The sequence below is a fragment of the Aquarana catesbeiana genome, linkage group LG09 (genome assembly GCF_042186555.1).
Source record: "Aquarana catesbeiana isolate 2022-GZ linkage group LG09, ASM4218655v1, whole genome shotgun sequence".
Classification (NCBI taxonomy): domain Eukaryota; kingdom Metazoa; phylum Chordata; class Amphibia; order Anura; family Ranidae; genus Aquarana; species Aquarana catesbeiana.
This window is the reverse complement of record NC_133332.1, coordinates 322,370,089-322,514,267: the sequence shown is the minus strand read 5'-3', so window position 1 is coordinate 322,514,267 and position 144,179 is coordinate 322,370,089. Positions and strand designations below refer to the sequence as shown.

The 144,179-nt window shown below is 45.5% G+C and overlaps 6 protein-coding genes across 7 annotated transcripts in view; 2 read left to right on the top strand and 4 right to left on the bottom strand.

Moving 5' to 3' along the window:
- Positions 1–36,625, top strand: part of ATP7A (ATPase copper transporting alpha) — a gene marked incomplete at its 5' end in the record, with an annotated part of 82,754 nt that extends 46,129 nt beyond the window's left edge. Inside the window, 14 exon segments of the mRNA XM_073600828.1 lie at positions 2,380–2,613; positions 3,289–3,380; positions 3,844–3,971; positions 4,238–4,392; positions 6,964–7,098; positions 13,060–13,254; positions 13,838–14,020; positions 16,312–16,519; positions 18,568–18,714; positions 26,342–26,484; positions 26,573–26,776; positions 26,973–27,090; positions 28,279–28,381; positions 32,809–36,625. Coding sequence (XP_073456929.1) covers positions 2,380–2,613; positions 3,289–3,380; positions 3,844–3,971; positions 4,238–4,392; positions 6,964–7,098; positions 13,060–13,254; positions 13,838–14,020; positions 16,312–16,519; positions 18,568–18,714; positions 26,342–26,484; positions 26,573–26,776; positions 26,973–27,090; positions 28,279–28,381; positions 32,809–33,055 — 2,292 coding nt within the window.
- Positions 36,626–50,279: 13,654 nt separating this feature from the next.
- LOC141108856 (cis-aconitate decarboxylase-like) lies at positions 50,280–142,074 on the bottom strand. 2 transcript variants are annotated; one of them, XR_012236133.1, is made up of 7 exons: positions 141,915–142,074; positions 138,779–138,983; positions 138,503–138,690; positions 137,716–137,820; positions 137,426–137,631; positions 135,227–136,245; positions 50,280–51,142 (listed from the first exon to the last, which is right to left on the bottom strand). XR_012236133.1 is itself a non-coding variant. In XM_073600826.1 (6 exons), the coding sequence occupies exons 1-6, from the start codon at positions 141,933–141,935 to the stop codon at positions 135,324–135,326; spliced, it is 1,647 nt and encodes a 548-aa protein (XP_073456927.1). In that variant the 5' UTR covers positions 141,936–142,074; the 3' UTR covers positions 134,514–135,323. The 2 variants fall into 2 exon arrangements, 1 of the variants encoding a protein (XP_073456927.1); XM_073600826.1 differs by lacking the exon at positions 50,280–51,142 and having other exon boundaries at positions 134,514–136,245.
- Positions 51,142–60,510, bottom strand: LOC141108857 (cis-aconitate decarboxylase-like). The gene is made up of 6 exons (XM_073600827.1): positions 60,380–60,510; positions 58,171–58,225; positions 57,756–57,943; positions 53,984–54,088; positions 53,694–53,899; positions 51,142–52,090 (listed from the first exon to the last, which is right to left on the bottom strand). The coding sequence occupies exons 1-6, from the start codon at positions 60,398–60,400 to the stop codon at positions 51,169–51,171; spliced, it is 1,497 nt and encodes a 498-aa protein (XP_073456928.1). The 5' UTR covers positions 60,401–60,510; the 3' UTR covers positions 51,142–51,168.
- LOC141107332 (uncharacterized) lies at positions 92,986–102,398 on the bottom strand. The gene is made up of 9 exons (XM_073598020.1): positions 102,324–102,398; positions 102,123–102,236; positions 97,218–98,888; positions 96,211–96,310; positions 95,340–95,488; positions 94,975–95,087; positions 94,632–94,721; positions 94,428–94,550; positions 92,986–93,267 (listed from the first exon to the last, which is right to left on the bottom strand). Exons 1-9 carry the CDS (start codon positions 102,370–102,372, stop codon positions 93,076–93,078), a joined length of 2,601 nt encoding a protein of 866 aa, XP_073454121.1. The 5' UTR covers positions 102,373–102,398; the 3' UTR covers positions 92,986–93,075.
- Positions 108,148–116,065, top strand: LOC141107330 (L-threonyl-[L-threonyl-carrier protein] 4-chlorinase-like). The gene is made up of 6 exons (XM_073598019.1): positions 108,148–108,554; positions 110,828–111,044; positions 111,528–111,619; positions 112,007–112,146; positions 112,282–112,386; positions 115,590–116,065. The coding sequence occupies exons 1-6, from the start codon at positions 108,215–108,217 to the stop codon at positions 115,695–115,697; spliced, it is 1,002 nt and encodes a 333-aa protein (XP_073454120.1). The 5' UTR covers positions 108,148–108,214; the 3' UTR covers positions 115,698–116,065.
- LOC141108855 (putative glutamine amidotransferase-like class 1 domain-containing protein 3B, mitochondrial) lies at positions 119,116–124,779 on the bottom strand. Its single transcript, XM_073600825.1, has 4 exons — positions 124,325–124,779; positions 120,931–121,102; positions 119,636–119,837; positions 119,116–119,444 (listed from the first exon to the last, which is right to left on the bottom strand). The coding sequence occupies exons 1-4, from the start codon at positions 124,430–124,432 to the stop codon at positions 119,252–119,254; spliced, it is 675 nt and encodes a 224-aa protein (XP_073456926.1). The 5' UTR covers positions 124,433–124,779; the 3' UTR covers positions 119,116–119,251.
- Positions 142,075–144,179: the final 2,105 nt, after the last annotated feature.

Sequence of the window (144,179 nt, the reverse complement as noted above, 5' to 3'; positions counted from 1 at the left end):
ACTTTTCACAATTTCCCCAGAAATTGTACCTTTTCTAGTTCTTATTATTATTATAGCCAAATTTACCACCCTAACTCCTCCCACAGTTTTTACACTACATAGACAAGTAATATACCGAAACGTGCGGATTGTTCCCGAATGGTGTGCTATTACTTTGTGGAACGTTTCGCCGAATGGTTCACGAAATATCGTCATTTTTGCGGCGAAATTGGTCCCATAGGAATGAATGGGGAAACTAGAGTGGGAGATGACAAAAGCTGGAAAATCAGAACATGATTTCTAAACTGCCGCCACTCCCTCATTTTCAAGCCCACCTACACAAATCTTATATCAAAACGTTCAGCTATCCCTGCTGCCACTAAACATGTCCACGGCTAAGCCATAGTCCTGATAGTTTTCACAATATGACCATTTGTTTGCAACTCACGCCGTCCATTGACATTCATTGAAACTACACTCTAGCCCCCTCCAAATTTGAAGGGCAATTTCTAAACTGCGACTGTGCCTTCATTTTTAATATTTCAGAGACATACTATACATCAAAATCTAGGTCTGGGTCTTGTGATTCTCACAATATAAAGATCTTCGCTGTAGGATGTATAGTTTTTAAAATACGGCCATTTGTTTAGAGGTCATTTCAGGAAATTTTAGCCATTAATCAGAGTGTACTGTTAGTGTTTGTTTTGTTGCCATGGTTACCAAAGCTTCTGTTATACACAGGGGGGAGGTGGCTGGAGCATCTCAGCTGATTACAGAGCCTGGGGGAGGGGACAGACACACCATGTACTGATTTATAATAGAGGAATATGATGGGGCAGTTTTGATGGGGTAATTCTGATGGGGCAGATTTGATGGGGCAATTATGATGGGGCAGTTTTGATGAAGTAGTATTTGGGAAGCATAAACAGGGCATGAGCGTTGCTAGGAAACAGTGGTTGTAAACACAAGATGCTGAGACACCCCAAATGCATGTGACTTCATCTGCTAGACTTGATAATGCTTGTAGACTCCTCCCACAGTTTTTACACTACAGAGACAAATAATATACCGAAACGAGTGGATTGTTCCCGATTGGTGTGTTATTACTTTGTGGAACGTTTCGCCAAATGGTCCACGAAATGACGTTTTTGCGGCGAAATTGGTCCCATAGGAATGAATGGCGAAATGTTCAAAACTAGAGTGGGAAGTGACAAAAGCCGACAACCCCATGATCAGCCAAAACATTATGACCGCCCCATGTAAAAAAAAAAATATTTTTGAAAAAAAAAAAAAATTTTTGAAAAAAGTAAAAAAATAATTTTAGAAAAAAGTAAAAAAATCATTTTTGAAAAAAAAAAATTATTTTTGAAAAAAAAAAATATTTTTGTAAAAAAAATTACTTTTATAAAAAAAATTATTTTTGAAAAAAAAATATATTTGAAAAAAAAAATTTTTGAAAAAAAAAAATTATTTTTGAAAAAAAAATTACTTTAAAAAAAATAATAATTTCGAAAAAAAAATTATTTTTGAAATAAAAAAATTCATTTTTGAAAAAAAAAATTACCTTTGAAAAAAAAAATCATTTTTGAAGAAAAAAAAATCATTTTTGATTAAAAAAAAATCATTTTTGATTAAAAAAAATTCATTTTTGAAAAAAAAAATTACTTTTGAAAAAAATGTTCAGCTCTTTCAGCGAATGATGGAACTTTTTTACTACTATTTATACTTTTTTAAAATATTAAGCTTTTTAACACTTTTCACAGTTACTCAAGCCACTCCACCCCACCCAGTTACTCCGCCCACTCCAGTTGTAGAGGCAAGAACACTTTTCACAATTTCCCCAGAAATTGTACCTTTTCTAGTTTTATATTATTATAGATCTCTATTATATATACAATGTGATTATTATAGATCTGTATATATATATATAATGTGACTATTATAGATCGGTATATATATATATATACAATGTGATTATTATAGATCTGTATATACAATGTGATTATTATAGATCTGTATATATATATAATGTGATTATTATAGATCTGTATATATACAATGTGATTATTATAGATCTGTATATATATATAATGTGATTATTATAGATCTGTATATATACAATGTGATTATTATAGATCTGTATATATATATATATAATGTGACTATTATAGATCTGTATATATACAATGTAATTATTATAGATCTGTATATACAATGTGATTATTATAGATCTGTATATATATACAATGTGATTATTATAGATCTGTATATATATACAATGTGATTATTATAGATCTGTATATATATATATAATGTGACTATTATAGATCGGTATATATATATACAATGTGATATATACAATATATCTGTATATCTGAGTGAAGATGTGTTGTGTTGTAGTTTTTAGGGGGATGGTACTTCTACATACAAGCATACAAGGCTCTGAAGCATAAAACCGCCAACATGGACGTCCTGATAGTCTTGGCCACCTCCATCGCCTTCATTTATTCTCTTGTCATTCTTCTGGTTGCAATGTTTGAAAAATCCAAAGTGAACCCCATTACCTTCTTTGACACCCCGCCGATGCTCTTCGTCTTCATCGCTCTGGGACGGTGGCTGGAACATGTCGCCAAGGTATGGAAGGAGTGGGTGCGGGGAATGAATACTCCATTATAATGGTGGGGGAGCTGCTGGGAGTTGTGTGTAATTATCAGATCTATAGATCCCTACCACCTTAGAGCCAGCTTATGGGATGTGATTGGTTAGTAGACAGCGGGGGGCGGGGTTTGAGGGGATGGGCGTGCACCTCCAGCTCTCCTGTTCTCTGTGTCTATCATGGACTCGGCAGAACAGGAAACTGATCTCTTCTAATTAACAAAAGAGATTCGGCCACATCTGTGAATGAGGAGCAAAATCTGCTGTTCACCCATCCCCCAATGTGTACAGAGTGCGGAGTTCTATGTCTGGTGTGATAGTACTGGTAGTACTGGTGTGATAGTACTGGTGTGATAGTATTGGTAGTACTGGTGTGATAGTACTGGTGTGATAGTATTGGTAGTACTGGTGTGATAGTATTGATAGTACTGGTGTGATAGTATTGATAGTACTGGTGTGATAGTACTGGTGTGATAGTACTGGTGTGATAGTATTGATAGTACTGGTGTGATAGTACTGGTGTGATAGTATTGGTAGTACTGGTGTGATAGTACTGGTGTAATAGTATTGATAGTACTGGTAGTTGGCGTTTCCTCCATTTCTCAGTATAGAAGAAGTTTTTATTTATTGACATTTCTTGTCACACATTTTCAGAGTAAAACATCGGCGGCTCTCTCACGTCTGATCTCCCTGCAAGCAACCGAGGCCACAATCGTCACCTTAGGGCCCGACAATTCTGTTCTCAGGTACATTCTATATTATCCCCTCTATACCTGATATACTGGGGACCCATCAGACTCCACCCACTACAGGAGTGAGGTCATGAAGAGGCACTAATTATCATTATTTATTATCACTATTATGATTATTATTATTATTATTATTATCAGTATTATCAGTATGATTATTATTATGATTGATTATTATTATGATTATTATTCTTATTATGATTATTATTCTTATTATTATTCTTATTATGATTATTATTATGATTATTATTATGATTATTATTCTTATTATGATTGATTATTATTATGATTTATTATTATGATTATTATTCTTATTATGATTGATTATTATTATGATTATTATTATGATTATTATTCTTATTATGATTGATTATTATTATGATTATTATTATGATTATTATTATGCCGGTTTTCCTTCTTGCCCTTCATATTGCACGGTGTGTGACGTCTGCGGTTGTAGTGAGGTGGCGGTGGATGTGGAGTTGGTCCAGCGGGGAGACATTGTGAAGGTGACCCCCGGGGGGAAGTTTCCTGTGGACGGACGGGTGGTTGAAGGTCATTCTATGGTGGATGAATCTCTGATCACAGGTACCTCACATCCTTCACATGATAAATGTGTCTTCTATAATGAAATCTGTGGGGTCTCCCGGTGTTGGGGGTGAGGCACCTCCTGGAGAGGAACGAGCAGCTTTGTGAGTATTTGAGGGTCAGATTGGTGTGGAGGATACCAGTAGGGGGCGCCCTGCATGGAGTCATGGAATAGTGATGACTTGAAGGGATAATCCACACTTCTGTACTCTTCTTGGTGAATGGATGAGTGGTATTAATGGTTTGTGCTCTGATTTCATCCCCAGGAGAACCCATGCCCGTCACCAAGAAACCCGGAAGCAGCGTCATCGCCGGCTCCATCAACCAGAACGGCTCCCTTCTGATCTCCGCCACCCACGTCGGCTCAGACACCACCCTCTGCCAGATCGTCAAACTGGTGGAAGAGGCGCAGACATCGAAGGTGACCACAGGGTAGAATTCTTCAGGTTAAATGTGGGGGGGCGGTATTCTTCGGGTTGGATGGGGGGGGCGGTATTCTTCAGGTTGGATGTGGGGGGCGGTATTCTTCAGGTTGGATGGGGGGGGCGGTATTCTTCAGGTTGGATGTGGGGGGCGGTATTCTTCAGGTTGGATGGGGGGGGCGGCATTCTTCAGGTTGGATGTGGGGGGCGGTATTCTTCAGGTTGGATGTGGGGGGCGGTATTCTTCAGGTTGGATGTGGGGGGCGGTATTCTTCGGGTTGGATGTGGGGGGCGGTATTCTTCAGGTTGGATGTGGGGGGGCGGTATTCTTCAGGTTGGATGTGGGGGGCGGTATTCTTCGGGTTGGATGTGGGGGGGTATTCTTCAGGTTGGATGGGGGGGCGGTATTCTTCAGGTTAAATGTGGGGGGCGGTATTCTTCGGGTTGGATGTGGGGGGGGGTATTCTTCAGGTTGGATGTGGGGGGTAGAATTCTTCAGGTTGGATGTGGGGGGCGGTATTCTTCAGGTTGGATGTGGGGGGCGGTATTCTTCAGGTTGGATGTGGGGGGCAGTATTCTTCAGGTTGGATGTGGGGGGCGGTATTCTTCAGGTTGGATGTGGGGGGGGTGGTATTTTTCAGGTTGGATGGGGGGGCGGTATTCTTCAGGTTGGATGGGGGGGGCGGTATTCTTCAGGTTGGATGTGGGGGGTGGTATTCTTCAGGTTGGATGTGGGGGGGTGGTATTTTTCAGGTTGGATGGGGGGGCGGTATTCTTCAGGTTGGATGTGGGGGGCGGTATTCTTCAGGTTGGATGTGGGGGGCGGTATTCTTCAGGTTGGATGTGGGGGGTGGTATTCTTCAGGTTGGATGTGGGGGGCGGTATTCTTCAGGTTGGATGTGGGGGGCGGTATTCTTCAGGTTGGATGGGGGGGGTGGTATTCTTCAGGTTGGATGTGGGGGGGGGTGGTATTCTTCAGGTTGGATGTGGGGGGTGGTATTCTTCAGGTTGGATGTGGGGGGCGGTATTCTTCAGGTTGGATGTGGGGGGCGGTATTCTTCAGGTTGGATGTGGGGGGGCGGTATTCTTCAGGTTGGATGTGGGGGGGCGGTATTCTTCAGGTTGGATGGGGGGGCGGTATTTTTCAGGTTAGATGTGGGGGGCGGTATTCTTCAGGTTGGATGTGGGGGGTGGTATTCTTCAGGTTGGATGTGGGGATTCAGGTTGGATGTGGGGGGCGGTATTCTTCAGGTTGGATGTGGGGGGCGGTATTCTTCAGGTTGGATGGGGGGGGGGCGGTATTCTTCAGGTTGGATGTGGGGGGCGGTATTCTTCAGGTTGGATATGGGGGGTGGTATTCTTCAGGTTGGATGTGGGGGGGCGGTATTCTTCAGGTTGAATGTGGGGGGCGGTATTCTTCAGGTTGGATATGGGGGGTGGTATTTTTCAGGTTGGATGTGGGGGGCGGTATTCTTCAGGTTGGATGTGGGGGGTGGTATTTTTCAGGTTGGATGTGGGGGGGCGGTATTCTTCAGGTTGGATGGGGGGGCGGTATTCTTCAGGTTGGATGTGGGGGGGCGGTATTCTTCAGGTTGGATGTGGGGGGGCGGTATTCTTCAGGTTGGATGGGGGGGGCGGTATTCTTCAGTTTGGATGGGGGGGCGGTATTCTTCAGGTTGGATGTGGGGGGGCGGTATTCTTCAGGTTGGATGGGGGGGGCTGTATTCTTCAGTTTGGATGGGGGGGCGGTATTCTTCAGGTTGGATGTGGGGGGTGGTATTCTTCGGGTTGGATGGGGGGGGGTGGTATTCTTCGGGTTGGATGTGGGGGGTGGTATTTTTCAGGTTGGATGTGGGGGGCGGTATTCTTCAGGTTGGATGTGGGGGGCGGTATTCTTCAGGTTGGATGGGGGGGGGGGGCGGTATTCTTCAGGTTGGATGGGGGGGCGGTATTCTTCAGGTTGGATGGGGGGGCGGTATTCTTCAGGTTGGATGTGGGGGGGGCGGTATTCTTCAGGTTGGATGTGGGGGGCGGTATTCTTCAGGTTGGATGGGGGGGGCGGTATTCTTCAGGTTCAATGGGGGGGGGCGGTATTCTTCAGGTTGGATGGGGGGGGGCGGTATTCTTCGGGTTGGATGGGGGGGGCGGTATTCTTCAGGTTGGATGGGGGGGGCGGTATTCTTCAGGTTGGATGGGGGGGCGGTATTCTTCAGGTTGGATGTGGGGGGCGGTATTCTTCAGGTTGGATGGGGGGGGCGGTATTCTTCAGGTTGGATGGGGGGGGGGGGCGGTATTCTTCAGGTTGGATGGGGGGGGGGGGCGGTATTCTTCAGGTTGGATGTGGGGGGCGGTATTCTTCAGGTTGGATGTGGGGGGCGGTATTCTTCAGGTTGGATGGGGGGGCGGTATTCTTCAGGTTGGATGGGGGGGGCGGTATTCTTCAGGTTGGATGGGGGGGCGGTATTCTTCAGGTTGGATGGGGGGGCGGTATTCTTCGGGTTGGATGGGGGGGCGGTATTCTTCAGGTTGGATATGGGGGGCGGTAATAATCGGCGTGTTTTGTCTTCCAGGCTCCCATCCAGCAGTTTGCGGATAAGCTGAGCGGGTATTTCGTCCCGTTCATCGTCTTGGTGTCGGTCATCACTCTGCTGGTCTGGATTATTATTGGATACCAAAACTTTGAGATTGTTAAGAAATACTCCTCTGTAAGTCCAAAGTCCGTTTACAATCATATCTCAGAGGCCGCCCAATCATATCACAGAGGCCGCCCAATCATATCACAGAGGCCGCCATATACATAAGATGACGATCTGCTCTGACATCGTTCAGTGACCATCCAGACGTCTATGACAGGACGTCGTAGGAAGTTGTAGGAGTTCAATGATGGGTGAGTTATGCTGCCGCCAACAGGAGGATTGGACATGACAACAAAAAAATCTGTGGGCCAACATGGAATAGCCCCTCCCATTCCCAGCATGCCTCGGTTTTTAGTTTATGTCCAGGAGTATGACCACCATAGCTTGGCTGAGGAAAGTCTTCCTTTTTTTTTTTCTTCGATCAGAGTCTTCTTCCCGCCAGGTGATATCATCACACATGGTGGACATACTTCACTCCATCAGGGGCCAGGTGATATCATCACACATAGTGGACATACTTCACTCCATCAGGGGCCAGGTGATATCATCACACGTGGTGGACATACTTCACCCCATCAGGGGCCAGGTGATATCATCACACATGGTGGACATACTTCACCCCATCAGGGGCCAGGTGATATCATCACACATGGTGGGCATACTTCACTCCATCAGGGGCCAGGTGATATCATCACACATGGTGGGCATACTTCACTCCATCAGGGGCCAGGTGATATCATCACACATGGTGGACATACTTCACTCCATCAGGGGCCAGGTGATATCATCACACATAGTGGACATACTTCACTCCATCAGGGGCCAGGTGATATCATCACACATAGTGGACATACTTCACCCCATCAGGGGCCAGGTGATATCATCACACATGGTGGGCATACTTCACTCCATCAGGGGCCAGGTGATATCATCACACATGGTGGGCATACTTCACTCCATCAGGGGCCAGGTGATATCATCACACATGGTGGGCATACTTCACTCCATCAGGGGCCAGGTGATATCATCACACGTGGTGGACATACTTCACTCCATCAGGGGCCAGGTGATATCATCACACGTGGTGGACATACTTCACCCCATCAGGGGCCAGGTGATATCATCACACATGGTGGGCATACTTCACTCCATCAGGGGCCAGGTGATATCATCACACATGGTGGGCATACTTCACTCCATCAGGGGCCAGGTGATATCATCACACATGGTGGGCATACTTCACTCCATCAGGGGCCAGGTGATATCATCACACATGGTGGGCATACTTCACTCCATCAGGGGCCAGGTGATATCATCACACATGGTGGACATACTTCACTCCATCAGGGGCCAGGTGATATCATCACACATGGTGGACATACTTCACTCCATCAGGGGCCAGGTGATATCATCACACATGGTGGACATACTTCACTCCATCAGGGGCCAGGTGATATCATCACACATGGTGGGCATACTTCACTCCATCAGGGGCCAGGTGATATCATCACACATAGTGGACATACTTCACTCCATCAAGGGCCAGGTGATATCATCACACATGGTGGGCATACTTCACTCCATCAGGGGCCAGGTGATATCATCACACATGGTGGGCATACTTCACTCCATCAGGGGCCAGGTGATATCATCACACATAGTGGACATACTTCACCCCATCAGGGGCCAGGTGATATCATCACACATGGTGGGCATACTTCACTCCATCAGGGGCCAGGTGATATCATCACACATAGTGGACATACTTCACCCCATCAGGGGCCAGGTGATATCATCACACATGGTGGGCATACTTCACTCCATCAGGGGCCAGGTGATATCATCACACATGGTGGGCATACTTCACTCCATCAAGGGCCAGGTGATATCATCACACATGGTGGGCATACTTCACTCCATCAGGGGCCAGGTGATATCATCACACATGGTGGACATACTTCACTCCATCAGGGGCCAGGTGATATCATCACACATAGTGGACATACTTCACCCCATCAGGGGCCAGGTGATATCATCACACATGGTGGACATACTTCACTCCATCAGGGGCCAGGTGATATCATCACACATAGTGGACATACTTCACTCCATCAGGGGCCAGGTGATATCATCACACATAGTGGACATACTTCACCCCATCAGGGGCCAGGTGATATCATCACACATGGTGGGCATACTTCACTCCATCAGGGGCCAGGTGATATCATCACACATAGTGGACATACTTCACCCCATCAGGGGCCAGGTGATATCATCACACATGGTGGACATACTTCACTCCATCAGGGGCCAGGTGATATCATCACACATGGTGGACATACTTCACTCCATCAGGGGCCAGGTGATATCATCACACATAGTGGACATACTTCACTCCATCAGGGGCCAGGTGATATCATCACACATAGTGGACATACTTCACTCCATCAGGGGCCAGGTGATATCATCACACATGGTGGACATACTTCACTCCATCAGGGGCCAGGTGATATCATCACACATAGTGGACATACTTCACCCCATCAGGGGCCAGGTGATATCATCACACATGGTGGACATACTTCACTACATCAGGGGCCAGGTGATATCATCACACGTGGTGGGCATACTTCACTCCATCAGGGGCCAGGTGATATCATCACACATGGTGGGCATACTTCACTCCATCAGGGGCCAGGTGATATCATCACACATAGTGGACATACTTCACTCCATCAGGGGCCAGGTGATATCATCACACATGGTGGACATACTTCACTCCATCAGGGGCCAGGTGATATCATCACACATGGTGGACATACTTCACCCCATCAGGGGCCAGGTGATATCATCACACATGGTGGACATACTTCACTCCATCAGGGGCCAGGTGATATCATCACACGTGGTGGACATACTTCACTCCATCAGGGGCCAGGTGATATCATCACACGTGGTGGGCATACTTCACTCCATCAGGGGCCAGGTGATATCATCACACGTGGTGGACATACTTCACTCCATCAGGGGCCAGGTGATATCATCACACGTGGTGGGCATACTTCACTCCATCAGGGGCCAGGTGATATCATCACACGTGGTGGACATACTTCACTCCATCAGGGGCCAGGTGATATCATCACACGTGGTGGACATACTTCACCCCATCAGGGGCCAGGTGATATAATCACACATGGTGGGCATACTTCACTCCATCAGGGGCCAGGTGATATCATCACACATGGTAGGCATACTTCACCCCATCAGGGGCAAGGTGATATCATCACACATGGTAGGCATACTTTGCTCGCTGTGAGGATAGAGGTTTTCATCCCGGGCAACTCTCCATAGGAGGAATCTTGGCCTACTTGAAGTCGGGTCTGGACCAGAGGTTTCCTCTTAGCACCATCAGGGACCAGTGGTTTCCAAGCTTTTTCCATGGGCCTTCCATTCTTTGATTAAGGCCTTGGTGTCGGGTGCCCCCATGTAGCTCCCCCATGTAGCTCCCCCGTGACTTTGCTAGATCTAAATTTGTTTATCAGCTCTCCAAAAACCACCTTTTAGATTTCAATCTTTTATAAAATTTTTATACATTTAACAAAACCGAGCTCCCACAAGGGGGAAAAGTAGACAGCCACTTGGGTTCAGATTCCCTTCGTGGGGTAACCAATATAGCGAAGACAAAGCATTCAGTTCGGAGGGAAATACTGTTACATCTTAGCAGTTGCTAGAACACTAGAGGAAAGAGCAGGCTCTAAAGAGGTCATCTCTCTTATTCGACGTTCTCGCCTGCTGTCTTACTTGCAGCAAGTGCCGAAACAAAAACAAATTACCATTGGGTAGAAATTTTACTTTGTCGTCCAAAAGAAGGAGGCAAGGGGGAGACAAGAAGAAGGTTACAGAGAAAGGACAGAAGTAGAAAAGATGAGATCCAGATCTCCAGGACGCACTATACTCTCTGCAGGTACCGCAGCCAAAACTTCCAGGCCGTAGCAAACTTCAACCAAAAACCACCTTTTGAAAGGACATTCTCCTTTCCACTCTCACACATAAAGTGGCATTTTTAGTTGCCATCTTCTCTGCAAGGCGAATGTCCTAGCTGGTGACTTTACCCTGTAAAGAGCCTTACTGGTCTTACACAGAGATAAGGTGGTGTTGAGGCCCCAAACTTCCTTCCTACCTACCTAACGTAGCTTCAGCCTGTCACCTCAGCCAGGGCTTTGTTCTTCCATGTCTCTGTTTGGCTCCATCAGAAGGAGGTCTCCCTCTATAGTGTGGATGTGGTCTGTGCTGCTTGTCTACCTCACAGATGCTACAATTAGGAAGACTGAATTTTCTCTTTGCCATCCCTGATGGTCCCCAGTGGGAACCTGCTTCTCATTCTTGAATGTCTTGGTGTCTCGGACAGATTATTATTCAGTCCTATGGTCTCAAAGATTGTGTTCCTTCCTTTCCTGTTAAAATGCGCTCTGCTGGATCATGGAGTGCTTCTTGGGTGTTCCATAATCAGGCAACTCTTTCCCAGACTGATAAGGCCGCCTCCTGGTCCTCTGTTCACCCATTTTCTAACTGGTGGATGATCAGGCCTTATCTGATGCTGGCTCCGGGTGTGAGGTCCTCCAGGTGCTCCTTCCTAGGCTGACAAGCCCCCCTCCTGGTCCTCTGCTCATCCATTCTCTATGTTCTACCAGGTGGATGATCAGGCCTTGTCTGATGCCGGTTCTGGGTGTGAGGTCCTCCGGGTGCTCCTTGAGCTGCAGGTAGTCCCCATTTCTGTTGGTTTTTGTGGGCCTGTTCATGTTTTTGGCTGTGGTGCTCACTCTTTAGTTGGAACGCTTTTGAATGTCTTGGCATTATCTAAATTCCTGTGTCTTTCAATGGGCAAGAAAAAAAAGGAAGGATTTTTGTATTTTACCATAAAATCCATTTCTTGTAATATATACACAGATCCCTCTCCTCTGTGTTTATGGTTCTGCTTTTCCACAAAACTGGGGCATGCTGGGAGTAGGAGGGGTTACACTGGGCTGGCTCGCAAGTTATTTGTTGCCGTGTCTATTCCCCCTGTAGGTGGCAGTATAACCCATCATTCCACATTTCACTTATCATTCCACCAATCATTCCACTTATAATCCATCATTCCCTCATTCCACCAATCGTTCCATCATTCCACCATTCCATCCATCATTCCACCAATCATTCCTTCTTTCCACCCATCATCCCACCATTCCATCCATCATTCCACCAATCATTCCTTCATTCCACCCATCATTCCTTCATTCCACCCATCATCCCACCATTCCATCCATCATTCCACCAATCATTCCTTCATTCCACCCATCATTCCTTCATTCCACCCATCATCCCACCATTCCATCCATCATTCCACCAATCATTCCTTCATTCCACCCATCATCCCACCATTCCATCCATCATTCCACCAATCATTCCATCATTCCACCCATCATCCCACCATTCCATCCATCATTCCACCAATCGATCCTTCATTCCACCAATCATTCCTTCATTCCACCCATCATCCCACCATTCCATCCATCATTCCACCAATCATTCCTTCATTCCACCCATCATCCCACCATTCCATCCATCATTCCACCAATCATTCCTTCTTTCCACCCATCATCCCACCATTCCATCCATCATTCCACCATTCCATCCATCATTCCACCAATCATTCCTTCATTCCACCCATCATCCCACCATTCCACCAATCATTCCTTCTTTCCTCCCATCATCCCACCATTCCATCCATCATTCCACCAATCATTCCATCATTCCACCAACCATTCCATCCATCATTCCACCCATCATCCCACCAACTATTCCATCATTCCACCCATCATTCCCGTGTCCCCCTATGATCTCCAGGAAAAGGTTGTTATTGTAAGTACAGAAATCTCCTTTTATGGGTCATCCAATTGTCTCTACGGGTTCCATCATCCATGTGGAGGTGGTGATGCCCCCCAGATGATGTCCGTAGAGTGAATGACTCCTCTTCTCTCTCCTCTGCAGGGTTATAACAAAAGCATTTCACAAGGAGAAGTCATTGTCCGCTTTGCCTTCCAAGCTGCCATCACCGTATTATGCATTGCGTGCCCCTGCTCCCTGGGTCTGGCGACCCCGACAGCCGTCATGGTTGGGACTGGAGTGGGTGCTCAGAACGGCATCCTGATTAAAGGTGGAGAACCTCTGGAAATGGCGCACAAAGTGAGTTCCATGGGAAGATTTCCTGACCGATTGCTTGTAAATGTTGTCACTTCCTCTCTCACTTTCATCATTTAATACTAAAAAGTTCCTCCAACTGTCATGTAAACTGTTCTTCCTTAGAATAAAGCAGAACTCCGACCTCCTAAGTCCATCTTTTTTCTCTCAGCAAACCCTCCTCCGACAGGAAAGTCCCATGGATACCTGTAGATCCTGCCAGTGAGGTCCACCTAATGCAGCTTCCTGTGACGGGGTGACTACAATGCTGCACTGCTCCTGAATCGGAGCAGAGTTGTCACTCTCATGTGGGTGGTGCCCGCTTGTACTACAGGGGGTGTGGCTATCAGCATTGTCCCTGCTGATACACAAGCCTATAGCTTATGAGTCAGCACCTGGCCACACCCAGTCCCGCCCACTGCTGTTTTCGATTGGCAGCGTCTGGGAGGGGCGAGACATGAATGGAGGAGGATTTGGGTGAGTCTCGTGCAGCACACAGTATCTGGAGCTGGGACATGTCTAGTTGTCTGTCCTACATTCCTTGGTCCTGCTGGGTATGAAGTAATGGCCGGTGTCATTGTGTGTTTAGGTGAGGACCGTGGTGTTCGATAAGACCGGGACCATCACTCATGGATCTCCAGTCGTCATGCAGCTAAAGGTTTTGGTGGAAAGCAACAAGATGCCAACTAACAAGCTGCTGGCCATTGTGGGAACTGCGGAGAGCAACAGTGAGCACCCTCTGGGCTCAGCCGTCACCAAGTATTGTAAGGAGGTAACCATAGTAACCATACCGCCATTTATGTACACCCTCTGGGCACAGCCGTCACCAAGTATTGTAAGGAGGTAACCATAGTAACCATACCGCCATTTATGTACACCCTCTGGGCTCAGCCGTCACCAAGTATTGTAAGGAGGTAACCATAGTAACCATACCGCCATTTATGTACAGCCTCTGGGCTCAGCCATCACCCAGTATTGTAAGGAGGTAACCATAGTAACCATACCGCCATTTATGTACACCCTCTGGGCACAGCCGTCACCCAGTATTGTAAGGAGGTAACCATAGTAACCATACCGCCATTTATGTACACCCTCTGGGCTCAGCCGTCACCAAGTATTGTAAGGAGGTAACCATAGTAACCATACCGCCATTTATGTACACCCTCTGGGCACAGCCGTCACCCAGTATTGTAAGGAGGTAACCATAGTAACCATACCGCCATTTATGTACACCCTCTGGGCTCAGCCGTCACCAAGTATTGTAAGGAGGTAACCATAGTAACCATACAGCCATTTATGTACACCCTCTGGGCTCAGCCGTCACCAAGTATTGTAAGGAGGTAACCATAGTAACCATACCGCCATTTATGTACACCCTCTGGGCTCAGCCGTCACCAAGTATTGTAAGGAGGTAACCATAGTAACCATACCGCCATTTATGTACACCCTCTGGGCACAGCCGTCACCCAGTATTGTAAGGAGGTAACCATAGTAACCATACCGCCATTTATGTACACCCTCTGGGCTCAGCCGTCACCAAGTATTGTAAGGAGGTAACCATGGTAACCATACCGCCATTTATGTACACCCTCTGGGCTCAGCCGTCACCCAGTATTGTAAGGAGGTAACCATAGTAACCATACCGCCATTTATGTACACCCTCTGGGCTCAGCCGTCACCCAGTATTGTAAGGAGGTAACCATAGTAACCATACCGCCATTTATGTACACCCTCTGGGCTCAGCCGTCACCAAGTATTGTAAGGAGGTAACCATAGTAACCATACAGCCATTTATGTACACCCTCTGGGCTCAGCCGTCACCAAGTATTGTAAGGAGGTAACCATAGTAACCATACCGCCATTTATGTACAGCCTCTGGGCTCAGCCGTCACAAAGTATTGTAAGGAGGTAACCATAGTAACCATACCGCCATTTATGTACACCCTCTGGGCTCAGCCGTCACCCAGTATTGTAAGGAGGTAACCATAGTAACCATACCGCCATTTATGTACACCCTCTGGGCTCAGCCGTCACCCAGTATTGTAAGGAGGTAACCATAGTAACCATACCGCCATTTATGTACACCCTCTGGGCTCAGCCGTCACCCAGTATTGTAAGGAGGTAACCATAGTAACCATACCGCCATTTATGTACACCCTCTGGGCTCAGCCGTCACCCAGTATTGTAAGGAGGTAACCATAGTAACCATACCGCCATTTATGTACACCCTCTGGGCTCAGCCGTCACCACGTATTGTAAGGAGGTAACCATAGTAACCATACCGCCATTTATGTACACCCTCTGGGCTCAGCCGTCACTAAGTATTGTGGTCCCACCATTGGTCTTTTGATCTTACCAAGGGTCACCATTGGTCTTTTGGTATTATGATTGGTTATGTGATCCCACCATTGGCCATCATTGGTCTTTTGGTATCACGATTGGTCATGTGGTCCCCCCACTAATCACCATTGGTCTTTTGGTATCACATTGGTTATGTGGTTCCACCATTGGCCATCATTGGTCTTGTGGTCTCACCAATGGCCACCATTGGTCTTTTGGTATCACGATTGGTCATGTGGTCCCACCACTGATCATCATTGGTCTTTTGGTATCACGATTGGTCATGTGGTCCCACCACTGATCATCATTGGTCTTTTGGTATCACGATTGGTCATGTGGTCCCACCACTGATCATCATTGGTCTTTTGGTATCACATTGGTTATGTGGTCCCACCATTGGCCATCATGGTTGTTGTGGTTTCACCATTAGTCATCATTGGTGTTGTGGTCTCACCATTGGTCATCATTGGTCAATGGGGGAACTTGTCACAGACAGTAAATAATCCTTGTACCCTCTTCCTTATTCTACTGCAATAGCAGTGCCCCATATGGAGGAATTTCTCCCTAATTTATTTCCTGGTGACACTACAGGAAGTAAGGTGAAATTATTCTAATGGGTGCTACCCTGACATCCACCGTGTGCATAAACCAGACAACTCCTTGCTGTCTCATATTTCAGTAGTGTGTCACTGAACTGTTTCCATGTCTTGTTTGTGAACACAGGTCCTTAATGTGGAGATGCTGGGTACCTGTTCGGATTTTCAGGCCGTGCCGGGATGTGGGATTAGCTGCAAAGTCAGTAATATTGAGCAACTCCTGAGAAGCACCAACCAGCCAACCAACAAGAACAACAAAAATGCCTTATTGGTCCAAATTGATGGATCGCAGGAGGACTCCGACCTTTACCCCTTCATAGAGCCCCAGTCTACATGTAAGGACCGGTCATTTATACTGTATATAGAGCCCCAGTCTACATGTAAGGACCGGTCATTTATACTGTATATAGAGCCCCAGTCTACATGTAAGGACCGGTCATTTATAATGTACAGTATCTGACAAAAGTAAGTACACCCCTCGGTCACATTTGTGTAAATCTTTTCTTCTCTCTTTTCATGTGACAACACTGAAGAAATGACACTTGTCTACAATGTAAAGTAGTGAGTGTACAGCTTGTATAACAGTGTAAATTTACTGTCCCCTCAAAATAACTCAACACACAGCCATTAATGTCTAAACCGCTGGCAACAAAAGTCAGTATACCCCTAAGTGAAAATCTCCAAGTTGGGCCCAAAGTGTCAATATTTTGTGTGGCCACCATTATTTTCCAGCACTGCCTTAACCCTCTTGGGCATGGAGGTCACCAGAGCTTCACAGGTTGTCACCGGAGTCCTCTTCCCCTCCTCCATGATGACATCACAGAGCTGGTGGATGTTAGAGACCTTGTGCTCCTCCACCTTCCATTGAGGATGTCCCACAGATGATCAATAGGGTTTAGGTCTGGAGACATGCTTGGCCAGTCCATCACCTTTACCCTCAGCTTCTTTAGCAAGGCAGTGGTGGTCTTGGAGGTGTGTTTGGGGTGGTTATCATGTTGGAATACTGCCCTGCGGTCCAGTCTCTGAAGGGAGGGGATCATGCTCTGCTTCAGTATGTCACAGTACATGTTGGCATTCATGGTTCCCTCAATGATCTGTAGCCCCCCAGTGCCGGCAGCACTCATGCAGCCCCAGACCATGACACTCCCACCACCATGCTTGACTGTAGACAAGACACACTTGTCTTTGTCCTCCTCACCTGGTTGCCCCCACACACGATTGTCACCATCTGAACCAAATACGTTTATCTTGGTCTCATCAGACCTCAGGACATGGTTCCAGTAATCCATGTCCTTAGTCTGCTTGTCTTCAGCAAACTGTGGACTTTCTTGTACATCATCTTTAGAAGAGGCTTCCTTCTGGGATGACAGCCACGCAGACCAATTTGATGCAGTGTGCGGCGTATGGTCTGAGCACTGACAGGCTGACCCCCCACCCCTACAACCTCTGCAGCAATGCTGGCAGCACTCATACGTCTATTTCCCAAAGACAACCTCTGGATATGATGCTGATCACGTGACCTCAACTTCTTTGGTGGACCATGGCGAGGCCTGTTCTGAGTGGAACCTGTCCTGTTATACCGCTGTATGGTCTTGGCCACCGTGCTGCAGCTCAGTTTCAGGGTCTTGGCAATCTTCTTATAGCCTAGGCCATCTTTATGTAGAGCAACAATTCTTTTTTTCAGATCCTCGGAGAGTTCTTTGCCATGAGGTGCCATGTTGTACTTCCAGTGACCAGTATGAGAGAGTGAGAGCGATAATACCAAATTTAACACACCTGCTCCCCATTCACACCTGAGACCTTGTAACACTAACGAGTCACATGACACCGGGGAGGGAAAATGGCTAATTGGGCCCAGTTTGGAGATTTTCACTTAGGGGTGTACTGACTTTTGTTGCCAGCGGTTTAGACATTAATGGCTGTGTGTTGAGTTATTTTGAGGGGACAGCAAATTTACACTGTTATAGAAAAAAAATATATATATATATATATGAAAAGATTTACACAAATGTCACTGAGGGGTGTACTTACTTTTGTCAGATACTGTATATAGAGCCCCAGTCTGCATCTAAGGATTCTATAGAGACTTCTTTGGTATCTAGAACACAATGGGGGAGGGGCGCTTACTAAAACTGGAGAGTGCAGCTCTGCATGGCAGCCAATCAGCTTCTACCTTCAGCTTGGTCTATTAAGCTTTGACCATAGAAACCTGGAAGCTGATTGGCTCCCATGCACAGCTGCACCGGATTTTGCCCCCTCCAGTGGTAGTGACCACCCCCCCCCCGTGATGTAGAAAGTCCTGTCCTATTATTCTAGATTTCTGTGTTATGAAATGCTGGGTGATCTTTGGTGTCAGTATATAACATCTACACTCTGTATACAGCTTCCTCCGCGTCTCCCATGTACTCGGTGCTGATTGGGAACCGGGAATGGATGAACCGGAACTTCCGGACCTTGAAGAGTGACACGGATCGTCTGATGACGGAACACGAGGAGAAAGGCCGCACTGCTGTCCTGGTGGCCGTGGATGGTGTGTAGTGTTCTTCACAGAGCCTGAGATTTAGGGGTCCCCTGTGGGGTTCTCATTGGTCTTTGTATTTCAGGGGTTCTCACTATTTCAGGGGTTCTCTGTGGGGTTCTCACTGGTCTTTGTATTTCAGGGGTTCTCTGTGGGGTTCTCATTGGTCTTTGTATTTCAGCGGTTCTCTGTGGGGTTCTCACTAGTCTCTGTATTTTGAGGGTTCTCTGTGGGGTTCTCACCGGTCTTTGTATTTCGGGGGTTCTCTGTGGGGTTCTCACTGGTCTCTGTATTTCGGGGGTTCTCTGTGGGGTTCTCATTGGTCTTTGTATTTCGGGGGTTCTCTGTGGGGTTCTCACCGGTCTTTGTATTTCGGGGGTTCTCTGTGGGGTTCTCTCTGGTCTCTGTATTTCGGGGGTTCTCTGTGGGGTTCTTATTGGTCTTTGTATTTCTGGGGTTCTCTGTGGGGTTCTCATTGGTCTTTGTATTTCAGGGGTTCTCTGTGGGGTTCTCATTGGTCTTTGTATTTTAGGCATTCTCTGTTTGGTTCTCATTGGTCTTTGTATTTTAGGGGTTCTCTGTGGGGTTCTCACCGGTCTCTGTATTTCGGGGGTTCTCTGTGGGGTTCTCACTGGTCTCTGTATTTCAGGCTTTCTCTGTGGGGTTCTCATTGGTCTTTGTATTTCAGGGGTTCTCTGTGGGGTTCTCATTGGTCTTTGTATTTTAGGCATTCTCTGTTTGGTTCTCATTGGTCTTTGTATTTCGGGGGTTCTCTGTGGGGTTCTCACTGGTCTTTGTATTTCCGGGGTTCTCTGTGGGGTTCTCATTGGTCTTTGTATTTTAGGGGTTCTCTGTGGGGTTCTCACTGGTCTTTGTATTTCCGGGGTTCTCTGTGGGGTTCTCATTGGTCTTTGTATTTTAGGCATTCTCTGTTTGGTTCTCATTGGTCTTTGTATTTCGGGGGTTCTCTGTGGGGTTCTCATTGGTCTTTGTATTTCAGGGGTTCTCTGTGGGGTTCTCATTGGCCTTTGTATTTCAGGGGTTCTCTGTGGGGTTCTCATTGGTCTTTGTATTTCGGGGGTTCTCTGTGGGGTTCTCATTGGTCTTTGTATTTTAGGGGTTCTCTGTGGGGTTCTCATTGGTCTTTGTATTTCGGGGGATCTCATTGGTCTTTGTATTTTAGGGGTTCTCTGTGGGGTTCTCACTGGTCTTTGTATTTTAGGGGTTCTCTGTGGGGTTCTCATTGGTCTTTGTATTTCGGGGGATCTCATTGGTCTTTGTATTTTAGGGGTTCTCTGTGGGGTTCTCATTGATCTTTGTATTTCGGGGGTTCTCATTGGTCTTTGTATTTTAGGGGTTCTCTGTGGGGTTCTCATTGGTCTTTGTATTTCGGGGGATCTCATTGGTCTTTGTATTTCGGGGGTTCTCTGTGGGGTTCTCACTGGTCTTTGTATTTTAGGGGTTCTCTGTGGGGTTCTCATTGGTCTTTGTATTTCGGGGGATCTCATTGGTCTTTGTATTTTAGGGGTTCTCTGTGGGGTTCTCATTGATCTTTGTATTTCGGGGGTTCTCATTGGTCTTTGTATTTTAGGGGTTCTCTGTGGGGTTCTCATTGGTCTTTGTATTTCGGGGGATCTCATTGGTCTTTGTATTTTAGGGGTTCTCTGTGGGGTTCTCATTGATCTTTGTATTTCGGGGGTTCTCATTGGTCTTTGTATTTTAGGGGTTCTCTGTGGGGTTCTCATTGGTCTTTGTATTTCGGGGGATCTCATTGGTCTTTGTATTTCAGGGGTTCTCTGTGGGGTTCTCATTGGTCTTTGTATTTCAGGGGTTCTCTGTGGGGTTCTCATTGGTCTTTGTATTTTAGGGGTTCTCTGTGGGGTTCTCACTGGTCTTTGTATTTTGGGGGTTCTCTGTGGGGTGCTCACTGGTCTTTGTATTTTTAGGGGTTCTCTGTGCGGTTCTCATTGGTCTTTGTATTTTAGAGGTTCTCTGTGGGGTTCTCATTGGTCTTTGTATTTCGGGGGTTCTCATTGGTCTTTGTATTTTAGAGGTTCTCTGTGGGGTTCTCATTGGTCTTTGTATTTCAGGGGTTCTCTGTGGGGTTCTCATTGGTCTTTGTATTTTGGGGGTTCTCTGTGGGGTTCTCACTGGTCTTTGTATTTCGGGGGTTCTCATTGGTCTTTGCATTTTAGGGGTTCTCTGTGGGGTTCTCATTGGTCTTTGTATTTTGGGGGTTCTCTGTGGGGTTCTTATTGGTCTTTGTATTTCAGGGGTTCTCATTGGTCTTTGTATTTCAGGGGTTCTCTGTGGGGTTCTCACTGGTCTATGTATTTCGGGGGTTCTCTGTGGGGTTCTCATTGGTCTTTGTATTTCGGGGGTTCTCTGTGGGGTTCTCATTGGTCTTTGTATTTTAGGGGTTCTCATTGGTCTTTGTATTTCGGGGGTTCTCTGTGGGGTTCTCACAGGTCTTTGTATTTCGGGGGTTCTCATTTCTCTTTGTATTTTAGGGGTTCTCTGTGGTGTTCTCATTGGTCTTTGTATTTCGGGGGTTCTCTGTGGGGTTCTCACCGGTCTTTGTATTTCGGGGGTTCTCTGTGGGGTTCTCACCGGTCTTTGTATTTCGGGGGTTCTCTGTGGGGTTCTCACCGGTCTTTGTATTTCGGGGGTTCTCTGTGGGGTTCTCACTGGTCTTTGTATTTCGGGGGTTCTCTGTGGGGTTCTCACTGGTCTTTGTATTTCGGGGGTTCTCTGTGGGGTTCTCACTGGTCTTTGTATTTCAGGGGTTCTCTGTGGGGTTCTCATTGGTCTTTGTATTTTAGGGGTTCTCTGTGGGGTTCTCACTGGTCTTTGTATTTCCGGGGTTCTCTGTGGGGTTCTCATTGGTCTTTGTATTTTAGGCATTCTCTGTTTGGTTCTCATTGGTCTTTGTATTTCGGGGGTTCTCTGTGGGGTTCTCATTGGTCTTTGTATTTCAGGGGTTCTCTGTGGGGTTCTCATTGGCCTTTGTATTTCAGGGGTTCTCTGTGGGGTTCTCATTGGTCTTTGTATTTCGGGGGTTCTCTGTGGGGTTCTCATTGGTCTTTGTATTTTAGGGGTTCTCTGTGGGGTTCTCATTGATCTTTGTATTTCGGGGGTTCTCATTGGTCTTTGTATTTTAGGGGTTCTCTGTGGGGTTCTCATTGGTCTTTGTATTTCGGGGGATCTCATTGGTCTTTGTATTTCAGGGGTTCTCTGTGGGGTTCTCATTGGTCTTTGTATTTCAGGGGTTCTCTGTGGGGTTCTCATTGGTCTTTGTATTTCAGGGGTTCTCTGTGGGGTTCTCATTGGTCTTTGTATTTCGGGGGTTCTCTGTGGGGTTCTCATTGGTCTTTGTATTTTGGGGGTTCTCTGTGGGGTTCTCACTGGTCTTTGTATTTTGGGGGTTCTCTGTGGGGTTCTCATTGGTCTTTGTATTTTGGGGGTTCTCTGTGGGGTGCTCACTGGTCTTTGTATTTTTAGGGGTTCTCTGTGCGGTTCTCATTGGTCTTTGTATTTTAGAGGTTCTCTGTGGGGTTCTCATTGGTCTTTGTATTTCGGGGGTTCTCATTGGTCTTTGCATTTTAGGGATTCTCTGTGGGGTTCTCATTGGTCTTTGTATTTTGGGGGTTCTCTGTGGGGTTCTCACTGGTCTTTGTATTTCGGGGGTTCTCATTGGTCTTTGCGTTTTAGGGGTTCTCTGTGGGGTTCTCATTGGTCTATGTATTTCGGGGGTTCTCTGTGGGGTTCTCATTGGTCTTTGTATTTCGGGGGTTCTCTGTGGGGTTCTCATTGGTCTTTGTATTTTAGGGGTTCTCATTGGTCTTTGTATTTCGGGGGTTCTCTGTGGGGTTCTCACTGGTCTTTGTATTTCGGGGGTTCTCATTGGTCTTTGTATTTTAGGGGTTCTCTGTGGGGTTCTCACCGGTCTTTGTATTTCGGGGGTTCTCTGTGGGGTTCTCACCGGTCTTTGTATTTCGGGGGTTCTCTGTGGGGTTCTCACTGGTCTTTGTATTTCGGGGGTTCTCTGTGGGGTTCTCACTGGTCTTTGTATTTCAGGGGTTCTCTGTGGGGTTCTCATTGGTCTTTGTATTTCGGGGGTTCTCTGTGGGGTTCTCACTAGTCTCTGTATTTTGAGGGTTCTCTGTGCGGTTCTCACCGGTCTTTGTATTTCGGGGGTTCTCTGTGGGGTTCTCACTGGTCTCTGTATTTCGGGGGTTCTCTGTGGGGTTCTCATTGGTCTTTGTATTTCGGGGGTTCTCTGTGGGGTTCTCATTGGTCTTTGTATTTCGGGGGTTCTCTGTGGGGTTCTCACCGGTCTTTGTATTTCGGGGGTTCTCTGTGGGGTTCTCATTGGTCTTTGTATTTCGGGGGTTCTCTGTGGGGTTCTCACCGGTCTTTGTATTTCGGGGGTTCTCTGTGGGGTTCTCACTGGTCTCTGTATTTCGGGGGTTCTCTGTGGGGTTCTTATTGGTCTTTGTATTTCCGGGGTTCTCATTGGTCTTTGTATTTTAGGGGTTCTCTGTGGGGTTCTCACTGGTCTCTGTATTTCGGGGGTTCTCTGTGGGGTTCTTATTGGTCTTTGTATTTCCGGGGTTCTCATTGGTCTTTGTATTTTAGGGGTTCTCTGTGGGGTTCTCACTGGTCTTTGTATTTCAGGGGTTCTCTGTGGGGTTCTCATTGGTCTTTGTATTTCGGGGGTTCTCTGTGGGGTTCTCACTGGTCTCTGTATTTCGGGGGTTCTCTGTGGGGTTCTCATTGGTCTTTGTATTTCGGGGGTTCTCTGTGGGGTTCTCATTGGTCTTTGTATTTCGGGGGTTCTCTGTGGGGTTCTCACCGGTCTTTGTATTTCGGGGGTTCTCTGTGGGGTTCTCATTGGTCTTTGTATTTCGGGGGTTCTCTGTGGGGTTCTCATTGGTCTTTGTATTTCGGGGGTTCTCTGTGGGGTTCTCACCGGTCTTTGTATTTCAGGGGTTCTCTGTGGGGTTCTCATTGGTCTTTGTATTTCGGGGGTTCTCTGTGGGGTTCTCATTGGTCTTTGTATTTCAGGGGTTCTCTGTGGGGTTCTCATTGGTCTTTGTATTTCGGGGGTTCTCTGTGGGGTTCTCACCGGTCTTTGTATTTCGGGGGTTCTCTGTGGGGTTCTCACTGGTCTCTGTATTTCGGGGGTTCTCTGTGGGGTTCTTATTGGTCTTTGTATTTCCGGGGTTCTCATTGGTCTTTGTATTTTAGGGGTTCTCTGTGGGGTTCTCACTGGTCTCTGTATTTCGGGGGTTCTCTGTGGGGTTCTCATTAGTCTTTGTATTTCAGGGGTTCTCTGTGGGGTTCTCATTGGTCTTTGTATTTCGGGGGTTCTCTGTGGGGTTCTCATTGGTCTTTGTATTTTAGGGGTTCTCTGTGGGGTTCTCATTGGTCTTTGTATTTCGGGGGATCTCATTGGTCTTTGTATTTTAGGGGTTCTCTGTGGGGTTCTCATTGATCTTTGTATTTCGGGGGTTCTCATTGGTCTTTGTATTTTAGGGGTTCTCTGTGGGGTTCTCATTGGTCTTTGTATTTCGGGGGATCTCATTGGTCTTTGTATTTCAGGGGTTCTCTGTGGGGTTCTCATTGGTCTTTGTATTTCAGGTGTTCTCTGTGAGGTTCTCATTGGTCTTTGTATTTTAGGGGTTCTCTGTGGGGTTCTCACTGGTCTTTGTATTTTGGGGGTTCTCTGTGGGGTGCTCACTGGTCTTTGTATTTTTAGGGGTTCTCTGTGCGGTTCTCATTGGTCTTTGTATTTTAGAGGTTCTCTGTGGGGTTCTCATTGGTCTTTGTATTTTAGGGGTTCTCATTGGTCTTTGTATTTCGGGGGTTCTCTGTGGGGTTCTCACTGGTCTTTGTATTTCGGGGGTTCTCATTGGTCTTTGTATTTTAGGGGTTCTCTGTGGGGTTCTCATTGGTCTTTGTATTTCAGGGGTTCTCTGTGGGGTTCTCACTGGTCTTTGTATTTCGGGGGTTCTCTGTGGGGTTCTCATTGGTCTTTGTATTTCGGGGGTTCTCTGTGGGGTTCTCATTGGTCTTTGTATTTTAGGGGTTCTCTGTGGGGTTCTCATTGGTCTTTGTATTTTAGGGGTTCTCTGTGGGGTTCTCATTGGTCTTTGTATTTCGGGGGTTCTCTGTGGGGTTCTCACCGGTCTTTGTATTTCGGGGGTTCTCTGTGGGGTTCTCACCGGTCTTTGTATTTCGGGGGTTCTCTGTGGGGTTCTCACCGGTCTTTGTATTTCGGGGGTTCTCTGTGGGGTTCTCACCGGTCTTTGTATTTCGGGGGTTCTCTGTGGGGTTCTCACCGGTCTTTGTATTTCGGGGGTTCTCTGTGGGGTTCTCATTGGTCTTTGTATTTTAGGGGTTCTCTGTGGGGTTCTCATTGGTCTTTGTATTTTAGGGGTTCTCTGTGGGGTTCTCATTGGTCTTTGTATTTCAGGGGTTCTCTGTGAGGTTCTCATTGGTCTTTGTATTTTAGGGGTTCTCTGTGGGGTTCTCACTGGTCTTTGTATTTTGGGGGTTCTCTGTGGGGTGCTCACTGGTCTTTGTATTTTTAGGGGTTCTCTGTGCGGTTCTCATTGGTCTTTGTATTTTAGAGGTTCTCTGTGGGGTTCTCATTGGTCTTTGTATTTCGGGGGTTCTCATTGGTCTTTGCATTTTAGGGGTTCTCTGTGGGGTTCTCATTGGTCTTTGTATTTTGGGGGTTCTCTGTGGGGTTCTTATTGGTCTTTGTATTTCAGGGGTTCTCATTGGTCTTTGTATTTCAGGGGTTCTCTGTGGGGTTCTCACTGGTCTATGTATTTCGGGGGTTCTCTGTGGGGTTCTCATTGGTCTTTGTATTTCGGGGGTTCTCTGTGGGGTTCTCATTGGTCTTTGTATTTTAGGGGTTCTCATTGGTCTTTGTATTTCGGGGGTTCTCTGTGGGGTTCTCACTGGTCTTTGTATTTCGGGGGTTCTCATTGGTCTTTGTATTTTAGGGGTTCTCTGTGGGGTTCTCATTGGTCTTTGTATTTCAGGGGTTCTCTGTGGGGTTCTCACTGGTCTTTGTATTTCGGGGGTTCTCTGTGGGGTTCTCATTGTTCTTTGTATTTCGGGGGTTCTCTGTGGGGTTCTCATTGGTCTTTGTATTTTAGGGGTTCTCTGTGGGGTTCTCATTGGTCTTTGTATTTTAGGGGTTCTCTGTGGGGTTCTCATTGGTCTTTGTATTTCGGGGGTTCTCTGTGGGGTTCTCACCGGTCTTTGTATTTCGGGGGTTCTCTGTGGGGTTCTCACCGGTCTTTGTATTTCGGGGGTTCTCTGTGGGGTTCTCACCGGTCTTTGTATTTCGGGGTTCTCTGTGGGGTTCTCACCGGTCTTTGTATTTCGGGGGTTCTCTGTGGGGTTCTCACCGGTCTTTGTATTTCGGGGGTTCTCTGTGGGGTTCTCACCGGTCTTTGTATTTTAGGGGTTCTCTGTGGGGTTCTCATTGGTCTTTGTATTTTAGGGTTTCTCTGTGGGGTTCTCATTGGTCTTTGTATTTCGGGGGTTCTCTGTGGGGTTCTCACCGGTCTTTGTATTTCGGGGGTTCTCTGTGGGGTTCTCATTGGTCTTTGTATTTTAGGGGTTCTCTGTGGGTTAATCGCCATCGCAGACACTGTGAAGCCGGAGGCAGCGTTGGCTGTATATACTTTACGATCGATGGGCCTGGATGTGGTTCTGATGACCGGAGACAATAGTAGGACAGCACAGACCATCGCCTCCCAGGTACCTCTGGTGGGCCCCGGCCAGACGTCTGACGGAACATCAGGGGGGGGGACGACACTTTGTAACGATTTCTCTTCTCTCCTGGAAGGTTGGAATCACCAAAGTCTTTGCCGAGGTTCTCCCGTCTCATAAAGTAGCCAAAGTAAAGCAGCTCCAGGACCAGGGGGTGAGGGTGGCCATGGTGGGGGATGGAATCAATGACTCCCCCGCTCTGGCTATGGCCAATGTCGGGATTGCTATCGGGACCGGCACAGATGTGGCCATTGAAGCGGCAGATGTGGTTCTGATCAGGGTGAGTCCAGATGATTCTCCTTCACATGAATGGACAGCGCTGTCCGCATTCATTAGACTGAGGCCATCTTGTGGCAGAGGAGAGGTAGTGCAGCGGACGTATATTACCATAAGAATAGTCGGATTGTGGCTTTTATTTCTGTGGTTAGGTTGGAAGTTTTCTCACATTTCACACAGAACGTTTCTCTCCTCCACAGAACGATCTGCTGGACGTTGTGGCCAGCATTGACTTATCCCGGAAGACGGTGAGGAGAATCCGGATCAACTTTGTCTTTGCTCTCATCTACAACCTTCTTGGCATTCCGATAGCTGCAGGTACGACGCACGGCGCTGTGGTTGGGGGCGGGGCCTCTTATAACGTCCCAAATGACATTGCCCTCTATTACTTCACCTCAATCTCTATAACAGCGAACGTCTAACCAGGAAGAGTGATTGTAATGTGACAGATGGACAGTCATGGAGATGATGCAACATAGGGGCTCTTTATTGTTGGGTCAGATTACCTGGCAACCCCCCCCCCCCATTATCCTGGATACCAGATCTGCCCCCCTGATGTGTCTGGATACCAGATCTGCCCCCCCCATGTGTCTGGATACCAGATCTGCCCCCCCAGATGTGTCTGGATACCAGATCTCCCCCCCCCCCGATGTGTCTGGATACCAGATCTGCCCCCCCCCTTGTGTCTGGATACCAGATCCCCCCCCCCCCCCGATGTGTCTGGATACCAGATCTGCCCCCCCCATGTGTCTGGATACCAGATCTGCCCCCCCCCCCATGTGTCTGGATACCAGATCTGCCCCCCCCCCCCCTTGTGTCTGGATACCAGATCCCCCCCCCGATGTGTCTGGATACCAGATCTGCCCCCCCCATGTGTCTGGATACCAGATCTGCCCCCCCCCGATGTGTCTGGATACCAGATCTGCCCCCCCTTGTGTCTGGATGCCAGATCTGCCCCCCCCTTGTGTCTGGATACCAGATCTGCCCCCCCCCATGTGTCTGGATACCAGATCTGCCCCCCCCGATGTGTCTGGATACCAGATCTCCCCCCCCCGATGTGTCTGGATACCAGATCTCCCCCCCCCGATGTGTCTGGATACCAGATCTGCCCCCCCCTTGTGTCTGGATACCAGATCTGCCCCCCCATGTGTCTGGATACCAGATCCCCCCCCCCCCGATGTGTCTGTATACCAGATCTGCCCCCCCCGATGTGTCTGGATACCAGATCTGCCCCCCCCCCCGATGTGTCTGGATACCAGATCTGCCCCCCCCCCGATGTGTCTGGATACCAGATCTGCCCCCCCCCTCCCCGATGTGTCTGGATACCAGATCTGCCCCCCCCCCCCGATGTGTCTGGATACCAGATCTGCCCCCCCCTCCCCGATGTGTCTGGATACCAGATCTGCCCCCCCCCCGATGTGTCTGGATACCAGATCTGCTCCCCCTCCATCCCCCACAAGATCAGATTGGTGGTCAGTCTCTGAATGTTTCTCCCCTTTCTTACAGGGGTCTTCATGCCGGTGGGTTTGATTCTACAGCCTTGGATGGGATCCGCAGCAATGGCCGCTTCTTCTGTCTCCGTCGTCTTCTCTTCTTTGCTGCTGAAGCTGTAAGTTTCAGTAATTTGTATACAGTGTGTGTGTGTGTGTGTGTGTGTGTGTGTGTGTGTGTGTGTGTATATATATATATATATATATATATATATATATATATATATAGTGTGTGTGGTATGTTATGTGCTGTGTACAGTGTGTGTGTATAGGGTGTGTACGGATATACAGTGCCTTGAAAAAGTATTCGTACCCCTTGAAATTTCCCACATTTTGTTGTTACAACCAAAAACGTAAATGTATTTTATTGGGATTTTATGTGATAGACCAACACAAAGTGTCACATAATTGTGAAGTGGAAGGAAAATGATAAATGATACAAATATGTGAAAAGTGTGGGGGGGGGGATTTGTATGGCGCCCCCCGGAGTCAATACTTTGTAGAACCCCCTTTCTCTACAAGTCTTTTTGGGGATGTCTCTACTAGCTTTGCACATCTAGAGAGGGACTTTTTTGCCCCGGGTGCCAAATGCTCTAGGTATGCCCCTGATACTGATACCCCCCCCCACACTCAACATATATATCCAATACGTATACTGACCGTACATCCCGTATACCCTCCGCCCTCATCTATATCTCCGGGAGCCTTCCCTTCATATACAGACACCAACACTGGAGGGCTTTCTGATTGGCCACTCTGATGATCCCTTTGATGTCACATGATATATAATAATCCGGTGTGCACATCGATCGTCTACTGACAGGTGTGCTTTGTAGAAAGTTCTCTCTATTTGTTCCATTGTGTCCAATCAGATGATGATATACTGTATGACCCGGAAACCCGTCTGATCACAGATCCAACCAATCAGGACCTTCATCACATTAAGAACCAGCAGAGGACAGCGAGGTCCCAAATAACCACCTATAGCAGTGGTTCTCAACCCCTATAGGGCCGTGACCCCTTGATAAAATTTCCCAAGTTGTGGGGACCCCTAATAGTAAAATTATTTTCACAGTGTGGGTTGTCAGAACCCAAGGCAAGACAAGTAATTTGTGCCCCTAACCCACAAATATTTAGCGCTCCCCGAGTCCCTTCCACACAGTATTAAAACCCCTTATGGTACATTTTTGGATGTACCACTCTTTGTTCTGCTTTCTTTCCCTTTTATCTCTCTCTGTCCTAATTTCTTGTTTCCCCCCCCCATCCCTCTCTCTAGCCGTCTTGTTCTTTCTCTTATTCTTTCTCTCCTCTTTTCCTCTCCCTTCCATGTATTCTCTATTTTTATTCCTTCTCTTACTCCTTGGTGGGGTGGGGGGGGATGGGATGAGTGGCAGTGCTGGGGGGAGTTCTGATCAGCCAACTTAGGTGCTCTTGATCGAGGTCATCTGCTGATCTGAGAACTGTAGTGGGGACTTTTAATGGCAACTATAATCACAGGTAGTCTTACTCACTGTGTCTCCGACTTTGTGGTGTCTAGCAGCAGTGACACCTATGCCAACATCAGGAGATAGGGTCTCCTTCAGCCCCTCCCACTTCACATTCCTCACCAGTCAGCTGACCTCTAGTCTCTGCCCCCCAGCCATGCCATGAACTGAATAGGCGGCTGAGTGGTCGGGCTCCAGGAACAGCCCTGCTGGGCAGCCTCGAAAAGGCTGGGAGAGCGATGGGGACTTCAGGAACAGCCCAGGATTCGGTGACCCCTGGCAAATCATCATTTGACCCCCAGGTTGAGAACCACTGACCTATAGGAATCCTTCCCACTATTTATATACACCCCAAATATATTCTGTACTTCATCATACAAACACCCCAAAACTTCCATCCTAGGACGGCTCTGTACACACCGCTCCCCTCCCCCCTCCTATATGGAAACACTCCTCCCCCACCGTCTATCCCCTCCGGAGCCATAACAGAGGAATCTTCATATGTGTCTCTCTGGGGCTGCAATGCATTGAATGCACTCACATTCCACATACATGACACACGTCACACACATGACATACATGACATACATGAAACGTGCTTTTAGTAAACGTAAATCTTTTCCTTCCTGCAATGAGACTTCATCTGTTAGAATTACAGAGAGCCTGGAGCGCCACCTGCTGGATGGAACTGAAAATACAAAATGTCATTTTTATTGTAGATCACTTTATTTAGAAGAAGACATGTAGAAAAAGCTGAGTACACGGCATAGACATACAGAGGTCATACATATTACATGAAGAATAAGACATTGCACAATATCTGTGGTTTCCTGGGGTTTGTGATGATTGGTCCTCTGTGTATTGTGGAGATCGGGGGGGGGGGCATAATTCAGTATCCTTTCTCCATTTTGTAGGTGGGAAAGGTGTGGAGAAGGATGCCAAACAGAGAAAGAGGGGATGGGGGATGGAGAATGGGTGGGGTAGGAATGGAGGGGATGGGGGTGGGCACAGTAGGGATGGAGGATGGGCGGTTTAGGAATAGAGGGGATGGGCAGGGTAGGAATAGAGGAGATGGGGGTGGGCAGAGTAGGAATGGAGGATGGGCGGGGTAGCAATAGAAGAGATGGGGGTGGGCAGAGTAGGAATATAGGGGATGGGCGGGGTAGGAATGGAGGGGATGGGGGTGGGCAGAGTAGGGATGGCGGATGGGCGGGGTAGGAATGGAGGGGTTGGGGGTGGGCAGAGTAGGGATGGAGGATGGGCGGGGTAGGAATGGAGGGGTTGGGGGTGGGCAGAGTAGGGATGGGAGGATGGACGGGGTAGGAATGGAGGGGTTGGGGGTGGGCAGAGTAGGGATGGGAGGATGGGCGGGGTAGGAATGGAGGGGATGGGGGTGGGCAGAGTAGGGATGGAGGATGGGCGGGGTAGGAATGGAGGGGTTGGGGGTGGGCAGAGTAGGGATGGGAGGATGGACGGGGTAGCAATAGAGGAGATGGGGGTGGGCAGAGTAGGAATGTAGGGGATGGGCGGGGTAGGAGTAGAGGAGATGGGGGTGGCCAGAGTAGGAATGGAGGATGGGCGGGGTAGGAATAGAGGAGATGGGGGTGGACGGGGTAGGAATGGAGGGGATGGGGGTGGGCAGGGTAGGAATGATGGGGGTGGGCAGAGTAGGGATGGAGGATGGGAGGATGGGCGGGGTAGGAATGGAGGGGTTGGGGGTGGGCAGAGTAGGGATGGGGAGGATGGGCGGGGTAGGAATTGAGGAGTTGGGGGTGGGCAGAGTAGGGATGGAGGATGGGCGGGGTAGGAATGGAGGGGTTGGGGGTGGGCAGAGTAGGGATGGAGGATGGGCGGGGTAGGAATGGAGGAGTTGGGGGTGGGCAGAGTAGGGATGGAGGATGGGCAGGGTAGGAATGGAGGGGTTGGGGGTGGGCAGAGTAGGGATGGAGGATGGGCGGGGTAGGAATGGAGGGGTTGGGGGTGGGCAGAGTAGGGATGGGAGGATGGGCGGGGTAGGAATGGAGGAGTTGGGGATGGGCGGGGTAGGAATGGAGGGGATGGGGGTGGGCGGGGTAGGAATGGAGGGGATGGGGGTGGGCAGAGTAGGGATGGGAGGATGGGCGGGGTAGGAATGGAGGAGTTGGGGGTGGGCAGAGTAGGGATGGGAGGATGGGCGGGGTAGGAATGGAGGAGTTGGGGGTGGGCAGAGTAGGGATGGAGGATGGGCGGGGTAGGAATGGAGGGGTTGGGGGTGGGCAGAGTAGGGATGGGAGGATGGGCGGGGTAGGAATGGAGGAGTTGGGGGTGGGCGGGGTAGGAATGGAGGGGATGGGGGTGGGCGGGGTATGAATGGAGGGGGTGGGCGGGGTAGGAATGGAGGGGATGGGGGTGGGCAGAGTAGGGATGGGAGGATGGGCGGGTAGGAATGGAGGAGTTGGGGGTGGGCAGAGTAGGGATGGGAGGATGGGCGGGGTAGGAATGGAGGAGTTGGGGGTGGGCAGAGTAGGGATGGAGGATGGGCGGGGTAGGAATGGAGGGGTTGGGGGTGGGCAGAGTAGGGATGGGAGGATGGGCGGGGTAGGAATGGAGGGGTTGGGGGTGGGCAGAGTAGGGATGGGAGGATGGGCGGGGTAGGAATGGAGGGGTTGGGGGTGGGCAGAGTAGGGATGGAGGATGGGAGGGCTAGGAATGGAGGGGTTGGGGGTGGGATAGTAAGGGAGGGGATAGGGGCGGGCAGTGGGGTTAGAGAGGGGAGAGTAAATGTCAGAAGAAAGAAGAGTGGAAAGGATGATGAAGAGGGAAGGAATGAAGGAGGACACTGAACAGCCATACAGATGTCCTCTAACGCAGAGGTTCTCATCTCCTGTCCTCAGGGCCCACTAACAGGCCAGGTTTTCAAGATAACTGAAATACATGACAGGTGATATCATTTGCTGCTCAGTGATTGCAGTATTCTAGTCTACATCTCCCCCAAGGTAATACATAAAACCTGGCCTGTTAGTGGGTCCTGAGGACAGGGTTGATGACCACTGATCTAACGGAATGGCATTGTGTCCTCACAGATATCGTAAGCCGAGTTGGGAGAAGTTGGAGTTCCAGGCCAGAGGACAGCTGAGGCAGAAGTCCGCGTCAGAAATCAGTGTTCACATCGGGATCTCCGAGAACCGGAGGCGCTCCCCAAATCTCAGCTTGTTTGACCGCATTGTGAACTACAGCCGTGTGTCCCTGCAGAACGTTCCGCTCAATGAGCCGGACAAACACACACTACTCATGGAGGAGCTGAAAAGGGAGGAGGACACCTTCCTGTGACCACACACCAAAGGAGTCCCGGGGTCACATAGAGCTACCTAAGAGCCGGGGTCACCGGTCACTGATACTCCTCATAGCAACAACGCACCAATGAGCCTTTTGGAAGCTGTGTTCTTATGAGTAACAATGCTGAAATCCACCAACATGCTTCACGTGCCTTACTACCTGAGACCGCTTATCCATCATAGAACATTAAGAGTGGACCTCACCGGGCCGTTCTTCCTATGATTTGCCATATTTGCTTTATTCCCCATAAAATTGGGGCAGATTCCCCCACCATTCTTCCATATTGCTCGTATTCCAGTCACCCTCGTGTGTGACACCTGAGATGTCTGGGCTCAGGGCTGACACCTAATGCTGGACACAATGAGAAGGTCTTTCCTCAGATCATGTCCATGCAGGGACACCAGACACAATGAGAAGGTCTCTTCGCTGATCTTGTTCATGCAGGGACACCAGACACAATGAGAAGGTCTCTTCTCTGATCTTGTTCATGCAGGGACACCAGACACAATGAGAAGGTCTCTTCTCTGATCTTGTTCATGCAGGGACACCAGACACAATGAGAAGGTCTCTTCTCTGATCATGTCCATGCAGGGACACCAGACACAATGAGTAGATCTCTGCTCTGATCATGTTCATGCAGGGACACCAGACACAATGAGAAGGTCTTTCCTCAGATCATGTCCATGCAGGGACACCAGACACAATGAGAAGGTCTCTTCTCTGATCCTGTTCATGCAGGAACACCAGACACAATGAGAAGGTCTCTTCTCTGATCTTGTTCATGCAGGAACACCAGACACAATGAGAAGGTCTCTTCTCTGATCCTGTTCATGCAGGAACACCAGACACAATGAGAAGGTCTCTTCTCTGATCCTGTTCATGCAGGAACACCAGACACAATGAGAAGGTCTCTGCTCTGATCATGTTCATGCAGGGACACCAGACACAATGAGAAGGTCTCTGCTCTGATCATGTTCATGCAGGGACACCAGACACAATGAGAAGGTCTCTGCTCTGATCTTGTTCATGCAGGAACACCAGACACAATGAGAAGGTCTCTTCTCTGATCATGTCCATGCAGGGACACCAGACACAATGAGTAGATCTCTGCTCTGATCATGTTCATGCAGGGGACACCAGACACAATGAGAAGGTCTTTCCTCAGATCATGTCCATGCAGGGACACCAGACACAATGAGAAGGTCTCTTCTCTGATCCTGTTCATGCAGGAACACCAGACACAATGAGAAGGTCTCTTCTCTGATCTTGTTCATGCAGGAACACCAGACACAATGAGAAGGTCTCTTCTCTGATCCTGTTCATGCAGGAACACCAGACACAATGAGAAGGTCTCTTCTCTGATCCTGTTCATGCAGGAACACCAGACACAATGAGAAGGTCTCTGCTCTGATCATGTTCATGCAGGGACACCAGACACAATGAGAAGGTCTCTGCTCTGATCATGTTCATGCAGGGACACCAGACACAATGAGAAGGTCTCTGCTCTGATCTTGTTCATGCAGGAACACCAGACCACAATGAGAAGGTCTCTTCTCTGATCTTGTTCATGCAGGGGACACCAGACACAATGAGAAGGTCTTTCCTCAGATCATATCCATGCAGGGACACCAGACACAATGAGAAGGTCTCTTCTCTGATCTTGTTCATGCAGGAACACCAGACACAATGAGAAGGTCTCTTCACTGATCTTGTTCATGTAGGGACACCAGACACAATGAGAAGGTCTCTGCTCTAATCATGTCCATTCAGGGACACTGGAGACAAAGCGAAGTTGATGTCCATGTAGGGGGACGTGATCTGTGCAAAGACCTTCTCCTTGTTTCCAAGCTATTCGCCCTGATCATGTACACGCAGGGACACAGGACACAATGAGGTCTCTGCTGGGGTCATGTCCACGCCGGACACAATGAGAGGTTATCTGCTCTGATGATGTCCACGCAGGAACACTAAGAAGATGATGTCATACAGGGACACTGGACACAATGAGAAGATCTCCAATCAGATAATGTTTCTGCAGACACAGGACAGAAGGTCTTCATGAAGGTCCGAAGTGTTGTATATAAGATGAAGCAAAAGTAATGTGAGCGTGTTCACTCCGTATGAAGGGGAGGGGCTTGTGTGCAATAGAATGTTCTATGTCTGGTATTCTATATAACGTTGGAATGTTTGAGGTTTTATGGAGAGCCGACACATTTTGGGGGTCCTCGTCACTTTCCTCAGGGCTGGTTCTGGACATGTTTGGTGCTGCTGAGTGGAGAGCTTCCATTTCTCTAGCTTCACATTTGGCTTTTATTGCGGTCGGTGTCCTTGCTGATACCGCAGCATGAAAGTGAGGGGAAATCTTTCCGGAAAGCAGTAAAAACCCGTCAGGGATTCTCATCCCTCCCCCCCACTTCATGCAGAATGTACACCCCCGAGGTGGCTGGACTTCCAGAGAAACCTCCCAATGCTGCACCTTCTATCCTTCCAGAGATTGTCCTGATGTCTGTCAGGACTCTGTTATGGAAGACCCACCATGTCCAATCAGATCCTTGCTCCTGTTGTCTGCTCTCTCTCATTGGTTGGTGGTGGAGGACACTCCGACTTTTGTTCAGTTTCCATGCTTGGTAACGCCCCTCTGACTGGTTGGATTCGGCCTCTGACACGGTCCGGCCTTCATTGCAGTCCAGTGATCAGGAAATTAACTTCCAGGTCGATTGTATTTATTGGGGATGTTTATAGAGCGTCTTCACTACGTTGTCTCAATGGTAAATGTTGAAATTGAGTTTAAAGCCCAACTCTGGGCATGATTGCCTTCACAGATTTACAGCAGTCAAAGGTTCCTGTTCCTCAGGGGTACATCGCATTCTCAATACTTCCTGCCCGCAGGTCTCATAGCTCCACCCCCCTCTGATGTGTTTGGCCTGGAGCAGAGGGGGGGGCGGAGACATGGCATCGGCATTATGAGCTCTGTAGTGCCTCTATCTGGAAGGATCAGGAAGTACAGCGGGAGCTCTAATAATTGCAGCCTGTAAAGTGACTGGAAGGAGAATGACAGCGAGGTTCTTCTGAGGGACACGAAGGTTTGCCGGATGTAATTGTTCCCAGAGTTGGGCTTTAAAGGGCGACTTCTAGTAATGTCCCCTCCCACTTCCAGCCTCCTCCCAGTGCAGCCCTGCCCATTCCCACCTGTATGTATTATGGCATTGATGTATACTGAGGGGTCCTCCAATACGAGAAACGTACACAATGTACATTGTAGGTGCTTGGCACTGCTCTACAAGCATGGGCACCACACCAAAAATAGATGTACCAACACATCGCAGTCCCCGCAGCATGATTGGAGCCCAGGCTTCCTCTCTGCACTCCCTGGGACTGAGCTGTCCTTGTGTTATCAGTCATTTGGGTGGATTCTGATAGGGCTATTTACAGCCGGGCTGCCAAGGGAAGCAGCACAGTACATCCAACGTCCCCATCTCACGTCATGTCATTGGAGAATGATTCCCTTCTAGTTCTGCACGGCTGTGACTGGTGGGGTGCAATGTGACTGAAAGAAACCAATCACCCCCCCCCCCCCCCCCCCCCCGGTATGAGAGGTGGAATTGAATGGTTCATGTGAATCCATGCTGGTCCACATGCTGCGTAAAAGAGTCCCTACATCTACTTCCTGACTTCCCCCACACCTATCTGCACCCTCAATCCCTACTGCGGGTACTATGCAAATGCTGACCCTCACAATGTAGGCGGTGCACTTTGCCTGGCACCCCCCCCCCCCCCCTCCCCCTTCCTATGCGATAATGGTTGGCAACCCTGGTGATTGGCTGCTCAGGTACAGAGAACTACATGGGGCAAAACATGCACTTAGTGCCCCATACCGGTATATGCCAGAGCTGCAGTGTGGATCATGACGGAGGATGGGGGAAGGGTGATAAAGGCACCAGAGGGCACCTACTACATTGTTCATTTTGGAATTATTTTCTTTTCTTCAGGTTTCCATAAAGAACAATAAAACCTTCTACAGGATACTGCCAAACGTCTGTGGACATCCGACCATCACACCCATATCCATTCATTGGACATCTCATTCCAGAACCATGGCCATCAATATGGAGTTACCTTTCCTTCCCCCCCATGGCCATCAATATGGAGTTACCTTTCCTTCCCCCCCATGGCCATCAATATGGAGTTACCTTTCCCTTCCCCCCCCCATGGCCATCAATATGGAGTTACCTTTCCTTCCCCCCCATGGCCATCAATATGGAGTTACCTTTCCTTCCCCCCCATGGCCATCAATATGGAGTTACCTTTCCTTCCCCCCCATGGCCATCAATATGGAGTTACCTTTCCTTCCCCCCATGGCCATCAATATGGAGTTACCTTTCCTTCCCCCCCATGGCCATCAATATGGAGTTACCTTTCCTTCCCCCCCATGGCCATCAATATGGAGTTACCTTTCCTTCCCCCCATGGTCATCAATATGGGGTTACCTTTCCTTCCCCCCCATGGCCATCAATATGGAGTTACCTTTCCTTCCCCCCATGGTCATCAATATGGGGTTACCTTTCCTTCCCCCCCATGGTCATCAATATGGAGTTACCTTTCCTTCCCCCCCATGGCCATCAATATGGAGTTACCTTTCCCTCCCCCCATAGCCATTATTATGGAGTTACCTTTCCTCCTGTATGGCCATTAATATAGAGTTGCTCCATTTATGACTACACAACCCTCCACTCTTCTGGAAGGACTTTCCACGAGATTTTGGAGGGTGTCTGTCTGAATTTGTGAGGTCAGGGACTGATATTGGGACTTTGTACACAGGGGGTGTGGGGGGGGGGGGGGGGTACAGTCATGCTTTATACAAAGGGGGGGGGGGCACAGTCATGCTTTATACACGGGGGGGTGGTGGGGGGGGCACCAGTCATGGTGGAACAGAAAAGGGTCTTCACCAAACTGTTACTGCAAGGTTGGAGGAGCACAATTGTCTACAATTTCTTTATATGATGGAGGATTACTGGGACCCTTCACTGGGGACCCCTGAACACCATTATTTGGAAGGGGGGGGAAGAAGTCACATACTTTTGGCCATATGGATGAGTTGGTTGGTTGGCTGTCCACAAACATCTGTACATTGATACTCCTATAGACGAGGCCAATGGTATTCTTTACATTTGTTTGTAATGCATATTTATTTCACTTTTCAGGTATATGAGTACTATAGCTTTAATTATTTTTCATGATGTCATTTGTTTTAATTTAAATTTTTATTCCATTTGCCTTAATCATTTCCGGATATTCAGAAAATATTTTAAGTAACGAAACTGAAAATAAATTCAGATTATTCTGCTGATGGCTTTCCGGTTTATGTGAGTGGAATTATTATTATTACACATTATATGGATCTGAGTGATCAGTTTATGAAATAGTTCTGAAGGTACCAAATCATCGTGTGCTCACCTGATACAGGTAATAGAGGGACCCCTCCATTGTGCGCTCACCTGATACAGGTAATAGAGGGACCCCTCCATTGTGAGCTCACCTGATACAGGTAATAGAGGGACCCCTCCATTGTGCGCTCACCTGATACAGGTAATAGAGGGACCCCTCCATTGTGAGCTCACCTGATACAGGTAATAGAGGGACCCCTCCATTGTGTGCTCACCTGATACAGGTAATAGAGGGACCCCTCCATTGTGAGCTCACCTGATACAGGTAATAGAGGGACCCCTCCATTGTGCGCTCACCTGATACAGGTAATAGAGGGACCCCTCCATTGTGAGCTCACCTGATACAGGTAATAGAGGGACCCCTCCATTGTGTGCTCACCTGATACAGGTAATAGAGGGACCCCTCCATTGTGTGCTCACCTGATACAGGTAATAGAGGGACCCCTCCATTGTGCGCTCACCTGATACAGGTAATAGAGGGACCCCTCCATTGTGCGCTCACCTGATACAGGTAATAGAGGGACCCCTCCATTGTGCGCTCACCTGATACAGGTAATAGAGGGACCCCTCCATTGTGAGCTCACCTGATACAGGTAATAGAGGGACCCCTCCATTGTGTGCTCACCTGATACAGGTAATAGAGGGACCCCTCCATTGTGTGCTCACCTGATACAGGTAATAGAGGGACCCCTCCATTGTGTGCTCACCTGATACAGGTAATAGAGGGACCCCTCCATTGTGTGCTCACCTGATACAGGTAATAGAGGGACCCCTCCATTGTGTGCTCACCTGATACAGGTAATAGAGGGACCCCTCCATTGTGTGCTCACCTGATACAGGTAATAGAGGGACCCCTCCATTGTGAGCTCACCTGATACAGGTAATAGAGGGACCCCTCCATTGTGCGCTCACCTGATACAGGTAATAGAGGGACCCCTCCATTGTGCGCTCACCTGATACAGGTAATAGAGGGACCCCTCTATTGTGTGCTCACCTGATAAGTTCAAATCTTCAGGTGGTTACCTTTCTGGATTTGTTTAGTAATGTACAAACTGCTGAAACCAATAGCAACCAATCCTCTTTTGAATTCTCTTCATAGCAGTTGCTATGAGTTACAAAACATTGCAGCTTGAATTTAGGATGTGTAGGCACTGCTGTCAGGCTTGAGTGTCCAGGTCTGTGGTGCAGCATGTAGGGTGGAAAATGTGGAATCTGGAGGGCATAAGTTTGTTTCCAAAAGCGGAGCAAGCTGGTGTGTCTACTCAGAGCTGTGGAACAGCAACTGTGATGCTTGGGGGCAAAGGGGCATCTCTGTGTAATGAGAGGTTATGGAACGGACCTTCTCACTGTGTAATCATGATGTGGATGACCTTGACACCATGTGAATGAAGCCTCGATGAAATGAGTTCCAGCCATGTAACCATCAAGTGGGTGTCCTTGAAAGCATGACTGAAAACCACAAGCGGTGAATGCTGTGCTTCAAGCAACAAAGAGTCGCATGAACATAGAAAGCAAGTGAGTTGGTACAATGAAGGCACCTTTGTAGGTCAACATGCAAACACCAAGGACAGAATTTTGTGGTTTTTGGCATTTTACCTTTGAATCTCAAATTTTTTCATCAACAGGCCCTTCTCCTTCACCGTATTACTTGCCCCAGCTCTAGGTCCCTCAAGCCCATCTAATGGTGATCCGCACCTCCAACTTAGTCAAGTCCTGATCATTTCCTCAGAGTTTTACAATTCCTTCCATCCTTCTCACAGACCTCAAAGTCTTGGTGTTACTTTGAGGAATCATCCTTGCTCACCCATGGGAATTGAACCTACAGACCTCTGATTCAAACTTCAGAAGCTTACATGCTGCACCACAGAACCTGAAGATATTCATGCTTGTTGCTAATGCACCTATATCACGGATCTAGATTTTCTAAGCCTTTGAGACTTAAAAACTAGTACCACATGAGAGATTCAAACTAAGAAATCCACAACTTCCTACATTCAACAGAAGCACACCAACAATGCACACCACAGGCTCTAGCCAGCCATGCTCCTTCTCTGTAGAACTATCTACTGAAGACGACATGATGGGAACAATTGAAAAAATTTAGTGGCCCACAAAAACAATTGTTACCACAGATTCGAACTAGGAAAACCAGAGCGTTCAGCATCAACACACAAACACCATGCACCACAGGCTCTGGCCAACAATACGTCTTCTCTGCAGAACTATATACCAAATACGACACGGTGAGAACTATATACAAAATACGACACGGTGAGAACTATATACCAAATACGACACGGTGAGAACTATATACCAGATACGGCACGGTGAGAACTATATACAAATACGACACGGTGAGAACTATATACCAAATACGACACGGTGAGAACTATATACCAAATACGACACGGTGAGAACTATATACCAAATACGACACGGTGAGAACTATATACCAAATACGACACGGTGAGAACTATATACCAAATACGACACGGTGAGATCAAGTGAAAAACAATTGGTGGCTCATAAAACGCAAACCTGGGTTTTCAGCATTCAGATTCGAACACACAATCTTTAAGCTACAAGACGAGCGCTCTACACATTGAGCTACAACATCACCCACTCTGGAGACCTTTCTACTTTGCAGGACTTTATAAATGCAGCTCTCATTTTATTGGCTGCAAACCAGTGCTGGGTTAGAGTTTCACTAAGCAGTAAAGCATAAGGTAAGGGTTCACAGCTTCCAAAATTAGACGGTGGTGGCCACTAGGGATGAGCCGAACACCCCCCGGTTCGGTTCGCACCAGAACCCGCGAACGGACCGAAAGTTCGCACGAACGTTAGAACCCCATTGACGTCTATGGGACTCGAACGTTCGAAATCAAAAGTGCTCATTTTAAAGGCTAATTTGCATGGTATTGTCCTAAAAAGGGTTTGGGGACCCGGGTCCTACCCCAGGGGACATGTATCAATGCAAAAAAAACTTTTAAAAACGGCCGTTTTTTCGGGAGCAGTGATTTTAATGATGCTTAAAGTAAAAAAAAAAAAAGTGAAATATTCCTTTAAATATCGTACCTGGGGGGTGTCTATAGTATGCCTGTAAAGTGACGCGTGTTTCCTGTGTTTAGAACAGTCCCTGCACCAAATGTCATTTTTAAAGGAAAAAATCTCATTTAAAACTGCTTGCGGGTTTAATGTCATGTCGGGTCATGGCAATATGGATGAAAATCAGTGAGACAAACGGCATGGGTACCCCCTAGTCCATTACCAGGCCCTTTGGGTCTTGTATGGATATTAAGGGGAACCCCGCACCCAAATTAAAATAAGGAAAGGTGTGGGGCCACCAGGCCCTATATACTCTGAACAGCAGTATACAGGCGGTGCAAACAAGACAGGGACTGTAGGTTTGTTGTTAAGTAGAATCTGTTTGTAATTTTGAACATTTTTAACGTGTTTAGCTCCAGCCAAAAAATCTTTTCTAAGCTTTTTGGAAAACATAGGGAAGGGTTATCACCCCTGTGACATTTGTTTTGCTGTCTTTCCTCCTCTTCAGAAGATTTCACCTCACTTTTTTGTCCCAATGAAAAATGTTTTTTGAAAATTTGGGTTTTTTTGTGGAACAAGGATTGGAAAGCATCAGTGGAAAGGAGAAATTGTTTTCCCATATTAACTCTTACAGGAGAGAATTTCCCTTCCTAGGGGTAGATTTCATCTCACTTCCTGTTGTCTCCTTCCGTTTGCAAGTAGGAGTCGTTTGTAAGTTAGATGTTTGAAAGTAGGGTCCTGCCCTATATACTCAGCAGAAATTTGGGCCTTAGGTGTTGCTGTGGCCACAACACTGTAAGCCCTCACAGGGCCCTGCTGTGAAATATTAGATCAAGAATTGTAATTACATGCCCCTGTTGAACAGGAGCTGAAAAATTAGGCCTTAGGCACTGGTGCTGGTGCCACAACACTGCAACCCCTCACAGACACTCTAGTTGGAACGCAGGAACGAGCCCTGCTGCAAATTATTGCTTCAAAAATTGTAATTACACGCCCCTGTTAGACAGGGGCAGAAAAATTGGGCCTTAGGCACTGGTGCTGGTGCCACAACACTGCAACCCCTCACAGACACTCTAGTTGGAACGCAGGAACGAGCCCTGCTGCAAAGTATTGCATCAAAAATTGTAATTACACGCCCCTGTTAGACAGGGGCAGAAAAATTGGGCCCTAGGCACTGGTGCTGGTGCCACAACACTGCAACCCCTCACAGACACTCTAGTTGGAATGCAGGAACGAGCCCTGCTGCAAAGTATTACATCAAAAATTGTAATTACACGCCCCTGTTAAACAGGGGCTGAAAAATTGTGCCTTAGGCACTGGTGGTGGCGCCCAGAACCAAAAATGTTCTTACAAGCTATCAGCGTGATGATTGAGGAGGAAGAGGATAATTACTCAGGGATAGTCACTCAGCATCAGCATAGGCAGTCTTTGAAGGGATCTGAGATTTCAAAAAAAATTATTCGGTTACATCAGCATCAGGTGCTTGGTAGCTGGTGGTGATCCAAGACTCATTCATTTTTATGAAGGTCAGCCGATCGACCGAGTCGGTGGACAGACGCACCCTGTGATCGGTTACCACGCCTCCAGCAGCACTGAATGTGCGTTCCGAAAGAACGCTGGATGCAGGACAGGCCAGTAGCTCAATTGCATACTGTGCAAGCTCTGGCCAGTGATCCATCCTCAAGACCCAGTAACCCAGAGGATTTTCGGTGGGAAAGGTGTCCAAGTCTGATCTTGCCCCTAGGTATTCCTGCACCATGTAAAACAGACGCTGGCGATGGTTGCTGGAACCGATCATACCTTGGGGCTGCGGACCAAAAAATTGTCTGAACGCATCGGTCAGACGGCCACCTTCTCCACCGCTCCTTCTTTGACTGACCGAAGCCTCAGCAACACGTTGTCCAGAAACAGGAGTTTGTAACCTCCCAGTCTCTGGGAACGCGTTGCACAGACCTTTCTGCAAGGCCTCCCGAAGATGTTTCATCCTCTGCTCCCTCTGCGATGGCAAGATAAGGTCCGCAACCTTACCCTTGTAACGTGGATCAAGGAGGGTTGCCAGCCAGTATTGGTCCTTCTCCTTGATACCACGAATACGAGGATCCTTACGCAGGCTTTGCAGGATCAGGGAGGCCATGCAGCGTAGGTTTGCTGAGGCATTCGGTCCGGAGTCCTCTGGGTCACTAAGAACGACATGGTCCGCAGCCACCTCCTCCCAGCCACGTACAAGTCCATGTGTTTCTTGGGACTGATCCCTTAAAGACTGCTGCTGATGCTGAGTGCCAGGCTCCACCTCCATACTGACACAATCTTCCTCCTCCTCCTCTTCCTCCTCGTCCTCTTCCTGTGTGATCGGCGGGCACGCAGGAACACTGTCTGGATAAAGGGGGCCTTGAGAGCTAAGGAAGTCCTCCTCTTCCTGCCTCTGTTCTGCCTCAAGTGCCCTGTCCATTATTCCACGCAGCGTGTGCTCCAACAGGTGGACAAGGGGGACAGTGTCACTGATGCATGCACTGTCACTGCTCACCATCCTCGTGGCCTCCTCGAATGGTGACAGGACAGTGCATGCATCCCTGATCATAGCCCACTGGCGTGGGGAAAAAAAACCAAGCTCCCCTGACCCTGTCCTGGTGCCATAGTCGCACAGGTACTCATTGATGGCCCTCTGCTGCGTGTGCAGCCGCTGCAGCATGGCCAACGTTGAGTTCCACCTGGTGGGCATGTCACAGATTAGGCGGTTCTTGGGCAGGTTAAACTACTTTTGGAGGTCCGTCAGCCGAGCACTGGCATTATATGACCGGCGGAAATGCACACAGACTTTCCTGGCCTGCCTCAGGACATCCTGTAAGCCCGGGTACCTGCCCAAGAACCGCTGCACCACCAAGTTAAGGACGTGAGCCAAACAGGGCACATGGGTCATTTGTCCCTGTCGGAGGGCAGAGAGGAGGTTGGTGCCATTGTCGCAAACCACCATTCCTGCCTTAAGTTGGCGTGGCGTCAACCACCTCTGAACCTGCCCCTGCAGAGCTGACAGAACCTCTGCCCCAGTGTGGCTCCTGTCCCCCAAGCACACCAGCTCAAGCACCGCATGGCATCTTTTGGCCTGCGTACTTGCGTAGCCCCTTGAACGCCTACGGAGCACCGCTGGTTCCGAGGAAGAGGCCATGGAGGAAGAAGAAGAGGAGGGGGTGGAGGAGAGAGGTGTGTCACAATCAGCATTTTGGAGGCGTGGTGGCGGAACAACCTCCAACACTACTGCACCTTGTCCTGCATCCTTCCCAGCTGCCAGCAGAGTCACCCAATGCGCCGTGAAACTTAGGTAACGTCCCTGTCCATGCCTGCTGGACCATGAGTCAGCGGTAATATGCACCTTACCGCTGACCGCCCTGTCCAGCGAGGCATGGACATTGCCTTCCACATGCCGGTAGAGAGCCGGAATCGCCTTCCGTGAGAAAAAGTGGCGTTTGGGTACCTGCCACTGAGGAACCGCACATTCCACAAACTCACGGAAGGGGGCAGAGTCTACCAACTGAAAAGGCAGCAGTTGAAGTGCTAGCAATTTTGCCAAGCTAGCATTCAACCGCTGGGCATGTGGATGGCTGGGAGCAAACTTCTTTCGGCGGTGCAGCAGCTGGGGCAGGGAAATTTGCCTGGTACAATCTGACGTCGGTGTACCAAAAGCAGATTGCCCACAAGTACTTGGCTGTGACACACCTAATTCTACACCTTCATTCCTCTCACTGCAGGTCTCAGAGAGGACTGAAGGTCTAGTGGGGTTGGAAATCTCAGCTGATGAGGAGCAAGGAGAGATCCTCTTTGTTCTTTGGTGTGGGTCTTTTAGATACGCTTGCCAACGAACTGCATGGCAGGTCAACATATGTCTGGTCAAGCATGTGGTACCCAAGCGGGAGATATTTTGGCCACGTGAGATACGCTTGAGACATATGTTGCAAATAGCAGCGGTGCGATCTGATGCACTCGTCTCAAAAAAGGCCCACACCAAAGAACTTTTTGAATAACGCGCAGAGACTGCAGCGCCCTGCACATGTGGAGCTTTGGGGTGTGATGCAGTCAATGTGCTGCCCTTAGGCTGGCCCCTGGAGGGCATCCTGCCTCGTTGGTGATGTGCTGCCGCCTCCTCCTCCTCCTCCTCCTCCTCCTCCTCCTCCTCCTCCTCCTCCTCTCTCCTATCAGGCACCCACGTTGAGTCAGTGACCTCATCATCCCCTCCCTCCTCATCACTGGAGCAAACCTGGCAGTATGCTGCAGCAGGGGGAGCATGACTGCCAGATTGCTGTCCTTCTTGGGCACCCCCTCTGTCCGCGCTCATGTTACTGCCTTCATCGAGCTCAGTATCGTCATCAGAGCCTTCCAAACGCTGGGCATCCTCCTGGAGCATGTACCCAACACTGTGGTCAAACAGTTCGAGGGAATCCTCATGAGGACATGGTGGAGCTAGGGAAGGAGTCACTGATGACATTGAGCTGAGGGAAGAGGCCGCTGCTTTGCCAGACAAAGCACCCTGGGCATGGGTGAGAGAGGATGAGGAGGATGAGGACGGCTTGGTCATCCACTCGACCAAGTCTTCCGCATGTTGCGGCTCAACATGGCCAGCTGCCGAAAAAAAGGCCAAGCGTGTCCCATGGCCACGTGCTGATGAGGATGCACCGTCTCCACGACCAGCACTAGACACAGAGCCTGCTTGCCCTCTCTTATTGGCTTGTGACTGTCTGCCTCTCCTTCTTGGCCTTCCAGACATACTAATGGCCTGTAGCTGCACTAAGCTGGGATAGAACACCTGTAATTTTCTTCAAGTAGCTTTATATACTGTAACCAGACAAGCCTGCCTGTCAGTAGGAAGATAACAGGAACGGATCTAGCTGAACACTGTGAGCAGGACGCACTGTACTAAATGTAAATAGTCTAGCTGCCTGACCGTGGTACTAATAGGATCAAATAGAACACCTGTAATTTTCTTCAGGTAGCTTTATATACTGTAACCAGACAAGCCTGCCTGTCAGTAGGAAGATAACAGGAACGGATCTAGCTGTACACTGTGAGCAGGACGCACTGTACTAAATGTAAATAGTCTAGCTGCCTGACCGTGGTACTAATAGGATCAAATAGAACACCTGTAATTTTCTTCAGGTAGCTTTATATACTGTAACCAGACAAGCCTGCCTGTCAGTAGGAAGATAACAGGAACGGATCTAGCTGAACACTGTGAGCAGGACGCACTGTACTAAATGTAAATAGTCTAGCTGCCTGACCGTGGTACTAATAGGATCAAATAGAACACCTGTAATTTTCTTCAGGTAGCTTTATATACTGTAACCAGACAAGCCTGCCGGTCAGTAGGAATTTAACAGGAACGGATCTAGCTGAACACTGTGAGCAGGACGCACTGCACTAAATGTAAATAGCAGGAACGGATCTAGCTGAACACTGTGAGCAGGACGCACTGCACTAAATGTAAATAGCAGGAACGGATCTAGCTGAACACTGTGAGCAGGACGCACTGCACTAAATGTAAATAGCAGGAACGGATCTAGCTGAACACTGTGAGCAGGACGCACTGCACTAAATGTAAATAGCAGGAACGGATCTAGCTGAACACTGTGAGCAGGACGCACTGCACTAAATGTAAATAGTCTAGAAGATAACAGGAACGGATCTAGCTGAACACTGTGAGCAGGACGCACTGCACTAAATGTAAATAGCAGGAACGGATCTAGCTGAACACTGTGAGCAGGACGCACTGCACTAAATGTAAATAGCAGGAACGGATCTAGCTGAACACTGTGAGCAGGACGCACTGCACTAAATGTAAATAGCAGGAACGGATCTAGCTGAACACTGTGAGCAGGACGCACTGCACTAAATGTAAATTGCAGGAACGGATCTAGCTGAACACTGTGAGCAGGACGCACTGCACTAAATGTAAATAGTCTAGAAGATAACAGGAACGGATCTAGCTGAACACTGTGAGCAGGACGCACTGCACTAAATGTAAATAGCAGGAACGGATCTAGCTGAACACTGTGAGCAGGACGCACTGCATTAAATGTAAATAGTCTAGATAGAAGATAACAGGAACGGATCTAGCTAAACTGAATACAGTGTATATATATATATGCAACACCTGGGATGCATATATATACACAATACACTGTAAGTGCAGCTAACTGACTGACTGTTCTGCCTAATCTATCTAACTCAAATCAAATGACACTGTCTCTCTCTCTCTCTCTATCTCTCAGCACACCGGAACACACACTACACAGGGCCGCCGTGCAGGCGGCCTTATATAGTGTGGGGTGTGTACTAAATCCCCTGAGCCATAATTGGCCAAAGCCACCCTGGCTTTGGCCAATTACAGCTCTCTCTACTGACGGCGCTGTGATTGGCCAAGCATGCGGGTCATAGTGCATGCTTGGCCAATCATCAGCCAGCAATGCACTGCGATGCCGCAGTGAATTATGGGCCGTGACGCGCCACACGAATTTAGCGCGAACGGCCCATAACGTTCGCAATTCGGCGAACGATCGAACAGCCGATGTTCGAGTCGAACATGGGTTCGACTCGAACACGAAGCTCATCCCTAGTGGCCACCATTTTTATTATCCTGGCAGGTTATCTTTATGGGTACAGGCTCAGTTAGAAGGCATCTACATGGACATTGGATGATGCAAAGCACATCCAGAAGCTGAGTTTATTTTGGCCACCAACCAGACTGAGTTGCTATTGCTCCCCTGGCAGAAAGCTATTGGTATGAGTGCCGAGCCCAGGCCAATAAATGCATGTGACCTTCAGATGATCACAGCACTGTGCAATGTCTGAGGAACATATAGACTTCCAATCTGACGCTCTGTGCTTTTGCAAATGCTGAAATGTTGAGCAACCCGGGAGGGAGCCTCTGATCCCAGATTACACTATATGCAAATGTCAATTTTACAGCTGATTTGGAGACTATGAGGCTCCCAGCCAGACACAGGCACTATATACTGAGTACAGGGGCCCCATGGGGCACTAGATACTGAGTACAAGGGGCCCCATGGGGCACTATATACTGAATACGGGGACCCCGTGGGGCACTATATACTCAGTACGGGGACCCCGTGGGGCACTATATACTGAGTACGGGGGCCCCATGGGGCACTATATGCTGAGTACGGGGACCCAGTGGGGCACTATATACTGAGTACGGGGACCCCATGGGGCACTATATACTGAGTACAGGGGCCCCATAGGGCACTATATACTGAGTACGGGGACCCCATGGGGCACTTTAGAACTAAGACTACATAGAAACATCTTGAAGTTTGTACTTTCAGGTCCTTTTCTCAACACAATCATCCAAGTGACAGGGTTGCTTTTAAAAAGGACATTTAAAAAAATAAAACACCTTTGTGGGAAGGCACTGATGGAAGCTGTTATTCTTGCCTTCTCAGCCTCCATGTTACTGTAGTGCTCACCCCCCTGATTTGTCCCCGGTTCCTTTCCTAGATCAGTGCAATAGCAGCCAGGCACACAGCAATCCTCACTCTTCTGCCTCAATGAACAGTCCAGGGCCTGGACTCCAAACCTTCTAACCAAAAGAACCAGTTTACTTTATGGGGCTGGACTGTCCCAGTGGGAGCAAACAATGCCCCTTCTTTAGTATTAGGGGGAGAAATCTCCACCCAACATGAACCGAATTCCCACCCACCATGAACCCAATCCTCCCCCACCATGACCCCAATACTTACCCACCATGACCCCAATCCCCACCCACCATGACCCGAATCCTCACCCACCATGACCCCAATCCTTACCCACCATGACTTGAATCCCCACCCACCATGACCCAAATCTCCACCCACCATGACCCCAATCCTTACCCACCATGACCCGAATCCCCACCCACCATGGCCCCAATCCTTACCCACCATGACCTGAATCCCCACCCACCATGACCCAAATCTCCACCCACCATGACCCGAATCCCCAACCACCATGACCCGAATCCCCAACCACCATGACCCGAATCTCCACCCACCATGACCCCAATCCTCAGCCACCATGAACCCAATCCTCAGCCACCACAACCCCAATTCTCACCCATCATGACTCAAATCCTCACCCACCATGACTCGAAACCCAGCATGAGCCCAATCTTCACCCATCATGACTCGAATCCTCACCCACCATGAGTCCAATCCTCCCCCACCATGAACCCAATCCTCCCCCACCATGAACCCAATCCTCCCCCACCATAAACCCAATCCTCCCCCACCATAAACCCAATCCTCCCCCACCATGAACCCAATCCTCCCCCACCATGAACCCAATCCTCCCCCACCATGAACCCAATCCTCCCCCACCATAGACCCAATCCTCCCCCACCATGAACCCAATTCTCCCCCACCATGAACCCAATCCTCCCCCACCATAAACCCAATCCTCCCCCACCATAAACCCAATCCTCACCCACCATGAACCCAATCCTCCCCCACCATGAACCCAATCCTCCCCCACCATGAACCCAATCCTTCCCCACCATGAGTCCAATCCTCCCCCACCATGAACCCAATCCTCCTCCACCATAAACCCAATCCTCCCCCACCATGAACCCCATACCTCACCCACCATGAACCCAATCCTCACCCACCATGAACCCAATCCTCACCCACCATGAACCAAGACTCTCTGTACCTTCCAGGCAATAAAAAAAAACAAAAATACGATTTGCTTTGATTCAACAAACATATAATTATTGCATTCATATTGAAGGAGCTGTACATTGCCTTGTGTTCTTTACAACTATCAGAGGTCAGAGTTGGGGGGGGGGGGGGGGGTTGTTTTTGCAGATTGTGGTGGTTCAGATCAGACATCACCCCACCCCCAAGCACTGATCACTCACCCGTCTGTTACAATACATTTACATTAAGAATAAATATTTTCAATGACTGACAGGCAGGAATCTATACAAATATATTTAAATATAAATACACAATATATAATATATATAGAAGACAAATGGGCTATACTTCCCTATAGACATTTGGCCCTACACCACTCTTAACATTCTGGTTCCCATTATTGGCATTTTTAAAAAAAATATTGATTGTTTATTTCTTATCAATTAACAAGTGAATTTTTCAATGTGACTTTTACATGGAATAATGAAATGTCATCCCAAAGTCCAGCTTTAGAACTTTCAGCTGCCAACAGAAGAACCGTTCACGTTTTGTAATCCATAATGAAGCTTTGGATGTTTTTGCTCCTAAATTGTATAATCAATTTTTTGGAAGTTTTGGGTGGAGTGCGGAAGGGTTAATCCTCTGTCAGGTTTTTATTGCTGTCTGGGTCCCCACTATGGAGATTCTCCCTCTCCACTTGTCCTGGTGACCATTGTCACTGGGACTGTAAATGATGGGAAATCCAAAGTTTAGATTTGTCACCAGAAGAGGAAATCTTCCAATGAGGACAATTGTTCTGGTGTCAACTGTCTAGGAGGGAAGTCCCCTCATTGTGGAAGGATTTTATCTCACTTTCTGTTGTGCCTACAGGAAAAGTAATCCCCCCAATGAGATGCTGATGGATGAATGAAAACCTGATTTTCCTGTTGACCACACAGAATTATTGAAGCAGCAGAGGTAGCTGTGAACTGTCTGTGACGCTCTCCAGGTTGTCCACCATCTGGATGACACCTTGGATCTGGTCATCCTGGAGGACGGTTCTGGCATTGGTCACAAATTTCTTCAGCAGGGACTCTCTGCTCAGGGGCTTTCTCCAGTGGCCGTAGAAAGTGTCACATTTACCGACCATCACATCCCCATTCTTCAGCAGCAAAGACACTTCACCGTACATCTTGTCAAAGTTGGCCTCGTTGTCCTGAGGATGCTCCACCACCACCTTGCTCAGAAGATGCTGAAGGTCTTTTCTAAACATGTGATCATCATTGAAGGAAGCGATGGTAACTTCACCATCCAGGAGAGCCGTGCAAGCATTGAACTGGAAGGAGTGACGGGCCTGGTGCTCCGACTCTGGATAAGGCCTATTGATGTATTTGGAGATCGGGACTCTGAGAACTATAGATTGGATAGCAGATGGGTCAAAAGTACCATAGTGCTCCATATATCTATTTCTGACTGAGACAGCAGCATCAGCTACCCAGTGCATCCCCAGATGTGCCGGGAAAGACTTAAAGGCAATGTCTTGCTTTGCTAGAAGGAACTCATAGTTTTTACCAGGGAATGCCAGTGACTTAGGTTGGTAGTCACCATAAAATGCACTAAAACCAGCGCAACCTGAGACATCATCCAGTATGAGGGAATTGGCCTCCATTCCTTTAGCAGCCAGAATAGCAGCTTCCAGGCCTAACCTCGTAGCATTGCCAATGTGTAAAGGCTTGGCTAGAGTAGCGGCATTGGCCATTGGGGCACCAGCAAGAGAGGCAGCGATTGCCAGGGCGTGCATGCATTGTTCCTTATCTAATAAAAGAAGCTTGGCAGAGGCGGCAGCACTTCCCATGGTTCCAACTACCGAAGGTGGATGAAATCTGTAATGAGCAAACATTTCCAATTATTATGTATTAAATACAAGATAAAAAAGGAATAGAATTAGATGAGGGCTGAGGTTTCATTTCTTCCTTGGTGTGTATAAAATAACAGTCTAAGGAAGGATCTTCTATTCTATTCCACCATGACTGTGCCCCCCCTCCCCCCTGTTTACAAAGCCAGCTCTATGAAGACATAGTGTGACCAGTTTGGTGTGGAGGAACTCCAGTGTCCTGCACAGAGCCCTGACCTCATCCCTACTTTTGGAAGACCTTTAGAATCGAGTCTTCTCATCCAATATCAGTACATGCCCTCAACCCTGCTGAATACTTTTTAGATCAGATCTCATTCCAAAGGTGTTCAGTAGGTTTGAGGTCATGGAGGAACGTGAGTTTCCTGCACAGAGCCCTGATCTTAACCCTACTGAATACCTTTGGACCTCTACCCTACTAAACACCCTTTTCTGTTCCAGCATGACTGTGCCCCCCCCCCCCACCATGTACAAAGCCAACTCCATAAACACATGGTGTGGCCAGTTGTGTGGAGGAACTCGAGTGTCCTGCACAGAGCCCTGACCTCATCCCTACTGAACACCTTTGGGATGAACTGGAACACTGATGGTGTGCCAGGTGTTTTCATCCAATATCAGTACCTGACCTCACAAATAGGCACAAATTCCCACTGAAGCCCTCCAAAAATCTTGTGGAAAGTCTTCCCAGAAAAATGGAGGAGGTTATATCCACAAAATGGAGGCAACACAATAAAGACCTGGTGTGACCAGTTTGGTGTGTCCTGTACAGAGCCCCAACCTCATCCCTACTGAACACCTTCAGGATGAATTGGATTGTGAACCAGGTCCATCCAGCATCAGTACCTGACCTCACAAATGCAAAAATTATGTCACCAGCATACCAAGGAGCTCCAGAATGTAGTACTTGTGACATAATTCTTACCTTGACTGTCTTTGGTTTCCATCCGGTGGTTGCTGCAGCACCCATTTACATTCACAAGAATGTATGCTTTTGGAATATTGTGCTTGACCTCACAAATGTGCAAAAATTCCTACAGACACCCTCCAAACTTTTGTAGAATATCTTCCCAAAAGATTGGGGGATGTTAAAGCCACAAAGGAGAGCAACTCCATATCAATGGCCATGGATTTGGAATGGGATGACCAACAAGCCCATAGAGGTTTGATGGGAGGAAGAACGTGAGTGTTCTGTACAGAGCCCTGACCACATCCCTACTGATCACCTTCGGGATGAATTGGAATGCCGATGGTGAGCCAGGTCTTCTCCTCCAACATCAGTACCTGACCTCACAAATGGGCACAAATGCCCACAGCACCCTCCAATATCTTGTCGAAAATCTTCCTAGAATAGTGGAGGATTGTGGGTTGTCTAACAAGTTCATATACAGTAGATGTGATGGTCATTTCTGCTGTAAAATGTAACTGTGGCATAAAAAAGACCCCCTTGGTGACTAATCTTGTCTGAAAATAAGTAGGATAAGACAATGCCTGGGTGTAGATGTATCCATATATTATATTGTAACAGAACAGCGATGAATACAATTATAAAAATGATGACTTTTGTAACAACTCACTTTTTAGGAATGTTATTTGCTTCCTTGGAAAAGCCCATCAATCTTCCTTGAATCTCAATTCCAACATTGAAAGCCATCAGAAGCTCCTCTCCAGTGATTCGCCTTTCTTGGGAGACCATCTGTGTCAGTGCCAATAGAGCTGGAAGGACGGCACCAGATGGGTGGGTGGCGGGGTGCCACGTGTCGTCAAAATCCATGGAGTGAACCTGAACCAACAAGACATTATTATTAGACACCTTCCACCGTCTTCTGGTCTCTGGGGTTTATTATTGGTGGTCGGCTATACTTACAGCCACTCCATTAGCATACGCAGCCAGGGTGGGGGAGAGCTTCAAACCTTTCTGTCCATAAACTGAGCAATGAGAAGTATTTCCGTACGTGCAAAAATGCAGATCCTGAAAAAGATACAAAATGAAGGCTGAATATTTCCTGTGACCTTCTCCTCCAGGTATGACACTGAACACATGGATAATGAAAAACTGCAAAATCTGTAGTCTCAAAAAGACCAGAAATAATCGATAATTGGAAAATGGGGACATTGCTTTAACTTTGGATTCCACCTTGAAATCGGGTAATAAATCTGATGGTGTGGCTCTGGATTTTCCTGAGAATGGGGATCAATTCCAACCCTTGGAGGCTGGAGAACCCCAGAGCAATGTGAAGGTCTTTATAGAAGGATGAGAACCTCAGAGCAATGTGAAGGTCTATATAGAAGGATGAGAACACCAGAGCAATGTGAAGGTCTTTATAGAAGGATGAGATCCCCAGAGCAATGTGAAGGTCTTTATAGAAGGATGAGATCCCCAGAGCAATGTGAAGGTCTATATGGAAGGATGAGATCCCCAGAGCAATGTGAAGGTCTATATAGAAGGATGAGATCCCCAGAGCAATGTGAAGGTCTATATAGAAGAATGAGAACCCCAGAGCAATGTGAAGGTCTATATAGAAGGATGAGATCCCCAGAGTAATGTGAAGGTCTATATAGAAGGATGAGATCCCCAGAGCAATGTGAAGGTCTATATAGAAGGATGAGATCCCCAGAGCAATGTGAAGGTCTTTATAGAAGGATGAAGTCCCCAGAGCAATGTGAAGGTCTATATAGAAGGATGAGATCCCCAGACCAATGTGAAGGTCTCTATATAAGGATGAGATCCCCAGAGCAATGTGAAGGTCTTTATAGAAGGATGAGAACCTCAGAGCAATGTGAAGGCCTATATAGAAGGATGAGATCCCCAGAGCAATGTGAAGGTCTATATAGAAGGATGAGATCCCCAGAGCAATGTAAAGGTCTATATAGAAGGATGAGGTCCCCAGAGCAATGTGAAGGTCTATATAGAAGGATGAGATCCCCAGAGCAATGTGAAGGTCTATATAGAAGAATGAGATCCCCAGAGCAATGTGAAGGTCTATATAGAAGGATGAGATCCCCAGAGCAATGTGAAGGTCTATATAGAAGGATGAGAACCCCAGAGCAATGTGAAGGTCTTTATAGAAGGATGAAGTCCCCAGAGCAATGTGAAGGTCTATATAGAAGGATGAGATCCCCAGAGCAATGTGAAGGTCTATATAGAAGGATGAGATCCCCAGAGCAATGTGAAGGTCTATATAGAAGGATGAGATCCCCAGAGCAATGTAAAGGTCTATATAGAAGGATGAAGTCCCCAGAGCAATGTGAAGGTCTATATAGAAGGATGAGATCCCCAGAGCAATGTAAAGGTCTATATAGAAGGATGAGATCCCCAGAGCAATGTGAAGGTCTATATAGAAGGATGAGATCCCCAGAGCAATGTAAAGGTCTATATAGAAGGATGAAGTCCCCAGAGCAATGTGAAGGTCTATATAGAAGGATGAGATCCCCAGAGCAATGTGAAGGTCTATATAGAAGGATGACATCCCCAGAGCAATGTGAAGGTCTATATAGAAGGATGAGATCCCCAGAGCAATGTGAAGGTCTATATAGAAGGATGAGATCCCCAGAGCAATGTGAAGGTCTATATAGAAGGATGACATCCCCAGAGCAATGTGAAGGTCTATATAGAAGGATGAGATCCCCAGAGCAATGTGAAGGTCTATATAGAAGGATGAGATCCCCAGAGCAATGTAAAGGTCTATATAGAAGGATGAAGTCCCCAGAGCAATGTGAAGGTCTATATAGAAGGATGAAGTCCCCAGAGCAATGTGAAGGTCTATATAGAAGGATGAGATCCCCAGAGCAATGTGAAGGTCTATATAGAAGGATGAGATCCCCAGAGCAATGTGAAGGTCTATATAGAAGGATGACATCCCCAGAGCAATGTAAAGGTCTATATAGAAGGATGACGTCCCCAGAGCAATGTGAAGGTCTATATAGAAGGATGAGATCCCCAGAGCAATGTGAAGGTCTATATAGAAGGATGAGATCCCCAGAGCAATGTGAAGGTCTATATAGAAGGATGAGATCCCCAGAGCAATGTGAAGGTCTATATAGAAGGATGAGATCCCCAGAGCAATGTGAATGTCTTTATAGAAGGATGAAGTCCCCAGAGCAATGTGATGGTCTATATAGAAGGATGAGATCCCCAGACCAATGTGAAGGTCTCTATATAAGGATGAGATCCCCAGAGCAATGTGGAAATTAAAAAAGGATGAGATCCCCAGAGCAATGTGAAGGTCTTTATAGAAGGATGAGAACCTCAGAGCAATGTGAAGGCCTATATAGAAGGATGAGATCCCCAGAGCAATGTAAAGGTCTTTATAGAAGGATGAGAACCTCAGAGCAATGTGAAGGTCTATATAGAAGGATGAGATCCCCAGAGCAATGTGAAGGTCTATATAGAAGGATGAGATCCCCAGACCAATGTGAAGGTCTATATAGAAGGATGAGATCCCCAGAGCAATGTGAAGGTCTATATAGAAGGATGAGATCCCCAGAGCAATGTGAAGGTCTATATAGAAGGATGAGATCCCCAGAGCAATGTGAAGGTCTATATAGAAGGATGACATCCCCAGAGCAATGTGAAGGTCTATATAGAAGGATGAAGTCCCCAGAGCAATGTGAAGGTCTATATAGAAGGATGAGATCCCCAGAGCAATGTGAAGGTCTATATAGAAGGATGACATCCCCAGAGCAATGTGAAGGTCTATATAGAAGGATGACATCCCCAGAGCAATGTGAAGGTCTATATAGAAGGATGAAGTCCCCAGAGCAATGTAAAGGTCTATATAGAAGGATGAGATCCCCAGAGCAATGTGAAGGTCTATATAGAAGGATGAAGTCCCCAGAGCAATGTGAAGGTCTATATAGAAGGATGAGATCCCCAGAGCAATGTGAAGGTCTATATAGAAGGATGACATCCCCAGAGCAATGTGAAGGTCTATATAGAAGGATGAAGTCCCCAGAGCAATGTGAAGGTCTATATAGAAGGATGAAGTCCCCAGAGCAATGTGAAGGTCTATATAGAAGGATGAGATCCCCAGAGCAATGTGAAGGTCTGTATGGAAGGATGAGATCCCCAGAGCAATGTGAAGGTCTTTATAGAAGGATGAGATCCCTAGAGCAATGTGAAGGTCTATATAGAAGGATGAGATCCCCAGAGCAATGTGAAGGTCTATATAGAAGGATGATATCCCCAGAGCAATGTGAAGGTCTTTATAGAAGAACGAGATCCCCAGAGCAATGTGAAGGTCTTTATAGAAGAACGAGATCGCCAGAGCAATGTGAAGGTCTATATAGAAGAACGAGATCCCCAGAGCAATGTGAAGGTCTATATAGAAGGATGAGATCCCCAGAGCAATGTGAAGGTCTATATCCCCATAACTCAAGATTTAGTCCTGGGAATGTTTGTTATTTACAGCAAAAGATCAGAAAATATAACCAACGCGTTTCACAAATCCCTTCATCGGTGTTCGGAGATAACATATCATACTGTAAATGGAAGACATAAACACAATGGTCTACAAAACATTGATACATTGTGTGTATAATATGTATGACAGATCATACACAGTGTGTATCAATACTCTATTGTATTTAGGTCATGGGTGGGGGCGGGGTGGGCAGTGATATTGTATATCGGGACATACCTGACAATATTTCAGGATGATATTGAAGACGTGTGTTGTGCTTCCGATTAATCCAACACCAATGCTGTCCAGCATCATGCGCTTACTTCTGTGGCGCACTATATCGGGGAGGTCCCCGGGGCGTATCCCGTGGATGAACGATGCAAAGCTGTTGGTGACCGTCTCCTCATCCTGGCTTCCGACAACCACTAAAACAGACAGAAGATTATTATTAGTGACGACTCTTCCTCTGATCTCTCTGATATCTTCATATCACATGGGAAAACCCGGACAAACCCGGAGCAAGGAAACGGAACAGACCAACGTTCCCAATGGGAAAGCCCCAAGTGACCAATCAGTGTTTGTCTCTTGTGAAATGAAGTGTGATTGGTTGTCGTGGACAGTCCCATGTTGTCCGGACTTGGAATATTCTTACCTTTCATGGCTGATTTGTGGATGTGTCTGGACAGACGGTGGATCTTCTTCGTGTTCTGGAGGAAGAAAACAGAAAAGTACATTCAGATTTCACCGACTTTTCACCATCCGGGAAATTATTTCAGTTCTGCAGTGAAGGGATTTTCTTTTTAATGTTTGGAAGTTTATGGAAGTTCATCCGTCGTTCTGCCTTCTAGAGTCGCCCCGGGATCACCTTTCCCTATAAATGTTACTATCCAGTTATATTCTGTACACCAGGAAAGAATCCAATCTACTGATCTGGACAGATCCACCTCTGGAGGGATTCTATTCCACATTTTCTCAGCTCTTACTGTGAAGAAACCTTTCCGTATTGTTCTATAGTTATAAAGAATTTGGGTACCGAGAAGTAATGCATTCTGCCTGATCTGCACCGGGGTGAAGATGATCAATTCTGCCTCTTTACTGATGGAAATGATCAGATCCACAGCAATGGTATGGATTTGGATCATTGAGCTGGTTGTAGTGCTCAATACTTCCACTAGAGGGCGCTCTGACCTCACCGCCCACTTACGGTCCTGCCGCTTGCGCTCAGCATTGCGTTCTCCACTTTGTGACTTTATATGATCACATTGTTCGGGATTCAATAATCGGTAATGAGTTTGTATTTCTAAAGCTTTTCTTATCCTTTTCATGACAATATTACAACTTTTCTTTGGCCAGACGGTTTATTATTTGCATGAAAAAAAAAAAAAACAGAGAAACGCAGATTGTGAAATTTGTTTTTCTGGGTTGTGAGGATCAGCAACGCATTTCAGAGATTTTCAGGTGAAATGACAGATTTCACACTTGCCAAAAATTTGGTAAAATTGGCCTTTAATTTTGCCATTCAGCACCGCAACATAATCACCATCAAGAAACAAATAAAAAAAACGTTTGAAATATTATTTCCTTTTCTTTGTTTTTTTTAATGGTTATATTTTGGTAAATTTTGTTATTTGATTTTGTTAAGTAATAGAAAAAAATTGAACAACATTAATGTGACAATACACAATCAGTAGAAAAACATTTGCCTATTTTTGCTGTTTTTTTTTTTTTTTTTTTTTTTACTCAGAAACATTAAAGCTCATTTCAGCCTTAAAATCCCCTTCATTTTATTTTATTTTGTATAAAATTCAAAACATTTTTGTCTTGAATTTTGGTGAAGTTTCATCAATGAAATCCCTGAACTTCTCTCATCTCTGATTAATAAACGAATACAAGTTAATATCGTAATTATTCCATTTTCCACATAAACTTTGTATTTTTTTTTATGTTTTTAAATTTTGGGACTGCTGGAGGTGAGGAAGATTCTTTATCACTTTTTTTTTTAAAGTCCAACCGGCAGTCTAATATAAGTCAGTGAGGTTTTTTGTTTTTTTATGGATTTTTAGGTCAGAGTTTTGGTTGGAATCGGCGATTTCTGAAGTTTTATGTACAAAACAAAAACATGCAACTTCATTTCATCCATTAATATTTTCTCCTCACATTTTATTTTTTTTAATTTTCTGTCAATTTTTTTTCCCCTCTTACAAAGTGCCCATTTATAATGACTTTTGTGATACAGATAAATGGAATAGATGGGTTTGTATTTTAAAAATGAATAGAAGATGTTGGTTGTTAGTGAACAGGATGGACTTGTGTCTTTTTTCAACCTGACTAACTGTGTAAGATAATAAGAAGAAGAACAAAAATGGAAATAATAATAACCATACTACATATTAAAAACAATAATAATACTACTAACAATACTACAAATGACAACAACAAGAAGTCTCGGGTCACACTGGGGCAGATTCCTCGTCACCTGACTCTGAAGCGCCCCCTACAGAGCGACTTCAGTGTGACTTGTAATCAACTTCTGTAATAGAAGTCAATACAAGTCGCTCGGAAGTCGCCCCCAAATGGTACAGAAACCTTTTTTCTAAGACAAAGCGACTTGAGACGCTCCGATTAGAACCATTTCATTGCACTGAATGGAGTAATAATAATAATAATAATAAGAACAAGAAGCATAACAACAAATAAAAAAAAAATACTACCACTACTAACAACAATACTACAAATATTGATAATAATAATAATAATAATAACAATAATAATAATAATAATAATACAAATAATAGTAAATAATAATAGTAAATAATATTTGAATCTCCTGCAGACTGAAGACCCGGAATAATAGAAGTCACCTGTATGGCGGTGGAGAACATGGTGTGTATGGTGCGATCGATATCTGGGACGATCTCTCAGATGATTGTTGGTTGTCTCGGTCAGAAGAGCGAATATTTATTTAGCAGTCCTGACATTACCCTAAGGAAGTGGGCGGTCCTCCTCAGGAAGTGGGCGGTCCTCCTCAGGAAGTGGGCGGTCCTCTGACACCCAGGAAACAAAAGCTGAATATTTGTTGGGAATTTTTGGCAGAGAAGAGAAGGTGACGAGGAAAAGATCGACTCATTGTAACAACAATAATAATTTACCATCTCATGTTTTTTAATGTATTGAATGAAACATTTTCTTACATTGACTCATCTTGTAGTCATTCCAAACCTTCCTCATTTATAGCCCCAATCCATCTTTCTCTAACAACGATCAAATCTTTTTATGTCACTCAAATATTGACTTTTATCATTTACAGCCCAATAAAGAGGAATAGAGAGGAATACAGAGGAATAGAGAGGACATGACGATGGTGATAAAAAATCAATATTTAAACTTTGTAGATTTCATAAATCTGAACTGTTAATGTTTCACTTATACTAGAAATACAGTCGATTATATTGTGGATGTGGGCGGATCGATTGAGTGATCGTCCAAAGGGAAATGATTGGATTTTCTCCCTGGGGGAGTCCCGGGATTTTCAGAAGATGATTTAACCCCTCAATCTCCTCCACCTGTTACCCCCCCCTCCCCCCCCCATAGACCAGAGGGAGGGTCACATGACTGCTATCATGGGCCCATTGATTGGAGATAAGATTGTCATCATCACTTATGGACCTTGCTTTGTGCTCTGATGTTGGATGAGAAGGCCTGGCTCGCAGTCTCCACTCCAGTTCATCCCAAAAGGTGTTCTATCGGGTTGAGGTCAGGACTCTGTGCAGGCCAGTCAAGTTCCTCCACCCCAAACTCACTCATCCATGTCTTTATGGACCTTGCTTTGTGCTCTGGTGTGCAGTCATGTTGGAACAGGAAGGGGCCGTCCCCAAACTCCTCCCACAAAGTTGGGAGCATGAAATTGTCCAAAATGTCTTGGTATGCTGACGCCTTAAGAGTTCCCTTCACTGGAACTAAGGGGCCCAACCCAACCCCTAAAAAACAACCCCCCACCCCCACACCATAATCCCCCCTCCACCAAATGATTTGGACCAGTGCACAAAGCAAGGTCCATAAAGACATGGATGAGCGAGTTTGGGGTGGAGGAACTTGACTGGCCTGCACAGAGTCCTGACCTCAACCTGATAGAACACCTTTGGGATGAATTAGAGTGGAAAATGCGAGCCGGGCCTTCTCATCCAACATCAGTGCCTGACCTCACAAATGCTCTTCTGGAAGAATGGTCAAACATTCCTATAGACACCCTCCTAAACCTCGTGGACGGCCCTCCCAGGAGAGGTGAAGCTGTTATAGCTGCAAAGGGCGGAGCCAACTCAATATTGAACCCTCCGGACTAATGCCGCGTACACACGATCGGATTTTCCGATGGGAAATGTCTGATGACAGGCTGTTGGATTTTCCACGGACAAATGTTGGATGGCAGGTTTTAAAATTTTCCATGGACAAATATCTGTTGTGGGATTTTCCGAGCGTGTGTACACAAGTCTGTCAGACAAAAGTCCAAAGTACAAACACGCATGCTCGGAAGCGATCGGTCTTGTAAACTTGCGTTTGTAATGGAGAATTAACATTTGTGACGCGGCAAATTGTGAAATGTGGAAATGCAGCGCACAATTCTCTTCTTCTATATAATGGGATGATAATGAAGATGCTTTGCTGGTGATAATGATGGATTATTGGAAACTAATTGTCAAAGGTAATAATAATAATAATAATAATAATAATAATAATAATAATAATAATAATAATAATATATATATTTTGGTCAAGTTACCACAACACCATTATTATCCCAAATTTTTTAATCTCAAAAGATACAAATATGTTGCTGTCCCTTGATAATGTTACTTTGTATTTTATAAATATAACTGCCGATTCCCAAACTGTCATTGGAAGTAAAACACAAAGATAAATATTATTCTCCACAAATCATTTATTGTTCATTACAAAAAGAAATAAAATTAGACATGAAATCTGCCAATAGAACTTATAGAAAATATAGAAAATCAAATCATTATTATTATTCAACCAAAAAATAATGTCAAAGCGATAAATCCGAGGCCAACAATAAATAAGACGTTATCTCCTCCGATTCCACAACATGTCTGGATGACGAACGTCCGTTCAGAAATGAAAAGTGCGAATCACCAAACTTCTACTAACACAAAATGAGCAGAAGGAGCCCCAAGGGTGGCGCTAAAGAGCTGAAAAACCACGTAATACGTCACTACATTCGTGATTGTTGGCCAACAATTGTGTGCCCGTGTGTATGCAGGACGATACTAAGCTACGATTTGTTTGTTCTAATTTGTTCATAAACGATCTGGAGGATGGGATAAACAGTTCAATCTCTGTATTTGCAGAAGATACTAAGCTAAGCAGGGCAATAACTTCTCCGCAGGATGTGGAAACCTTGCAAGAAGATCTGAACAAATTAATGGGGGAGGGGCAACTACATGGCAAATGAGGTTCAATGTAGAAAAATGTAAAATAATGCATTTGGGTGGTAAAAATCTGAATGCAATCTATACACTGGGGGGAGAACCTCTGGGGGGATCTAGGATGGAAAAGGACCTGGGGGTCCTAGTGGATGATAGGCTCAGCAATGACATGCAATGCCAAGCTGCTGCTAATAAAGCAAACAGAATATTGGCATTAAAAGGGGATCAACTCCAGAGATAAAACGATAATTCTTCCGCTCTACAAGACTCTGGTCCGGCCGCACCTGGAGTATGCTGTCCAGTTCTGGGCACCAGTCCTCAGGAAGGATGTACTGGAAATGGAGCGAGTACAAAGAAGGGCAACAAAGCTAATAAAGGGTCTGGAGGATCTTAGTTATGAGGAAAGGTTGTGAGCTCTGAACTTATTCTCTCTGGAGAAGAGACGCTTGAGAGGGGATATGATTTCAATTTACAAATACCGGACTGGTGACCCCACAATATATAAATACCGGACTGGTGACCCCACAATATATAAATACCGGACTGGTGACCCCACAATATACAAATACCGGACTGGTGACCCCACAATATATAAATACCGGACTGGTGACCCCACAATATACAAATACCGGACTGGTGACCCCACAATATATAAATACCGGACTGGTGACCCCACAATATATAAATACCGGACTGGTGACCCCACAATATACAAATACCGGACTGGTGACCCCACAATATATAAATACCGGACTGGTGACCCCACAATATATAAATACCGGACTGGTGACCCCACAATATATAAATACCGGACTGGTGACCCCACAATATACAAATACCGGACTGGTGACCCCACAATATATAAATACCGGACTGGTGACCCCACAATATATAAATACCAGACTGGTGACCCCACAATATATAAATACCAGACTGGTGACCCCACAATATATAAATACCAGACTGGTGACCCCACAATATATAAATACCAGACTGGTGACCCCACAATATATAAATACCAGACTGGTGACCCCACAATATATAAATACCGGACTGGTGACCCCACAATATATAAATACCGGACTGGTGACCCCACAATATATAAATACCGGACTGGTGACCCCACAATATACAAATACCGGACTGGTGACCCCACAATATACAAATACCGGACTGGTGACCCCACAATATATAAATACCGGACTGGTGACCCCACAATATATAAATACCGGACTGGTGACCCCACAATATACAAATACCGGATTGGTAATCCCACAATATACAAATACCGGACTGGTAATCCCACAATATACAAATACCGGACTGGTGACCCCACAATATATAAATACCGGACTGGTGACCCCACAATATATAAATACCGGACTGGTGACCCCACAATATATAAATACCGGACTGGTGACCCCACAATATACAAATACCGGACTGGTGACCCCACAATATACAAATACCGGACTGGTGACCCCACAATATATAAATACCGGACTGGTGACCCCACAATATACAAATACCGGACTGGTGACCCCACAATATACAAATACCGGACTGGTGACCCCACAATATACAAATACCGGACTGGTGACCCCACAATATATAAATACCGGACTGGTGACCCCACAATATATAAATACCGGACTGGTGACCCCACAATATATAAATACCGGACTGGTGACCCCACAATATATAAATACCGGACTGGTGACCCCACAATATATAAATACCGGACTGGTGACCCCACAATATATAAATACCGGACTGGTGACCCCACAATATATAAATACCCTTTCATCATCAGTGAAGTATAAACATTGTAACAATTTGTCATTGGAATGAACTTTGTGTGTAAATGAGGGAAGTTTAACCCCCTAAAACACTAAACCTTCTTCTGACATTTGTTGGCTTCAAGTTAAAATCTTTTTTTTTTTTTTTTGCTAGAATATTCCTCAGAACCCCCAAACATTATATATATATATTTTCGTAGAGACCCTGGAGAATAAAATGGTGGTTGTTGCAATATTTCATGTCACTCTGCAGTGGCGTAAGTGGGGGGCTCTCTGGGGACCCTGATGTAAATGGGGGGATCTCTGGGGACCCTGATGTAAGTGGGGGGCTCTCTGGGGACCCTGATGTAAGTGGGGGGGCTCTCTGGGGACCCTGATGTAAGTGGGGGATCTCTGGGGACCCTGATGTAAGTGGGGGATCTCTGGGGACCCTGATGTAATTGGGGGGCTCTCTGGGGACCCTGATGTAAGTGGGGGCTCTCTGGGGACCCTGATGTAAGTGGGGGATCTCTGGGGACCCTGATGTAAGTGGGGGATCTCTGGGGACCCTGATGTAAGTGGGGGGGCTCTCTGGGGACCCTGATGTAAGTGGGGGATCTCTGGGGACCCTGATGTAAGTGGGGGGCTCTCTGGGGACCCTGATGTAAGTGGGGGCTCTCTGGGGACCCTGATGTAAGTGGGGGATCTCTGGGGACCCTGATGTAATTGGGGGATCTCTGCGGACCCTGATGTAAGTGGGGGCTCACTGGGGACCCTGATGTAAGTAGGGGCTCTCTGGGGACCCTGATGTAAGTGGGGGGATCTCTGGGGACCCTGATGTAAGTGGGGGGATCTCTGGGGACCCTGATATAAGTGGGGGGATCTCTGAGGACCCTGATGTAAGTGGGGGATCTCTGGGGACCCTGATGTAAGTGGGAGGCTCTCTGGGGACCCTGATGTAAGTGGGAGGCTCTCTGCGGACCATGATGTAGGTGGGGGGCTCTCTGGGGACCCTGATGTAAGTGGGGGGATCTCTGGGGACCCTGATGTAAGTGGGGGATCTCTGGGGACCCTGATATAAGTGGGGGGATCTCTAAGGACCCTGATGTAAGTGGGGGGCTCTCTGGGGACCCTGATGTAAGTGGGAGGCTCTCTGGGGACCCTGATGTAAGTGGGGGATCTCTGGGGACCCTGATGTAAGTGGGGGGATCTCTGGGGACCCTGATGTAAGTGGGGGGCTCTCTGGGGACCCTGATGTAAGTGGGGGGATCTCTGGGGACCCTGATGTAAGTGGGGGCTCTCTGGGGACCCTGATGTAAGTGGGGGATCTCTGGGGACCCTGATGTAATTGGGGGATCTCTGCGGACCCTGATGTAAGTGGGGGCTCACTGGGGACCCTGATGTAAGTAGGGGCTCTCTGGGGACCCTGATGTAAGTGGGGGGATCTCTGGGGACCCTGATGTAAGTGGGGGGATCTCTGGGGACCCTGATATAAGTGGGGGGATCTCTGAGGACCCTGATGTAAGTGGGGGATCTCTGGGGACCCTGATGTAAGTGGGAGGCTCTCTGGGGACCCTGATATAAGTGGGGGGATCTCTGAGGACCCTGATGTAAGTGGGGGATCTCTGGGGACCCTGATGTAAGTGGGAGGCTCTCTGGGGACCCTGATATAAGTGGGGGGATCTCTGAGGACCCTGATGTAAGTGGGGGGATCTCTGGGGACCCTGATATAAGTGGGGGGATCTCTGAGGACCCTGATGTAAGTGGGGGATCTCTGGGGACCCTGATGTAAGTGGGAGGCTCTCTGGGGACCCTGATGTAAGTGGGAGGCTCTCTGCGGACCATGATGTAAGTGGGGGGATCTCTGGGGACCCTTATATAAGTGGGGGGATCTCTAAGGACCCTGATGTAAGTGGGGGGCTCTCTGGGGACCCTGATGTAAGTGGGAGGCTCTCTGGGGACCCTGATGTAAGTGGGGGATCTCTGGGGACCCTGATGTAAGTGGGGGGATCTCTGGGGACCCTGATGTAAGTGGGGGATCTCTGGGGACCCTGATGTAAGTGGGGGGATCTCTGGGGACCCTGATGTAAGTGGGGGGCTCTCTGGGGACCCTGATGTAAGTGGGGGGATCTCTGGGGACCCTGATGTAAGTGGGGGTTCTCTGGGGACCCTGATGTAAGTGGGGGATCTCTGGGGACCCTGATGTAATTGGGGGATCTCTGCGGACCCTGATGTAAGTGGGGGCTCACTGGGGACGCTGATGTAAGTAGGGGCTCTCTGGGGACCCTGATGTAAGTGGGGGGATCTCTGGGGACCCTGATGTAAGTGGGGGGATCTCTGGGGACCCTGATATAAGTGGGGGGATCTCTGAGGACCCTGATGTAAGTGGGGGATCTCTGGGAACCCTGATGTAAGTGGGAGGCTCTCTGGGGACCCTGATGTAAGTGGGAGGCTCCCTGCGGACCATGATGTAAGTGGGGGGCTCTCTGGGGACCCTGATGTAAGTGGGGGGATCTCTGGGGACCCTGATGTAAGTGGGGGGCTCCCTGCGGACCATGATGTAAGTGGGGGGCTCTCTGGGGACCCTGATGTAAGTGGGGGGATCTCTGGGGACCCTGATATAAGTGGGGGGATCTCTGAGGACCCTGATGTAAGTGGGGGATCTCTGGGGACCCTGATGTAAGTGGGGGGCTCTCTGGGGACTCTGATTGAAGTGGGGGGCTCTCTGGGGACCCTGATGTAAGTGGGGGGATCTCTGGGGACCCTGATGTAAGTGGGGGGATCTCTGGGGACCCTGATGTAAGTGGGGGGCTCTCTGGGGACTCTGATTGAAGTGGGGGGCTCTCTGGGGACCCTGATGTAAGTGGGGGGATCTCTAGGGACCCTGATGTAAGTGGGGGGATCTCTGGGGACCCTGATGTAAGTGGGGGTCTCTCTGGGGACCCTGATGTAAGTGGGGGGCTCTCTGGGGACCCTGATGTAAGTGGGGGGATCTCTGGGGACCCTGATATAAGTGGGGGGGCTCTCTGGGGACCCTGATATAAGTGGGGGGGCTCTCTGGGGACCCTGATGTAAGTGGGGGGATCTCTGGGGACCCTGATGTAAGTGGGGGGCTCTCTGGGGACTCTGATTGAAGTGGGGGGATCTCTGGGGACCCTGATATAAGTGGGGGGGCTCTCTGGGGACCCTGATGTAAGTGGGGGGATCTCTGGGGACCCTGATGTAAGTGGGGGGATCTCTGGGGACCCTGATGTAAGTGGGGGGCTCTCTGGGGACCCTGATGTAAGTGGGGGGATCTCTGGGGACCCTGATGTAAGTGGGGGGCTCTCTGGGGACTCTGATTGAAGTGGGGGGATCTCTGGGGACCCTGATATAAGTGGGGGGGCTCTCTGGGGACCCTGATATAAGTGGGGGGGCTCTCTGGGGACCCTGATGTAAGTGGGGGGATCTCTGGGGACCCTGATGTAAGTGGGGGGCTCTCTGGGGATATATAGAGGTGTATGCCCGAGCGTATGACTTTCTTTACTACTCTGCTATGGGCTCTCAGATCTTTTATAGACCCAGCATCGCCCCTCTCACTCTGTATTTGCACAGCCGTCTTTCAAATGCAATTTTCTTGGAAAAAATTACTTTAATGAATGAAAACAAAAAAAACTAACCAGTGAATTTTGCCCTTTTTTTATTTTTTTTTGTATAATGTGAAAGATTTTACGTCGTGAGAATCGGGATCTTTTTATTCTAAGTAAAGAAATTGTGATTCTGGTTTTGGCCGGAATCGGTGCAGCTCCACCAAATATCGGACATTAGCAGATAATCTGCCGGTGACTCGGGTTCTCTTCCTCCAACACACAAATGTAATGATAATAAATAGGAGGGAGGATTGTACTGCTGAGAACAAGTCCTGAGATACCAGAAAATACAATATAGTGTCACCATTATATACACTCTATATCACCAAAAGTATTGGGACGCCTGCCTTTACACACACATGACCTTTAATGACCTCCCAGTCTTAGTCCGGAGGGTTCAATATTGAGTTGGCTCCGCCCTTTGCAGCTATAACAGCTCCACCTCTTCTGGGAAGGCCGTCCACAAGGTTTAGGAGGGTGTCTATAGGAATGTTTGACCATTCTTCCAGAAGAGCATTTGTGAGGTCAGGCACTGATGTTGGATGAGAAGGTCTGGCTCACAGTGTCGGCTCTAATTCATCCTAAAGGTGTTCTATGGGGTTGAGGTCAGGACTCTGTGCAGGCCAGTCAAGTTCCTCCACCCCAAACTCGCTCATCCATGTCTTTATAGACCTTGCTTTGTGCACTGGTCCAAACCATTTGTTGGAGGGGGGATTATGGTGTGGGGGGAGGGGGGATTATGGTGGGGGGAGGGGGGATTATGGTGGGGGGTTGTTTTTCAGGGGTTGGGTTTGGCCCCTTAGTTCCAGTGAAGGGAACTCTTAAGACGTCATCATACCAAGACATTTTGGACAATTTTATGCTCCCAACTTTGTAGGAACAGTTTGGGGACGGCCCCTTCCTGTTCCAACATGACTGCCCACCAGTGCACAAAGCAAGGTCCATAAAGACATGGATGAGCGAGTTTGGGGTGGAGGAACTTGACTGGCCTGCACAGAGTCCTGACCTCAACCTGATAGAACACCTTTGGGATGAATTAGAGTGCAGACTGAGAGCCAGGCCTTCTCATCCAACATCAGTGCCTGACCTCACAAATGCTCTTCTGGAAGAATGGTCAAACATTCTCATAGACACCCTCCTAAACCTTGTGGACGGCCTTCCCAGAAGAGGTGAAGCTGTTATAGCTGCAAAGGAAAACGTTCTATCTGTGACCTCCGATCACCCAACATGACCCGTCTATATGGAGACCTACAATGATAGAGCCGCTTCCATGATTGTAATGTGATCTATGAAGAAATCATCATCTCAATATTCACATTTCTGGAACGATGAAAGAGATGAAAACTCCTGAAAGTCGCCATGAATTGTGTGTCAGGTAATTATAGTTTGTAGTTTTATTACCGGTACCTGAGAACCAACTCCGCCCAACTCCGCCCAACTCCGCCCAACTCCGCCCGTCTGATGTCCTCACTTCCTCGTCACCAAGTGTGGAAGAGAAACTCAACTCCTTCACCGACAACAACATGATATATACACAATCCTCCATAGACCTCCATATACACAATCCTCCATAGTCCTCCATATACACAATCCTCCATAGTCCTCCATAGTCCTCCATATACACAATCCTCCATAGTCCTCCATAGTCCTCCATATACACAATCCTCCATAGACCTCCATATACACAATCCTCCATAGTCCTCCATATACACAATCCTCCATAGTCCTCCATAGTCCTCCATATACACAATCCTCCATAGTCCTCCATAGTCCTCCATAGTCCTCCATATACACAGTCCTCCATAGTCCTCCATAGTCCTCCATATACACAATCCTCCATAGTCCTCCATAGTCCTCCATATACACAATCCTCCATAGTCCTCCATATACACAGTCCTCCATAGTCCTCCATAGTCCTCCATATACACAGTCCTCCATAGTCCTCCATAGTCCTCCATATACACAATCCTCCATAGTCCTCCATATACACAGTCCTCCATAGTCCTCCATAGTCCTCCATATACACAATCCTCCATAGACCTCCATATACACAATCCTCCATAGACCTCCATATACACAATCCTCCATAGTCCTCCATATACACAGTCCTCCATAGTCCTCCATATACACAGTCCTCCATAGTCCTCCATAGTCCTCCATAGTCCTCCATATACACAATCCTCCATAGACCTCCATATACACAATCCTCCATAGTCCTCCATATACACAATCCTCCATAGTCCTCCATATACACAATCCTCCATAGACCTCCATATACACAATCCTCCATAGACCTCCATATACACAATCCTCCATAGACCTCCATATACACAATCCTCCATAGACCTCCATATACACAATCCTCCATAGTCCTCCATATACACAGTCCTCCATAGTCCTCCATAGTCCTCCATATACACAATCCTCCATAGTCCTCCATATACACAATCCTCCATAGACCTCCATATACACAATCCTCCATAGTCCTCCATATACACAGTCCTCCATAGTCCTCCATAGTCCTCCATATACACAATCCTCCATAGTCCTCCATATACACAATCCTCCATAGACCTCCATATACACAATCCTCCATAGTCCTCCATATACACAATCCTCCATAGTCCTCCATAGTCTAGAGGTTGTTTATATATACACACTATATCTCTAATTGTATTACCACGGCTGGTTTATTGCGGAAATTACAAGTCAGGAGAAAGGATGGTGGACGGTGTGCAGATGATGATCACAAAGAGGTTTACTTCAAACACTCAAAGGAAAACCCCAGCTAAAGCTCCCGTATCACATAATATAAATCTTTATTTCCCCTACAGTGGTAATTGTACCATCCCTGTGGAGACATCTAAATGTGGTCACCAACAAACAGTCAGGTCATCTATGGGGCAGGTTTGATTTCTATGTGGGGATCCATCAACCCCCCTCATGATGGTTGAGTTGTGGGGCTCAGGAGACCTGATGGTTGCATTGTGAGGTTCACTAGACCCCATGGTTATGTTTTGGGGTCCAGTAGACCCCATGGTAGAGTTGTGAGTTGTGGTATCTATTGGCACGATAGAATTATAGGGGTACAATAGACTTTTTGATTGAAAATTGGGGTTCAGTAGACCCTATGGTTGAGTTGTAGGGTTCAGTAGACTTGCAGGTTGAGTTTTGGGGTTCAGTAGACCCCATGGTTGTGTTGTGAGGCTCAGTAGACCCCATGGTAGTACTGCGGGGTTCAGTAGACCCAACGGTTGAGTTGTGGGGTTCTGCATGTATATTGTTGATATGGTTTTTATACAGAAAGAAATGTTGTTAAAGCGACAGTCCATAAATGTGTGTTATTTTACATATTAAAATATTGGACAGTCAACGAAAGGGACGGACCACGGGCTAGCCAGAGTTAGATGGGCTATAGATACCAATACCAACAAACAATAATAAAATGACAGCAATACACAATGACCCAGAACTTCTAATCCCTTCTACTGAACCCCACAACTCCATCATCTGGTCTACTGAACCCAACAACTCAAACATGGGGTCTGCTGAACCACACAATACAACCGTTGGGTCTACTAAACCCCACAATACAACCATGGTGTCTACTGAACCCCACAAGGCAACCATTGAGTCTACTAAATCTCAAAACTCAACATGGGCTCTACTGAACCCCACAACTCAACTGTTGGGTCAACTGGATCCCATAACACAACCACTGAGTCTACTAAACGCCACAACTCAGCCATCGAGTCTAATGAACCCTACAATTCAACCATGGGGTCTACTGAACCCCTAAAACACAACCATGATGTGTATTGAACTCCACAACTCAACCATTGGGTCTACTAAACCCCACAACAGAACCATCAGGTCTACTGAACCCCACAGCAGAACCATCAGGTGGATCTACTGAACCCCACAACCCAACCATTGATGGGGGGGTGTTGATGGATCATCACATAGAACTCAAACCTGCCCCGTAGATGACCTGACTGTTGGTGACAACATTTAGATGTCTCTGGGGATTGACATTTACCATTGTAGGGGGTAATACAGATTTATATTATGTGATATGACGGAAGCTTTAGCTGGGGTTTTCCTTTTGGTATTTGAAGTAAACCTCTTCCTCCATATCCAACCAAGAAGTCTTTGTGTTCATCGTCTGCACAAATTCCACCATCTATTTACCTGCCTTGTAATTGCCGCAATAAACAGCCGTGATAATACAAAGATATTCATAGGACATAATCTCCCAATACTCAACAAACATAAAACTACACATAGTGTCATTATCTCTGAGTGTTCAATATAAATAAAGATAAGAAATAAAAATAGACATGAAGTACACGGAAGGAGATTCTACTACAATTCAGAATCTGGTTTCTATTTATAAAAATTCTGCTGTAATTCTGAGCCGTGCCCCGTGACCTCCTTACATTGTGATGACGAAGGTTCCTGTAAAGATGATGAGGATACAATGTCACATATCAATACACCTTTGTTACCTGGTGGGGGAGGGTGGGGAGGGTGCAGAATATTCGGTTACATCAGCACTATCAGTTTTAGTGCTTCAGGGAAAAGAAAATAGTTTGGGGAAAAACCAGACCCCGTCATGTATGAGAAGATATGGACTGCTCAAATACACAGAAGTGCTGGCCTAAAGGGGTCTTTATATAGTGAAAAGTAAATTACGGTACATCAAAATACCCGACTTCAATCCAGAGGGACCAAACCTAATAATGGAGAAAATGGGCAATTGGTTCTTATTCAGAGATGTTTTAGTAGACTATTACAATCACGTTCTGGGATTCGGTGTCTCCTCTTCATCGGGGGAAGATGTGTGATGATGAATGGGGTGAATCTCCAGGGAGAAGTTGGAGGCGCCATTGTTAGGTGTTGTCCATGGTGGACTGTGACCGGCTCTGCACAACGTTTACACAGACAACACCGGCGGAGAAGAGAGATTTATCTATATAGAGGATTTATATTCCACCACGGCCCTGAATGCACACCATCTGCATCTCGGGACCCGAACCCACACCAATGTCGTACCCCACCATGTCCCAACACACCGGCCATGTCCGTTTAGCCACTGCATCCTAATTGATAAGAATGGGACAGTCTGAACGGGTTGTATGGATCACCTGTACATCCCTGTGTGTGCCCTGCATGGGTGGACACTGCTGTATGGGAAGTCCATGGGAAGACTATAACTGACCAATCATACTCCATGGAAAGACTAACTATGACCAATAGTACTAGTAGGTACTTTTCATGGTGGACGCTGTGACATGGCAGGTACTTTTCATGGTGGGAGCTTTGGCCAGGCTGCAATGTATTATGGTGGGGGGCTTTGTCATGGTGGGCACTTTGGCCAGGCTGGCAATGTATCATGGTGGGGGCTTTGTCATGGTGGGCACTTTGGCCAGGCAGGCAATGTATCTTGGTGGGGGGCTTTGTCATGGTGAAAACATCACATGGCTTTTTTACTGACCAATATAATCACTAAGTCCGGACTTGCCTTGTGATCAATGACTTTGATTATTGACTGAAAGAGGTTGATTTACTAAAGCGATAGAGGCCGTTCACTTCCTATCCCCCAACACAACATCCCTGTGCTGCAGTGCCCTGTAATACATGGTAGTGCGCTGTGGTTGGTTGTGGTTTTAGACATACCGGGATGAATCGGTCGTCCATATAAAATGAATGGGCTGCAAAGCAGGCGATCGTTCCCAACCCGGGAGGATTTGAGCCTCGATCCGTCTCCCTGCTGAGCTCCAGAATCTGTTTTCCGGTCTATTTGCAGGAAGATCGGTTTATAGGATCGCACTGAGCACAACATTCAATTCATTATTAAAAGTCCCCCCCCCACAAGCTAAGTTATCCTGAGCGCACATACACCAATGACCATGACTAAGTTTATGTCACTTAATGTTCACGGTTTGAACTCAAACAGAAAAAGACATCTTGCGTTGAGAGAGCTCAGGCATTCTGGGGCGGACGTAGTCCTGCTACAGGAAACGCATTTTAATAAGGGAGATGCCTTCACCTTTGCATCCAGACAATATCCCCAAGTTTACCAGGCATTTAGCCCCCGCAAGCGAGCAGGAGTGGCTATTCTATTTAGACGTGGTTCCCCATTTAAATGCTCTGAGTCTTTTGTGGACCCGAAGGGACACTACATAATTTTGCGAGGCCAGTGGCAAACGCAGGCGGTCACTATCTGTACCCCCTATGCCCCCAATACTCGTCAGATACATTCCCTCTCTAAAGTGTTTGCACGTCTGTTTAGATCCCCCAACGACTATCTGATAATCGGTGGGGACTTTAACCTGTCCCACTCGGTAGGTCTAGATCGCCACGTGATTAACCCCACAGCTCCACAGACCCGAGCCGCTCGAGACTCCAAACTACTTCGTCAATTAACCAGACGTCATGCCCTATTTGATGCATGGCGGGCTTTACACCCGGGGGATAGACAATACACATTTTTCTCCGCCCCTCACCGTATGCATTCCCGAATAGACTATTTTTTTGTCAACAATGCCACCCTACGCCCCACAAAGACAGCTCAGATCCTACCTATTTCTTGGTCTGATCATGCTCCAGTTTTGTGTCCCTAGAAATAGGTACCCCCACCCGTAAACCATGTAACTGGCAATTAAATAATTTCCTCCTCCAACATATCCCATCTAAATCGGAATTAGAATCAACATTGCAGAATTACTTTCTGGAAAACGACACCTCTGATATCTCCCTCTCCACTCTCTGGGAGGCCCACAAGGCAGTCCTCAGGGGGCGGTGTATAGCGATCTCCTCGGCCACGAAGAAAAATGCAATAGCGTCTAAACTTCAAGTTGAGAGAGATCTTAGAGCCCTAAAACTCCAATTACAAACTTCGCCATCCATGCATCTTCTTAAAAAAGTTGTCTGTCTACGAACCACCCTCCGAGACCTAGCAACAGGCCATGTAGAGAAGGCACTCCTTCGGTTAAAACAAACATATTACGATAAAGGCAACAAAGCCCATTCTCTCCTGGCGCGCAAACTGTCGGAACGTTCCCACATGTCTACCCCCCACCAAGTTAAAGATAGGAAAGGTGCACTCTAATCGCATCCTCAAGATATAGCTGGGGCATTCGGGGAATTTTATACAACCCTATATAATGACCCTGAGATCCCTCAGGACCCTCTTCCTCCTGATTTGGTTGCTCGTATGCAGCATTATCTGGAGGAAAGCGGACTTCCCAAACTCCAGATGTCGGACCTACTTTCCCTCAATGCCCCTATCACAGTAGAAGAATTGACAGCCACTATTAAAATTTTGCCTTCACATAAATCTCCTGGACCAGATGGCCTCCCTTATGAATATTACAAGACATTTCTCCCAATTCTCCTACCCCATATGTGTAAGTTGTTTAACACCTTCTTTCAGAAAACTACTATTCCCGGGGACACGCAGAGGTCATCCCTCACGTTGATCCCCAAACCTGACAAAGATCCTTCATTATGTGCCAGTTATAGGCCAATCGCACTTCTAAACTCTGACCTGAAAATTTTTACTAAGCTCCTCTCGATGCGATTGAACCTGATACTCCCCTCTTTAATACACAAGGATCAGGTGGGCTTTGTCCCCCTGCATCAGGCGGGGGATAACACGAGACGGATTATTGACCTTATAGACGTGGCGAACAGGGACAAGCTGGAAGCGTTAGCTCTCGGATTGGATGCAGAAAAGGCTTTCGACCGCCTTGGTTGGCCTTTCCTGTTGCCATGTTGAACTGCATGGGATTTCAGGAGCCCTTTTCTGCAAGCCATTAGATACCTGTACACTAATCCCACATCTCAGGTCAAGACCCCCTGTCGACAGGTAAACCCTGTCGTCTGCCTTCCCGATTGCGAATAGGACCCGCCAGGGGTGCCCGCTCTCGGTGTGTGGAGAGCGGACGGTGTGCGGATGATGAACACAAAGAGGTTTACTTCAAATACTGAAAGGAAAACCCCAGCTAAAGCTCCCGTATCACATAATATAAATCTTTATTTCCCCTACAATGGTAATTGTACCATCCCCGGAGACATCTAAATGTGGTCATCTACGGGGCAGGTTTGATTTCTATGTCGGGATCCATCAACCCCCCTCATGATGGTTGAGTTGTGGGGCTCAGGAGACCTGATGGTTGCATTGTGAGGTTCACTAGACCCCATGATTATGTTTTGGGGTCCAGTAGACCCCATGGTTGAGTTGTGGGGTTCAGTAGACATGATGGGTGAGTTGTGGTATTCATTGGCACGATTGAATTGTAGGGGTACAATAGACTTTTTGATTAAAAATTGGGGTTCAGTAGACCCTATGGTTGAGTTGTAGGGTTCAGTAGACTTGCAGGTTGAGTTTTGGGGTTCAGTAGAACCCATGGTTGTGTTGTGAGGCTCAGTAGACCCCATGGTAGTACTAAGGGGTTCAGTAGACTCAACGGTTGAGTTGTGGGGTTCTGCATGTATATTGTTGATATGGTTTTTATACAGAAAGAAATAATGTTAAAGCGACAGTCCACAAATGTGTGTTATTTTACATATTAAAATATTGGACAGTCAACGAAAGGGACGGACCACGGGCTAGCCAGAGTTAGATGAGCTATAGATACCAATACCAACAAACAATAATAAAATGACAGCAATACACAATGACCCAGAACCTCTTATCCCTTCTACTGAACCCCACAACTCCATCATCTAGTCTACTGAACCCAACAACTCAACCATGGGGTCTGCTGAACCACACAATACAACCGTTGGGTCTACTAAACCCCACAATACAACCATGGTGTCTACTGAACCCCGCAACGCAACCATTGAGTCTACTAAATCTCACAACTCAACCATGGGCTCTACTGAACCCCACAACTCAACTATTGGGTCAACTGGATCCCATAATACAACCACTGAGTCTACTAAACGCCACAACTCAGCCATCGAGTCTAATGAACCCTACAATTCAACCATGGGGTCTACTGAACCCATAAAACACAACCATGGGGTGTATTGAACTCCATAACTCAACCATTGGGTCTACTAAACCCCACAACAGAACCATCAGGTCTACTGAACCCCACAGCAGAACCATCAGGTGGATTTACTGAACCCCACAACCCAACCATTGATGGGGGGTGTGTGTTGATGGATCATCACATAGAACTCAAACCTGCCCCGTAGATGACCTGACTGTTGGTGACAACATTTAGATGTCTCCGGGGATTTACATTTACCATTGTAGGGGGTAATACAGAATTATATTATGTGATATGACGGAAGCTTTAGCTGGGGTTTTCCTTTTTGTATTTGAAGTAAACCTCTTCCTCCATATCCAACCAAGAAGTCTTTGTGTTCATCGTCTGCACAAATTCCACCATCTATTTACCTGCCTTGTAATTGCCGCAATAAACAGCCGTGATAATACAAAGATATCCATAGGACATAATCTCCCAATACTCAACAAACATAAAAGTATTCATAGTGTCATTATCTCTGAGTGTTCAATATAAATAAAGATAAGAAATAAAAATAGACATGAAGTACACGGAAGGAGATTCTACTACAATTCAGAATCTGGTTTCTATTTATAAAAATTCTGCTGTAATTCTGAGCCGTGCCCCGTGACCTCCTTACATTGTGATGACGAAGGTTCCTGTAAAGATGATGAGGATACAATGTCACATATCAATACACCTTTGTTACCTGGTGGGGGAGGGTGGGGAGGGTGCAGAATATTCGGTTACATCAGCACTATCAGTTTTAGTGCTTCAGGGAAAAGAAAATAGTTTGGGGAAAAACCAAACCCCGTCATGTATGAGAAGATATGGACTGCTCAAATACACAGAAGTGCTGGCCTAAAGGGGTCTTTATATAGTGAAAAGTAAATTACGGTACATCAAAATACCCGACTTCAATCCAGAGGGACCAAACCTAATAATGGAGAAAATGGGCAATTGGTTCTTATTCAGAGATGTTTTAGTAGACTATTACAATCACGTTCTGGGATTCGGTGTCTCCTCTTCATCGGGGGAAGATGTGTGATGATGAATGGGGTGAATCTCCAGGGAGAAGTTGGAGGCGCCATTGTTAGGTGTTGTCCATGGTGGACTGTGACCGGCTCTGCACAACGTTTACACACACAACACCGGCGGAGAAGAGAGATTTATCTATATAGAGGATTTATATTCCACCACGGCCCTGAATGCACACCATCTGCATCTCGGGACCCGAACCCACACCAATGTCGTACCCCACCATGTCCCAACACACCGGCCATGTCCGTTTAGCCACTGCATCCTAATTGATAAGAATGGGACAGTCTGAACGGGTTGTATGGATCACCTGTACATCCCTGTGTGTGCCCTGCATGGGTGGACACTGCTGTATGGGAAGTCCATGGGAAGACTATAACTGACCAATCATACTCCATGGAAAGACTAACTATGACCAATAGTACTAGTAGGTACTTTTCATGGTGGACGCTGTGACATGGCAGGTACTTTTCATGGTGGGAGCTTTGGCCAGGCTGCAATGTATTATGGTGGGGGGCTTTGTCATGGTGGGCACTTTGGCCAGGCTGGCAATGTATCATGGTGGGGGCTTTGTCATGGTGGGCACTTTGGCCAGGCAGGCAATGTATCTTGGTGGGGGGCTTTGTCATGGTGAAAACATCACATGGCTTTTTTACTGACCAATATAATCACTAAGTCCGGACTTGCCTTGTGATCAATGACTTTGATTATTGACTGAAAGAGGTTGATTTACTAAAGCGATAGAGGCCGTTCACTTCCTATCCCCCAACACAACATCCCTGTGCTGCAGTGCCCTGTAATACATGGTAGTGCGCTGTGGTTGGTTGTGGTTTTAGACATACCGGGATGAATCGGTCGTCCATATAAAATGAATGGGCTGCAAAGCAGGCGATCGTTCCCAACCCGGGAGGATTTGAGCCTCGATCCGTCTCCCTGCTGAGCTCCAGAATCTGTTTTCCGGTCTATTTGCAGGAAGATCGGTTTATAGGATCGCACTGAGCACAACATTCAATTCATTATTAAAAGTCCCCCCCCCACAAGCTAAGTTATCCTGAGCGCACATACACCAATGACCATGACTAAGTTTATGTCACTTAATGTTCACGGTTTGAACTCAAACAGAAAAAGACATCTTGCGTTGAGAGAGCTCAGGCATTCTGGGGCGGACGTAGTCCTGCTACAGGAAACGCATTTTAATAAGGGAGATGCCTTCACCTTTGCATCCAGACAATATCCCCAAGTTTACCAGGCATTTAGCCCCCGCAAGCGAGCAGGAGTGGCTATTCTATTTAGACGTGGTTCCCCATTTAAATGCTCTGAGTCTTTTGTGGACCCGAAGGGACACTACATAATTTTGCGAGGCCAGTGGCAAACGCAGGCGGTCACTATCTGTACCCCCTATGCCCCCAATACTCGTCAGATACATTCCCTCTCTAAAGTGTTTGCACGTCTGTTTAGATCCCCCAACGACTATCTGATAATCGGTGGGGACTTTAACCTGTCCCACTCGGTAGGTCTAGATCGCCACGTGATTAACCCCACAGCTCCACAGACCCGAGCCGCTCGAGACTCCAAACTACTTCGTCAATTAACCAGACGTCATGCCCTATTTGATGCATGGCGGGCTTTACACCCGGGGGATAGACAATACACATTTTTCTCCGCCCCTCACCGTATGCATTCCCGAATAGACTATTTTTTTGTCAACAATGCCACCCTACGCCCCACAAAGACAGCTCAGATCCTACCTATTTCTTGGTCTGATCATGCTCCAGTTTTGTGTCCCTAGAAATAGGTACCCCCACCCGTAAACCATGTAACTGGCAATTAAATAATTTCCTCCTCCAACATATCCCATCTAAATCGGAATTAGAATCAACATTGCAGAATTACTTTCTGGAAAACGACACCTCTGATATCTCCCTCTCCACTCTCTGGGAGGCCCACAAGGCAGTCCTCAGGGGGCGGTGTATAGCGATCTCCTCGGCCACGAAGAAAAATGCAATAGCGTCTAAACTTCAAGTTGAGAGAGATCTTAGAGCCCTAAAACTCCAATTACAAACTTCGCCATCCATGCATCTTCTTAAAAAAGTTGTCTGTCTACGAACCACCCTCCGAGACCTAGCAACAGGCCATGTAGAGAAGGCACTCCTTCGGTTAAAACAAACATATTACGATAAAGGCAACAAAGCCCATTCTCTCCTGGCGCGCAAACTGTCGGAACGTTCCCACATGTCTACCCCCCACCAAGTTAAAGATAGGAAAGGTGCACTCTAATCGCATCCTCAAGATATAGCTGGGGCATTCGGGGAATTTTATACAACCCTATATAATGACCCTGAGATCCCTCAGGACCCTCTTCCTCCTGATTTGGTTGCTCGTATGCAGCATTATCTGGAGGAAAGCGGACTTCCCAAACTCCAGATGTCGGACCTACTTTCCCTCAATGCCCCTATCACAGTAGAAGAATTGACAGCCACTATTAAAATTTTGCCTTCACATAAATCTCCTGGACCAGATGGCCTCCCTTATGAATATTACAAGACATTTCTCCCAATTCTCCTACCCCATATGTGTAAGTTGTTTAACACCTTCTTTCAGAAAACTACTATTCCCGGGGACACGCAGAGGTCATCCCTCACGTTGATCCCCAAACCTGACAAAGATCCTTCATTATGTGCCAGTTATAGGCCAATCGCACTTCTAAACTCTGACCTGAAAATTTTTACTAAGCTCCTCTCGATGCGATTGAACCTGATACTCCCCTCTTTAATACACAAGGATCAGGTGGGCTTTGTCCCCCTGCATCAGGCGGGGGATAACACGAGACGGATTATTGACCTTATAGACGTGGCGAACAGGGACAAGCTGGAAGCGTTAGCTCTCGGATTGGATGCAGAAAAGGCTTTCGACCGCCTTGGTTGGCCTTTCCTGTTGCCATGTTGAACTGCATGGGATTTCAGGAGCCCTTTTCTGCAAGCCATTAGATACCTGTACACTAATCCCACATCTCAGGTCAAGACCCCCTGTCGACAGGTAAACCCTGTCGTCTGCCTTCCCGATTGCGAATAGGACCCGCCAGGGGTGCCCGCTCTCGGTGTGTGGAGAGCGGACGGTGTGCGGATGATGAACACAAAGAGGTTTACTTCAAATACTGAAAGGAAAACCCCAGCTAAAGCTCCCGTATCACATAATATAAATCTTTATTTCCCCTACAATGGTAATTGTACCATCCCCGGAGACATCTAAATGTGGTCATCTACGGGGCAGGTTTGATTTCTATGTCGGGATCCATCAACCCCCCTCATGATGGTTGAGTTGTGGGGCTCAGGAGACCTGATGGTTGCATTGTGAGGTTCACTAGACCCCATGATTATGTTTTGGGGTCCAGTAGACCCCATGGTTGAGTTGTGGGGTTCAGTAGACATGATGGGTGAGTTGTGGTATTCATTGGCACGATTGAATTGTAGGGGTACAATAGACTTTTTGATTAAAAATTGGGGTTCAGTAGACCCTATGGTTGAGTTGTAGGGTTCAGTAGACTTGCAGGTTGAGTTTTGGGGTTCAGTAGAACCCATGGTTGTGTTGTGAGGCTCAGTAGACCCCATGGTAGTACTAAGGGGTTCAGTAGACTCAACGGTTGAGTTGTGGGGTTCTGCATGTATATTGTTGATATGGTTTTTATACAGAAAGAAATAATGTTAAAGCGACAGTCCACAAATGTGTGTTATTTTACATATTAAAATATTGGACAGTCAACGAAAGGGACGGACCACGGGCTAGCCAGAGTTAGATGAGCTATAGATACCAATACCAACAAACAATAATAAAATGACAGCAATACACAATGACCCAGAACCTCTTATCCCTTCTACTGAACCCCACAACTCCATCATCTAGTCTACTGAACCCAACAACTCAACCATGGGGTCTGCTGAACCACACAATACAACCGTTGGGTCTACTAAACCCCACAATACAACCATGGTGTCTACTGAACCCCGCAACGCAACCATTGAGTCTACTAAATCTCACAACTCAACCATGGGCTCTACTGAACCCCACAACTCAACTATTGGGTCAACTGGATCCCATAATACAACCACTGAGTCTACTAAACGCCACAACTCAGCCATCGAGTCTAATGAACCCTACAATTCAACCATGGGGTCTACTGAACCCATAAAACACAACCATGGGGTGTATTGAACTCCATAACTCAACCATTGGGTCTACTAAACCCCACAACAGAACCATCAGGTCTACTGAACCCCACAGCAGAACCATCAGGTGGATTTACTGAACCCCACAACCCAACCATTGATGGGGGGTGTGTGTTGATGGATCATCACATAGAACTCAAACCTGCCCCGTAGATGACCTGACTGTTGGTGACAACATTTAGATGTCTCCGGGGATTTACATTTACCATTGTAGGGGGTAATACAGAATTATATTATGTGATATGACGGAAGCTTTAGCTGGGGTTTTCCTTTTTGTATTTGAAGTAAACCTCTTCCTCCATATCCAACCAAGAAGTCTTTGTGTTCATCGTCTGCACAAATTCCACCATCTATTTACCTGCCTTGTAATTGCCGCAATAAACAGCCGTGATAATACAAAGATATCCATAGGACATAATCTCCCAATACTCAACAAACATAAAAGTATTCATAGTGTCATTATCTCTGAGTGTTCAATATAAATAAAGATAAGAAATAAAAATAGACATGAAGTACACGGAAGGAGATTCTACTACAATTCAGAATCTGGTTTCTATTTATAAAAATTCTGCTGTAATTCTGAGCCGTGCCCCGTGACCTCCTTACATTGTGATGACGAAGGTTCCTGTGAAGATGATGAGGATACAATGTCACATATCAATACACCTTTGTTACCTGGTGGGGTGCAGAATATTCGGTTACATCAGCACTACCAGTTTTAGTGCTTCAGGGAAAAGAATAGTTTGGGGAAAAACCAGACCCCGTCATGTATGAGAAGATATGGACTGCTCAAATACACAGAAGTGCTGGCCTAAAGGGGTCTTTATATAGTGAAAAGTAAATTACGGTACATCAAAATACCCGACTTCAATCCAGAGGGACCAAACCTAACAATGGAGAAAATGGGCAATTGGTTCTTATTCAGAGATGTTTTAGTAGACTATTACAATCACGTTCTGGGATTCGGTGTCTCCTCTTCATCGGGGGAAGATGTGTGATGATGAATGGGGTGAATCTCCAGGGAGAAGTTGGAGGCGCCATTGTTAGGTGTTGTCCATGGTGGACTGTGACCGGCTCTGCACAACGTTTACACAGACAACACCGGCGGAGAAGAGAGATTTATCTATATAGAGGATTTATATTCCACCACGGCCCTGAATGCCCACCATCTGCATCTCGGGACCCGAACCCACACCAATGTCGTACCCCACCATGTCCCAACACACCGGCCATGTCCGTTCAGCCACTGCATCCTAATTGATAAGAATGGGACAGTCTGAACGGGGTTGTATGGATCACCTGTACATCCCTGTGTGTGCCCTGCATGGGTGGACACTGCTGTATGGGAAGTCCGGGGGAAGACTATAACTGACCAATCATACTCCATGGAAAGACCAACTATGACCAATAGGACTAGTAGGTACTTTTCATGGTGGGAGCTTTGGCCAGGCAGACAATGTATCATGGTGGGGGCTTTGTCATGGTGGGCACTTTGGCCAGGCAGGCAATGTATCATGGTGGGGGCTTTGTCATGGTGGGCACTTTGGCCAGGCTGGCAATGTATCTTGGTGGGCACTTTGGCCAGGCAGGAAATGTATCTTGGTGGGGGCTTTGTCATGGTGGGCACTTTGGCCAGGCAGGAAATGTATCATGGTGGGGGCTTTGTCATGGTGGGCACTTTGGCCAGGCATGCAATGTATCTTGGTGGGGGGCTTTGTCATGGTGAAAACATCACATGGCTTTTTTACTGACCAATATAATCACTAAGTCCGGACTTGCCTTGTGATCAATGACTTTGATTATTGACTGAAAGAGGTTGGTTTACTAAAGCAGTAGAGGCCGTTCACTTCCCATCCCCCAACACAACATCCCCGTGCTGCAGTGCCCTGTAATACATGGTAGTGTGCTGTGGTTGGTTGTGGTTTTGGACATACCGGGATGAATCGGTCGTCCATATAAAATGAATGGGCTGCAAAGCAGGCGATCGTTCCCAACCCGGGAGGATATGAGCCTCGATCCGTCTCCCTGCTGAGCTCCAGAATCTGTTTTCCGGTCTATTTGCAGGAAGATCGGTTTATAGGATCGCACTGAGCGCAACATTCAATTCATTATTAAAAGTTCCCCTCCCCCTGTGTGTCCTCTCCCTCCTCACCTGGGAAATACAGCAATGGTGGGGGTGGGGCACCTTCAGGATGGGTGGTGGAGGACCTTTCCCTAGAGATGAGATATTAGGAGGACGTCATGTGTAATGTTCAGGTGAAGGAAGAAGGAAGAAGCCGAATATAAAATCAGACCCTCCCCTCCCCCCCTCGTCTCATTATTTGCTCTTCAGGTCATGTAGAAGGTTCATCCTTCGTGTGCGATCATTACTCATCGATCACCACACCGCAGCCCGGCGTCCCGGCAATGACTCATGGAAACTGATTGGCCCATCGCCAATGGCGGCCACTTCATCGCATCGTCTGCCCTTCCCCCAATCCGTATCACACAAATGTGTTTTTGTTATAATGAGGGGGGAGGGGCGAGGGATTTCCACAAAATTGGTTTTCCACGAAATTACCGATTTCAACGAAATTTGGCAAAATTGTTTTCTCCGTATTTCTCGCCGAGCTGCACCGGCAACATTGACTAAAAACGTGGAGCCTTTTCTCCCTTTATTTAGAGGGGGAGGGGGGAGGGGGAATTTGGGAAGTTTAGTTTTTATTTCATTTCGTATTTTCTTCTTATTTGTGTTATTGATGATTATTGATGACTATTGATGACTATTGATGATTATTGATGACTATTGATGACTATTGATGATTATTGATGACTATTGATGACTATTGATGATTATTGATGACTATTGATAATTATTGATGATTATTGATGACTATTGATGATTATTGATGATTATTGATGACTATTGATGACTATTGATGATTATTGATGACTATTGATGATTATTGATGACTATTGATGACTATTGATGACTATTGATGATTATTGATGACTGTTGATGATTATTGATGACTATTGATGACTATTGATGATTATTGATGACTATTGATGACTATTGATGATTATTGATGACTATTGATAATTATTGATGATTATTGATGACTATTGATGATTATTGATGATTATTGATGACTATTGATGACTATTGATGATTATTGATGACTATTGATGATTATTGATGACTATTGATGACTATTGATGACTATTGATGATTATTGATGACTGTTGATGATTATTGATGACTATTGATGACTATTGATGACTATTGATGATTATTGATGATTATTGATGACTGTTGATGATTATTGATGACTATTGATGACTATTGATGATTATTGATGACTATTGATGACTATTGATGACTATTGATGATTATTGATGATTATTGATGACTATTGATGATTATTGATGACTATTGATGACTATTGATGATTATTGATGATTATTGATAATTATTGATGATTATTGATGACTATTGATGACTGTTGATGATTATTGATGACTGTTGATGACTATTGATGATTATTGATGAACCGTCACTTTGGATTTTTTTTTCATTGTCAGTTTTTCTCTTTTTCCTGTGAAAACACATAAAATAACGAGGCCGATGGGGGCACAAGAAGAGATTAGAGCAGTGGTCTCCAAACTGCGGCCCGGGGGCCAGGTGGGGCCCTTTGCTGGCTTTTATCTGGCCCTTATGTTGGGCAGTTCAGTAGAAAGCGGCGGACATTTTGCCCATGTGTACTGCAGCCGGTGAGACAGAAGCTGGAGGGTCATGACCGAATGAGCCAATGGATGAGAGCGCTGAGCGGAGTGCTCCGGCGGGGGGATCACTGTACTAACATGGGATTGTTAGTACAGCGGCTCCTCCTGAGCTGTCAGTGACTAGTAGTGTGTACCTGGCTTTAGCCTAGGAGGAGTTTTGTGCCATTTTATTGATGTTGGTTTTCATCTCATTTATTATTATAAAGACATTTAATCGATGGAATGTGTCGGATTGAAGTTCAGTATTAGAGATCTGCACAATGGAAACATTTGTTTCAGATTCTTTTACATTAATAATTTTATTCGGTCAAATTCATTATGTGAGAATTGATTCGTTTTTCGGAATTTGTTGGGTATTTTCAGATATTCGTCATTCCGAATCGATCCGTATTTCGGAAGATCGGTTATATTCTCTTTAATGTGTTCATTCGTTATTTCGGGGGATTATTTCTGCTCTCTGATTGGGTTGGATGGAGGCGGATCCATCAGAATCTTCAAATCAGAACATAAAGAATGGAATGGAACTCATTTGGGATTTATTTGTCATTTTACAATTCGGAGATTCTGATGGATCCGCCTCCATCCGACCCGAACATAATAAGTAGAATCATCTTATCTCACTTTTATACCTTCCTGTTTCCATTTCATATGTACCACATTTTTTAATAAATAAATTAATAATAAATTAATTAATAATTGTTTAAATTATTTAATGAATAATTATTAATGAAAAATGTTAAAAGCAACATAAAAGGTAAATGTATCGGAATCAGTTCAGTTCATTCGTTACGTTATTTTGGATGCTGCGAAGATTAACAAAAAAGGTCAAAATAAAACGAATCAAGACAAATACATTTACTTCATTATAATTTAACGACTTAAACCTCCAGAGGATTTCTTTTGGTGGTATTTGATCACCTCTGTGTTTATTTTTTGTTTGTTTATAGCAAAAAAAATAAATAAATAAATAAAAAATAAAAAACATTTTGGAAAAAAAAGAACCCTTTTTTTTTTTTCCTTTATGCTATAAAACACATCCAATAAATTTTGAAAAAAAATCAAATATCAGTTCAGGCCAATATGTATTCTGCTACATATTATTGGTTAAAAAAACATAATCTCAATAAGTGCATATTGATTGGTTTACACAAAATTTATAACGTCTACAAACAATGGGATATATAATGAGCACCAGCCCCAACTGGATTTCATTATAGTAAATATAAGGAGGATATAAAGCACCTCTGAGTGGAGAAGGACCCGGGAGAACAAGTCCTGGGAATGTGCAGCACTGGTGGGTGAAAATTCATCCCAGAGCTCCTCATTCACATTCACTCGTCTGGTAGAGATACACAACCTATCAGTCCATTGTCCGTACATTGGCCATGTCTTCTTCTGGTCATTAATGAGTGTGTGACCTTACATTGGCCAAGTCTTCTTCTGGTCATTAATGAGTGTGTGATCTTACATTGGCCAAGTCTTCTTCATCATTAATGAGTGTGTGATCTTACATTGACCATGTCTTCTTCTGGTCATTAATGAGTGTGTGATCTTACATTGACCATGTCTTCTTCTGGTCATTAATGAGTGTGTGATCTTACATTGGCCAAGTCTTCTTCTGGTCATTAATGAGTGTGTGATCTTACATTGGCCATGTCTCCTTCTAGTCATTAATGAGTGTGTGATCTTACATTGGCCATGTCTTCTTCTGGTCATTAATGAGTGTGTGATCTTACATTGACCAAGTCTTCTTCTGGTCATTAATGAGTGTGTGATCTTACATTGACCAAGTCTTCTTCTGGTCATTAATGAGTGTGTGATCTTACATTGGCCAAGTCTTCTTCATCATTAATGAGTGTGTGATCTTACACTTCGATGTGCTGATGTAAGACTCATTTACCTGGAATGACTAGTTTTTCTTGAACTGTAAAATATTCTTTCCCAAAGGCCTCCATGACTCTCTTCATATGTAATTATATCATAAGAAATATAACTTGCAGCATGACAGCGGAAGCTCTTCCATTATTTCAGTTTCATTTCCATGTTGCAGTCATATGTTATGCTGTGTTGGGAAAGTATACTGTTGGCACATATCTGTTGGTTTCTCTTAGTAATATGGGGAAATTCGTCTAGTTTTGTTCTATTTTTGTTCTTTTTTCCTGTTGCTCGTGCACACAAAGCCGCAGGTGGATGTTGCCTAATTATCTGACCTCTGGAGTTGTCCACATGATGGCTTCATACTCCGAACAATCTTCTGAGATACGGACAATGGACTGATAGGTTTTGTATCTCTACCAGACGAGTGAATGTGAATGAGGAGCTCTGGGATGAGTTTTCACCCACCAGTGCTGCACATTCCCAGGACGTGTTCTCCCGGGTCCTTCTCCAATCAGAGGTGCTTCATATCCTCCTTATATTTACTATAATCTAATCCAGTTGGGGCTGGTGATCCAATATTATGGGGGGGCAAACAAACCTGCCCCCCCCTTACTCACACCGCCACCAACGCCCCCCTCCTCACTTGCACTGACGCCCATATGGACGAGCCACCACTGATCTAATCCATCCAAGCCATTGTCCTCCTACCACCATCCCAACATGTCTACATACAACTTGGACCTCGAGGGATTTTGAAGGTCCTGAATAGACATGCGGGATTCATTTTGTTATGAATCAAAATTCTGGCAAAATTTGTTATTTGGATGTATCCGAATCTCCGAATCACTACAGTAACAAATTTCAACTAATCCAAAGTAACCACTTTGCTGACGGCCTCACGTATGACCCGAGACAGGGTAAGTGCCAGGCAGATAGCGAGCGGGCGTTGGGGGTCACAGTGGCTGCGTTTGATGGGCGCAGTGAGGCTGCATTTGATGGTTTTTTCAGAATTTTTCAGTTTGGAGCACCAGCCGCCACTGGACTCAATGCAGGGACAAACTCAGTTTCTTCAGAAGAAAACCTCATATTTAATCCACAGGATATTCATAAACAGAAGAAATCGGCATCTTGCCATAAATCAAACCAAAGTAAACTTCTCGCTCTCCTGAGCCTTACTGTGTCCGCAGTCCTTGGTGGAAGGTAAGTGAGCTTTACAACCGCAAACAATTGTATCCAAGTTCAGGGAAAAGCCGCCATAAGTCACCTCCTCACATGGAGACTCTCGGAGATCTATGGACCAGCGGCTCTAATCAAAGCCTCGGGAGAAGACAATAAAATGTGGTCCATGGAATTAGGAATCTGTCCCACCCAGAGCTCCATCAGACTCCCAGTAAATCCAGACCTGGAAGGAACTTTACTAATACAGGAATAAGAACAAACTTTCTTTACTATGACATCTTTGCTGGCATTACTTAAGATTGCAAATCTAAGAATCCGTGGAGGAACATGTATCCCATCAATAACTTTTCCTGCCATTCCAACCCGTTTCACCGGCACCCCGCTACAGATCACACACTCATTAATGACCAGAAGGAGACTTGAACAATGTCGAATTCTGTCAGATATGTCATGTAGACGTTGCTTTGAGAAATGCAGAAATTTAAAGAAGTCAAAAAAAGAAAAAGAGGATAGAATGCCATGGAAGAGATCTGAGAAAATGTAATAAATATTCTGCCCTCCGTGTTACTTGCCTACTAAAATACCTCCTGCTCTGCCCCCAAATTCTCCACTCTGCCCCTGCCCAGCGCTGCCCAGTCTTTGCAAAAATACACCCTGGTCAGGTCCTGTGCCTAGAGCTCATGTGTGCTGAAGACCCAATCCTTCTGGTTGCTGGTCTCTTCTCATATGAGCCCCAATCCTTCTGGTTGCTGGTCTCTACACATATCAGCCCCAATCCTTCTGGTTGCTGGTCTCTACTCATATCAGCCCCAATCCTTCTGGTTGCTGGTCTCTACACATATCAGCCCTAATCCTTCTGGTTGCTGGTCTCTACTCATATCAGCCCCAATCCTTCTGGTTGCTGGTCTCTACACATATCAGCCCCAATCCTTCTGGTTGCTGGTCTCTACACATATCAGCCCCAATCCTTCTGGTTGCTGGTCTCTACACATATCAGCCCCAATCCTTCTGGTTGCTGGTCTCTACACATATCAGCCCCAATCCTTCTGGTTGCTGGTCTCTACTCATATCAGCCCCAATCCTTCTGGTTGCTGGTCTCTACACATATCAGCCCCAATCCTTCTGGTTGCTGGTCTCTACTCATATGAGCCCCAATCCTTCTGGTTGCTGGTCTCTACTCATATCAGCCCCAATCCTTCTGGTTGCTGGTCTCTACACATATCAGCCCTAATCCTTCTGGTTGCTGGTCTCTACACATATCAGCCCCAATCCTTCTGGTTGCTGGTCTCTTCTCATATGAGCCCCAATACTTCTGGTTGCTGGTCTCTACTCATATCAGCCCCAATCCTTCTGGTTGCTGGTCTCTACACATATCAGCCCTAATCCTTCTGGTTGCTGGTCTCTACTCATATGAGCCCCAATCCTTCTGGTTGCTGGTCTCTACACATATGAGCCCCAATCCTTCTGGTTGCTGGTCTCTACGCATATCAGCCCCAATCCTTCTGGTTGCTGGTCTCTACACATATCAGCCCCAATCCTTCTGGTTGCTGGTCTCTACACATATGAGCCCCAATCCTTCTGGTTGCTGGTCTCTACACATATCAACCCCAATCCTTCTGGTTGCTGGTCTCTACACATAACAGCCCCAATCCTTCTGGTTGCTGGTCTCTACACATATGAGCCCCAATCCTTCTGGTTGCTGGTCTCTACACATATCAGCCCTAATCCTTCTGGTTGCTGGTCTCTACACATATCAGCCCCAATCCTTCTGGTTGCTGGTCTCTACACATATCAGCCCCAATCCTTCTGGTTGCTGGTCTCTACACATATCAGCCCCAATCCTTCTGGTTGCTGGTCTCTACTCATATCAGCCCCAAGAGGTGAATGGACCCAGAAATTGGATGAATGGGGGGACAGTGTACCAGGCAGAGTTTGTGTTTCTTGCAGCGCCATTCAGAGGGACGTAGGTCAGTATTTTACAAGGTGGGTGTATATATAAAGGACAACTTCACTAAAATGTATAAATCTTCTTCTTTATATTACAGACCATAATAAGGCCATATTATCTGAATAAGGAGGTAAATAAAAGGATACAACAAGGTATTGGGATTTGTACTGGGACCATCGCAGCTGAAACACAGAATATAAAACTCCTCTCCCTGCTGTGCTCCATACATTAGACGCTTGGTTCTCCACCACCGGGCCGTGGTCTCCTGTCTACAGTCCGGCTAATCCCTGGAGACCACCGGGGAGAGGACAGGAGGGAAGGGGGGAGGGGAGATGCTTTCCTATAGGTCTGTCAGGAGGGGGTCTGAATAAAACCTGTGCTGTGTCTGCATATATTCTATATTATAAGGTGTGGACTGGAGGGGTGCCTGGGGGGGGCTGTGGTGGGGTCTGTGCATTTATCGCAGGCTAATGCTTGAATAGAAGCTGTGAAGGGTGACATATGGGTACCAGGATGAGACCAGAATATGTACAGGTAAGTCACATCTCAGGGGTTCAGGAAGAATTCAGGGCACCTGGACATCAAGGGGGCTGTAACCGGGATTGATACCCCCTACATGGGTTCAGGTATTGCCAGGTACAGAAGGGGGAGGGGCACAGGGTGGAGAAATATTATTACCACACGAGATTCTATGTATGTGTGTATGTGTGTGTATATATATATATATATTGATTGATGTGTTTTATGCTCTATAAATATGAAACGTTTCAGTCCCAGAGATTGATAAGAGGACACGGGGGCCACACAATGAGACTGGAGGAGAAGCAGTTTAACCTTTAAGCTGTGTTGGGGGTTTTCACTGTCAGGGTGGTGAGGATGTGGAACTCTCTTCCACAATCGGTGGTGTCGCGGGAAGTATGGATAGATTTAGAAGACTTTTGGACGGGCATCTTAGTGAAAACAATATACAGGGATATGGGGAATTATTTTTCTACACAGGATGGACTGTTGTCTTTATTCACCTTACCAACTATGTAACTATAAGAATCTTCCATCCATTAGTTGATGTTCTGTTTATTCTATAGCCCTGATGAAGGGGACTTCTGACCTCCGAAACACATTGGCATTCTCTTCTGACCTTATTGGGCCTTGATCAGACTTGTGGAGCTCTTCTTCATTCTCAATTCATTCTTTTTTTACATTCTTCAGATTACTCGGGGGAGGGGGGACCCCCCAGGTTTGCCCTGTGAACAGAGAGCTGTCTCTTGAATGTAGATTTCAGGCTCCTCTCTGTTCCTTTCTTCAGACTCCACCATTACATCTATTGTTAATTCCTTGGCGCTGGTGCCTCCTTGCCCTTTAAGGGGTTTCAGATGCCAGGGGGGCGGGGTTTATGATCATGTGACTGCATTGATTGGCTGTCCCAGCAGTCACATGATCGGAAAGCTAAACCCGCCCTTCTAATCCCCCACCCCTCCCCCGATACCCAGGACTGATACAGAAAAAGGAGGGACTAAGAAATGAAAAAAATAATTTATTATTCTAAAAACAAAATGCCATAAATAAATATATACATCGAATATTTACAGAACAATCAGCCACAGAATTCACTTTATTATAAAAAATACAAATAATTTAATAAGAATTCTTCATTCTTCATCCATCGTAAAGCCGCCATTGACATGTGACTGCCAGCCGCCATCTTGACGGTTTGTTTCCTCTCCTGGCCGCTCATTGGGTTCCATTGACTGTCCTGTGAGATCTTCTATAGAAGGACTGAAGCCGCCATTGATGTGACCCGGCTGGTGCTTCTCCTGGACACGGCCCAAGATCTCCAGAACCTGAAAACAGAGGAAAAAATGTGATAACCCTCCCCCACTCCATCCAAAACCAATCAAATGTCGGCTCTACATGCTGCGTTCTGTGCTTGAAGGAAAAGAGGTTTAACCTCTCCACACGGAAAGACCTCTTTACAGTAAGAGCTGTGAAAGCGGGAAATAGACCTCCATGGGACTAGTTGTAGCCAGCTCAGTACATTCCTTCAACCAATGCCAGATGTGTTTCCAAATGTACAAAATGTAATGAATAAAAGACGTCTGTAGATTGGCTGAGGAGGATCAGGAAGGAGGTTTCTTCCTGAAAGAGGAACCGGACCGGGAATTCTGAGTGTTTAGGGCTCATTATTGGGCCGTGCCGTCCTCAGCTCCGGTTCTGAGGATGGAGGACACCAACCCCCACTCCTAGTTCAGTACATTGGAGACACCCAACCCCCACTCCTAGTTCAGAACATGGGGGACCCCAACCCCCACTCCTAGTTCAGAACATGGGGGACCCCAACCCTCACTCCTAGTTCAGAACATGGGGGACTCCAACCCCCACTCCTAGTTCAGTACATGGGAGACACCCAACCCCCACTCCTAGTTCAGTACATGGGAGACTCCAACCCCCACTCCTAGTTCAGTACATGGGAGACACCCAACCCCCACTCCTAGTTCAGAACATGGGGGACCCCAACCCCCACTCCTAGTTCAGAACATGGGGGACCCCAACCCTCACTCCTAGTTCAGAACATGGGGGACTCCAACCCCCACTCCTAGTTCAGTACATTGGAGACACCCAACCCCCACTCCTAGTTCTGTACATTGGAGACACCTACACTTTATACCTTTTTTAGGGAGTCTGAATGTCCCCAGAATGTGTGAGGGACACATCTCATTAGAAGGACATGAAGAGGAAGATGGACTGTGTATTATATACAGGTTTATATTATGTAGTCTGTCACACCCTCTACATTAGATCATAAATGACACTACTCAGAGGAAACCCTCACAAGCACAGGGAGAGCATGCAAACTCCATGCAGACGGTATCCTGGCCAGGACCCCAGTGCTGCAAATCAGAAGTGCTAACCACTGAGCCAGTTCTATCTTTATACTTTGAACTCATGACATATTATAGTGGATACTGAAGATGTGAGCATCTATCTGTGTTCTGACATTTACCTGTGACTTGGGGACGATCCCGACTCTGAAGAACGCAATGTCCCCAGATTCCAGTTTGGTACAATTGACCACGGTGGAGGCGATATTTTCAGGGGACGCTCCATCACACAAGACTCCATCAACCTGAAATCACAAATATCTTTACCATCCGTCCGTCTGTCTGTCTATGGTGTAAATGATGGGACACATGACTCTACTGCTCACCTTATCTCCTAGCTTGGCGTAGACTTGGTTGTGGTGGGTTGTATCCGCTTCTCCTGATGGATTAGCTGAAGTCACTGCGATTGGCCCCACCTAAAATATAAATGGTTTATATGATAATAAAAGTCTGGAATTATCCTATATAAATATAAGATTCCAACCTTCAGTGATTTCTCCCGATCATTCACTATTGTTTTACTGTTATATTTTACTTCTAGAAGAAATTCTCCTTTATCTACATTTTACATCATCCACAAAAATACCAACATCAAATGTAAAAATGAGTCCAGAAGAATTATATTCTTCCATTTTTTTATATGATTTGTAAGATTGGAATTTTTCCTACCATGTCGATGAGGTGGGTGGTCACGGTACAGTCCGGGATTCGTATGGCGATGCTCTGGGGGGTTCCTATGTACTTTGAAGAGTCCTTAGCACCCAAGAAATCCAACCACGGTCCTGGAAGGGAAACGGATCATTAGATTTTTATAGTCAATCTCATTTGGAAGTTGGGATTTATCATCATAGACTTTTATTATCTGTTATATATAAAGTGCTGATATATTATACATCACATTATATGTAATAAGATTAAATTAAACAAATACAAAGACATGGGGGAGGTGGACCCTCATTACCTTGTAATCTACAAGCATGGCCAAAGTTTTCTTCAGCCGTATAGTCTGGACTGAACTGTAGAAAACCCCTTACCTCTTGGGATCACCAGGCTGATGGATGAGGGCCAAGCAGCCTCCATGAAGTCCCATAACAAAGGACTGAACAAATGCTTGGCTGGTTCTAACTGCCGTAAGCTGGAAATCCATAGAGACATGGGACGGTCCTGAGCCTGGCGTTTCGTCCTGCAGAAAGAAGGGCAGAAAATGTTGGGGGATGTCATTTGTTCAACAAACTTCAAAGAACAATTCCTCCTCCTGGGAGTCTACGATTAAGTTAGGTCAAAAGCCAACAATGGACGGTCTTATGGGTGGTCAACAACACGGCCAACAAGCAATATAGAAATTCAGTGGAGATTGATAAGGCTCATGTCTAGGACTGGACAGATTAAGGAGGCTGGAACTTAATGATGCCAAGTTGGGAATGCCAAACCAATGATACCAAGACAATGATGCCAAGCCAATGATGCAAGCCAATAACACCAAGCTACTAAAATTCATCAAAAAGGTCTCAGCAACCTTGCAAGTGTTTGGAATATGTTTCTCTTGACTATGCAGGATTATTTCTCAATCTCCTTCATTTTTCTATGTTGTAGGGACACCCATTATTTTACAGTATACTTTTAATCTTTAGATCTACTGTATATTAAATGGAAAAAAGCAAAAGGTGGTATATAAGGTAGCTCGGAGTCTTACTGACTTCTGGAAAACCTGTATTGTACCAATACAAGGAGAATATTCGCACTACAGAGTCTTTGGGTTGGGGCACAATGCTCAGCCTACCCGTGTTTTAGGACCACAACCTCCAGTATATGCTGATATTATGAACAATGTCTAGGGGGGTAGAAAGCAAGGATTGCCATAATGGGGGAGACATCACATATACAATGTTACATTATAGGACGTACTTGTACGCTCGCTCCACTGCTTCAGGCTGATTGCACGCTGCTACCAGGACATAGACCGTGTCCGTTGGAATGCCACAAATTCCTCCATTTTTCATGATTTCTGGGGAGGAAGATGGCAAAAATATAAGAAACAAGATTTTAATTTCTGACATGAAATATATGATTTCTGCAGCTCCAGACATGGAGCATATCAGTCATATGTAAGACCTTCCTGTCATTCTACCCATAGATGTGAGATGACCTGGGCAGATCGACTGATGAACTTGTGTCTATGGAAAAAAGGATTTTGTCTTTGCCAAGCCACATTCAAATATACAGGAAATGTCACCATAAAATACGGTTTGACTAACTCCCCCACCAACACCTAAAAAACTGCCTTTATAGGCTCAGTATAGGCTCAACTATCCATGTAAAGCAATGGTCAGTTTTAGTGTATTTATCTATTGTTTTCTTTGAAGGGTTTAATCCACCAAAATTGATCTCTGGTCTTATGGGATGACGGTGATGGTTTCATCCTCTGATTTCTCTTATTTTATTGGGAATCCGGCTTGGCGTCACAAATGTCCTTGCCCCCCCCCCCCGTGGTATGTCATTGAAATGGGATTCCCAATGCGGAGGAGAGTGCGGGCTCCTTGGAAGTCCTGTAAAAGTTGGGTAGAGCGAAATATTGAGGATCTGTCTGCTGGATTCCCCAAAAATAATACAAGACCTGGTGTTTGATGTTACCTGCCTGCTTGATGCAAAAATAAAATGCCTGGTTTACATAGACCAAGTCTGACCACAAGAACTATTACTTGACAGTTTGGTGACTAGGAGAGCCGGTACCTAAAGCTAAGATCTTGGTGATTTTTGGATGGAGTAGGGAAAGGTTAGAACATTTATGAGGAAATTGTCACCTTATCTCTACTTAGAAATGTTAAAATGTAGTTGTACTTTTAATAAAAGTCCCAGTGCCCCCCCCCCCCCCCCCCTTCCCAGGCCCTTCATATTACCTTCTATTGTCTTACCTGCGATTTGTCTGACAGAGCTGGTCCTGGAGGCAATCAGGTGGGGGCACTTTGATCCGTCATTGGAAAAGCCACTAATCTTAATAAATGGGCTGCCAACTGGTATCTGGGGAGCCTCCATGGTGCTGTTAAATAGAGTTGCAAGAAAGCAGTAGAAGCCAACAAGACCAAAGATAATGGTGACGGCGATGTCATAGCCCATTGGGAGAAGATTGATGGAATCGAGGAGGAAGCTGATGAGGATTAGCTGGAAGGTGAGGGAATATAGTAGCCAGGCTTTAGACAGGAAGAAAGTGCTGAAAATGATGAAAGTGTTGAAGAGCATGAAGCATATGATGCCCACTGCTGTGTTGAAGCCTCTGCTGGTGATGTAGATGCCGCTATATCTGGAGATACCCCAAATAACCCACATGACCCCATAGAGGATGAAGGCACTGCTTTCTAGCGTCTTACCACGGGAAAAAGCCACCGCGCCACAAATCAGATTATAAATCCCACCCGCAGCTACAACCCATGGCAAGACAACCGTGACCAAGGGGTCATCAGGATTGCCCGGCATTGTCATGGCAAAAACAGCCAATATGCTGGAGGCGTAGGCCAAGGCTTCAGCATCGCCATACTTGGAATGACCAAGGAAGGGCTTGTGGCCATCTTTATACTGACGAAGCCTTATACATGTATTGCTTGTAAACAGTTTCTGCATGGTGCCTTCTCCGGTGGGGATCTTTGCTGATGACTTTGAATTGTATAGGTAGATCAGCAACATAATGACCGATACAATGTATATGGCGACATTGACCCCTTGGGCTCCTCCATGAAAGAATCCACGTGGACTACAGGCCAGTGCAATGCAATAGGCAACATAGAAAAGTAAATAGACTGACTGGGCAAGACTCTGAATACATGTGAAGAGGGCAAGGACAAAAAATAGTATGGCAAAAACCACCAGAAATGGCAGAGGGTAGCTGAACCCCCCCGTGTTCAGGATCTGATACAGCAATGAGAATCCTTCTGCATATCTCAGAATGGAGAAGAATGCGAAATGCGTGGCGTCCAGCGTACAATAGGAGCGGTATGACAGAACGCAGATACCGGTCTGATAGACCGCTGCCATCCAAAGCCATGCCACCTGACCAACAAACAGCTGATCAATAATTCCCAGAAGTCTACAGGCAAAGACACTGGAGGCCACCATATTGAGGATGAAAGACATGGCTGTAAGCGGTATGATGGAGGACCCCTGGGCTGGGCCTGCTTCCTTCATACTGCTGAGACCTATGCCAGGTAAGTTCACCTGCCTTGTACTATACAGGAACCTCCCACCTATAAAGTATAGACCAATCAGGGTAACTATCAGATAATTGCATGCAATAGCAGAAGAACCCAACCCCTTGTCATAGAAAGTCACTACCTCATGAATGCCAGACAGAGAAAGTGCACCTGCCATCAAAGCCAAGACCACCTCCTGCTGGAGGATCCCCACCATACCGATGATGAGCAGCCCTACGAAGAACGCTAAGAGGCCGGGGACCATGGCGTCCTTCATATGGGGGGCAGAGAGGACATCATTCCCTTCCAGGAGAAGGTTCACCCCGGTGGAGACCCACATGGCTGACACCGTCCAATAGAAGGAGACCCACAGAGGAACATTCCCCCCGAACTTCCGCACCCCTGAAAGATAAAATAACCAGAAATACTTTATATACTCTCTACATATATATATATATATATTGTATATCGGGGAATTCTCTGCAATAGAGAGAAATAAAATCAGAAGGGAAGATTTCTGAGAACAAGACTCCTTCATCTGATATGTACAAATATATAAATAATCTTTAGAATATATTGGAAGCCAATCACTAAAATATTATTATTATTATTATTATTATTATTATACAGGATTTATATATTATTATTATTATTATTATTATTATTATTATTATTATTATACAGGATTTATATATTATTATTATTATTATTATTATTATTATTATTATTATTATACAGGATTTATATATTATTATTATACAGGATTTATATATTATTATTATTATTATACAGGATTTATATTATTATTATTATACAGGATTTATATATTATTATTATACAGGATTTATATATTATTATTATTATTATACAGGATTTATATATTATTATTATACAGGATTTATATTATTATTATTATTATACAGGATTTATATATTATTATTATTATACAGGATTTATATATTATTATTATTATACAGGATTTATATATTATTATTATTATACAGGATTTATATATTATTATTATACAGGATTTATATTATTATTATTATACAGGATTTATATTATTATTATTATACAGGATTTATATATTATTATTATTATACAGGATTTATATAGCACCAACAGTTTGTGCAGCGCTTTACAACATGAGCTCTTTTAAAATATTATGGTCATCATTATAATAATCTCCGGTGATCCCGCCATGGAGGTCCTTGTTCCGGCACTTCCTGTTATCAGGTGACAACACTCTGTCCCTGTCTCCTAATTGTCCTCTTGTGTTGTCACTCAGGCTCCTGATGGAGACTACAAGTGTCCCTTCCATCACACATGACACAGACACGATCCTCTGGTGTCCCCATCAGGAAACCCCCAGAGAAATGTCATCACCGGAGTGTATGGAGACAGGAAGTGGCTGCAAAAAGGCTGCAGGAGATCAGCAGCACTGAGATGTGACAATGAGTATTACACAATGGAAATAATGACAACCTGCTCCTGATAATCAGAGGAAATGTGAACTTTAAGGTAGAAGTGGAGGAAATCCCAGAGATTATCATTTATATTTATATCGGCAACAATGAAAACGGCAAAATCTTGGAAATCCTCTTTAGTGTCTTCCGAACAGCTGAACTTTCCTGGATTGGGATTAATGATCTGATAAAATGGGGATGTTTGGGAAAGTCTGGGAGCCATGGGTGGTGATCCTGGATCTATACCCGGATTAGAGCAGTTGTGGGGGATGGGGGTCGGAAAACTTCGGCTCATTCCCTACTTTCCTTTCAGCCTTTTCTTTTCTCTCTTTCTCCTCTTTTGGTCTTATGAGGGTTTTCACATTCCCTTTATACTCTGCACAGTGATGAGTCCATTGGTGGGAAATGGGATTTGGGGGTGACTAGGGAAGGGGGACCCCCTTGGGGGAGGAGATGACCCCTTTCTCTAAGGTACACATTGGGGATGTACTAAGAGTTCTGATCTGACTTTCCATATATAGAAGCTCTATCTTTACCTGGATATGAAGACTGAGATGTCACATTTGGGGTACTAAACGAGGATTGGGGTCCCCTCATACCGACCCCCATAATTCAATCTTCTGTATATCCACAGTAACGATCAATACTTAGAAGAACGCAGATTTTAGGGGGATTTTCATGTCTACAAAATGCTGAGATATCTACTTATTTCCTAGAGAATTTATACTTTACATCTTCTATGGAAACCTTTTTATTCTTTTTTATGAAAACTTTAATAGAAATTATTGAGCCAGAAAAGTAGAACTTGAGGCAAAACCTTTTTTTTTTCATTTTGGATAAAGTAAGGGAGGGTTATACCCCCTGCCAGCTTTATTTTTGCCATCTGTGTCCCCATTGGGGAGATTTCCCTTCACTTCCTGTCCCATAACCAAACAGGAAGTGAGAGGAAATCCCAGAACTAGTGTCCCCCTTGGAGGATTTCCCCTCCATTCCTGTTCTGGGGACACCCCAAAATCCAGTTTTTTCTTTGACTTTCACAATCGGTGATAATAAGAGAAATAGAGGAAATCTTCCTACCGGGGACACAGACAGCAATAAAAACCTGACAGGGGGTCTCACCCCTCTCCACTCCGTCCAACACTAACAATAATGTTTTGTATTTAGTTCTAGAAAAATCGCCCCAAAGAGCCGGAAATCTTTACTTATCAGCCGCCAAAGGAAACGATAATAACATCGTATTCCAAAAGTATTTACCCCAAAACTTTCTTCTGGGATAATATAATAGAATATTATGTAACAATATACTTTAATATAATATAGTATTATTATAACATAATGGAAGAATATCATTTAATATAATATAATATAATATAATATAATATAGTATAATATAATGTAATGATATAATATGACTATAATGTATATAATGTGAATATAATATAATCTATAATATAATATAATGTAACAATATACTTTAATATAATGTAATATAATGTAATAATATAATGTATATAATATGAATACAATATAATGTAATGATATAATATGACTATAATGTATATAATGTGAATATAATATAATCTATAATATAATATAATGTAATAAAATAATATAATAGAATATCAGATAATTTTTGCTGTGAGAGGCACAGGGAAGGAGATGAGGAGTGCAGAATATCGGGGGATGGGATTTCGTCTTGTGTGATAATAATGAAGAGAAGAAGGAATGTTTTCTGGTGGGGGGGTTGGGGACGATCGGTGATGACGATTGTACTGTGTGTGGTAGAAATCTTCACACATAATACATATTACTGGTAATGATTGGATGTATTTTCTGAATACAATCCGGATCTTTTCATTCATTCTAATATTCTATCTCTTTCTATCTTTTATCTCACATGGATTGGAGAAAAGGGGACAATGAACAGCCGCTCTCTGATTGGTGACAATGAATCATCATCACTTTTATGAGAGGTGACACAGGAAGCTACAAATCTGAGACAGGAAATGGTGGTGTCCCGGGTGTCCTGGCTGTTTAGTGTGGTAGGGGTGCCTGTCCATCAATGTTCATTGATTCTCATGGGAGGGAGATTTGGGGAATTCTTGCACATGATGCTCAGTAAACATTTTGCACCCCTTTAGTAAATGGTTGAATATTGGGGTGAACTTACCTGCATAGGCCAAGATGGCGGCGAGGATGAGGAGCAGGACGCCCAGGGCGGACGCAGGGATGGCGGGTGAAGCTGCGGCTGAGCTGTAGTGCTGTGAAGCCAAAAGTAAACTTCCTAAAAGAAATGATAGAAAATGTTACATTGTTTCCTGCAGTAGAGGCCATGCTGGGTGGTGAGGGGTTAATATCAGGAGGTAAATACCGGCACTGACAGCCAGAACCCCGACACTCAGATACAGCGACTCCGTCATAGTGATCAGTGTATGCTGTGTGCTCTCTCCTTATATCAGATCCTCCGCCCACTCTGATGTCACACCCTCCGCCCACTCTGATGTCACACCCTCCGCCCACTCTGATGTCACACTGATCAGTCACTGAAACTATCTAGGATTACTAAGCAGATATACAGTGCCTGGAAAAAGTATTCATACCCCTTGACATTTCCCACATTTTATCATGTTACATCCTAAAACATAAATGTATTTTATTGGGATTTTATGTGATAGACCAACACAAAGTGTCACATAATTGTGAAGTGGAAGGAAAATGATAAATGATACAAATAAATATGTGAAAAGTGTGGGGGGGGGGGGGCATTTGTATGGCGCCCCCCGGAGTCAATACTTTGTAGAACCCCCTTTCTCTACAAGTCTTTTTGGGGATGTCTCTACCAGCTTTGCACATCTAGAGAGGACATTTTTTTTCCCTAACCTGCCACCATAACACCCTATACAGCCCTAACCTGCCACCATAATACCCTATACAGCCCTAACCTGCCACCATAACACCCTATACAGCCCTAACCTGCCACCATAACACCCTATACAGCCCTAACCTGCCACCATAACACCCTATACAGCCCTAACCTGCCACCATAACACCCTATACAGCCCTAACCTGCCACCATAACACCCTATACAGCCCTAACCTGCCACCATAACACCCTATACAGCCCTAACCTGCCACCATAACACCCTATACAGCCCTAACCTGCCACCATAACACCCTATACAGCCCTAACCTGCCACCATAACACCCTATACAGCCCTAACCTGCCACCATAACACCCTATACAGCCCTAACCTGCCACCATAACACCCTATACAGCCCTAACCTGCCACCATAACACCCTATACAGCCCTAACCTGCCACCATAACACCCTATACAGCCCTAACCTGCCACCATAACACCCTATACAGCCCTAACCTGCCACCATAACACCCTATACAGCCCTAACCTGCCACCATAATACCCTATACAGCCCTAACCTGCCACCATAATACCCTATACAGCCCTAACCTGCCACCATAACACCCTATACAGCCCTAACCTGCCACCATAACACCCTATACTGCCCTAACCTGCCACCATAATACCCTATACAGCCCTAACCTTCCACCATAACACCCTATACAGCCCTAACCTTCCACCATACTATTCTAACCTTCTTAAATTGAGCTGCAGTCGCGACAAATCACAACACACGACTGACGCTCAAAAGAAGTTTTTGCTCCTTTTTAAGCGACAATTTTGTAGGGGTGCCAGAAATAGGATCCGCCCCGGGTGCCAAATGCCCTAGGTACTCCCCTGACCTGTCTGGTGTGTTCCTTGGCCTTCATGATGCTGTTTGTTCACTAAGGATCTCTAACAAACCTCCTGAGGGCTTCACAGAACAGCTGTATTTATACTGAGAATAAATGACACACAGGTGGACTCTATTTACTAATTAGGTGACTTCTGAAGGCAATTGGTTCCTCTAGATTTTAGTTAGGGGTATCAGAGTAAAGGGGGCTGAATACAAATGTCCCCCCCCCCACACTTTTCACATATTTATTTGTATCATTTATCATTTTCCTTCCTCTTCACAATTATGTGACACTTTGTGTTGGTCTATCACATAAAATCCCAATAAAATACATTTATGTTTTTGGTTGTAACAAAATGTGGGGAATTTCAAGGGGTATGAATACTTTTTCCAGGCACTGGGGCCATGAGGACTTTTGTTGTGTTTTGGGGTCACAATATCCCTCACACAGTTCATTAGAAAATTCTTCCTCCCCTTTATTGGAGGTAAATGGTGAAATCTCCAGGTGTGACTCTTCCTCACGTACACCGCAGATCACATCGATGAGGTCATCACTCTCTCCTCTGACATCACAGCCGGCACTCCGCTTATTATTAGATGGTGATGAAACATTTTATGATTGCTTTATCTCTTGTGGTGATTATTTCTAGAGTGTAATAATTCCACCTTCTAATTGTTTTCTCTGCACATTACACCTCAAGACTTCCTCAGAATTCCAATGCTGGATGAAGATTGGGAAGGACAATCACCCCCAGCATTGATAGAGACCCCCAAATCTCCTCTCATGGAAGGACAATCACCCCCAGCATTGATAGAGACCCCCCAATCTCCTCTCATGGAAGGACAATCACCCCCAGCATTGATAGAGACCCCCAAATCTCCTCTCATGGAAGGACAATCACCCCCAGCATTGATAGAGACCCCCAAATCTCCTCTCATGGAAGGACAATCACCCCCAGCATTGATAGAGACCCCCAAATCTCCTCTCATGGAAGGACAATCACCCCCAGCATTGATAGAGACCCCCAAATCTCCTCTCATGGAAGGACAATCACCCCCAGCATTGATAGAGACCCCCAAATCTCCTCTCATGGAAGAAAAATCAACCCCAGCATTGATAGAGACCCCCAAATCTCCTCTTATGGAAGGACAATCACCCCCAGCATCGATAGAGACCCCCAAATCTCCTCTCATGGAAGGAAATCACCCCCAGCATTGATAGAGACCCCCAAATCTCCTCTTATGGAAGGACTATCACCCCCAGCATTGATAGAGACCCCCAAATCTCCTCTCATGGAAGGACAATCACCCCCAGCATTGATAGAGACCCCCAAATCTCCTCTCATGGAAGGACAATCACCCCCAGCATTGATAGAGACCCCCAAATCTCCTCTCATGGAAGGACAATCACCCCCAGCATTGATAGAGACCCCCAAATCTCCTCTCATGGAAGGACAATCACCCCCAGCATTGATAGAGACCCCCAAATCTCCTCTCATGGAAGGACAATCACCCCCAGCATTGATAGAGACCCCCAAATCTCCTCTCATGGAAGAAAAATCAACCCCAGCAATGATAGAGACCCCCAAATCTCCTCTTATGGAAGGACAATCACCCCCAGCATCGATAGAGACCCCCAAATCTCCTCTCATGGAAGGACAATCACCCCCAGCATTGATAGAGACCCCCAAATCTCCTCTCATGGAAGGACAATCACCCCCAGCATTGATAGAGACCCCCAAATCTCCTCTCATGGAAGGACAATCACCCCCAGCATTGATAGAGACCCCCAAATCTCCTCTCATGGAAGGAAATCACCCCCAGCATTGATAGAGACCCCCAAATCTCCTCCTATGGAAGGACTATCACCCCCAGCATTGATAGAGACCCCCAAATCTCCTCTCATGGAAGGACAATCACCCCCAGCATTGATAGAGACCCCCAAATCTCCTCTCATGGAAGGACAATCACCCCCAGCATTGATAGAGACCCCCAAATCTCCTCTCATGGAAGGACAATCACCCCCAGCATTGATAGAGACCCCCAAATCTCCTCTCATGGAAGGAAATCACCCCCAGCATTGATAGAGACCCCCAAATCTCCTCTCATGGAAGGACAATCGCCCCCAGCATTGATAGAGACCCCCAAATCTCCTCTCATGGAAGGACAATCGCCCCCAGCATTGATAGAGACCCCCAAATCTCCTCTCATGGAAGGACAATCGCCCCCAGCATTGATAGAGACCCCCAAATCTCCTCTCATGGAAGGACAATCACCCCCAGCATTGATAGAGATCCCCAAATCTCCTCTCATGGAAGGACAATCACCCCCAGCATTGATAGAGACCCCCAAATCTCCTCTCATGGAAGGACAATCACCCCCAGCATTGATAGAGACCCCCAAATCTCCTCTCATGGAAGGACAATCACCCCCAGCATTGATAGAGACCCCCAAATCTCCTCTCATGGAAGGACAATCACCCCCAGCATTGATAGAGACCCCCAAATCTCCTCTCATGGAAGGACAATCACCCCCAGCATTGATAGAGACCCCCAAATCTCCTCTCATGAAAGGACAATCACCCCCAGCATTGATAGAGACCCCCAAATCTCCTCTCATGGAAGGCTGAGGATCTGAGGCTTCCTCTTGGTGGCCAAAATCCAATAACAGATCCAAACTCCTTCTTCTCTTCTATGCTGGAATGTAGAGCTGGGATTTTCCGCAGTCATTCCTGGCTCTGCCATCTTGCTTTGCTTTTATATAATAGAGAATTTATAGAGAAGCCTAATGATGTTCACAGCTGCTGCTAGAGGAGTGAGACTCCAGGGCAGGTCACCCGGATGTCCGGTCCAAATGTATTATTTATGGGAAGAGAGACAAATAGAAGAAAAAAATACAAAGTTGTATTTTATTTCCTGAGAAGTAGTGAAATTTCCGGGCACCCCCATCACCCTTATGTCCAATAAAAATCATTTAGGAATAAAAAATAAAATGGCGAAAATCTAATAAAATAAACAGAGATCCATAGGCGTGCGCACAGGGTGTGCCAGGTGTGCCTGGGCACACCCAAATCACCCTGTGCTGCGCAGATTTCCTCTGCTTGGCTGCAGAGAAAGGGACTGGGGAATCTCTGTCCTCATTCCCTTTCTCTGTCTCAAAAGTGAGAATTCAGGGGTCTGTTTAGACCCTGGACATTTCACCAAAGTCCCCCCAATGGGGCTAAAAACAATAATAATTATTGTAAAAATCATTTAAAAAAATACAATTGTAAAAAAGTAATAATAAAAAAATAATAAAAATAAATAATAATAAAAATACTGACACCAATCTCTGCCCTACCGACATTGTCCATTGCCCTACTGCTAAATATATATATAATATACACACACGTGTTTGAGCTTTGGGGTGCACACCATAATACAGTAGGCTGCGCACACCTATGCAGAGATCAAAGTTGTCATTTTGTTTCCATAATTCCTGTTCACTCTGATGTCACCCTGGTCACCCTGGTGTCAGGTTTAAAATACAAAATTCATATTTAATGAAAACAAAATATATAAATATAAACACAATATAACAACGAGATACAAAGTTGTGTTTCTTTCCTGGAATTCCTGAAGACATCGCTCACCCTGATATCCAATACAAAGGATTTATTTATGTAAAACTTCATCAAATATAACACAAGAGATACAAAGTTGTCATTTTATCTCCTAGAATTCCAGGGCACATCAGTCACCCCGATATCCAATCAGACCTCATATTTTATGAACACAAAATCTAATAAAAGAGAAGAAAGTGATAGAAAGTTCTATTTTATCTCCTGGAATTCCTGCCCCCCCCCCCCCCCCATGTCTAATACAAATTATAAATACAGAATTACATGGAGATAAAACTGAATAAAAAAAAAAAAAAAAAACAGGAGATACAAAGTTATATTTTATTTCCCGAGAAGAGGTGGGATTCCGGGGTTCACCCGTCACCCCGATGTCCAATACGAATGAATTATTTATGAATGCAGAAAGAGAAAATCTAATAAAATATAACAAAGAGATTCAAAGTTTTCATTTTGTTTCCATATTTCCTGGTCATCCTGGTGTCAGGTTTATAAATACAAAATGATATTTTATTAACACAAAAACACAAAATCTAATAAAATATAACAAAGTTATACAATGTTGTTATTTATTTAATAAGATGAAGTGGAATTCCCAGCAACTCCGATGTCACCATGCTCTCCGGTGATCTCTGTACAGTCAGAAAGAAACCAGGAAATTATTTTCTTTTAAAACTGTTATCTTCTATTACAGAAAACTTACAGAGGAACCCCTCCGTCTCTTCTCTGAGACACCCAGGAAGTGAATATTTAAGAAGAAAAACTTCCCTTCGAGGGAATTGCTACTAAAAATAGCAGATGGGGCGGAGCTTCACTCTGAGATTCTGTATATAAGTCATCACTCAACCCAGATAATTATATCTTCTCCATTCATCTCCATACAACTCATCAATGAAGACCGACTCCAACCAGATGAAGACTGACTCCAACCAGATGAAGACTGACTCCAACCAGATGAAGACCGACTCCAACCAGATGAAGACTGACTCCAACCAGATGAAGACCGACTCCAACCAGATGAAGACCGACTCCATCCAGATGAAGACCGACTCCAACCAGATGAAGACTGACTCCAACCAGATGAAGACTGACTCCAACCAGATGAAGACTGACTCCAACCAGATGAAGACTCTCTATGATGACAATGGCTACCTGACCTCCGTAGACGTCCTGCAGGAGGAACAACTGCTGCACGCCCTCCAAGAGTATGCAAAGCTGGAGGAGAAGTTTGGTGAGTGTAGACATTACTTGGCTTGGTTGTGTTGAATGTTGAAGATAATTTTAGAAGTAAATTAAATCCTCCCTACGACCCCCCATTCATTCTTATATCTGATCCCCGCCCCCCCCCCCTTCAATCTTATATCTGATCCCCGCCCCCCCCTTCAGTCTTACATCTGATCCCCGCCCCCCCCTTCAGTCTTATATCTGATCTCCACCCCCCCCCTTCAGTCTTATATCTGATGTTTCGGGGTACTATTACTCTGCACAACACATCAGGCATCATACCGCAGGATGAATGTAATTTATTTGTATGCCTGGAACTGTATTGTTATGTAGTGTATTTATGCTTTGTGTCTCAGTACAGAGTGGAATGTACCCTGTTGAAGTATTTGTTTATTGTATTTTTTCTTGCAAAATAAAGTATTCATTTTCAACCAAAAAAATTTGACCCCTGGCCCCCCTTTCAGTCTTATATCTGACCCCCAGCCCCCCTTCAGTCTTATATCTGACCCCCAGCCCCCCTTCAGTCTTATATCTGACCCCCAGCACCCCTTTAGTCTTATATCTGACCCCCAGCCCCCCTTCAGTCTTATATCTGACCCCCATTCTCCCCTTCAGTCTAATATCTGATCCCCATTCTCCCCTTCAGTCTTATATCTGACCCCCAGCTCCCCCTTCAGTCTTATATCTGACCCCCATTCACCCCTTAAGTCTTATATCTGACCCCCAGCACCCCTTCAGTCTTATATCTGACCCCCAACACCCCTTCAGTCTTATATCTGACCCCCAACACCCCTTCAGTCTTATATCTGACCCCCAACCCCCCCTTCAGTCTTATATCTGACCCCCAGCCCCCCTTCAGTCTTATATCTGACCCCCATTCACCCCTTAAGTCTTATATCTGACCCCCAGCACCCCTTCAGTCTTATATCTGACCCCCAACACCCCTTCAGTCTTATATCTGACCCCCAACCCCCCCTTCAGTCTTATATCTGACCCCCAGCCCCCCTTCAGTCTTATATCTGACCCCCAGTCCCCCTTCAGTCTTATATCTGACCCCCAGCCCCCTTCAGTCTTATATCTGACCCCCAGCCCCCCGTCAGTCTTATGTCTGACCCCCAGCCCCCCTTCAGTCTTATATCTGACCCCCAGCACCCCTTCAGTCTTATATCTGACCCCAGCCCCCCTTCAGTCTTATAGCTGACCCCCAGCCCCCCTACAGTCTTATATCTGACCCCCGCCCCCCTCCAGTCTTATATCTGACCCCCATTCTCCCCTTTAGTCTTATATCTGACCCCCAACAATCCTTCAGTCTTATATCTGACCCCCAGCACCCCTTCAGTCTTATATCTGACCCCCAACAATCCTTCAGTCTTATATCTGACCCCCAGCACCCCTTCAGTCTTATATCTGACCCCCCAGCATCCCCTCAGTCTTATATCTGACCCCCAGCACCCCTTTAGTCTTATATCTGACCCCCGGCCTCCCCTTCAGTCTTATATTTGACCCCTGGCCTCCCCTTCAGTCTTGCACAGCTGTACCGGCTCCTCTCCTGGACTGAAATGGCTTCCTCTGATTTCCCCGCACACTGTGAGCTTCTCACAAAGTGCATTAGAAGCTGCAGGAAGTCAGATAGAGCTCCCCTCAATTTCTGGCTGTAGGACATCCAACGTCATCTAGCACTTTCCTCCCCCAGCTTGACTGTCCCTGGCCCCACCCCTTTCATTCATTGGATTGTAGCTCTTTCAATCATGGAGGCTCAGCATCACCAGTAGGTGTTACCTATGGAAATACAGCCTGCCTAGGAACACCCATCCATCAAGGCATTTTGATATTTGCATAACTCCTCCCAAGAGCCAGCCCACTGCTTGCATCAAGACTGAGGGCTCCTAAGGGGAGTACTGAGGGTCAGCAGAGTCTTCCATTGGACATAGACTTTCTGTATACTGGAGCTGATTGGCCACATGGCTGGGTCACTGAGCGTGTAGGCAGGCTTCTCTTTCCATACACGTCCAGGACCATGCAGCAGAGTGTCCTCCCTACAGACAGAGCTTCAGACATTTCATTGGTTCCTCCACCAAACTCACTCACCAACCACGAGCAGGGACACCGTCCATCGGCCAATCTCTCTATCTCATCCTCCTGGTCACAGGTCCTTCACCCCCTTCTCTGTCCACGTTGTCTGGATGAATAAAGTTACCAGAGTTTAAATTTTCTTCAAAGTGAAGCCATTTGTTTTCCCTTTTGATTTGTACAAACCGGCATTTCTCTTTGTGTATTCAGGGAAGGAGTACACTCAGTACAGTCTACACAACGTCCACTTGGAGTATGAATGGGTGATGAACCTAACCACCCACCCCAATCTGCTGGAAGCCATCACCGCTGTGCTGGGCCCCAACGTCATCCTCCTGGACTCCAGGTTTATCTGCAAGTATCCCGCCAGTGATGTCCCGCACAAAGAGAATACGGCACCATATGTGGCCTGGCATCAAGACATAAAGTGAGTAGAGAAGGATGTGTCAATGATCGATGGATAATCAATACATAATGATTGATGAATGATCAATACATAATGATCAATAAACGATCAATACATGTAGATTGATGAATGATCAATACATAATGATTGATGAATGATCAGTATATAGAGATCGATGAATGATCAATACATAATGATCAATCATCGATCAATACATGTAGATTGATGAATGATCAATACATAATAATCAATGAATAATCCATACATAATAATTGATGAATAATTTATATTTGAAGACCAATGAATGATCGGGGATTGCTAAAACTGGAGCACACAGAATCTGGTGCAGCTCTGCATGGCAGCCAATCAGCTTCTAACTTCAGCTATTTCAATGAAGCTGATTGGTTTCTACGCAGAGCTGCACCAGATTTCAGATGCTCTTGTTTTAGTAAATCCCCTCCAAAGATTGACGAATGATCTTTACAACAATGGTGTCCTTTGCAGATATTGGGGATTTGAGGGCGGTCCCGTGGCTTCAGTGTGGTTGGCATTTGATGACGTGGACGCCGAAAATGGAGTTCTACAAATTATTCCAGGTAATCTCACCGCTGAATCCTGAGATTGTCCACAATGTTATATTGTATACACATTATAATTATTATCATCTTTAATATTATTAACAATATTATTACTAAAATATTATTATCACTATTGCTGTTATTATTATTATTATTATTATTATTATTATTATTATTATTATTTATTTATTTTAAAATACTATTATTATGATTATTATTATCATTAGCAATAATATTATCACTATTACTATTGTTATTATTATTATTATTATTAGTAGTATTAGTATTGTTATTTATTGTTATTATTTTTTAATTATTTTTATTATGATTATTACTCTTTTTATCACTATTGCTTTTGTTATTAGTCGTAGTTTATTAGTATAATGATGATTTTTCCTCTTCCAGGCAGCCACAAGCAGGGGATCCTGGAGCACAGAGTGGCGGAAGTTCCTGGGAATATGCTGACAGCCAATCAGGAGATTCCGAAGCACCTGGTGAACGTGGAGGATCTGGTGGAGTGTCCACTGAAAGCCGGACAAATGTCGGTAAGTAAAATCCTCCTCCAAATCCCCCCCCCTCGGGGGTAATCTGATCATATCACATGAAAGATCCAGAATATACCAAAGATATAGATCCGTCCCGGTGCCGAGTCCTCACCACCCTCTTATTTCTATTGGCAGGTTCATGACGGACTGACAGTTCACGCCAGCGAGCCAAACATGTCCGACAGAAGGCGCTGCGGATTCGTCATCCGCTATGTTCCCACTACGGCTTACCCTATAAAGGTCAGTGATACCAAAATCTACAGACGTCTTCCTCTATGTGTGACATCACAAGTCATAGATCTACAGACGTCTTCCTCTATGTGTGACATCACAAGTCATAGATCTACAGACGTCTTCCTCTATGTGTGACATCACAAGTCCTAGATCTACAGACGTCTTCCTCTATGTGTGACATCACAAGTCCTAGATCTACAGACGTCTTCCTCTATGTGTGACCTCACAAGTCATAGATCTACAGACGTCTTCCTCTATGTGTGACATCACAAGTCATAGATCTACAGACGTCTTCCTCTATGTGTGACATCACAAGTCCTAGATCTACAGACGTCTTCCTCTATGTGTGACCTCACAAGTCATAGATCTACAGACGTCTTCCCCTATGTGTGACCTCACAAGTCATAGATCTACAGACGTCTTCCTCTATGTGTGACATCACAAGTCATAGATCTACAGACGTCTTCCTCTATGTGTGACATCACAAGTCCTAGATCTACAGACGTCTTCCTCTATGTGTGACCTCACAAGTCATAGATCTACAGACGTCTTCCCCTATGTGTGACCTCACAAGTCATAGATCTACAGACGTCTTCCTCTATGTGTGACATCACAAGTCATAGATCTACAGACGTCTTCCTCTATGTGTGACCTCACAAGTCATAGATCTACAGACGTCTTCCTCTATGTGTGACATCACAAGTCATAGATCTACAGACGTCTTCCTCTATGTGTGACCTCACAAGTCATAGATCTACAGACGTCTTCCTCTATGTGTGACCTCACAAGTCATAGATCTACAGACGTCTTCCTCTATGTGTGACCTCACAAGTCCTAGATCTACAGACGTCTTCCTCTATGTGTGACCTCACAAGTCCTAGATCTACAGACGTCTTCCTCTATGTGTGACATCACAAGTCATAGGTCTACAGACGTCTTCCTCTATGTGTGACATCACAAGTCATAGATCTACAGACGTCTTCCTCTATGTGTGACCTCACAAGTCCTAGATCTACAGACGTCTTCCTCTATGTGTGACCTCACAAGTCATAGATCTACAGACGTCTTCCTCTATGTGTGACATCACAAGTCATAGATCTACAGACGTCTTCCTCTATGTGTGACCTCACAAGTCATAGATCTACAGACGTCTTCCTCTATGTGTGACATCACAAGTCATAGATCTACAGACGTCTTCCCCTATGTGTGACCTCACAAGTCATAGATCTACAGACGTCTTCCTCTATGTGTGACATCACAAGTCATAGATCTGCAGACGTCTTCCTCTATGTGTGACATCACAAGTCATAGATCTGCAGACGTCTTCCTCTGTGTGTGACATCACAAGTCATAGATCTACAGACGTCTTCCTCTATGTGTGACATCACAAGTCATAGATCTACAGACGTCTTCCTCTATGTGTGACATCACAAGTCATAGATCTAGAGACGTCTTCCTCTATGTGTGACATCACAAGTCATAGATCTGCAGACGTCTTCCTCTGTGTGTGACATCACAAGTCATAGATCTACAGACGTCTTCCTCTATGTGTGACCTCACAAGTCATAGATCTACAGACGTCTTCCTCTGTGTGACATCACAAGTCATAGATCTACAGACGTCTTCCTCTATGTGTGACATCACAAGTCATAGATCTACAGACGTCTTCCTCTGTGTGTGACATCACAAGTCATAGATCTACAGACGTCTTCCTCTATGTGTGACATCACAAGTCATAGATCTACAGACGTCTTCCTCTATGTGTGACCTCACAAGTCATAGATCTACAGACGTCTTCCTCTATGTGTGACATCACAAGTCATAGATCTACAGACGTCTTCCTCTATGTGTGACATCACAAGTCATAGATCTACAGACGTCTTCCTCTATGTGTGACATCACAAGTCATAGATCTACAGACGTCTTCCTCTATGTGTGACATCACAAGTCATAGATCTACGGACGTCTTCCTCTATGTGTGACCTCACAAGTCATAGATCTACAGACGTCTTCCTCTATGTGTGACATCACAAGTCATAGATCTACGGACGTCTTCCTCTATGTGTGACCTCACAAGTCATAGATCTACAGACGTCTTCCTCTATGTGTGACCTCACAAGTCATAGATCTACAGACGTCTTCCTCTATGTGTGACATCACAAGTCATAGATCTACAGACGTCTTCCTCTATGTGACATCACAAGTCATAGACCTCTAGATATGTTGGGGGTTCCATTCTTTCTCTACTAAATAAAATGAAAGCAATGGGGGCCGCACTCTGTTCCATAAAAGATTTTATTCTGCAACATAATCCGCCACATTTCAGGGACTCCACACTCTTCATCAGGGCCAAAATCAGGACAATAAAGAAAAGAACAGAAATATTTATACACATAATTATATTTTTTATTGGGGTCCTGTAGGTCACCATGGCTGTTGGGGAGCAGCTTTCAGGACCGCCCACCACATATGATGTCACAAAGGGCTCAGATTCCGCAAATAGTCTTCTAAACAAAACCCATTCCTATTCCTGTCTAAGTCCCTGTTGGAGATTTCCCCTCACTTCCTGTCTGTTGATATGTTGTCACCAGGACAGGAAGTGAGGGGAAACCTCTCTAGTCAAACCCCTGGTAGCAGTAAAAACCTGACAGGGGTTCCAATTCTCACATGAACTGACTCCACATAGGTGTGTGCAAGGGGTGTGCCAGGTGTGCCTGGGCACACCCTAATCACTACATGCCATGCTGATTCCCCCTACTCCCCAGACTTCCCCCATGTTGGTCCCTAACGCCCTGCAGTGCTGCTGGCTTCCCTCCTCTCCCCCCAGCTGCGGGGGATGTTTTAGGATGGAGAGTAGGGGAAGTGGCTAATAAATTTGTCATTCACCTGTGCCTTCCTTTTCTAAATGAACACAATGAACACACACACTCGCTCACTGTGTTCATTCTTAACTGAAGCATAAGAAACTGTTTTTCCTATGCTTCAGTTTGTGAATGAACAGGAAGCCGCTCACAACAGAGCACTTCCCATTCATTCCCTGTGCAGTGCAGCTGAGGCTGTAGAGAAAAGCGGGTGTGAGTTTTGGGGTGCACACCTACGGAGCCCCAATACCTGCACTCACCTCTGTAGACACGACAGGCGGATTCAGATGTTGGATTTCCTGTACATTGAGTGTGATGTACTAACAAAGGTGTCACCTTCTATTCCAGGATCCCGAGCGACCCCGGACTTTCCCCGCGACCGTCTTGGTGGCCGGAACCAATGAATACAATCATTTCAAGGACCACGCCCCCAACTTCTTCACCAAGACGCTGTAATGCTTCTCTCTCTAGGACCCCGATGGGCCCCACAATGCCGATCATTTCATCTTCCTGGATTTTATCTTCCGGAATCCCGGAGAAGACTTCAGGAAAATTACAATTCCGTTTTCTGTGTTATTTATTATTTATTGTTCAAATTGTATTTATTTGTATCTCATAAATATTGTGAGGCTGCATTCACTTCAACCGGCCAATCAAATGCTGGGAAATTCTAAATTTATCCATTTCCAGGCACATGATCTTATAAAAGTGAATACGGCTTCTATCCATTCCCGGAGCTGAGCGATCTTTTCTCCTTCATAATGATTTTAGAATGTAACTTTCTATCTGATCCATCGATTGTCTGTGAAATAAAGTCTTCACTCTAAACATGGACTATGTGTGCTATCTATCGGGGACAGACTTTGTTCTGTATGGGGAGACCGATAAAGTTTTTATATGACTAATACATGTCTGTGCTATCCAGGGCTGTTTTTCTAAGGGACAGGTGCAGGCACTCCCTCCTTTTGAAGCACCCCTTTTCCCTGCCACTACCCACCTCTGAGACCTGTTCCTTGGTATCACCCTCTAACCGCCTCCAAGCACCGTTCCTTGGTTCCACCCACCACCCACCTCCGAGCACCGTTCCTTTGTTCCACCCATTACCCACCACCGAGCACCGTTCCTTGGTTCCACCCACTACCTACCTCCGAGCACCGTTCCTTGGTTCCACCTCTTACCCACCTCTGTGCACCGTTCTTTGGTTCCACCCACTACCCACCTCTGAGCACCGTTCCTTGGTTCCACCTCTTACCCACCTCTCTGCACCGTTCTTTGGTTCCACCCACTACCCACCTCCGAGCACCGTTCCTTGGTTCCACCTCTTACCCACCTCTGTGCACCGTTCTTTGGTTCCACCCACTACCCACCTCCGAGCACCGTTCCTTGGTTCCACCTCTTACCCACCTCTGTGCACCGTTCTTTGGTTCCACCCACTACCCACCTCTGAGCACCGTTCCTTGGTTCCACCCACTACCCACCTCCGAGCACCGTTCCTTCATTCCACCCACTACCCACCTCCGAGCACCGTTCTTTGGTTCCACCCACTACCCACCTCTGAGCACCGTTCCTTGGTTCCACCCACTACCCACCTCCGAGCACCGTTCCTTGGTTCCACCCACTACCCACCTCCGAGCACCGTTCCTTGGTTCCACCCTTTACCCACCTCCAAGCACCTTTCCTTGGTTCCATCCACTACCCACCTCCGAGCACCGTTCCTTGGTTCCACCCACTACCCACCTCCGAGCACCGTTCCTTGGTTCCACCCACTACCCACCTCCAAGCACCTTTCCTTGGTTCCAGCCCCTACCCACCTCCGAGCACCGTTCCTTGGTTCCACCCACTACCCACCTCCGAGCACCGTTCCTTGGTTCCACCCCCCACCCACCTCTGAGCACCGTTCTTTGGTTCCACCCACTACCCACCTCCGAGCACCGTTCCTTAGTTCCACCCCCCACCCACCTCTGAGCACCGTTCCTTGGTTCCACCCACTACCCACCTCCAAGCACGTTCCTTTGTTCCACCCATACCCACCTCCGAGCACATTCCTTGATTTCACCCACTACCCACCTCCGAGCCCCGTTCCTTGGTTCCACCACTAACCACCTTCCAGTAATATCCCTTTTAGAGAATACAGAACCAAGTCATTTGTATGGAATTTGATTCCGATAACGAGAAAAGCAATAAAAAAGATCGCCTGCAGCCAACATCAATAGACACCCCCTCCCATCAATAATAAACCCCAAGAAGCAATAGATCTTCCCAGCCACAATAGATGCCCCCAGCAACAAAAGAGCCACCACAAAAAATACCCCCACCCCAGCAACAATAGACTCCCACTAGCAACAATAGATCTCCCAGCAGCCAGCAACAATAGACCCCTCCCTCAACCGTAGATCCCTCCCAGCATCAATTAATCTCCTCCAGCAACAATAGATCCTCCACCAGCAATAATAAACTTCCCCAGCAACACTAGACCCCCAACAACAATAAATCCCCCCATCAATCATGGATCCCCCTAGCAGCCAGCATCAGTAGACCCTCCAGCACACTATAGTACCCCTTGCATTACATAATTCTGTGCTGGAGGTGCCAAAACTGCGTTCTCTTTGGAAGAATGCCCTGGTTCTATCCCTCGGGGGGACACGTCGTTGCGTATGGGGAGACAAATAAAGTTATTCTATGACTCATGGGGATGACATGTGACGGAGTGTCCATCTCTGACAACCAGCAATGTGACTTCTGGAGATACGAGAAACAAACTTCGGAGATCACTTCTCATTTCTTCAACAAAAAATTTAGAAGACATATCCCAAAGTGAGGAGACGCATGTTGACCTCATTCACCTGCATGTTGATGTGTTTTCCCTCACTTTGGGAGATGTCTCCTCACTCTGGAAGATGTCCCCTGACATTGGGAGATGTCTCCTCACTTTGGGAGATGTCCTTTCACTTTGGAAGATGTCCCCTTGCTTTTGGGAGATGTCCTTTCACTTTGGGAGATGTCTCCTTAGTCCTCACTTTGGGAGATGTCCTCTGACTTTTCGGATGCTTCCCCTAACTTTGGGAAACATCCCTTCACTTTGGAAGATGTCCCCTCACTTTGGGAGATGTCGCCTCACTGTGGGAAATGTCCTTTGACTTTGGAAGACGTCTCTCCACTTTGGTAGGTGTCTCCTTACTTTGGGAGATGTCCCTTCACCGTGGGAGATGTTTCCACACTTTGGGAAATGCCCCCTTATTTTGGGAGATGTCTCCTCACTTTGGGAGATGTCTCCTCACTTTTAGAGATGTCCCATGACTTTGGTGTGCACTTTGGAAGACGTCTCCTCACTTTGGGATATGTCTTCTAAATTTTGTAAGATGTCCCCTCATTTTGGAAGGCTTCCCCTCACTTTGGGAGACATCCCCCACTTTGGGAAGTGTCCTCTCCCTCTCTTTGGGAGATGTCCCTTCAGTTTGGGAGATGTTCCCTCACTTTGGGAGACATCTCCTCACTTTGGGAGATGCCCCCACTTAAAGGGATGTCCCCTCACTTTGGGAGATGTCACCTCACTTTGAGAGATGCGCCCCCCCCCCCCCCCAAACACACACACACACACTTTGGGAGACGTCTCTTCACTTTGGGAGATGTGCCCTCACTGTTGGAAGATGTCCCTTCACTGTTGGGAGATGTCCCCTCATGTTCAGGACATGAATGATAGGCAAATCCCCCAATGAGACCCAGATGGATTTCTGGCTTTATCAATGACTTTGCTTTTTTATATGTTTGACGTAAAATTTCCATCTTCTTCCCCACATATATCTGATTACTGTCCCAGTTCCCCTCTAAGCACCGAGGATGAGGCCTCAGAGAACACACAACAGACATTAGAGCGTTATATACTACATATATGATATCACACTTTATTTCAGATTAATAAATAGACGTCTCTCTCCACACTGAACATATAACAATGTTATCACAATACTGACAATCGGTGAAATTTCTGGCTCCAGGTTTATAGTTTTAGGTTAGAGAAGCTTCAGTAGAGCTTTGACCATTTCCCCGACACCATCGTAGATCTGGTCCAGTGGACTGTTGCTCATGAAGGCGCAGTTGGTGACCAGTTTGTTTTTGGTGTCCACATGGACCTCATTCACCTGCTTGTTGACGTGTTTACAGCCGAGTTCTTTAATGGCTCCGGCAGTCCCGGCGTACGGCCACCTACATATAGATAGAGAACGATGAATGATCATAGAGATAGAGAGCGATGAATGATCATAGAGGTAGAGAACGATGAACGATCATAGAGGTAGAGAACGATGAACGATCATAGAAGTAGAGAACGATGAATGATCATAGAGGTAGAGAACGATGAACGATCGTAGAGGTAGAGAATGAAGAGGGAGACTTACTTCTCACACTCGGTGTCACAGCCCACGGTGACCTCACATCTTGGGATGAGTTTTGCGGCCAGCACCGGGGAGATGCAGCACAGACCGATCGGCTTATGGCCGGCATGGAAAGATTTAATCGTCTCCTCGATGAGTTTCAGGACGGAGCAGTCCTTCCCCTGCACAGCCCATGTAGACAAATTCTTAGCGACCCCAAAACCACCTGAAGGAAGAAAAATAGCCACCAATCAGCTTTCTGATCACATGATTATATTATTATAATACAACCAAAGATTGTATCCTTTGTAGGTTTGGGGTGGAGAAGGGTTTGTTTTTCTGGTGTAAGTGACCCCAATGGGGCGTAATGACATCACCGCTGGAGATCCACTCCAAATGTTTGTTAGTTTTCCTTTTTCATTTGTTTCAATGAATCAGACCCAAAACTTTATACTGCAAATTGACTGTTATGGAAAGTATGGAAGTGGAATGTTGTTATGGAAAGTATGGAAGTGGAATGTTGTTATGGAAAGTATGGAAGTGGAATGTTGTTATGGAAAGTATGGAAGTGGAATGTTGTTATTTGTTACATTTATATATATATATTCCTGACAAAGTCTTTTTTATTATTATTTCCCGGCACTAACAAGTAGCTGTAAATACTCGAATAGTAACAATGACAGTATTATTAATATTACAGGAAACTTGCAGTGATGAGAATGCAGGAAAAAACTACCATGAAATAGAATTTGCAAAGCATTTCAAACTTTTAGACAATTTGAAAAAGTAAAATAGTTTTCAGTAAATAAAGCAAATTTCACAAGCGAAAAAAAAGATTGTATCCTTTGTAGGTTTGGGAGTAGAGAAGGGTTTGTTTTTCTAGTGTAAGTGACCCCAGTGGGGAGACCATCCTCACTTCCTGTTCTGGGGACAACTGTAATATATTGGATTTCTCCTCACTTCTGTAATATATTGGATTTCCCCTCACTTCCTGTTCTGGGGACAACTGTAATATATTGGATTTCTCCTCACTTCTGTAATATATTGGATTTCCCCTCACTTCCTGTTCTGGGGACAACTGTAATATATTGGATTTCCCCTCACTTCCTGTTCTGGGGACAACTGTAATATATTGGATTTCCCCTCACTTCCTGTTCTGGGGACAATTGTAATATATTAGTTTATCCATCACATTCTCTGCCAATGACAATCAGGACATGGAGGTAGATTGGGTCTCCCCAGCAACAATGAAGTTTTGTCCGGAGTCAGACTTTCCATGTAATGTGGAAATTTCCGGGTGTATTGATTGGCTGCCGTACCCGGTATGATTAGTGCGTCATATTCGCTGACTTTCAGATCTTTCAGGTCGGAGATCTTTCCTCGGGCGATGCGGGCGCTCTCTGTCAGGACATTGCGCTTCTCCTCGGTGGGCTGTCCCTTCACATGGTCCACCACATGCATCTGATCGATGTCCGGGGCGAAGATCGCATACTGCGGGGGAGGAGAACACCACCGACTATTAGTACATAGAGACCCGACATTCCAATACCAGGAAATGACTCCTCCGAAATACACCGAGGAATGGAATCGTCATCATCATCATTATCATCATCATCCTCATCAATATCATCATCATCCTCATCAATATCATCATCATCCTCATCACATTCATCATCATCCTCATCACATTCATCATCATCATCATCCTCATCAATATCATCATCATCCTCATCAATATCATCATCATCCTCATCACATTCATCATCATCCTCATCACATTCATCCTCATCATCCTCATCCTCATCAATATCATCATCCTCATCACATTCATCATCATCCTCATCAATATCATCCTCATCCTCATTATAATCATCATAATCATCATCATCCTCATCATCAATATCATCATCCTCATTATCATCATCCTTCTCATTTTTAATCATTATCATCCTCACAATCTATAGAGAGGATGTTTCCTTTACCTATTTCTAGACAAACAAAGATTTGGGGGACACACCCTAAAAAATGTATAAGAGATGGTGCAGCCATAAGACGGTACAGAGAAAACAAAAGATTACAGAGCTCATCCAAAAATGATATTTAACTTCTCCTATTTCTCCCCCTCAGTCTCCAGCCCATAAATGTGTTTTCTTATATCAGTCTATATAACAATGTAATGATATAACAATGTAATAATATAATTATGTTTCCTGTTTTCATTTACAAAGTATATATTATATTAATGTCTCCGATGTCCTTTATATTTGAACAATAGATATATATATATTGGGGGGGGCAGTTATTTTAGGTTTATTCCTGTATGAGAATTTCTTATTTCTAGCAGCGCTTAGATAGCCCCTCCCAGAGGAAACCCCATGATTATTGTAGGCACCCCATGTCTGATCACATGCTGGGGGGGGGGGACCTTCTATAGGGAACTCTTGTTAGTAAATTCCATTCACATCCATCATATCCTGCAGGCAATCCTTCCTATGAGGAGAGATCAGTACATCCGGCTGATCGCTCTTCATTGTCTTCCTTGCTGGGACTTTACACCCCTCAGGACTCGGATGGAGGATAATGGGAGGGAATGGGAAGATTCTACTGTCATCTTATTAGCAAAGCAGCCGATACATTGTTCCCATCCCAACCACAGCACTCAGGGTCGTCTTTAATATTGGTTGGACCCCGGGCACACATTTTCTTGCCCCCCCTCCATGCAATTTTGCTCTCCACCTGCTCTGAGACATACAATAAATAGCAGCTAGACTCAAAATCAGTTTACTGAATCAGATCAGGCAGCGATTGCAATTGGTTGCCAGAGGTTACAGTGTATCATTACCGCTCACTGACTGGTTGCTAGAGGTTACAGCACACATTACCGCTCACTGATTATTTGCTAGAGGTTACAGCACATGACTTCTGCTTGTTGATTGGTTGCTAGAGATTACTGTACATCAATACTGCTCACTGATTGGTTTCTAGAGGTTACTGGTCATCTATACCACTCACTAAATTGGTTGCTAGAGGTTACTGACTGCACATTATTACTCCTCACTGATTGGTTCCTAGAGGTTACTGCATATCCTTACCGCTCAGTGATTGGTTGCAAGAGGTTAGTGCACATCATTACTGCTCACTGATTGGTTGCTAAAGGTTACAGCACATCATCTCCTCACTGCCTGCACACCATGGACTGGGGAGGTGAGGAGACCCATCAATAGACATAAAACTCCTAGGGATTCTAGGACTCCTGGGATCAGTGGTAATGCTGAAGGGTTGATGGGATCAGTAGCAGTGGTGGGGGATGGGATTAATTAGGAAGCAGTATTCTGAATCATGAAGAGCAAAGCTGGGAATCATTAGTAAGTATATAGTGGGGGATTCTACACTGGCCACCAATGTAATGGGGAATTTACAATTACCACCAATGTGAGGGGAAATTTGCACTGACCACCATGTAACGGGGGATTTTATACCACCCACCAATATAAAGAGGGATTTCTACACTGACACCAATGTAATAAGAGCATTTACACCAACCACCAGTGTAAGGGGGAATATACAATGACCTCCATGTAAGGGGGAATTTACACTGACAACTAATGTCGAGATTTATACTGACCACCAATGTAAGGTGACACCTCTACACCGACTACCAATGTTAGGGGGGATTTACATTGATCACCAATGTAAAGAGGGATTTACACTGACCACCAATGTAAGGTGACACCTCTACACCGACTACCAATGTTAGGGGCAATTATGCACTTACCACCAATGTAAAGGGAAATGTACACTGATCACCAATGTAATGGGGGATTTTACATCAACAGCCAACAAAGGGGGATTTTTACACTGGCCACCAATGTAAGGGGGGATTTACACTCACCACCAATTTAAAGGGGGCTTCTACATGAACAACCAATGTAAGGGAGGATTCAACCACAAATGCAAGTTTGAATTTTTTTTACCGATTACCAATATGAAGAGGAGTTTCTACACTGGCCACCAATGTAATGTGGATTTACACTGACCACCAATGTAATGTGGATTTACACTGACCACCAATGTAATGGGGTTTACACTGATCACCAATGTAATGGGGATTTACACTGACCACTAATGTAATTGGATTTACACTGACCACCAATGTAAGGGGGGCCTTCACACTGGCTACTAGTGTGAATGAAAGGATTGTACACCAAGCCCCAATGTAACGAGAAGATTTACACTGACCACCAATGTAACTGAGACATTTAGCCCGCGTTCACAGTCCTGTGCTCTGACACCGCACGGGACTAAAACTTCAAGGGATAAGGGAATTTAAACTGGGATAGTTGACAAGTATGAGGCGGCTGCTTCCCAAAGCCCAACAATGCCCTGCCTTAAAGACGGCCCTGAGAGCACTACCTGCATGGAGTTTGTATGTTCTCCCTAGTATGTGTATGTACTGTATGTGAGTTAGGGGCATTAGATTGTAAGCTCCTGAGGACAGGGACTGATGTAACTGTACAATATATACGTAACTGTGTGAAATTGACAGCGTTATTGTATGTATTCTCTCTCTCTCTCTCTCTCTCTCTCTCTCTCTCTCTCTCTCTATATATATATATATATATATATATACTGTATATAGTGTGCAGGAAATACATTCATACATCAAACTGCCCAGATCCACTAATAACACATATGAGAATTTCCGTCACTTACCTGGACTCCGGCCCGACTCAGGTGAACCAACACAGCGGAGGATTCGTGGATCTCACTGCCATCGTACACCCCACATCCCGAGAGGATCACCGCCACCTTCTTAGACATGATGAATGGGAGGAAGGTACAAAGGTCACCTTACAAGAGCCGAGCTGACTCCGAGGACTGAGACACCGAGGACTGAGACAGGTGAGACTCCGAGGACTGAGACAGGTGAGACTCCGAGGACTGAGACAGGTGAGACTCCGAGGACTGAGACAGGTGAGACTCCGAGGACTGAGACAGGTGAGACACAGAGGACTGAGACAGGTGAGACTCCGAGGACTGAGACAGGTGAGACTCCGAGGACTGAGACAAGTGAGACTCCGAGGACTGAGACAGGTGAGACTCCGAGGACTGAGACAGGTGAGACTCCGAGGACTGAGACAGGTGAGACTCTGCAGACAGACAGGTGAGACTCCGAGGACTGAGACACCGAGGACCGAGACAGGTGAGACTCTGCAGACAGACAGGTGAGACTCGTCTTTATATACACAGCACAGAGGAGTCTGGGAGCCACGCCTACCAGGGAACAAAAGCCGTCTGTACTTCCTCTGTATCTGCAAAGTCATAACAAGGAAGAGAAATTCTCACCCAGTTCACCATTTCCTCACCGCCTGTAATTAGCAGTTAGTGGTGATTAGTCTGATGTTTCATAACTTCTCCAACCTCCAACCTGACCCCTGTACTCTGCATTACTTACTCCTGACCCCTGTACTCTGCATTACTTACTCCTGACCCCTGTACTCTGCATTACTTACTCCTGACCCCTGTACTCTGCATTACTTACTCCTGACCCCTGTACTCTGCATTACATACTCCTGATCCCTGTACTCTGCATTACTTACTCCTGATCCCTGTACTCTGCATTACTTACTCCTGATCCCTGTACTCTGCATTACTTACACCTGACCCCTGTACTCTGCATTACTTACTACTGACCCCTGTACTCTGCATTACTTACTCCTGACCCCTGTACTCTGCATTACTTACTCCTGACCCCTGTACTCTGCATTACTTACTCCTGATCCCTGTACTCTGCATTACTTACTCCTGACCCCTGTACTCTGCATTACTTACACCTGATCCCTGTACTCTGCATTACTTACTCCTGACCCCTGTACTCTGCATTACTTACACCTGACCCCTGTACTCTGCATTACTTACTCCTGACCCCTGTACTCTGCATTACTTACTCCTGACCCCTGTACTCTGCATTATTTACTCCTGATCCCTGTACTCTGCATTACTTACTCCTGACCCCTGTACTCTGCATTACTTACACCTGACCCCTGTACTCTGCATTACTTACTCCTGACCCCTGTACTCTGCATTATTTACTCCTGACCCCTGTACTCTGCATTACTTACTCCTGACCCCTGTACTCTGCATTACTTACTCCTGACCCCTGTACTCTGCATTACTTACCCTGACAGATAATAAAACCCTGGGTTAAGTACCGTAGGATCAGGGGTGCTGGGTCTATGTGTTGGTCGGCACTGATAGGTATACCGACTCACCGGTTTGGGTGATGCCTTTCCCGTCAACTCCTCCTGAACATGAAGGATAATGGAGACACAAAATGGGGAAGATACCCCGAGGAGTTCAAAGGGAGGAGGGGAATGAGGTGAACAGCGGTCTTACCTATGGTTATGAACTTTATTACATATAAAAATTGGACAGATACAGTAATGCGGACTGCGCAATATACAGGTAATACATAGGACAACGTTGCCGTAAAAAGCCCACCACACCCAGGTTCACATGCAGACCACAATCGTGAATTATAATGAAGTGCAGGCAATACTGAAAATTGATATACAGTATCTCACAAAAGTCAGTACACCCCTAAGTGAAAATCTCCAAATTGGGCCAAAAGTGTCAATATTTTGTGTGGCCACCATTATTTTCCAGCACTGCCTTAACCCTCTTGGGCATGGAGGTCAGTAAGGCAGTGGTGGTCTTGGAGGTGTGTTTGGGGTGGTTATCATGTTGGAATACTGCCCTGCGGTCCAGTCTCTGAAGGGAGGGGATCATGCTCTGCTTCAGTATATCACAGTACATGTTGGCATTCATGGTTCCCTCAATGATCTGTAGCCCCCCAGTGCCGGCAGCACTCATGCAGCCCCAGACCATGACACTCCCACCACCATGCTTGACTGTAGACAAGACACACTTGTCTTTGTCCTCCTCACCTGGTTGCCGCCACACACGCTTGTCACCATCTGAACCAAATACGTTTATCTTGGTCTCATCAGACCACAGGACTAGGGCCGAGCCGCCCCCGCCTTCCCCCCGTTCGGTTTGCATCCAGAACATGCGAATGGACCGAAAGTTTGCGTGAACACCGTTAAAGTCTATGGGATGTGAACGTTCAAAATCAAAAGTGCTAATTTTAAAGGCTAATATGCAAATTATTGTCACAAAAAGGGTTTGGGGACCCGGGTCCTGCCCCAGGGGACATGTATCAATGCAAAAGAAAAGTTTTAAAAACGACCGCTTTTTCGGAAGCAGTGATTTTAATAATGCTTAAAGTGAAAAAATAAAAGTGGAATATTCCTTTAAATATCGTACCTGGGGGGTGTCTATAGTATGCCTGTAAAGTGGCGCGTGTTTCCCGTGCTTAGAACAGTCCCTGCACAAAATGTCATTTTTAAAGGAATAAAGGTCATTTAAAACTGCTTGTGTCGGGTCCTGGCAATATGGATGAAATTTATTGAGAAAAACAGCATGGGTACCCCCCAGTCCATTACCAGGCCCTTTGGGTCTTGTATGGATATTAAGGGGAACCCCGCACTAAAATTAAAAAAAGGAAAGGTGTGGGGCCCCCAGGCCCTATATACTCTGAACAGCAGTATACAGGCGGTGCAAACAAGACAGGGACTGTAGGTTTGTTGTTAAGTAGAATCTGTTTGTAATTTTGAACTGGTACATTTTTTAAGTGTAGCTCCAGCCAAAATATCAGTTTTTAAGCTTTTTGGAAAACCTAGGGAAGGGTTATCACCCCTGTGACATTTGTTTTGCTGTCTGTGCTCCTCTTCAGAAGATTTCACCTCACTTTCTGTCCCAATGACAATTGGATTTTGAAAATTTGGGTTTTTAGTGAAACAAGGATTGGTGATAAAGCATCAGTGGAGAGGAGACACGTTTTTCCCATATTAACTCTTACATGAGAGAATTTCCCTTCCTAGGGTTAGATTTCATCCCACTTCCTGTTGTCTCCTTCCATTTGCAAGTAGGAGTCATTTGTAAGTCGGATGTTTAAAAGTAGGGGACCGCCTGTATATACTATACGGCCTGCCCTGTACACTCTGCAGAAAATTGTTACTTTTGTTAAATTAAAAATTGTTAAAACAGTTACTCTTAGTGGGCGCTGGAACGGGCTCTACTGTGAAAACTTATATCAAGAATTGTAATTACATACCCCTGTTGAACAGGGTCAGAAAAATTGGGCCTTTGGTGGTGGTGGTGTTGCCACAACACTGTAAGGCCTCACAGTTAGTCTTGGTGGGCGCTGGAACGGGCCCTGCTGTGAAATATTAGATCAAAAATTGTAATTACACGCCCCTGTTAAACAGGGGCAGAAAAATTGGGTTTTAGGCAGTGGTACTGGTGCAAGAACACTGTAACCCCTCACAGATTCTGTTGTTGAGCGCAGGAATGAGCCCTGCTGTGAAATATTAGATAAAAAATTGTAATTACTTGCCCCTGTTAAACAGGGGCAGAAAAATTGGGCCTTAGGCACTGGTGCTGGTGCCACAACACTGCAACCCCTCACAGATACTCTAGTTGAGTGCAGGAACGTGTCCTGCTGCGAAATATTACAGCAAAAATTGTAATTACACGCCCTTGTTAAACAGGGGCAGAAAAATTGGGCACTGGTGGTGGTGCCAAGAACCAAAAATGTTCTTAGAAGCTATCAACATGAACATTGAGTAGGAATAGGATAGTCACTCAGCATAACAGGATAGTCACTCAGCATCAGCATAGGCAGTCGTCAAGGGATCTCACATTCATAAAAAAATCAATCAGTTACATCAGCATCTGGTGCTTGGTAGCTGGTGATCCAAGACTGATTCATTTTTATGAAGGTGAGCCGATCAACCGAGTCTGTGGACAGGCGCACTCTGTGATCAGTTACAAAGCCTCCAGCAGCACTGAATGTGCGTTCAGATAGAACGCTGGATGCAGGACAGGCCAGTAGCTCAATTGCATACTGTGCAAGCTCTGGCCAGTGATCCATCCTCAAGACCCAGTAACCCAGTGGATTTTCGGTTGGAAAGGTCTCCAAGTCTGATGTTGCCCCTAGGTATTCCTGCACCATGTACAACAGACGCTGGCGATGGTCACTGGAAACAATCAGACCTTGGGGATGCGGACTAAAAAATTGTCTAAAAGCATTGGTCAGACGGCCACCTTCTCCACTTCTCCTTCTGTGACTGACCGAAGCCTCAGCAACACGTTGTCCAGGAGGACCAGGAAATTGCAACCTCCCAGGCTCTGGAATCTCATTGCACAAACCTTTCTGCAAGGCCTCCTGAAGATGTTTCATCCTCTGCTCCCTCTGCAAAGGCTGGATAAGTTCCGCAACCCTACCCTTGTAACGTGGATCAAGAAGGGTTGCCAGCCAGTACTGCTCCCTCTCCTTGATACCACGAATCCAAGGGTCCTTTCGCAGGCTTTTCAAGATCAGGGAAGCCATGCAGCGTAGGTTTGCTGAGGCATTCGGTCCGGAGTCCTCAGGGTTACTAAGGACAACATGATCCGCAGCCACCTCCTCCCAGCCACGTACAAGTCCTTGGGTTTCTGGGGACTGAAAATGATCCCTTGAAGACTGCTGCTGAGGCTGAGTGCCAGGCTCCACCTCCATGCTGACACAATCCTCCTCATCGAAGCCTTCAAAACACTGCGCATCCTCCTGCAGCATGTACCCAACACTGTGGTCGAACAGTTCGGGGGACTCCTCAGGACATGATGGTGGGGCTAGGGAAAGAGTGACTGATACCATTAAGCCGATTGAATAGGCTGCTTTGGCAGCTGCATTGGCGGCCAAACTTGTCTTAGCCTGGGTGACAGAGGATGAGGAGGATGAGGACGGCTTTGTGATCCACTCTACCAACTCTTCTGCATGTTGTGGATCAACACAGCCAGCTGTCAAAAAAAGGGACAAGCGTGCCACACGGCCACGTGCTGAGGATGCACTGTGTCCATGACCAGCACTGTTGGTTGTAGACACAGAGCCTGCTTGCTCTCTTTTAGTGGCCTGTGAGCGTCTGCCTTTCCTTGGTGGCCTTCCAGACATGCTGTAAGATTGGATTAGCAAAACACCGCCTGAAGTTTACTAGAAAAATTACACCAGGAATGGCCTGCAGTCAGGTATAGGCTTGGCTAGACTAGAATGCAGTGGATATTTATGTAGGAGACAGTATATATATTTTATGCACTGCAGATCACTGAATCACCTGCCTGCCTGTCTGCCTGAAAGTGTATTTGAATACTTACACCAGGAATGACCTGTAGTCAGATATAGGCTTGGCTAGACTAGAATGCAGTGGATATTTATGTAGGAGACTGTATATATATTTAATGCACTGCAGATCACTGAATCACTTGCCTGCCTGCCTGCCTGAAAGTGTATTTGAATACGTACACCAGGAATGACCTGTAGTCAGATATAGGCTTGGCTAGACTAGAACGCAGTGGATATATATATGTTGGAGACTGTATATCTATTTAATGCACTGCAGATCACTGAATCACTTGCCTGCCTGCCTGACAGTGTATTTGAAAACGTACACCAGCAATGGCCTGCAGTCAGATATAGGCTTGGCTAGACTAGAATGCAGTGGATATTTATGTAGGAGACAGTATATATATTTAATGCACTGCAGATCACTGAATCACTTGCCTGCCTGCCTGCCTGAAAGTGTATTTGAATACGTACACCAGGAATGACCTGTAGTCAGATATAGGCTTGGCTAGACTAGAACGCAGTGGATATATATATGTTGGAGACTGTATATCTATTTAATGCACTGCAGATCACTGAATCACTTGCCTGCCTGCCTGACAGTGTATTTGAAAACGTACACCAGCAATGGCCTGCAGTCAGATATAGGCTTGGCTAGACTAGAATGCAGTGGATATTTATGTAGGAGACAGTATATATATTTTATGCACTGCAGATCACTGAATCACCTGCCTGCCTGCCTGCCTATAAGTGTATTTGAATACTTACACCAGGAATGACCTGTAGTCAGATATAGGCTTGGCTAGACTAGAACGCAGTGGATATATATATGTTGGAGATTGTATATATATTTAATGCACTGCAGATCACTGAATCACTTGCCTGCCTGCCTGACAGTGTATTTGAAAACGTACACCAGCAATGGCCTGCAGTCAGATATAGGCTTGGCTAGACTAGAATGCAGTGGATATATGTGTAGGAGACAGTATATATATTTTATGCACTGCAGATCACTGAATCACCTGCCTGGCCTGCCTGCCTGAAAGTGTATTTGAATACGTACACTAGGAACTGTCTGCAGTGAGATCTAGCTAAACTGGATACAGTGGATATATATATCTACCAGTCTGACTGTATATATATATATATATATATATATTAAATACACTGCAGCTAACTGAATTAACTGCCTGCCTGAAGTACATTAGAAACAGTACAGCAGGAACGGTCTGCAGTGAGATCTATCTAACTGAATAAATTGCCTGCTCAAAGTTAATGAAATGGCACTGTCTCTCTCTCTCTCTCTCTCTATCTCTCTCTCCACCAGCAACACACTACACAAGGCCGATGTGCAGGCAGCCTTATATAGTGTGGGGCGTGGATGTAACCCCCTGAGCCATAATTGGCCAAAGGCACCCTGCCTTTGGCCAATTATGGCTCACTTTGCTGATGGCGCTGTGATTGGCCAAAGCATGAGGGTCATAGGGCATGCTTGGCCAATCATCAGCCAGCAATGCACTGCGATGACGCAGTGCATTATGGGGCGTGACGCGCCGCTCGAATTTGGCGTGAACGCCCCATAATGTACGATCTTTGTCGAACGATCGAACAGCTGATGTTCAGTTCGACTCGAAGCTCATCCCTAGTTTTATGTAACGTTGGCGTTTTTGGATACATTGTTTAGTTTAATATGCCTATATTTTATTACTCCTCTGAGCCCTGATTGATGCAGCCTAAAGTGTTTGTCTAGCGATAAGTGTTAATTTGGTGTCTCAATTGTATAGTCAGTTTTTGTAGGGAGAAATCTTGGTTTGTGTTGGTTTTGGCGGGATCAGTGACCTTTACCGATTTTCGATTGTTGCAACTGCCATTTTGTTTCTGCTGATTTTATTCTCAAGTGAAATATAATGTGTCTTTTTGTCCTGAATTCCATTTCCAGTAGAATCACTTTGGTTTTTAAATTTAATTCCAGTTGTTTTGTGAAGTTTTATACTGTAATACAGTTTTGGGTAGAGAACAAACGGGAGGCATCCACGTTATTGTTGTAACATCTCGGTACAGATAGAAGCCAGAAGATTGTTTTGAATAGTGGAGGATTTCATGGTGTCTTTGTAGTTGTCAGACAAACACATTTTGAAGGCTGTATATCGTGAGACCGGTCGGGCCGTGTATAATAGTCAGAATTCCGATTATATTGGCATAAACGTGAGGAGTAGTATTCTAGCAGCCCCGATCAGGCCGTGTATGATAATCGGGAAGCGGGGGGGGGGCTGGTTACAGTGATAAAGGCGCAAACAATAACCGCTCTGAAAATAAAGCGCAGGGTTCTCTGGACGCAGAGTTCGCATCCAAGGGAGGTCTCTGTGAATTCATAGGAAAAGATTGTTATACCTGGATCGGGGATACTAGTGACAAAGTTCAGGCCCATATGGATAAGGTTTAGATCCCTGCAAGGCAAAGCCAGAGCTATAGATAGTGAAGGTTGGAATTCTTTAAGGGTTTGGGAAACTTTGGGGATTTTTTATTTTGCAGCGGATCATAGTTGAAGGAAGTAGGGGTATATATACTCATGTTGTTTTTATTCCTATTCCTTCTATATGTCGTGATGAGGTGCTACTGTTGCCTGATTGGACAAGTGAACAGAGCCCGAGCAGATGACCACATCTTCCTCACAGAGATGAGACGCCCCGAAGCCCAACCCACGTACAGGACACAGAGGATCTTAGACCGACCGGCGATTACTACAGCTCACCATGTCGTGTCCTCCCTATAAGTCATCTCTCCTGAAGAACGGAGTCTACAAGTCAAGCCGTGTTATGAACTTGTATGGACTGTAAGGACTGACTAATTACCAGGTGTAAGAAGAAGATCAAGATTCATCGAGGGACACATGGGAGCATATGACATAGAGGAGGAACTGTTGTGGAAATTTTTATTAATGTATGTTGTCAGATGTCCCCCAGTGTCAGTTTTGCTGTAATACGCTCATGCATTTGTCTGTGTTACTTGGAGAAATACAAGTGATCTTTCCTGGCATTATACAAGAGAGCTGTTTTTGTGCTTATAAGCTCAAAGAAATGATTTGCTTATCGGGAGAAGCTTAAAATTTCCCGGACACCCACTATAAACCCAATCCTCACCCACCATGAACCCAATCCTCCCCCACCATGAACCCAATCCTCCCCCACCATGAACCCAAGCCTCACCCACCATGAACCCAAGCCTCACCCACCATGACCCAAATTCCAACCCACCATGAACCCAATCCTCACCCCCCATGAACCCAATCCTCACCCACCATGAACCCAATCCTCACCCATCATGAACCCAATCCTCACCCACCATGAACCCAATCCTCACCCACCATGAACCCAACCCTCACCTACCAAGAACCCAATCCTCACCCACCATGAAACCAATCCTCACCCATTATAAACCCAATCCTCACCTACCATGAACCCAATCCTTACCCACCATGAACCCAATCCTCACCCATCATGAACCCAATCCTCCCCCACCATGAATCCAATCCTCACCTACCATGAACCCAATCCTCACCCATCATGAACCCAATCCTCCCCCACCATGAATCCAATCCTCACCTACCATGAACCCAATCCTCACCCACCATGAACCCAATCCTCACCTACCATGACCCGAATTCCCACCCACCATAAACCCAATCCTCCCCCACCATGAACCCAATCCTCACCTACCATGTCCCAATCCTCCCCCACCATGATCCCAATCCTCCCCCACCATGAACCCAATCCTCACCCATCATAAACCCAATCCTCCCCCACCATGAACCCAATCCTCACCCACCATGAACCCAATCCTCACCCACCATGAACCCAATCCTCCCCCACCATGAACCCAATCCTCCCCCACTATGAGCCCCATACCTCACCCACCATGACCCGAATCCTCACTCACCATGACCTGAATTCCCACCCACCATGAACCCAATCTTCTCCCACCATGAACCCAATCCTCACTCACCATGACCTGAATCATCACCCACCATGACCGAATCCTCACCAACCATGAACCCAATCCTCCCCCACCATGAACCCAATCCTCCCCCACCATGAACCCCATACCTCACCCACCATGACCCGAATCCTCACTCACCATGACCTGAATTCCCACCCACCATGAACCCAATCCTCTCCCACCATGAACCCAATCCTCACTCACCATGACCCGAATCCTCACCCACCATGACCGAATCCTCACCCACCATGAACCCAATCCTCCCCCACCATGAACCCAATCCTAACCCACCATGAACCCAATTCTCACCCACCATGACCCCAATCCTCTCCCACCATGAACCCAATCCTCACTCACCATGAACCCAATCCTCCCCCACCATGAACCCAATCCTCCCCCACCATGAACCCAATCCTAACCCACCATGAACCCAATTCTCACCCACCATGACCCCAATCCTCTCCCACCATGAACCCAATCCTCCCCCACCATGAACCCAATCCTCCCCCACCATGAACCCAATTCTCACCCACCATGAACCAAGACTGTCTGTACCTTCTAGGTAAGAAAAAACACAAATACGATTTGCTTTGATTCAACAAACATATAATTATTGATTTCACATTGAATGAGCTGTACATTGCCTTGTGTTCTTTACAACTGTCGGGGGTCATAGTTCTGGGGGGTCTTGGTGTTGGGGGGAGGGGGGGGGTTGGTTGTTTTTGCAGATTGTGGTGGTTCAGATCAGACATCACCCCACCCCCAAGCACTGATCACTCACCCGTCTGTTACAATACATTTACATTAAGAATAAATATTTTCAATGGCTGACAGGCAGAATTCTATACAAATATATTTAAATATAAATACACAATATATAATATATATATATAGAAGACAAATGGGCTGTACTTCCCTGTAAACATTTGGCCCTACACCATTCTTAACATTATTGGCATTAAAAAAAAAAATTGATTGTTTATTTCTTATCAATTAACTAGAAATGTGAATTTGTCAATGTGACTTTTACATCAAAAATGAAAAGCCATCCCAAAGTCCAGCTTTAGAAGCTTTGGATGTTTTTGCTCCTAAATTGTATAACCAATTTTTTGGAAGTTTTGGGTGGAGTGTGGAAGGGTTAATCCTCTGTCAGGTTTTTATTGCTGTCTGGGTCCCCACTATGGAGATTCTCCCTCTCCACTTGTCCTGGTGACCATTGTCACTGGGACTGTAAATGATGGGAGATCCAAAATTTAGATTTGTCACCAGAAGAGGAAATCTTCCAATGAGGACAATTGTTCTGGTGTCAACTGTCTAGGAGGGAAGTCCCCTCATTGTGGAAGTGCCTACAGGAAAAGTAATCCCCCCCAATGAGATGCTGATGGATGAATGAAAACCTGACAGAGGTTCAACCATTCCCCACTCCATATAAAACAAACAGTTGAAGGTTTAATGAGTTGTCCTTTTCCTGATTTTCCTGTTGACCACACAGAATTATTGAAGCAGCAGAGGTAGCTGTGAACTGTCTGTGACGCTCTCCAGGTTGTCCACCATCTGGATGACACCTTGGATCTGGTCATCCTGGAGGACGGTTCTGGCATTGGTCACAAATTTCTTCAGCAGGGACTCTCTGCTCAGGGGCTTTCTCCAGTGGCCGTAGAAAGTGTCACATTTACCGACCATCACATCCCCATTCTTCAGCAGCAAAGACACTTCACCGTACATCTTGTCAAAGTTGGCCTCGTTGTCCTGTGGATGCTCCACCACCACCTTGCTCAGAAGATGCTGAAGGTCTTTTCTAAACATGTGATCATCATTGAAGGAAGCGATGGTAACTTCACCATCCAGGAGAGCCGTGCAAGCGTTGAACTGGAAGGAGTGACGGGCCTGGTGCTCCGACTCTGGATAAGGCCTATTGATGTATTTGGAGATCGGGACTCTGAGAACTATAGATTGGATAGCAGATGGATCAAAAGTACCATAGTGCTCCATATATCTATTTCTGACTGAGACCGCAGCATCGGCTACCCAGTGCATCCCCAGATGTGCCGGGAAAGACTTAAAGGCAATGTCTTGCTTTGCTAGAAGGAACTCATAGTTTTTACCAGGGAATGCCAGTGACTTAGGTTGGTAGTCACCATAAAATGCACTAAAACCAGCGCAACCTGGGACATCATCCAGTATGAGGGAATTGGCCTCCATTCCTTTAGCAGCCAGAATAGCAGCTTCCAGGCCTAACCTCGTAGCATTGCCAATGTGTAAAGGCTTGGCTAGAGTAGCGGCATTGGCCATTGGGGCACCAGCAAGAGAGGCAGCGATTGCCAGAGCGTGCATGCATTGTTCCTTATCTAATAAAAGAAGCTTGGCAGAGGCGGCAGCACTTCCCATGGTTCCAACTACCGAAGGTGGATGAAATCTGTAATGAGCAAACATTTCCAATTATTATGTATTAAATAATACAAGATAAAAAAGGAATAGAATTGAGTAAATAAGGGCTGAGGTTTCATTTCTTCCTTGGGGTGTATAAAATAACGGTCTAAGGAAGGATCTTCTATTCTATTCCACCATGACTGTGCCCCCCCTCCCCCCCGTTTACAAAGCCAGCTCTATAAAGACATGATGTGACCAGTTTGGTGTGGGGGAACTCCAGTGTCCTGCACAGAGCCCTGACCTCATCCCTACTTTTGGAAGACCTTTGGGATTGAGTCTTCTCATCCAATATCAGTACATGCCCTCAACCCTGCTGAATACTTTTGAGATCAGATCTCATTTCAAAGGTGATCAGTAGGTTTGAGGTCATGGAGGAACGTGAGTGTCCTGCACAGAGCCCTGATCTTAACCCTACTGAATACCTTTGGACCTCTACCCTACTAAACACCCTTTTTTGTTCCAGCATGACTGTGCCCCCCTGTGTACAAAGCCAGCATTATAAAGACATGGCGTGAACAGTTGTGTGGAAGAACTCGAGTATCCTGCACAGAGCCCTGACCTCATCCCTACTGAACACCTTTGGGATGAACTGGAACACTGATGGTGAGCCAGGTGTTTTCATCCAATATCAGTACCTGACCTCACAAATGTGCACAAATTCCTACAGACACCCTCCAAACTTTTGTAGAATATCTTCCCAAAAGATTGGGGGGATGTTATAGCCACAAATGAGGGCAACTCCATATCAATGGCCATGGATTTGGAATGGGATGACCAACAAGCCCATAGAGGTTTGATGGGAGGAAGAACGTGAGTGTTCTGTACAGAGCCCTGACCACATCCCTACTGATCACCTTTGGCATGAATTGGAATGCCGATGGTGAGCCAGGTCTTCTCCTCCAACATTAGTACCTGACCTCACAAATGGGCACAAATGCCCACAGCACCCTCCAATATCTTGTGGAAAGTCTTCCTAGAATAGTGGAGGATTGTGGGTTGTCTAACAAGTTCATAAGTTTACAAGTTCAAGACCCCCTTGGTGACTAATCTTGTCTGAAAATAAGTAGGATAAGACAATGTCTGGGTGTAGATGTATCCATATATTATATTGTAACAGAACAGCGATGAATACAATTATAAAAATGATGACTTTTGTAACAACTCACTTTTTAGGAATGTTATTTGCTTCCTTGGAAAAGCCCATCAATCTTCCTTGAATCTCAATTCCAACATTGAAAGCCATCAGAAGCTCCTCTCCAGTGACTCGCCTTTCTTGGGAGACCATCTGTGTCAGTGCCAATAGAGCTGGAAGGACGGCACCGGATGGGTGGGTGGCGGGGTGCCACGTGTCATCAAAATCCATGGAGTGAACCTGAACCAACAAGACATCATTATTAGACACCTTCCACCGTCTTCTGGTCTCTGGGGTTTATTACTGGTGGTCGGCTATACTTACAGCCACTCCATTAGCATACGCGGCCAGGGTGGGGGAGACCTTCAAACCGTTCTGTCCATAAACTGAGCAAAGAGAAGTATTTCCGTACGTGCAAAAATGCAGATCCTGAAAAAGATACAAAATGAAGGCTGAATATTTCCTGTGACCTTCTCCTCCAGGTATGACACTGAACACATGGATAATGAAAAACTGCAAAATCTGTATTCTTAAAAAAGACCAGAAATAATCGATAATCATTGGAAAATGGGGACATTGCTTTAACTTTGGATTCCACCTTGAAATCGGGTAATAAATTTGATGGTGTGGCTCTGGATGTTCCTGAGAATGGGGATCAATTCCAACCCTTGGAGGCTGGAGAACCCCAGAGCAATGTAAAAATAAAAAAAAAGGATGACATCCCCAAAGCAATGTGAAGGTCTCTATAGAAGGATGAGATCCCCAGAGCAATGTGAAGGTCTATATAGAAGGATGAGATCCCCAGAGCAATGTGAAGGTCTATATAGAAGGTTGGATCCCCATAACTCAAGATTTAGTCCCGGGAATGTTTGTTATTTACAGCAAAAGATCAGAAAATATAACCAACGCATTTCACAAATCCCTTCATCGGGGCTCGGAGATAACATATCATACTGTAAATGGAAGACATAAACACAAAGGCCTACAAAACATTGATACATTGTGTGTATAAAATGTATGACAGATCATACACAGTGTGTATCAATACTCTATTGTATTTAGGTCATGGGTGGGGGCGGGGTGGGCAGTGATATTGTACATGGGGACATACCTGACAATATTTCAGGATGATATTGAAGACGTGTGTTGTGCTTCCGATTAATCCAACACCAATGCTGTCCAGCATCATGCGCTTACTTCTGTGGCGCACTATATCGGGGAGGTCCCCGGGGCGTATCCCGTGGATGAACGATGCAAAGCTGTTGGTGACCGTCTCCTCATCCTGGCTTCCGACAACCACTAAAACAGACAGAAGATTATTATTAGTGACGACTCTTCCTCTGATCTCTCTGATATCTTCATATCACATGGGAAAACCCGGACAAACCCGGAGCAAGGAAACGGGAACAGACCAACGTTCCCAATGGGAAAGCCCCAAGTGACCAATCAGTGTTTGTCTCTTGTGAAATGAAGTGTGATTGGTTGTCGTGGACAGTCCCATGTTGTCCGGACTCGGAATATTCTTTTTCATTCTTATCTTTCATGGCTGATTTGTGGATGTGTCTGGACAGACGGTGGATCTTCTTCGTGTTCTGGAGGAAGAAAACAGAAAAGTACATTCAGATTTCACCGACTTTTCACCATCCGGGAAATTATTTCAGTTCTGCAGTGAAGGGATTTTCTTTTTAGTGTTTGGAAGTTTATGGAAGTTCATCCGTCGTTCTGCCTTCCAGAGCCGCCCCCCCCTCCCCGAACGTCACAATCTGATTGTAGAATCTTCTCTACATCCACCAACCACCATGGAGTACAAGACCTTTTCTGATTGGATACATGTGGGGGGCGAACAATCACTGTGCAGACTGAATGTTTACTGAGCTTAGCGAGTGAGAGGAAGGTGTGTTCACATCTATCAACCCTGATTGGGTGATTAAAGTGGACACAACTTTTCCATATTTACAAACAGTCGCTGTAAATAAAAAGTGGAATGAATGGTTTAGGACAGTGATGGCGGACCTCGGCTCCCCGGATGTTTCCACTACACTGAGCATCATGGGAAATGTAGTTCCAAAACCTCCGAGGTGCCGAGGTCCGCCATCACCGCTTTAGGTGAACCCTCACAGCGCCTAGTTCTTGGTTGGTCTACAGTGGATCGTACAATCAGATTGTAAGCTGTATGGCCAACTTTATATTAGTCAGCCAAACCTCGGCTCTTGTCTAGTGGTAAGTGGACCCCCCGGGGGGGGGGAGACTTTCAGTCTGACTTCTACACTCATCATAACAGATTACAGTTAGAGCAAAGTATAAATCATGAAGAAAAAGGGTTAATAGAAATTGTAATTGATGAAGGAACATAAAGGGATTGTTACATAGTTACAGGTATATAGTTATATAGTTAGTCAGGTTGAAAAAAAAAGAAAAAAAAACAAAAAAGAGGAGAAGGAGGAGAAGAAGGAGTACACAACCCCGTATACACAATCCTTCACCCACAGTTGATCCAGAGGAAGGTGAAAATACAGAAGAGCATCATCCAATTTCCTACAGCAGGGGAAATAAAAAAAAAATTCCTTCCTGATCCCCCGACAGGCAACCGGATTTTCCCGGGATCACCTTTCCCTATAAATGTTACTATCCAGTTATATTCTGTACACCAGGAAAGAATCGAATCTACTGATCTGGACAGATCCACCTCTGGAGGGCGTCTATTCCACATTTTCTCAGCTCTTACTGTGAAGAAACCTTTCCATATTGTTCTATATTTATAAAGAATTTGGGTTCTGAGAAGTAATGCATTCTGCCTGATCTGCACCGGGGTGAAGATGATCAATTCTGCCTCTTTACTGATGGAAATGATCAGATCCACAGCAATGGTACGGATTTGGATCATTGAGCTGGTTGTAGTGCTCAATACTTCCACTAGAGGGCGCTCTGACCTCACCGCCCACTTGCGGTCCTGCCGCTTGCGCTCAGCATTGCGTTCTCCACTTTGTTGGAAGGAAAAAAAATTCCATAGAGAAATTCTTGACATTAATGTGATCACATTTATCGGTAATCAATAATCGGTAATGAGTTTGTATTGCTAAAGCTTTTCTTATCCTTTTCATGACAATATTACAACTTTTCTTTGGCCAGACGGATTATTATTTGCATGAAAAAAAAAAAAAAACAAAACAGGGAAACGCAGATTGTGAAATTTGTTTTTCTGGGTTGTGAGGATCAGCAACGCATTTCAGAGATTTTCAGGTGAAATGACAGATTTCACACTTGCCAAAAATTTGGTAAAATTGGCCTTTAATTTTGCCATTCAGCACCGCAACATAATCACCATCAAGAAACAAATAAAAAAGTTTGAAATATTCTTTCCTTTTTTTAGTTTTTTTTAATGCTTATATTTTGGTAAATTTTGTTATTTGATTTTTTTAAGTAATAGAAAAAAAAAGGAACAACATTAATGTGACAATACACAATCAGTAGAAAAACATTTGCCTTTTTTTTGCTGTTTTTTTGTTTTGTTTTTTTTTTTTTAACTCAGAAACATTAAAGCTCATTTCAGCCTTAAAAGTTCCTTCATTTTATTTTGTATAAATTCAAAACATTTTTGTCTTGAATTTTGGTGAAGTTTCATCAATGAAATCCCTGAACTTCTCTCATCTCTACTTAATAAACTAATACAAGTTAATATCGTAATTATTCCATTTTCCACATAAACTTTGTATTTTTTTATGTTTTGAAATTATTTTAGGACTGCTGGAGGTGAGGAAGATTCTTTATCACTTTATTAAAGTTCAACCGGCAGTCTAATATATAAGTCAGTGAGGTTTTGTTTTGTTTTTTTGTTTTTTTTTTAATGGATTTTTAGGTCAGAGTTTTGGTTGGAATTGGTGAAGTTTTATGTACAAAACAAAAACATGCAACTTCATTTCATCCATTAATATTTTCTGCTCAAATATATATTTTTTTTACTTTTCTGCCAATTTTTTTTTTTCTCTTACAAAGTGACCATTTATAATGACTTTTGTGATACAGATAAATGGAATAGATGGGTTTGTATTTTAAAAATGAATAGAAGATGTTGGTTGTTAGTTGAACAGGATGGACTTGTGTCTTTTTTTAACCTGACTAACATAATATTAAAACTACTACTATTCCCATCAAGTCTCGGGTCACACTGGGGCGGATTCAAAGTCACCCGACTCTGAACAGAGCGACTTCAATGTGGATTGTAAACGACTTCTGTACAATACAAGTCGCTCTGAAGTCGCCCACAAATGGTACAGGAAACTTTGTTCTGAGATGAAGAAACTTGAATCGCTCCGATTAGAACCATTTCATTGCACTGAATAGAGCGCAACTGGAAGAAAAAGAAAGAAAGAAAGAAAGAAAGAAAGAAAGAAAAGGAAACAAAACTACCACTAAAAATAACAATACTACAAATATTGATAATAATAATAATAATAATCCTACAAATAATAGTAAATAATATTTGAATCTCCTGCAGACTGAAGACCCGGAATAATAGAAGTCACCTGTATGGCGGTGGAGAACATGGTGTGTATGGTGCGATCGATATCTGGGACGATCTCTCAGATGATTGTTGGTTGTCTCGGTCAGAAGAGCGAATATTTATTTAGCAGTCCTGACATCATCCTCAGGAAGTGGGCGGTCCTCCTCAGGAAGTGGGCGGTCCTCCTCAGGAAGTGGGCGGTCCTCTGACACCCAGGAAACAAAAGCTGAATATTTGTTGGGAATTTTTGGCAGAGAAGAGAAGGTGGCGAGGAAAAGATCGACTCATTGTAACAACAATAATAATTTACCATCTCATGTTTTTTAATGTATTGAATGAAACATTTTCTTACATTGACTCATCTTGTAGCCATTCCAAACCTTCCTCATTTATAGCCCCAATCCATCTTTCTATAACAACGATCAAATCTTTTCATGTCACTCAAATATTGACTTTTATAATTTACAGCCCAATAGAGAAGAATACAGAGGAATACAGAGGACATGACGATGGTGATAAAATAATCATTATTTAAACTTTGTAGATTTCATAAATCTAAACTGTTAATGTTTGTGACATATATGACATGGTATATACAGAGGGTATAGAGATAATAGAAGACATATAGGACATGGTATATACAGAGAGTATAGAGATAATAGAAGACATATATGACATGGTATATACAGAGGGTATAGAGATAATAGAAGACATATATGACATGGTATATACAGAGGATATAGAGATAATAGAAGACATATATGACATGGTATATACAGAGAGTATAGAGATACTAGAAGACATATATGACATGGTATATACAGAGAGTATAGAGATAATAGAAGACATATATGACATGGTATATACAGAGAGTATAGAGATAATAGAAGACATATATGATATGGTATATACAGAGGGTATAGAGATAATAGAAGACATATATGACATGGTATATACAGAGGATATAGAGATAATAGAAGACATATATGACATGGTATATACAGAGGGTATAGAGATAATAGAAGACATATATGACATGGTATATACAGAGAGTATAGAGATACTAGAAGACATATATGACATGGTATATACAGAGAGTATAGAGATAATAGAAGACATATATGACATGGTATATACAGAGAGTATAGAGATAATAGAAGACATATATGACATGGTATATACAGAGGGTATAGAGATAATAGAAGACATATATGACATGGTATATACAGAGGATATAGAGATAATAGAAGACATATATGACATGGTATATACAGAGAGTATAGAGATAATAGAAGACATATATGACATGGTATATACAGAGAGTATAGAGATAATAGAAGACATATATGATATGGTATATACAGAGAGTATAGAGATAATAGAAGACATATATGACATGGTATATACAGAGAGTATAGAGATAATAGAAGACATATATGACATGGTATATACAGAGAGTATAGAGATAATAGAAGACATATATGACATGGTATATACAGAGAGTATAGAGATAATAGAAGACATATATGACATGGTATATACAGAGAGTATAGAGATAATAGAAGACATATATGATATGGTATATACAGAGGATATAGAGATAATAGAAGACATATATGACATGGTATATACAGAGAGTATAGAGATAATAGAAGACATATATGACATGGTATATACAGAGAGTATAGAGATAATAGAAGACATATATGACATGGTATATACAGAGAGTATAGAGATAATAGAAGACATATATGACATGGTATATACAGAGAGTATAGAGATAATAGAAGACATACATGATATGGTATATACAGAGGGTATAGAGATAATAGAAGACATATATGACATGGTATATACAGAGAGTATAGAGATAATAGAAGACATATATGACATGGTATATACAGAGGGTATAGAGATAATAGAAGACATATAGGACATGGTATATACAGAGAGTATAGAGATAATAGAAGACATATATGACATGGTATATACAGAGGATATAGAGATAATAGAAGACATATATGACATGGTATATACAGAGAGTATAGAGATAATAGAAGACATATATGACATGGTATATACAGAGAGTATAGAGATAATAGAAGACATATATGACATGGTATATACAGAGGGTATAGAGATAATAGAAGACATATATGACATGGTATATACAGAGAGTATAGAGATACTAGAAGACATATATGACATGGTATATACAGAGCGTATAGAGATACTAGAAGACATATATGACATGGTATATACAGAGAGTATAGAGATAATAGAAGAC

Excerpts from the sequence above, each read along its gene's own strand:
- LOC141108857 (XM_073600827.1), bottom strand. The coding sequence starts at position 60,400 with ATGTTCTCCACCGCCATACAG. Across the intron at positions 57,944-58,170 it reads CCACAAATCAGCCATGAAAG|TGGTTGTCGGAAGCCAGGAT; the intron begins GTAAGAATATTC and ends TGTCTGTTTTAG. Across the intron at positions 53,900-53,983 it reads CGTATGCTAATGGAGTGGCT|GTTCACTCCATGGATTTTGA; the intron begins GTAAGTATAGCC and ends TTGTTGGTTCAG.
- LOC141107332 (XM_073598020.1), bottom strand. The coding sequence starts at position 102,372 with ATGACGGAGTCGCTGTATCTGAGTGTCGGGGTTCTGGCTGTCAGTGCC. Across the intron at positions 98,889-102,122 it reads CGCCATCTTGGCCTATGCAG|GGGTGCGGAAGTTCGGGGGG; the intron begins GTAAGTTCACCC and ends TTTATCTTTCAG. Across the intron at positions 96,311-97,217 it reads CTCTGTCAGACAAATCGCAG|AAATCATGAAAAATGGAGGA; the intron begins GTAAGACAATAG and ends CTTCCTCCCCAG.
- LOC141107330 (XM_073598019.1), top strand. The coding sequence starts at position 108,215 with ATGAAGACCGACTCCAACCAGATGAAGACTGACTCCAACCAGATGAAG. Across the intron at positions 111,045-111,527 it reads GCCTGGCATCAAGACATAAA|ATATTGGGGATTTGAGGGCG; the intron begins GTGAGTAGAGAA and ends TGTCCTTTGCAG. Across the intron at positions 111,620-112,006 it reads AGTTCTACAAATTATTCCAG|GCAGCCACAAGCAGGGGATC; the intron begins GTAATCTCACCG and ends TTCCTCTTCCAG.
- LOC141108855 (XM_073600825.1), bottom strand. The coding sequence starts at position 124,432 with ATGTCTAAGAAGGTGGCGGTGATCCTCTCGGGATGTGGGGTGTACGAT. Across the intron at positions 121,103-124,324 it reads TGAGTCGGGCCGGAGTCCAG|TATGCGATCTTCGCCCCGGA; the intron begins GTAAGTGACGGA and ends CCTCCCCCGCAG. Across the intron at positions 119,838-120,930 it reads TGACGCACTAATCATACCGG|GTGGTTTTGGGGTCGCTAAG; the intron begins GTACGGCAGCCA and ends TTCTTCCTTCAG.
- LOC141108856 (XM_073600826.1), bottom strand. The coding sequence starts at position 141,935 with ATGTTCTCCACCGCCATACAG. Across the intron at positions 137,632-137,715 it reads CGTATGCTAATGGAGTGGCT|GTTCACTCCATGGATTTTGA; the intron begins GTAAGTATAGCC and ends TTGTTGGTTCAG. Across the intron at positions 136,246-137,425 it reads GCAAATAACATTCCTAAAAA|ATTTCATCCACCTTCGGTAG; the intron begins GTGAGTTGTTAC and ends TGCTCATTACAG.